Source organism: Dermacentor variabilis, chromosome 3 (genome assembly GCF_050947875.1).
Source record: "Dermacentor variabilis isolate Ectoservices chromosome 3, ASM5094787v1, whole genome shotgun sequence".
NCBI classification, from domain to species: Eukaryota; Metazoa; Arthropoda; class Arachnida; order Ixodida; family Ixodidae; genus Dermacentor; species Dermacentor variabilis.
The window spans coordinates 42,213,426-42,357,604 of record NC_134570.1 but is presented as its reverse complement, the minus strand read 5'-3'; positions in this window follow the sequence as shown (position 1 = coordinate 42,357,604).

Genomic DNA, 144,179 nt, shown 5'->3' with positions numbered 1-144,179 from the left:
AGCGGAGAGCTTACCGCTTTCTTTTTTCCCCTTTTTGTCGGTTCACGATTGTCTTGCGTCGGGGACTGTGAAATAGCCAGAAATCCAGTGCACATCTTCGTCAGGTTCACTAAAGAAGGAGAGCTTCTCGCCCTAGGCCAGTCGCCAAGGGTCAGATGTGTTGAAGCATGGACAGCACGCGGATTGGTCACGACCTTGAAATTTGGCGATTTTCGTCCCGGAACTCAGTGAAACGCAAACGCATAGAATGTCACATAACCTTCTTTGAACAACATATATTTGTGCTAATTTTCAATGGTATGATATGGTATGGTAAAACTTTAATGAAGTCCTGCAGATCGTGAGTCTTCACGAAGCGGGCCGCTCCCACGTGGGAACCGGAAGGCCGAGCCACTCGGCCGCATCGTGGGCCTGCTGGACAGCCCAGAGTTGGTCAGCCAGAAGAGGGCTGCGGAGAACCGCCTCCCATCTGGCCGAGCTGTTAGCGATGATAGAGCGTGACCGGGCACACCACTGGAGCATGTGGTCTAACGTGGCTATTTCTCCACATCTGTGGCAGGTGGCATTGGTGTAATTATCCGGATAGATTTTATGTAAGAGCGACAGATTGGAATATGTATTCGTGTGTAGTAGACGGAGCGTTAATGCTTGAGCTCTATTGAGGCGCGGATGAGGAACAATGTATTTTCTACGGTTGAGATAGTAGTGTTTAGTAATCTCGTTGTACGTGGAGGGTGTGTCCCTGTTCTCTGGGGAGTCGGCTTCCGATTGGTCGAGGGTGGCGCGGAGGGCAAGTTCACGCGCAGCCTATGAGCCAACTCGATGTGGTTGGGAGGAGCACCCTTTATCTGACCCTGCAATCTCTTCAAGAGTGTTATGAATGCCAAGCTGCATTAAGCGCTCTGTACAAGTGTATACGGGTAACCCGAGAACCCACTTAGTAATCTTCCTAAGCTGTGCATTCAATTTATCCCGCTCTGCCCGTTTCCATTGATGCATCGCTGCCTCGTATGTAAAGTGGCACAGAACGAAGACATGCATTAGTCGAATGAGATTATCCTCCTTGAGTCCATGATGCCGATTTGAAACCCTCCGAACTAAACGAATGAGCGTCCTTTATTTGCCAAACAGAAAACAACCCGAAAACGAGACAATGAGTACGGACATTGCTGGGGAAGTGTTTGCTGTATAGACCGTAAATAGGCGCTCGAAAGTATCATGAACATACGGGTAGCGAATAGAAACGGGGAAATGGTTCATGCTGTCGCAGAAGCTCTTGAAGGCGCGTCCGTGTAGGGCCATGATGTAGTATTACAGTGAGCGCCCTGCCAAGTCTGATTACATGGTGTTACGTCTCAACACGGCCAGAGGCGTTAATTTGACGTTTTCCTCGAGGTTACCCCCATCCATCCATCAGCGCTAACCAAGAAGCCAACGCAGCGCTGACACCGACGGCTGACGGGTCCACGAAAGGCACCCAGCCCCGGCACTACCTGAACTAGTGATGAAAAAATGGGGGGGGGGGGGGGGGGCACGTCGAATGCTACCGAAGCCCGGCGGCGGCCGTGGATTCAGAGGTTGCTATCCTGTCACGTGTTCCATAACAGCGGGCTTCGGAGGCGGGGTTACCGCGGCGCGTTGCCAAAGCATGGGCGTGCTATCGCAGCTGATTCGGCGATTGTTTACAGCGTAGCAATAACGCAGCACTGACAAAAGTAAGCGCGGCTTGAACTAGCACACTTTACTTTATAATAATCGGTGGCTTCGTCCATACTATAGAACACTATGTTTCACTGTCATGGCACGCTTGTCACCCACTCTTCAAGCGTGAGGTTACAACTCAAAGTAATTTCAACTTTTAACTCAACTTACAACTCAACTCATTTTTGCGATACCGATAAGCCACTAAGAAAGCTTAGTTGTCAAGCTTTAGAGCTGGATGCCAAGAAATGTCGCTACCCTGTTGATAATACTTTGTCTGCAGGCCAGGAATAAAGCTCGATTCGTTCATTCGTGATGCATAAGCCACGTACGACTATTTGGTATAGCAGTTGCTCGCAATGTCTGTAAAACACAACAAAAAACGAAAGGGTGTCGTGAAAATAAACACAGAATACATAATTGGATTCCTTGCTTCACACGATGCTCTAAATATGTCTCCTCCAAAAACAATCGAAGAAAAAAATCATTAATAATGTAGGTGAATAACTGATCCAAACCAAATAAGAGTTTAACGAGGTTATAAAGAAATTACGTGAGTGATAACGTGGCTGCGAAAAGTGGCGCGTCGGTGCTCTCTCTGTTGGTTCCACTGCTTTTTATTTATTTTTTTCAAGAAACTGGACAACGTTAGCCATATGACAGCGAGCGGGCTGGCCCATTCCTACTTATTAACATTCAATCGCTTCCCGGCCTTGAACAGGGCAACGAGCTTTCAGAGTCCATCTGTCTCTCTAAGTTTTGTTTTCAGAGTTTTGTATTGAGCAGATATATAGTGCCCCCATACTTTCCTTCTAAAGAGTTGTTATTGCGCCATTAACGTGATCTGACTACAACGGCGTTTTGCATCCTTCCTCAATCGAAACGAGGCAGTCGCGATCCCTAATCAAACATGCGATGTCGCGTGCTGTACATAGAGATACCGGTCCTTCTAAGCCCTCCATACAAGTTTCGCACGAAAATTTTCGCCGTCGCTGCTCCACGCCACACTCTAGTCATAAGCGTGCAGAACACCCAATAAATATCTTTTCTTTTTAATTTCAACTTGGGGTGAAACTGAGTGTGACACAAAAGCACTAATTATTCCCCGACTGATTATGCAAGCTTCCAACAAACTTTCTCCACGCTCGTTTAACGGTCACCACTTTCGTTGATGCGGCGTGCAAACCACTTCACTCTTGAACCATCCCAGGAGAGTAACGACGAGTGGGCAACAACGCCATAATCTAAACAACTGGAACGAGGCGGGAGAAGGTGGGAAAAGGTACACGCGAAGCGCGTGTACTGTTGCGTACTCCAGGGTAGCGTACCGTACTGCTGCCGAGAAGTAGCGACGCCTGCCTATCGAAGCTCGACCGACATTACTTATTGGGTAGCGTGGCGTTGTCGGCGGGCTGCAGGCATCCGGTAGATCATGGCGACCCAGCAGGGGCGACACGATTTGCTAGTGCGAAACGTGCACTGTTTATTCAAAGGTAGTTGAAAGAAAATAAGAAAAGCATGAAGTATCAAGTATCAAGTAAGAAGTCTCTCAAAGTACATTTCGGAGCCCCTTAAATAGGCTCTCTACAAGTGTGGGCGGGATCTTGCTTCCGTCGAATGACACGTGACAGGCACGGAGAGAGGGCCCTTCCTCCAGCAATACCGAGCACAGGAAGGAGAAGTCGATCCTTTTTTCGACAAATCCGGGGAGAAAGTCGGGTGAATGACCTCTCCGGCACCGTGGGGTCCGGCCAAGAGAAGGTGAAGGGGATGAGGTAAGCACACACGATGCCACGACCATGAGAGGAGGGGAAGGGGATGAGGTCGCCCGTGGGCTCCGGCTCAGGGGGTAGCGTGAATGACCTGTCGCCACGTGGTGTCAGACGCCAACCCTAACAGCACCCATTAATTAATTATGCAGCTCGTTATCCGTCTCGCTACGAGCGAGCAAGCTGCGGCTGTCCACAGGGTATTCGAAACAGGAGCGTCCCGAACCACGGCGTTTATACCTACACAACACTGCGTCCACACGTAGCTTAGCAGGAACAAGCCGTCAAAATACCGCCGTACTTTGTCATTCCCGGCAAGCCCGGTAGAACTAGGTGTCTTTTCCTTTTCCTTTGTTTTTATCTGTTTCCCCGAGTTTCTAGCGGAATTTTGCGGCGCACGCGTGAACGGTCGTTCGTTCCGAGAAAATACGTGAACGAAGCTTTTCAGGCGACATTGCTGGCTCGCGCAGCATCATGCGTGCACGTCCTGAACTCATCGCGCTTTTATACGTTTTATCCCACGTGCGTTTCACTCTCTATGCAAAACAAACTGGCGCGAACGCCCGCTCCTGCACGTGCTGGCCGCACCTAGTTCTGCACACGGTGCCGTAATTTCCCTCACATTTTCATGGCTACAAGTGCCTTACTACGTTGTTTTATGACGTTGCGTGATGATAACATTTCATTCTCTATGCAAAACAAGAACGTGTTGGATGGGCGGCTATGGCGCGTAAAGGGGGACCTCGTCGCATTAATTTCGCTCAGGTTTTCATCACAGCAACAACCGCTGTAGCACGTTGTTACCTGACGCTACCTAATTAGGAATCACAAAAGCGTCCTATGTCCCAGGCAGAGAAAAGAAAAAATATTGTGCAGCTCGTGTGTGACGATGAGAAAGCTATGCGTATGTGCACATTCCTTGGTAATTAGTGTTCACAGTGTCCGTCGCTTATTCCAGTGCCGATGAGTGAAGCCGGCACTGTTCTATTGGCAGCTGCCATAGTGTAATTCCTTGAAGCTCGAGAACTGATGTCAGTTCTTGCAAGGTATTGCGGACACCTTAGCTGTGAGAACAAGCAAGGTAAATAACCATGTAAACATAAATGGGCCGCCAACTCTTAATCGGAAGGTAGAGCAATCATGCATCATATAAGTGATTTGAACACACGCTGGAGAGTCAGAAGGTAAATAGTGCGTGTATACTTGAACATCCAATGGTGCCTCTGAAATATTTAACGCATAAGAGAGGAAGCTACCAGTCGGTGCATGAGTCGGCAGCCTTTGTGAACGCACAGACTTACTTGCGCTGCTTCACGTGTTCATACTTCTAAGCGAATCTAGAAACTTCTCGCTTTTTTTTTCACTTCTGGTATATCCAGTATTTCACTCCAACGCGCAGTTTTCATTTTCTTTTGGACATCTCATCACACGATTCATCCACTTCAAGTGGCGCGCCCAAGTGCTTGGACAACCACCTTCAGTGCCTCCTTCTTCTTCCGAACCGCCACAAACTGGAACGGCTTCCCCCCTTCTTCAACATTCCTACTACCACTTGTCCATCTTCGATTACAGAACTTGTAACCAACCATTTCATTAAATGATTATTTCTCACAATGTTGTTGCTATGTTATAAAAACCCAATCCTTATGTAATCTCCCTCCGGGGGACTTTTAAGATAATAAACTTTACTGAACTCAACTGAACTGAGTCTGCCGTGATGCCAGAAGTTATCGATAATGTTCAGCAACACACCGAGTTCCCTAACGAAGACCTAGCTAATAGAAAAAAAAGGGGAAAAGTGTCTCAATTAATTCGGGAGATGGCTCCAAGAGTTCAGAGAGACATACAGAGAAGTACATAAGGAGCCTGTATGGGAGAGTGAAAAAAAAGACAGCGATTCTTAAACCAAAACAGGGGACCACAGTAGCTACGGTCAGTCAGTGTCATATATAGAAGCAGTGAAAGTACTGACACATAGGTTTGCAAGTACACATCATTGAAAAGGTGACGCTTGACGTCAGCCCTGACGCATTACTGTCAGGATTGAGAGGAAAGGCTAACAGACGACATTCGTGGTCTCTAAAAAGACAAAGCAGAACAGAAACATAGCGCCTTAGGGTTGAGAAAAAGAAAGCATGCGTGCATAAAGACTCGGGGCAGCACACGTCGTGTTGTTGTTCTCGCCTTCGACATAAGGCGGCACCGCTCGTGGGTACGTGCCATATGTTGAAGGCGACAACAACAAACACGACACCAACAACAAGTGGCAAAAAGGCAGACTAGCTTTGGAACGCAAGAACATCGGACGTGTCAGAGCTGCGTCCCGGCAACATCGACAAGGCCGTAGCGTGCCGTTCCGGGTCAAGCTCCAGCACCTGGCGTCACCCAAGTCATCCCGCCCGAAGTCGTGGCTCGACGAAGCGCCGCCGACGAAAATCAGGACCAGCGCGCAGCTTAATTCCCGCCTTATCCCCAGCGGTCAAAATCAATCCGCAGTGCCCCACTACGGCGTGCCTCATAATCAAATCGTGTTTTTCGCAAGTAAAAACCCAGAATTCAATTCGATTGCGCTTCTGGAACATCGAGAAAGGTTCAGTCGGGCATCGCACGGAGACTCTGCGTAAGCCAATACAGAAAAGCGCGAAAAAAAAACGCAACGTTAAAAATTTAATTATGAGGTTTTACGTGCCAAAAAAAAAAAAAAGACTTTCTGATTACGATGCACGCTGTAGTGAAGGACTTCGGAAATTTCCACCACCTAGGGTTCTTTACCGTGAAGCTAAACGTGAGTACACAGGTGTTTTTCGCCCCAATCGAAATGCGGCCGCCGTGGCAGGGATTCGATCCCGCGACCTCGTGCTCAGCAGCCTAACACCATAGCCACTGAGCAACCACGGCGGGTGCGCAAGAAGGTTGGTGACGCCACTTTGGCACTCCTGTTCTAGCTTATGGTGATGTCATGTCTCTTGACATGGTCATGTTCAAGACGAGTTAATAGTTTGTCGTCGAACAGAGAGCACTTTCTATTCCAAAGGAATTAATGGCCAAACCCAGCGAATTTTCAGCGTTTTTTTCTGCGCAGACACGACCTAATCCCGGGAAAAAATACTTTAAACCCACGACGTCGCACTGACGTACGGCCGCTACGGCTCAACGGAGAAATGAGCTATTGGATAATCTTGCCCACATTTTCTCCTCTAATATAAAGAACCTTTTCCCGCAAAAAAGAGAACCATATATAGACATTTCATTTTTCAGTAAAATACGGTAATAATAAATACGTGCACAGCGCGTTTCGCCTAGTTCGAAAGATGGGTTATATAACCGCAGGCATAGAACACCGAACGCACAAGCGTGAAAAAGCAGATTTACGTGAACGACGCCAGAGCATGCTGGACTGCCGACCTTCTTCGAATGAAATCTTTTATGTCTTTGTGCGCGCGTTGCGGCCCAGTAATGTGCAAGAATATTGAAGCTATAGTAAGCAGCAGGGTTTAACAACTCGACACGTTTACGCTGCTACATGCAGCAGCAGCAGCAAATGGAAAGCATTGCGGCGCCCAGCCAAGGGGGCCATCCTGCAACGCCACTGTTAAAGGTACTGAGAGCTCAGCAAATTTGTTTGCATTGCGTATGCTCCTTGAGCTGCAATATATAATTTCGCAATTTGTTTATTTCCACTGTACGCAACGAAATTCGTTCGTCTTCTCACAGACTCCGGCCGGTATCTCCTCCTCGAGCTGCGTTCGAATATTTGATAAGTTGTTTTCGTCAACAGAAAACACAAAATTTTCTTATCTGCTTTCAGCCTCAGCCATCCTCGCAGCGAAATAAATGAACAACAAACAGGGAAGCAAACAAACAAACAAATAGACAACACTGAGTTTTATGAGGGAAGAGGGGGTGCTTTTTCTTCCCCGCTCAACAGCAAGCTACATCAGGCACAATCTCCGGAGAGATGTCGTCTCCATCGAAAAGGGGAAATCAGAGAAGCGTGACGAGAAATGCAGGAAAAACTATTTCTCTAGTGTACACAAGAGGCTGGAGAGGTAACGAAAAAAACCATCGGGAACAGTAAAGGCGTTCTAGCGCGCAGAAGGATCAGACTAGGCGACAAAACAGTACACTATCTAAAAGAGACGTATAGTAGAGGAGGGACAGCACTAAAAATGGAATAGAAACATCTGATCAAGATCAGGACCTAAAGATAACAGATGAAAATGATCAACGACGAAGAAGAGATTCAGCGTCTACCGCTACGGAGAAACAAAGTGGGAGCAAACATCGCTCTTAAAGCTGACTACGAATGCACTGGAAGAGAAACAGTAAATTTCAGAGTGCGAGATAGTAAATTGAATGCTGTTTATCGTTGAAGCATTTGCGAGCTAGACTGAAAGCAACAACGTAGATGTTTATTATGGGAGCCAGTGCAGTCTGTATACTGGTGCGTAGAAGAAAGAAGAAAAAAATGAGTCGGCAGATGCTACGCATACACAACATTTCGTAAGAATCGAAACTTCAATTGCCTCTCGTGCAAATGTCAAATAAAATGTTACGGAAACGTAACGCTAATAAATCAAATGCAATACAGTTTTACGGAAATGAAACGCTAATGATAGAAATGCCGTGCAATGTTGATGCATGAGCGAAACAAAGACGCAAGCGGTGTCGGTGTGTAACGGAGGTGTCCGCACACATGAGTGACACGGACGCACATTTAGATCACAAGTTGGGACACATGGGTCTGTTATTTTCCAGTGTACGCGTGCACTTCCACGAAACATAAGAAACTATTTATTGGCTGGACGAGTATAGCGTGTAATGGTCAGTACCTGCGTTCAGATGAGCGCGACAGTGCAGGGTATCGCGTTTTCTAGTGCATGACGGCGATGCTGTGCGACAGCGTTTGCATGTAACACATGGCCCTCTGTTCGAGACAAGCCGCAACATGATTCGGGCGAGTGAGTTTCCCCAGTGAAGGAAGGAGAGTACACGTCTGCAGCAGCCTCACCTTTTCTCTCTCACGCCCGATGCGGTATACGGCGGCGCTTATAGATGCACCGCGTGAGTCGACTTGGCCGTCTCGATACACCCTCTCCTGGCTCATTATTGCGATTCGCCTTCCTAGCTCATTTCCACCGTATACATAGATGCGATGCCCTAGAAATGCGGGGCGACGTGCCCTTTGTCGCATTCATGTCGAGGCGGCCATATGCCCTTATTAGGCTATGCGACTTTAGCTATAGCGCCATTTCAGTGCTTTAATGCTCGTGTTCAGCGATGCTTGCCTCTTCGGGCACATACTCAGTGGCACAATTAACTAATTTATTCGGACACCATGCTTATTAACAGTCACATAGTGTTGTACAATGGGTAAGCAGCCCCTACCCACAAAGTTTTGGAGGGAAGGCACCGAAAAAAGCTTTGCCTTTAAGGAGGAGGAATAAACTTTATTAGTTGAAATGAGCCGACGGTAAAATCGTCCGAGGTGGGCGGCGTCCCTAGTCCAGGATGCCGTGGGCTTGAGCTGATAAAAAAAAGAAAAAAAAGCAGCAGTTCCGCCCGAAAGGCGAGGCATTCATTGCGATAGCAAATTAGGACGGAGCTATACGAAGTAAGGATAGTCGTTGTATCGGCCGTATAAGCTTGGAAGCATTCGCTTACTAACTGAATTAACAAGCGTGGTGTCAGCGCGCACAAGCAACCATGATGCACATCACACTCGATGAGCGCGGACACTCGCTGCAACACGCTGTACTCTTGTGTGAGCAAGCGCGGCAGCAGCAGCGAGCGAAGTGACCTTCGTGCTGTCTTTCGCTTTAGCGCAAAAGCAGCGAGAACTTCAGCGCACAGAGGCATAATCTGTGTGCAGACCTCTTTCAAGATACGGCGCGCGCAACCGCGCGCGGCCATGCAGAGTACACACTTGTCGGCGGAGTCGAACCCCCTCCCCCCTCCCAACCTCCCCCCACATCCCTCCCGCGCTGTCTCCCGCGTTGCACTATATATGGCGCGCGAAATTGGGCCGCGTGCGTCAGTTCCCCTTGCGCCCGGTCGCGAAAGGTGCATTTGCTGCCGGAGCACAACTTTGCCCGCCCTCCCTCCCACCTTCACATCTTCCCCACGGCCTTTCGCGCGACGGAAGACGGCGCGTTGCGTTTGCATTCCGCTTTCTCTTTCGCGCACCAGATGGAGCCGCGATCTCCGGTTTCACTGGCTTGCTTTCACTCGCGCGTACAGCACATGACGCGCGGCTGTGACGTTATCGCACTTGAACTTTATATGGAACATCACGACGACGGCGAAAAATACGCCTGGAGTGTCAATATAATTGGTAAAAAATACGTGTATGCAAATGTCTTACTTTTGGTACATTTTTTTTATTTCGAAGGAAGTCGAAAACGGGGGGCACTAAGTACACAAAACTGCTCCTCATTCTTGGAAACAATAACGCGAAGCAACTTCTACACGTAAATGCACGCATCAGCATTTTCTTTTCGGAAGCATGTGACTAGCTCCACATTAAGAAAATTTTCCAAACAAATGCATCAGGAGCTTTCCACGAGCAGCCCCTTGGATTCATTTTGCTCGCGCTGAGGCGAGATGGCCCGGAAGCACGCTTTCGAGTGAGGCCAAATCGAAGCGCTTGCTCTCGAAGCATGCACTCAAATGCAGCTTCGTTCGCACCGACTGTGCTCAAATGCGATGCGGAACTTTTACGTGAGCTCGCAAACGTGCGTACCCACAAACACTCTTAGGGCACCGATGGCCAAATTGCGCCGCAATCCCTTGCCACGCATTTCTCCAAGCGGGGAACCAGGACGAACATTTCTTTCCCATTTTTAAAAATATTTCTTTGTTTTTTGTGGCGACATGACGACGGAATTTTATGTATAGCTGCACTATTGTCGCATACTGAGAAGGCGCCTTTATTCGGTTGAGAGGACGGCCTCTTTCGATCAGGCCAAGTAAGACAAATTGTCAGATCAATTTGTTACGAGCTTGGTCTTCGACACATCCCGCATCGTAAAAGAACCCGATAATTATAGTTGCAAAGCTTCTGCAGGCATCTCAATGAAAGAATTTGAGTATCTTTGTAAAGAGGATGAGTGGAAAGCATGCGCGATAATAATGATATTTGTTACGGCTCTTACCTATAGCGTAGCATCGTATTAGTTAAATTTCACATTTAATCCAGCGTATTGTTGTGTCTGTGAACCTTGTTTGGTGCCTTTAAAGCTTGCGCTGATAACGTGAATCAAGAATTCGGCAACCGACTAACTCGTCTAAAAGCATTACTCAATCCCGCAAGTTCTCTATCGTGTTTATTTCAGTCCGCACATGCTCCCTGAGAATAAACACGAACAGAGCGAATTAGGAAGATAAGCACCACAATGGTTTTCGTGCGGAATCCACGGTGTTTTCCACTATCCCAGATCATAAAAAAAAAACAAGCGACATATAAAAAAATCAAAACAAATACATCGTAACTCTGGCGTACAGACCGAAAGAGACAGGCGTAAAGGAACGGACTCTTAAAAGGATCTCTATAAAAAGCCGGCTAGGCAAGCAAGCAGCGGGAAGTCAGGAGACCCATTTGCCAGTGGAGTGACCGCAATAATCCCCACGAGAGGATGGCTGAATTCAAAGCTGTACTATTTACGTCGCGAGGGGGAAGGGTTGGTTTGGCGTTCCATGGCTGCTCACCTCACCGACTCCTCGTACAGAGCATAGCATAGCGTAGCCGTGCTCACACACCCTCTCCCAAAAGCTTTCCATTGCCCCCAACCTGTTTTTACAAGCTGTCTGTAGGCCTCAGCTTGAACGCGGTTCGGACAGGTGGATTCGGACGTTGCAGTGCGGTCACAAAAAGCAGCGTCATAAAAACAAAAAATAAAGTAAAATAAAAAGGCAAGAAGATAGTGCGTGCGCGCACGCGTATCGAAGAGGATTAGGTCACTGACCGCAGAAACATGTCAGTCGAAACAAGTAGTCGTTCAATGAAACAGCTCCCTCGGCGTTCTCCTAACCTCGAATGCCTTCTCAAATCTGCTAGCCCCCTCTCCTATATTTTCAATCTACCTCTGACTCTTCGAAGGAATTCGCGTGCACTCTTATAGAATTCAGTGAATATATGCAATCTTAACATAATGGAACAACACAATCTCAATGGCGATGGTTCAACTGCGTCTCTTTGTTGCTTTCTCTTTCCCTCTCTCTTTCTCTTTGGTTTGTGCTGTGTAGGAACGAACAAGTCGCATTTCAATGGCAGCATGAATGGCGAGCAGTACACTGCGCTTTCGATTTGAAGTTGCAGAGATGACTCGGGCCGCTTGTCGTTAGAAAGGTTCAACGTATTCTCTAGGAATAACCATTATAATCACGATTGTGCTTTGCTTCTTTTAAAGTTAACCTGTTATTACTTTCTTTTATTTATACAGTACTGTTAGCCTCAAGATGATGCGATAAGCAGCAGTGGGTGTTAGCCTCCAGTTGGCCAGGATTTTTCGTGACCTGCTCACCCAAATACAAACGGCAGCTAGAAGGCTGTCGGTTCGAGTTTCCGCGTAACAGAATTGTGTTTTCTCATACATTTGAATTACAGTCCGACGTTATCACGTCTGCAGGGTGTGCGTAAGTCGTACTTTAATCATTTTCTGACCAATTTCACTTCGAGAAATTCAAGTAGTTCAATAATTTTTGCACACGTGCGTGTGCGCGTGGCGTACGTCGCTCGTGGCGGAGGTGCTTGGTACTGTGAAGATGTTATCGTCCTGGTGGAATTGTCCCGTCTTTGCGACTTAATGTTCTTATCGTCTTTTGCGGAAATAAACTTTTTCTAAATACAGGTGCTTGCCTAACGCCGACAACAGCTTCGCTGTACAGAGCGGTCCACTGTTAAAGGGAACACCGGAGCGCGTGACCTCCGCTCGGCGCCACCGCCGGCCGGCGGCTGCAATGAGTGTCGCGCAGGCGCAGTAAGTGCTGTGGGCGGAGCTCCTTGGTCGTCGGCTATCATCTGTAGCCGCTTCGGATCGCCACGAAGCAAGCAGCTCGCGCAGTTCGTCTTTGAAAGCAGCCACTTTCCTTCCAGCTGGAAGAAAAGTGGCTGGATTGTTTCATGATCCGATAAATGACCTAAACGCAGCAGCATGTGCCACTGCCTTCTTTTGTTCGCCCTCTCATTTCATAAAGACTTGCCCGCTTCAAAAACTGTTTACTGCGCACGTCGATTGCCATGATTCGCCTATATCTTGAGTGACAGATCTTTATAAATTAATGTGCTCTTAAGGCGCTTGTGGATTCTTCGTGTCTACGCACTGAAGCGACTCGAATACGCAATAGTACAAATGAGATGGGCACTATACAGGGTGAAGTATTCTCTAATATAACTTTGCCACAAAGAGCCGTCCGCAGAAGAGTTATTATGTTTGTCTTGTAAGTTGAAACGCCAAAATAAATTGAGTGAATATTTTGCCTAGTCTAATTTTCTTTCAGTTTCACAGCGGCTGGCTGTGAGACTGTGATTATCGAGTCAACGGCAACGATAAAAAGGCATGATCGGCTTGCTTCTCTAATGTCCAATGCGCGGAAGCAGGCGATAGCAGACGACGAAATAGCACTGCCCACAGCACTTACTGCGCCTGCGCCAAACCTGCTGCGACTGCGCGAAACTCCTTGCAGCCGCGGGTCAGCAGTGGCGCCAAGCAGACGCCACGCGCTGTGATATCACCTTTGACAGTGGCCCCCTCTGTACGTCCACTTTCACAAAGGAAAATGGAGGCAGATTTCTTTTATTGCGATAGCCTTTATATGTACAGTCCAGGCAGCTTTCTGCCGTCGGTGTCGCTGTCGCTGTCGCTGTTACGTTCCGTTTAGAGTGAAAGCGCGACAAGATTGTCGCCGCGCGCCGTATGCTGTGCGTGCGATCGAAATCGTGCGAGGGTGAACCGTCAGCGATCACGGCTCAATCTCGCGCACGCAACGGCGGAAAGCGGGGAGGAAGCGCGCCGCTTTCCATCGCGCGCAAGGCTTCGAGGGGAGGGGTGGGGGGGGGGGGCGTACTACTCCGGGGGGCCGGCTGGGCCGATGGATATTGAAAAGTCCGCGGTGCGCCATCTTTTCGCAGCTCTTAAGCGTCGGTGACGGAACGGGTGCCTAGAGCTGTGCTCCGAGAATCATTTGAGCTAAGGAACTAAAACGTTTTTCGCATTCCCATATACATTTGTAAGCAGTCTTCAACGTCTGTACGGAAGTTTCGTACACAGAACTGCAGTATGAAAGATATCGTTTTCTAAGGACGACTGTGCATTGCCACTGCTCATGGACCCACAGCTTATGGCAGGGCCACGAGATGCTATGTTGTATAACCTGCATAGTTTCTCGAGGTACGTACGCCAATTATATTACAATATTTCTTAAATCCTAAAATCTAGGACAAAAATATTATTTGGCCAGTTAAATTGTGCAGCTAGCATAAACCTTTTATCTAATTTATGCTTGAACGATCATGTACCACCTATCGTTAACACAAAATAAAATAAGATAAAGGCCAGCCAGCTGCGTAGGCAGAGCAGTGAAAAACAGCTTCTCGAAGAGCAAGTTGTCACGATAGAAAAATGCAAGAAACTGGCACGCGACGCACACTCCATACTTTTCAACGCGTGACTTTGGCACGAGGGAAGCATGCCTTCGATGTGGCGCGAATGGTCAGAGCATTTGGCTGCTCTGCTGGAAGGGACAGGTTCGATTTCGCCATCGGTCATGCTTTATACTTATAGCATCGGTCATACTTTATAGCAATATACCCAGACTTCACCGACCTTGGATATATCCAACCCGAAGTGTGTTGAGCGGATGCGAGCGTTCCACAGCGTGCGCGAAATCGAAATTTGGCTAAAGGTATGAGGTGCAGACAGTGGCGTAGCTAGGTCGTCTGGCACCCGGGGCCCATAGGTCTTCTGTCACCCCCCTCCCCGGGTGTAGCCGGTGGAAAGAGGGGTGTCTTCAGACGTATATGACACCTCCCCCCCCTCACTGGCCCCTTGCACCCGGGGCCCACGGCCCCCCGGCCCCCCCTGTTGCTACGCCACTGGGTGCAGAAACCTATCATAAGAAGCTATGGCTAATCATATTAATCACACTCATCACATTGAATGTATGCGGTCGCATACATTTAGAAAACTAGAGATGCTAAGCTGGGGAGCACATTTCAGAGATCTATTTTTCTGTCGTTTAATTTCTTGCTTTATTGTTTTCTCAATTTATTTTATTTGTCAAACAAAACATCGTGCTTCACCAGCCATAGAAAGGTGGAAGTTGGTGTAACTATACTCCGCAAGATTGTTTTTGAGGCAATTGCGCAAACCTATAGTGACAGCTCAGCAGTGTAGCCGCCATATCGTCGACTTTTTTGAAACTCGGCTAAGAAAACAAAGCTACACGGTCAGGATCTCGAGAGATCTGCAGGTATGTAAACTTGTTTCCTTCATATACAAGGCGGCGAGTTATACGAGGTGGTCAGGTGGCAAGTTATACTGCGGTGTATATTGGTAATTATGAGCATGTATATTACAGAAGTCGCAGTTAAACGAGTAGCGAAGTATGTTTCCGCTACATTTGTTCTGCGCTTGGCGCACACGCAGAGCCATCTTGCGGCAAACACAGAAGACCCCCTTCTCGCAATGTACGGCGCTGCCCCGACTGGTGGCGCGCCACTCACCCGCTTCTCCCCTTCGTCTCGTTTGAGCGCATTGGGGCCGTGCGGGGACCGGTGCGAGGATGCCAAATACCCTTGCGTTTAATAAGTTTTCTCGCTCTCTCCCCTTCCAACTTCCAGCGTGCGTCACTCGAACCCTCGTGCTTAGGCGACGCGGCTCCTCTTTCCACTCACAACGCGGCTCTTAGGTGCAGCGTCCGATGCGCGACGCCTCTGACGTGATCGCTGCGCCGTAGCGCGTCTGGTGAGAAAGCGTCCCCTGCGATGTGTGCTGTGCTGCTAGCGAGGAGTCATGCGTCTGCGTGATGCTCCTGGAACAAATAATTAGAAAAAAGCTGCGCTGTGGACTTAGAAGTGTTGTATATGAAAGCTATGTCTTTGTGCGACTCAAGAGCATGCCGAGCGAATGAGTGGGCGGTGCGAACGGGGTGCGATAACGCTATCGCGTTCCACTCTTGTAGGCGAAGCCTAAGCGTCCTCCAACTTCTTTTTGCGGCAGAACATTTGTGAGATTGCCTACTTTCACCTCATAAACCTTTCTCCACTTCAATAAAAAGTGCTTCAGGGTCAATTAATTAATCAGCGTAGGCTCGCTGATAATCAAGCATTCGTGCGTTCTCGGTTCAACGCCTCCCACTCCGTTTGGAGCGTGGTGCTTGAAGCGCGAACAATGCAATAAATGGTAACGGGTGCGCGTCAGCGTTGATGTATCTGGCCGTCGGAAAGAATTCTAAGCCGCTCGGTTTCCTTTTGGAGTGGCCGTCAGCGGTAGTTGGCGCACATTTTGATCAATCGCTTCCCTGATCGCTTGAACGGGGGCACTTTCGTAGCCACTGACTTGCAAGCTGCATACGTCAGCGGCGCTCCATTCTCTGACAATTTGTTGAGTCATCGGTCGCATCTGAATTCGAACGCATCAAATGTTTTCCTGCAACCGGAAATTCGGTTTGATGACTGCGAGAACAAAATTGCTAACTCGTCACGCACTGTGAAAGCAAAGGGAGGGATGAGTCCACCTCATCCCGGAGAAACTGTCCGTACCATGTACCTGTTCATGTTTTCTTTATTTGAAAAAAAAATTGCGACAGGTAACGTCGTTCTGCCTTTCCAGCTGGATTTCTGGAATAGACGTACAGAAGTTACCTGTTAGAGATATGGTATTATACAGGCAGCTAAGTAAGTTGATTGACTAAATTCTTCGTCCTTATTCCCTTTAGGGCACATCTTGTAATTGCGAAATATAAGCCGAGTAACAGTAAAGTCATGTGTACTTAGCCTAAGTTCCAAGAGAAGCTGTGCTCTTCTTAACATCCGTCATGAAGCTGTGCAGAGCGATATACTGTCTTTTCCAGGAAACTTGCGCCTCTCTCAGAAAGCCGCCTGGAAATTCGGAACATGTCCTGCGTTTCAAGTTGAATTTCTTTTTATGAATTACCTGCGTCAGATAGCGCTGCAGTGTTATCTGTCGCAGGTAATTTATAAAAAAGATATCCTTTCGGAAAACGAAAGCGCAGTGTGGTTAGTGGAACTTTGCATTTGAGCGTTTCACGGTTCCCGTTGACGTTTCGTTCTCTCCGGCTTGCACCCCGTGGCGTCACGTGATCCCTCGCGGCACCATTCACAAAGTCTCGCCTACTTTTCCAGTTAACAACGCCCGCGTTCACCAAAAGACTGCGCTTTATGTTTCGTCAAGCACTCGTTCGCGCTTGGTCGTCAGCGACAGGTGCGCAGTCGACACACGTTTCCTGCCCTCGTGACAACCAGCCAGTTTCGCACGCCTCATTTCAAACGCCTCCACGTTGCGCTGAGTTAAGGCACGCACCATACAGGACCGTGTATCCAGCACGTATAACAATCGCACGCTGTTCACACGTGACGCTTACAGAGTCCAGCCGCCAGGCAAGTTTTTTTCGAGCTGCGTGTCCTAATGGATGAAACGTGCGCGTCTCACTTACCGTGTCCATTTGGATTCCCTGCTACACCTGCCTGGCGCTCGCCAGTTCTGACAATACCGCGCCGCAGCGCGAAGCCGCGCGGCCGTGTGACTTTCTGGAGCGTGGCAGTGGATTGCGACGTGCGAAAAGCGTTAATTAGGGTTCTGACATGCACGCCCGCGTCTCGTCTGTCACTTGGCTGTATGTATGCTCCACGCACAGATACTGCGCGGTTGCGTTGCTGCGACATCGTAACACACGGGGCTCCTCCCTGACTTCCGCTTCGTCGTTCGCATTTTAGCCGCACTTGTTACGGAGATTTTGGTTGATTGCTTTGAAACGTGCCACCAGTGGTTCGCGCCAGTAGTGGGGGAAAAAAGCGAGCTCGCACTAACGTAAATGTCAAATCTTTCAGGGGTGCAGTCTCGCGAAGTGGAAACAGGGAGCTACATGCACTTTAACATTGTAGTTCTGACAGCTGCAGCCATAATATTCTTCTCGATGCGGTTGAGCGGCAACTCATATTTGCGCACTCGAGCGAAGGCACGACGTTGTTACTCAACCGTTTAAAACCATAGCTCGGACGCACATTCATTAATCGGGCAAAACGTAGCACGCAAATAACAATAGCACTTTTTTTTTTGGCTACGACGGAAAGGTGATTTGAACCTTTTATGTAGACATACGTAAACGGAGATTTGTATATTTCCGTTCGAAAGAAGGTAGGAATTGCAATTAAAGTATTAAACTCGACAGTACACATTTTTAAATGCCTTCTTGTATGACCCTTGTAGCATCTCAATATTTTTGTATCGTTATATTGCGCTGCATGTGCATGTGAATTTAACCTACGCGTCGGAGATATAAAGGAGAAACATTATATTTTTAAAAAAGTGTATATGTTCTTAACTTCGGTGTATTTTTACATTACATTGTTGTGGTCTCATTTACATTGTACTGTTCATTATTTCTCGCAAATTGAGTAACCGTTACTTGTCTTCTAAATACTCTCATTGTACATTTTGCGTCTCTTCTTCTTGTAGTACCTTTTTCCGCTTCAGCTCTGCTCTATTCTGCAGGGTTAACAAATCTTCTGTAACATCGGTAATACCGCCTTTCATTCCTTTTACTTTACTTCTTGGCGTGTTTGCTTCATTTCACCTCTATTATTTCGCTTTATTTTTCCTCTTACTCTTCCCCCAGTGTAGGGTAGCAAATCAGAAGCTTTCCTTTCCAGTTCATCTCATTGCTCTCACTCTATTGCCTGTGGCATGCGTCTTGTTGATGTAGAAATCTTCGCAAAACCACAAGAACCGAATAAAAATTATGCAATGGAAAAGCAGTTAAAGCAACTCTTGCTTGCTGAGTGACCGTATAATAGAAGGGGGAATGGAGGCGAATTCCGACGCCATTAGGGTCTGTTTTTCATCTGTTGAAGTGCCGTATATAGACTGTTTGGCTAGGCGTGTTTGTGGGAAGAAAATCTAAGTGCATTGGCCGCAGTAGCGACTAAAACTGTTGAACACCGCTTCAGCAGCGGGCACTTGAAACGCGTGATAGAATAGGAAGTATCCACGTGGCGTCACGCACGCCATATTGTTGTCCAGTTCGCAGCTTCCACGGCGACGATGACGATAAGCCGAGCAAGTTAGCGCGCAACTTTCACCGTGCTGGCTGTGCCACAATGTGACGACCTCGATGACGTCATTGCAACCCCCCGCCCCTGTGTATTCTCTGAGGTACCTCTGTGTCACATCCACTTCCAGGCCAACCCGCCGTAGCGGCGATGGTGTTGCGCTGCTAAGCACGAGGTCGCGGGATCGAATTCCGGCCGCGGCGGCCGCATTTCGATGGGGGCGAAACGCAAAAACTCCCGTGCCCTGTGTAGAAGTATACGATTCTTCTAGGTCACTATAATGTGTAAGGCTTGTTTGTGCTGGATACCTTTTCTGTCTTTTTAGCCATCGCTCAGAATCGGCCAATCCTGTTGATAAGGCCGGTGAAGTACAGGCTCGGATCCATGACGAAGCACGAATAGCTGAAAGTACTTTGTAGTTAAATAATTGCGTGCAGGCTTATTTCGCAAGAATATGCATGAGAGTACCGGCACCTATGTTCACTTTCTGTAGTGTGCCCTTTGTCATACTTGGGACGCCAGAACGCGAGAGAGCAGATTCTCTAAATGGATATTTTTAGGGGTGGGCTTATATCCGAAGTTTCGAATGCGAATAGAATATTGCCCCCTAAATATTCGAGGTCGTATTAAAAAAAAGGACTATTCGGTATTTTCCGATATTAAAATTAACCAAATGTGAAAATTCTGTTACTGTTCTACATTTGCTAAAGAAAGCATTTCAAATTATCAGTATAGTGAAACAACAATAAATGTTTTTAATGAATGTAGAAACAAAATAGATAACGCGAATTTTGTTTTCAGTTATGCGGCGGGAGCCTACGTGCATACCTGTGATTTTTGCTTGTAGTCTGTCATTTAGAGTGTTTGGCCGTCTAGTCACGTACATTTTTTATCTTTCAGGCTACTACCACTGATGTACCTCATGCAACAAACTCTTTTACAAACTTTTATGGTACGAACTCCTCGAGAAGCTTTTTTTCTTTATTTTATCACAACTTGTGATTGGTTATCTTTCAGCAACCATTGGCTTAGAGTTCTTGTAAAGTTCCGTTCCATAAAACAGTCAATAATTATCGGACAACGTGTGTGTACCGAGGGTCTGAAGATTTTGAGAGTTTATTTTTGCAGCTTTAACGACAATTCATGAGGTTTAGTATAAAACTTGTATTCTTTTTTTACCCGACAGGCCGTGAAAGATGTGAAAGCCGTCAAAGACATATTTTTTGGATCGGCAGTACAAGCGTGGGGCCTAACATTACAGAACTAAAGGTCCCTACTCGAAAGGCAGATATGCGCCTGTATTTTGCAATTTGATATTCGATTCGATATTCGATACTCACTACTCGTATGCGAAAAAATTTGTATTCACCTACCTTTAATATTTTCGTAACGAAAAAAACGAATATGAAGATCCAAAGAACACGTTGGAATACACAGCTGACGCGAAGCTTTAGTGAAGCGGTTAATTAAACGCTTTACAACTAATGATGACGCATGCAATTGTGTTTACTTTCAGTCTATGCAATGTGCGATCTCATGCGAGGTTTACGTTTATCCGCCACAAAAGTCCCAACTTCCAGCTCCCGCAATTTTCATGTTCATACGCTACACCGCTCCTCAGCTATGCCGAAATGCGAGCACCATATCAGGCGAATGCGAGGTGCCAGGAACGTCCCGAGGACGAAGGTTATTTATCCTAATTTTCGTTGGGGATGAGGAGTGCGATACATGTCTAGCTACACTTAAGGATACAAAACGGAACAAGGCGCAGAAAAGACATCCTATTTCCAAAAATGGCGCGCACTGTATTTTCTGGCAGGAATTGGTGACTGACCTTTAGTCGAAGTAGTTTGTGCACGAGAGTTCCACCCTACAAGTTTGTCAAATTGTTGACGCGGTAGCAGTTAAAGCCCTAGACAAAAGGCTTGAACGAGCTACGAATCTTAAGGCTGAGGAGGATTCCACGCTACGGTTCATTCCATTCGTTGTAACCAAACGGAGCTGATCCTTATGAGCGGAGAGTTATCTTGCAGACTCCTTGCGAGACAGTTCCTTTTTGAGAAACGGTTTTCAGTAGCTGAAAATTCACTATAAGTTGAATAGTGATACGTGGCCACGACTTACAAGTACATGCTAGAAATTTGAATACAACGACTGCGTGCCCAGGATGCGGAGACGTACGGCTTTTCAGCAGGTCCCGACTGTATATGTATATGGTCCCGACTGTATATGACACCGACCGTATATGTAGTATTCTTCCACGTGAGATATTGGGCGCGCGTGTATGAAGACACCACACGAAAATGAAACTCGAAAGAGAACAACCAAACAAAAAGTACAAAAGAAGAACAGGCAAACATAAATAATTTAGAATTGCGTGTGTATCTCTCATTTAGAAGGCGCAATCCATTCATTTTTCACACTAACGTATGGCACACCGCGCGTCGACTTTCCACTCAAGCAAGCGAATATAGTACCGTGCCTACACAGCAATATACTTCTCGATTCTGCTATGTTGATTTACATTTTCGCGTTGTGATTTCCTAGGCACACGATAGCACAGCGCCTTCCGCACTTAACATCACATTTAATAAGTATTAAGGTTAATGCAATCCACACACTCAACGGTGCTTGATTCGAAAAAAAAATTATTAGATATCGTGCATTGGAGTGACTCCTAATAATTCGGTGCCAATTCTTTAAGCCTTGGCTCCTAAATAGAGCTGCAGTAAGAGCCACTGAAGATTAAAGGCTAGGTACCGTAATAACCGGAAGCAACGATAACATTGTGGTACATGAACCAAGACGAGCAATGCTCCAGGCATGGCTGGGACCTGCCAGCGCTGGCTGCAGGACCAAGACTTTTGACACAGCGGTCGCAAGGTGTCCGCGCATCCTTTTGTTGCGCGCAACGACTGCGCAATGCCCGCAGCGCCGCTGTGTTTTGTGTCGTTATAGATGCAAGGGCGCCCCAAGATAACAGCCTTGAGCCACTTCAAAAGCGTGTTCGCGTAGCAGCCTGAAATGAGAAGGCTGACACCGAGTGACATGCTCCACTCTAAAAGTACACAAGAAATTTGTTCTGCCATTCTGCTCCGCACTCGGGGTTTTGCACGCAAGCGAAGCAGCGCGGCTCAGTGGAGCCCTGGACTAGGGGTCCAACCCTGCTAAGAAGGTCAAGCGTCTGCAGCGATGAAGACGAAGACCGAACGCTAAACCCTTAATGGACCAAACAGTTTTCTCTCTCTCTCTCTCTATCTGCCATTCTGTACGCTATACTCCGAGGGAGGTCTGTTCAGTACGCAATGCTGCGACTAAATCAAAGGGAAAAAAAAGGTGAAGTTGAAGTACGGTTCAGATGATTTTGCAAAAGTTTTATCTACTGAAGCGGGATGAAATACCATCGCAGTTATACGGTTTCATCCCTGTATATTGTTTGTGTTTTATACTTCAACGCTAAAGCTCAAATTACCTGTCCACTCTTTACACAGCATGCCAAGCAGCGAAGCTCTATCCGACAGGCTGTTTCATCATTTCTCCATTTGTTCTACCACTGCGACAGGGCACTGGGAATAGTAAGACGGACTTTCTTAGGAAGCGTTGCGAGATGAACAGCCACCTTCTGCCTCTAATTAAAATCGTCTCCGCTTTAACCCGCACAACTATGAAGATAATTCCGCGCATCAGTAGAGCAGGGCCGCGGAGCACGCCGGACAGTACATCCCGGCGATTAACCCGCTCTCGAATTCGGAGCGGAGAAACTCATTAACTCATCCGCGTTTTTGGACAGGCCACCACGGGACTGGGCTTGTACTAGTTGTCCTCCCTCTCCCCCATTTCATTAGAAGCGCGTATCCGCACTACACGCATATGGGAGATGCGAGAGGAGGGTGAACGCGAAGACGCGCGTAAACGCGGTCTCCCCATCGGGACAAAAGGGCGCTCGCATTAATGAGAACTCGGAAGGAAGGAGTTCTAATCAGACCCAGCTAAGTGAATGGGGTCGGCCGTCCCCATCGCTTAAACTCGGCCTGCGTGAGCACAGCGGTTGAGTGACTTGGTTAACCGGTGCGACGTCGCGGCGGTCGTTGCCGAGTTTCCCGCGAAGCGGTAGCCGCCGATGAGGTGGAAAGGAATGAGGGAGGGGAAGGGGCGCATAGGGCTTCTGCGATGAGCCTAGGAAGGAGAAGTGCGGCTCGTTTCGAGGATCGCTGGAGAAAGGTGGGAGCTCGATACCATCGCTCGCAGTCCTATACGCGGTCCAAGGTCCTGTCCGAAGAAACAAGGCGGGCGCCTACGACAGCTCGAATAATGGAGTTCCAAAAGTTAGCGACCAGGACAATCGCTGATTGCTGTATGTACAAAGCCGCACATTGAGTGTACAGTGTAAACCCTCGTAAAATAAACCTATAGAATTAATAAATTGTCCACAGTAATATTGCGAAATGCTTTTCCTCTTTAGGGACAGATAAAATGCTATATTTAAATGACGGCTCGAGGCTTCTTTGGGGAAGTGGGCTAAGGAAAGGAAAATTGAACTATGTGTGACTCGCTGCGGAAGTCTGCGGTATGACGCATCGTAATGAGTTGTTGACTCTTCAACGTTAAATGTAGTTCATGGTTGTGTTCTCCTGGCCTGGTGGTCTTCGCAGTTGGAGACTGCTGCCCGCAGTAAAATCTTTCTTGATGCGAACATATTCTTGCAGGCGTCTCTCAGGCGAGTAGTTTAGGACATATGCTACTTCATTTCTATGCTAACGACTTCATTATCATTAGCATGCTACCTCACTGTGTATTATACCCGTATGCTGATGACATCACACTTCTCTTCAGCGGGGCAAATGACCAATCGCTTGCAGTGCATATGGATAAGTATCTGCATTAACTAAATAACCCGCGTATATTAAATTCCTTAGAAATTAATGCAAAAAACAAAAGAGCTAAAGGGGCATTGTTTTCTCCAAGGCAGACAAGCACAATGCTAGCTGACAGTCTTGTTTTTGGCAGTCCCGCAGCATAAGCTGTTGATGAAATTAAAACCGTCGGCGTGTACTTCAATAATAAATTCTAATGGGACACGCAAGTGCATAAATTCTGTGATTTCTAGAGTATCTCAAGGCCTTGATATTCCCAGAAAAACTTACATGTTTTTTTACTTCCAGCCAGTGTGGACCTGCAAATACATAACCTGTTATTCATCTCCCATTTAAATTACTTCTTTCTGGCCTGAGGTAACACCATACAAACTCGCTTAAATCACTTACACGTTCTTCAAAAGAAAGCTGTCCCACATTGTGAGTATGCGTTTGAAGCATTAGGAGCCGAAAATCGTGCTTTGTGACGAGTTACGGCTATCTCTGTCATTCAAGCCATTATAACTTTTGAATGCAGGCCCTTTGGCAAGCGTCTTACCCTCCATATTGTGGCGCTCCACACGGTTACCTCCCGTTTGATGAATATGCACGGCTGCACAAGCTCATAGCGCAAAGCTATCACTAACGCACCAGTAAAAAAAAAAATTCCTTTACTGCCAAACATAGGAAAATAGGGAAACTGTGTGACATGATATAACACAGATTCAACGAGGAAGGGGCGACAAAATATGCAGATATAGAGGACCTAAAGTTTGCGTAGTCATTTTCATAGCAGCAGCTTTCCACGAACAGACAGGTCAATCATCGCCTTCGCAACAGCGTCGCTTATTGTATTGCTTCCGAATCGATGCGTCAACATATTTCTCGACAGAGAAAGCGCTCGACAGGTTTCCTCGGAAGCGCGACACGCCACGGCCATTTCGGTAAATCAATGTTTGGGCGTTTGACGCTGTGCACGATGACGGGATTTTTTTATCATGTGAGGATTTGTTTTCCTTTGCATGGCGCGGACGGGGCGCTGTATATTTACCAAGTGTCGGCCCGTGTGTTAGGCCTGTCATAGAATCGTTATAAATGCAGCACGACACGGTGTACTGGATGTACTATACGGCGCCGTAGCCCTGCGGGCGGACGCTTTTTCGGAGAACGGTTGTCGATGCACTCGTTTCCGCCTGCGTCCCATTCAGCGTTCCGCCAGAAACTGTCGCCCAGAGATGACGTCAGTTCGAGGCCGCTCGCCTCCGCCAACTTGCACCAACGCTTGTTCGCGTACAGCGTGGTGTCGTACATGAAGGCTAGCACTTAGGGCGAATGTTTTTTTTTTTTTGGATGTCTAGCGTTTGCTTTTATGGAGCCAAAGCGTTTCTTTCCGGAACCTCACCCATTATAATGAGTGTGGGTTCCTAACATATATGTAACGCTATAGGGCCAAGTAGATAGCTCCCGTATGCTGTCTGATAAATGTATCTAAAGTGGTCTAAAGGACTGACTGAATAAATGAGCGACCTTTTTTTCTTATTATTTTTTGGAAGGCTGGGGCTTTGGCCCACGCTGTTGTTTGGAGGAATGGAGACTGTTATGGAAACTCAGTATCCGCATGGATCTTCTTGGATGCCCTATAAAATTTACCTCGAGTGTATGTATTTACGCGAACTACGGAATAGTGGGTTCGCTGCATAAATATTTTCTCACCTTGCTGGCCAACACGCACACATTTCATTGCCACCTTGCTTGGTTTTCGACTTCAGCTGCGTGTACTTTATCTGTTTGATTTTATTCAACACGTGCTATGGTGTTGAGCTGCTGAGCACGAGGTCGCGGGATCGAATCCCGGCCACGGCGGCCACATTTCGATGGGGGCGAAATGCGAAAGCACTCGTGTACTTAGATTTAGGTGCACGTTAAAGAATCCCAGGTGGTCAAAATTTCCAGAGTCCTCCACTGCGGCGTGCCTCATAATCAGAAAGTGGTTTTAGCACGTAAAACCCCATAATTATATATATATATATATATATATATATATATATATATATATATATATATATATATATATATATATATATATATATATATATATATATATATATTCAACACGTGAGCAATGTTTTTCTTCCGCTAAATAGCGTGCAGATTTTATTCGCAAAGCTAGCGTCCCTACAAGAGAAGGATGACATGATTCGTTTACTGACCGCAACTCGCTTAGGCCCGTTGTTCCAGCGCTGTATACGCAATCTGGTCAACCTTGATAAGGCAATAGCTAGCAGAAGGTTGCGCAGCTCATGATGGATAAGTGCGAGGCCATCGTGCGTACTTCTCTGGTCCTTGAATCAGAACTACGGTGGGTTATAAAGATCCTGTCGTTTAACGCCGAACAACCACAGCGTTCACCTTCCCTTTCATCTTAGTCTCAGATTTTTTTTTATGGCTGTATCGCCTGGAAAGGCTGAAGGATGAATGGCTTCAATGACCAGGCTGGCTCCTAACTTCATCCTTAACAACTGCTCGCTCATGGGCCAGATTGATCAGGATGTTGTTTTTCGTTCTCTTATGAACCATTTTCACCGATTCCCAGTGTGCAACGTCACAAAAAAAAAAAAAAAGCCGTACTGCGTCTTCGTTAACTTCTGTGCCTTTTCCATTTCTCCCTCTCTCACTCCTTCGTCACTGTCAGCACTGCAGAAAGCTGCACCTTTTCGCATGGTTGCGTATTTTATACGTAGGTAAAACGTAGGTTAAAAAGAACGTAGGTTAGAAGAAAATAGAATGTGCAGAAGGCGGTTCACAAGCGACTCGAAGCAGAACGCTAAAGAGGGAGAAGATAACTGAAGCAGCACTGCGAAGGAGAGCTCACAAGAGAACCGGAACCAATCAACGCCAGTTCGCGCACGCAAATTCGGAAGAGAAAAGGCAATGCAACTCAGACAAGAGAAGATGAGCAAGAACTTCAAATAGAAGCAAACATGGCGTACGTGTCCCTAATACTGCAGGGAGCACGATATGGCTCTATAAAAGCACAGGGCACGACGCAGACGACTCTCAAGAGGCAACGACAATAGCATACGTAAGTACATTTTATAGCGCTCTTGAAGGCTTCCTAAGCAGACGAGAAACGCAAGGATCTCCGACGGTAGGAAACGTGCGGCTCTCCTAAGGCAGGGCCCCGTCCTGGCATTCCTTCTCTTCGATGCTTGTACAGCTACAGCCGTGCCAACTAATGCATGGCACACCGTTCCCACGAAGAAAATGCGAGATCTGAACAGCCCCTCGGGGACAACTTGGCCAGAGCGGTTGGTGGAGAATGAGGCGTCTGTTGCGAATACTTGATGGGGCTGTCATTTCGCCGAGTACCCAGAACATTCGAATTCCCCGAAGCAGTTATTCAGACGAGTCTAGACGGCGCCACGTCAATTACCAATGCATTGTTTAGTAGAGTAGTTTGCTGGGCCAGTTGGTGCATGGTGAACGTATAATGGTTTCCAGCAGGTACGCACGCGAGCGCAAGTAAGTAGAAACGGACAGGACAACGCTGGACTTACAATTGAAGTTTATTGTGAAAACATTCCACAAGTCTCCGCCACGCATGCGTATACACCCAAGAACAATAACAAGTTTCGTAGTCAATTATCAACGAAAGTTATACACGTACACAAAAGCGAAATCACACCCCTTCCCGACAAAGGCTACAACACGTTGATTAACATGACAAATTTAGAAATTAAAGTTCTTCATCATTGATGTGAACCGATGGTTCACTCACACATGTATGCGCGCCCCACTTTTTCATGTCATGTCATTCATGTCATTTCATTCATGTCAACTTTCATGTCAGACAGGTTGTTGCATTAACGACCGCATGCGTGAGCATCGCTATTTGCTACTTAGAGGTACAGGATCGAACTTGCCATTACATTGCAAAAAGCACGATTGCCGACCAGCTTTTGATAGTGTATCGATAGTGGGGAGAGAGCGTAGTAAACTGGAAAGAGAAATAAGCGAAGCGTTTCACATGAAAAAGTTGGGCGCGCATACATGTGTGTTCACATCAATGATAAAGAACTTCAATTTCTGAATTTGTCATGTTAATCGACGCGTTGTTGCGTTTGTTAGGAACGGGTGTGACTTCGCTTTTGTGTACGTGTATAAGTTTTGTTGATAATTGACTACGAACCTTGTTATTGTTCTTGGGTGTATACGAATGCGTGGCGGAGACTTGTGGAATGTTTTCACAATAAACTTCAGTTGTAAGTCCAGCGTTGTCCTGTCCGTATCTACTTGTGCTCGCGTCCGTACCTGCTGGAAACCATTATACGTTCACCAATGCATTGGCCGTAAGAGCACCATGCCGCCATGCGACTTCGTGGTCGAATTCTCCGCTAAACTGAAATATATGTTTTACGACAAGACGACGATGCTAGAGAAAGCAACACTGAAAATCCCGCAGAAAGGTAGGGGCTTTGCTTCCTTGAAAACGTTCCCTGGTTTTAGCCGAATCGCACCTTTCATTCAAGCAACCATAAAATGTTTTTAGGTGTGTGTCAAAGGAAAAGTGTTTCAAAGCTTGTGTCAAAGGAAAAGCAAATAGGCTAACAAAAAAAATGTAGCTGCAATGATCGTCACTATCAAATAAGATACAGCTTCAAATACCGTAACATCAAGTTTCCGCAAGCTTCGCTTCCTGCGTCGCATCAAATGAAATAAATGCATCGATATTACTAAGTGAGCACTGATTGATTAAAAAGAAAACTACTCGAAGCTGTATGTCCTTAAAACAAGATCTATTTTCTTTTTGGTCAACAACACCTATTGGTTTTCTCACTGTTTTATATTTACAAAAGGTTTTCTTTATTTACATGTAGAAGCAAGAAATTGCTACGTCAGAGCCAGCTATACCAAAATGCCAAATTTGTCACGCAACAAAGAAAGAGAGAGAAAGAAAAGAAAAACCGTTCGAATAAGGCCGCGAAATAGAGGTTGTGTTGATTTCTCTTTCGTACCCTCCCACGTTTTGGTGATCGTGGGCAGAGTGGTACATCACTCGAGTTCGCCTATTTTCACGCGTGTTCGCAATAACTAACAGTCATGCAACATTCCGACCTTATAGTCGGTGTATTAAATGCGATGCATTTTTGTATTTTTGCCTAGATTGAGTCAACGTCAGAGTAAGGTCACGCTCAAGGAAGCGACGACCATTTGATGACTACTTCTGTCCGGAAAAGTTGGGCCGACCCCGAAGATAGTGCAGTCTAAAATGCAGATAAGTCCAAAGCGTCTACAACGAATGCCTTCACAGAGAAATGACCTGTATAACGAAGGATTGATTAAGTGCTGGCCAAACTCCTACTGTGCATGCGTATTGTGAACGCCTTCACAACGAAGAACACTACTGCAAATTTGCTGTACAACTAAGAAATTAATGCGTCCCCGACGACTGATTTGTTGCTTTACAACAGACGCCACCTAGTGGTGCTACCACTGCCGTTCGAAGGCGTAAGCAAGGTGCTCTCTCCCTTAGCGCTAACGTCTCCGCTAGCGACGCAATTTAAGAGCCTGCGAATGTCAGAAGTAGTCCTGCTGCACTGCTCCACGAATGGCTGAACTCGTAAGCAGCCTGTTTCAGCGCGTAAGCGGGTACGACGGCCGACGAATACGTCGCAGTTCATGACGGCCTGTTGATTTATTCGAAACTAACGACTGACGACGTTTTCCAGGCCAGCTTGTGCGGAAAGGACGCGAATGCGAACGTAGGCGACAGCGATGTAGATCCTGTAAACGAACCAATGATTTCGGCGGCAAGCCATAACGGTATAGCCCCTACGTTTCCCCGCAGACCATGGTCCGAACCTCTGTGCAGTAAGGTTTGCTGCAGTCACACATTCCGTCAGACAAAGTTCGCGCACAAAAAAAAAGTTTGCGGCTTATTTCACTAAGTAATTTTTGAATGCATGCTAAATGAGGGGTTTCTTTGGTAGAATGTCCTTAGCTTGCTTTAGTGGGAGTGGCACGGTGCAAGACCATTGCACCGAGTTGACCCCTATGACGAAAAATTGCGGGGTCCCCAAGCACATTTTTATCAAAGCGTTTGACTGTGTAGTGCGAATTAAGGAGGCCAAGTTTGTCACAACCGGAAATCCCGACCATGGCGGCAGCATTTCGATGTGGGCGAAATGCGAAAACACCACGTGCACTTAGATATAGGTGCCCATTAAAGAACTCCAGGTGGTCTAAATTGCTCCGTAGTCCCCACTAAGGCGTGCCTCATAATCAGATTGGGGCTCTGGCACGTAAAACCCTATAATTTAATTTTTTGCCGCAACCGGCTCAACAACACGCATCCTGCTGCTGTTTATATTTTATCTCTTATGCATTGTGAAACAGGAGCCCTACAGGACAGTTCTTCTTTGGGACCTCCTAATATATTGCTGAGAATGTAGGCTGAAAGACAGTTTTTACTTTTGCCCTACAAATAAACTTCAACTTCAAAACATAGTACAAATAAAGGTGGCCCGACTGCACAAGACCGCACATAGCACAGACATGCACCGGATGTATTGCGAATGAAGTCGGCCCGCGACGGCAGGCGATGCACGTGAGCGCACACGTGAGGTCCAAAAGCAACATGCCTTCGTTGTTATGTTGCCGTCGCCATTCCGTCATCGTCATTTCATTGCCTTCTTGACATTGTGATCATGATTTCGCTGTTACGTGATCGTCATCTTCCCGGCGCTATTACTCTGCGGCTGTCACTGCGTTGTCAGTCGCCGTCATCGCGCAGCCTTTGAGACGTCGTCGGCACACCGTCGCCATTGCTCCATCGTTGTCGTGCCATAGCCAACATCGTGTCGCCTTCACAAAGTCACCGTGAAGTCGTCGTGGTCGTTTGACAGCCGTCATTTTGCCATAGCGATTGCACTGTCGTCAACCCATTGTCGCCATACCTTTGTTGCTATGCCATCGTCGACAAGCCCTTGTCGTCACACAGTGGCGGTCATACAAATGTGACCATGCCTTCGTCGTCGTACCTCTGTAATAACTTTACTACATCGTCGTCTCACTGTTGCCATTATGTCGCCGCCACACCATCGAAATCGCGTTTTTGTCACGTCATCGTCGTCACACCATCGTCATCACGCCATGGTCTTCAAGTCACTATCGTCACACCATCGTCATCCCTCCTCTGCTATCTATAATGACCACCATGCATGCGGTTGAAGAAACATCAAAGAAAGCACTTAAGAATGGCACTTAAGAAATAATACGTTCCAGAAATCTCTCGTATGAGATAAATAATCATCAGTGATGGTTGCTGCATTAAATTCTTTTTCTTTTTGTTCTCGATGTAAGCAATTCTACTCTGGCAGTTCTTGAGAAGAGCGTGGTATTTATATAGGAATGATTCGAGAAAAAATTGCCGGATCAAGCAAGATGATTATGAAAAAGTTTTGGTCACTGTCTAAGTTAAGGTGAAAGACATTGTGATGTTTCAGAGCCTGTACGGGCTCCAAACGTCTCTGGCTTTTTCAACCTTGACTTGATAATTGGCCGGAACGTATTCTTCATGCGCTGTCTGCTTCCAAATGCTGCCGTTGCCGCCGCAAATAAGTTCACAGCAGGAGGAATGATTTGTCTTGTGGCTTTCCTTTTTTTTTCTTTCTAAAGCGCAAGCAATACAACGAAGTGAAACATTGTCTTTCAGTGACAGAATAGAATGTTCCGGATACCAAACTGTACCTAAGTTCCAGTAAAACCTTTCTTTAAAAATGACAGCCGTCTCGGAGCAGCTGCTTTCACTACTTTTAGGTGAAAAGGTGATTCGGTTTTGTTACTGTTCTTTCTTGCTGACGCGCGTTTGAACTTGCTTGTGCGCATGTGCTCTTGTCAGGTCAATTCCACAGCCTAAAAGTAAAAGTAACGTAAGTAAAGTAAAAGAGTCAAGTGGATAAAGAACCAGAGCAGAAAGGATGTAATCTGCACAGATGGCCGGGACATAGCCATGCACGTTCGACAGAGCCTACATAACACGAGTATATAAGAAAGAAAATCTGTCAAGCGAGAGCGCTTGAACACGACTAGGGCGTACGCGGAAAAAAAAGTTTCTTCTTGGCGTTGAAAGCTTCGTGCAAACGGAAGCACATCGATGCATCCGAAGTAAGGCCAACTTTTCGCATTGCCCAGAAAGAAGCCGAGAGGCGTGGGCCGTTACCTCGGAAGTTTGAAGATCTTTTGCCGTGTTAGCCGCGATGACATGTCATCAGTGTGAGCGGCTTGCTTATATAAAGGTCGGCAAGTAGCGACGCTGTGGCTGCGTTGGATAAATCTGCACACATAATGGAGGATTTTGGAGGCTTATTTAAATGCAGTGGAGCTCGCAGGGTCGTGTTAGAGGCGTAGACAAAACTGCAGGTGAATCATCAACAACAATAACTACAACAGCAGCAATCTTCCAGTGTTGATGCCCGTGATGACGCTACTTTTGAGACTGTTATGGTGCCTATGGTGTTTGTTGTTATTTTCACCTTGTTTTCTCTTCTTTCTTTACTCATTAGTGTTTGCGACTTAAGAATAACAGGCCATAAAGAGGGCTAAATTTCCGGAGTTATATTCCTAATAATGAAAATAACAACGAGAACAAAGAACCGCAGCAACACGAGCTAAAGACAAGACACGGACATCGCATAGCGCAACGTGTGTCGGCTCTGCCTGTAGTGTTCGTGTGTCCCTCCCTTTATTTTCGACGTTGCCAGGGGTTGGTGTGCGCAAGGACATCTTGGAAAAACATTTTTGGGGCAGGTAAAATTGGGTTTCGGAACAGTTTGGAGCAGGCTAAATTGCATTTTAGAGCAGCTTGGATCAGACAAAATATCATTTTCAAGCAGTTTGGAACAGGCAATTCCGAATTTTGGTGAAATAATAGAATATGGAATATTCTTAGAAACTTACAAACTATGATGAAACAGAGAATAATCAAACACAAACCGCATAGTAGAGGCGCGCTTTGTAGCTATAGCGTACTTGAAGGTCGACCACTGACAAAGCGCATGTTTTCCTGTAAAACCAAAAGCATCGGTGGCACTGCGATCAAACTATATATTCCCCCGCCGACGCACGTAATGACCACGGAAAATGTTCTCAAATTGCGCAGTCCAATCGACGCGGTAACATAATTTCTGGGTCACTACATTTCACAGCAGACCCACAGAGCCGCGATAAACTCTGGGCTGGTATAACGTAAACTATTCTAATCTGTTTTTATTGCGGTAGCAATTATATGAACACTCCAGGCACATTTTTGTCGTTGGCGTCGTCGTGATGTCCTGTATAAAGTCCAAGGTCGATAGCATCGTCGCAGCGCGCCGTACGCTGTATGTGTGAGTGAAAGCGTGCCAGGTTGAGCCGACGATGGCGGCTCAATCTAGCGCGCGCAAGGAAGGAAAGCGGGGAGGAAGCGCGCCGTCTTTCGTCGCGCGCAAGGCACCAGAGGGGGGTGGGGAGGCGGCGTAATACACCAGCGACTGTTATCTTGAAAGAGATCTGCGATGGGGGGAAAGTGCGAGTGCTGATAGCTTTGCGTGCGCTTTGTTTTGGTGGCTTAGTTCGCGTTGAAGCGAGAGGAAGCGCAAAGGTTAATTCGCTCGCTGCTGCTGCCGCGCTTCCTCACTCCAGCGTTTTTACAGAGACTTTCCGCGGCCATCGAGTGAGATGTGTTCATGGTGCGCGTGTGACGTCATGCTTGTTAATTTAGTTAGCGAATGCTTACATGTTCATACGGCCGATAAATCTGCTATTCTTACTTCGTATAGCTGTCTACAAATTTGCTATAGCAATCGATCCTTCGCCTTTCGGGCAAAACTGCGACTTTTTATTTCAAATCCGCAGTTAGGTCAAAATGGCTCAGGCCTCTCCCATATGGGCATAAAAACAGATCGGAATAGTTTTGCGGCATACCGGCCCCGAAGACAGACACGCCCTCAGCCGACTTTTTGTTGTTCTGCGCATCATCTATAGGGAGCGCCGCACCTTTCGGCCCACTCAACCGTATTCTGGTAGACTCTAAATAGCCACCCTGGCCGTTCCGCTTGTGGCGACGACAGCTGGGAGTGCATGGTCACGCGCGAGCCTGCGCCACTTGCCGGAAGCGCCCTAAGTCTAGTGTTATAAGCGCGAACATTGCGAGAAACTGCGCGGGAAGTGCCATAGCGTGGTGTGCGGCGTGTGAACGGCTGCACTCTTTTTCGAAGAACGAATCCGCTCGCCGTTCGGGGCCACTGCGGCAGCACACATTCCCAATCCGTTCTGGCGCAGCGTGGCGCAATTTCCGTCATTTGTTTTAGCTTGACGCAGTTTGGCGCTGGAATTTGCGTTTGTATCAAAATGGCGCTGTTGGCGCAGGAGTCCCAACCTTCCTTTACCTCACGTTGGATCAATCAAAATCGGTCGGAATAGCTGCACGGTATGAACAACAACAGCCGCACGACTCCGCAATCGACACTAGGGAGTTCTAGGCATGCCACATTAGAATACAGGATAATATTAGGTGACCTGTCTTACAATTATGATGATGATTTCTATTGGCATGCCCTTCGAAACGGAGCGGCGATAAATATTCGACTAACCTGCTTATCTATTCAGGTACTACATACATTTTTTGCAGTCTAGCATTTTGCCTCTCTCCGTCTCAATCTTGTCTTCCTTCAATAAAATGTGCCCTATGTATAATGTCCAGTTATATATGTCTGTAACAATTCAAGTTTTATCATTCACTTCCCTACATTTTCTTCCACCAATATTTTTAACGTCTCTTGCTTATCTCGACTGCTGACCGCTTAATGGTTCCATCCGCTCTGAACCCCAGCGCTTCCGGAAGGAGGATGTTCCCTGCGGGTCTCGCCTGGTGAATATCTTGACATCCCAGCACGATGTGCTGAGTTATCTACAGACGCATGACATCCCTCATTCTGTTGCGAATATTTGACCCAGTGTGCGTTTGCCCTCAGGCAGCCAGCTCGAGCATCGAATAGCAAGTTACTGCCCCGTGTGTTATCGAACCGGTTTTCCCTCCTAATTTGTTCTTGCCGCATTTCTAAATAAATCTCCACGGTCGTTTTATTGACGTCCTTTGCAGCCAGTGCGCCGTCTCTTTTTATCTCTATTTCTCTCACGCTGTGGGTGACATCTTGCGCCGCTTTAATTGATCGTACTCGCTGGAAACGTTCTTGTATTGCACGGTTCTTCTATCATAGATGGAGAAAATGCACGCCCAACGCGTTCCTGACAATTATGACCCTGCCTTACGCAGGCGGACAATTGAACTAAATTCTCGATTATCGTGGCATAAGCGTGTCGGCCGAGATATAATCGACTGGAAGGCATTCCATTCGTACCTATTGGGAGGTAGCGGGAAATGTTCGGAACTATCTCGCCGTCCGGATTCCTCCCCGCAATATATAACCTCCTGACTGATTAAAAGGTGCGGGGAAATGAGCTCATTCCGGCAACAATTCACTTTTCGCGTAGTTGTTTGTACACTAAGTTGAATACAAATGAATAAGACAGCGGACTTCAGCGATTGTTTCGGCTCTGAACTAAATTACAGCAACAGCAGCGTTCTCCTACAGTGAAGATCTCCATCTTACTTGTTTGTTTGTTTCCCTCTGTCCCTGGCTGTCAAACCTAATTTGCGGGATTGGCCAAAATGCGGATGCAATCAGAAGGCGACTTTCCGTTGTCTGCTTCTTCCTCAAATATTTGGGTTCCCCCGCTACGGGGAAGTGGACAGGTACACATTCGGTCATATAGCGCTTTCTAGAGGGGACGAGTGCGGTGGTATAGAAGCGTAATAAATTAAGGCAAGGATTTGAACAAAGAAATATCGATTATAGTACTTAAAATACTAATGCAATTCTGACATAGTACACAGAAATAATAGTGTGGACCAGATAAACAAGTTGAGACGTCTGTTTCGTGTTGTACGCAACTTCCTTCTCTTATGGCATAGCAATGCACATTGTTTGATAATAATTACACAGATGAATGGACCTCACGGACTCCTTCTTTTTTGCAGCTGTTTGGCAAATAGCTTATGCTATCTTCCTGTGCTGATGTTGTCGTTGTCGTTATTTCTTGAAGCGACTCTGCAATTCACTCTTTAAATATATTTGATTCAGATACACTTGGTACGCTGGGATTAGGTTCATTTGTATTGTATAAAACAGACACATTTCTTTGTTTCGATTGTTCAGTAGGACAACTTCCAAGCACCTCCCTGCTCGACGTCACTGCGGCAAGTCATTCGACATGATCCTCAAACTTGGTCTCCTAACAAGATCTTTATATTCAGTTGCTTTGTGAATCAATATTTAGGCCATAGGTGAAGAGACAGCTTAAATGCTGCACGATTTTGGAGTCATTGAATCGTTTCAAAGCTTCTGCCTGGGAATTAATCAGCTTTGAGGCCAAAAGTTCTACTGCAACTGACGTCACGAGCGAAATGACGCAGTACCATTTACAAGATTTGAGCAATGTCATTTTTTCTCTATATTTGCAGTGTTGCTATGTAGGGCACTTGGTGGCTGTGACTATCGTAAATAGCTGCGTAAACAACGATGTGGTGTTGTCGCTACGTCGTCGCTGCTGGTGTTAACGTTGTGGATGCTTTCGACATTGTTTTTCGTCAACCACTTCATTCTCGCCGCATTTTCTGTTGTCGGTGCGTGACATGTTTGAGAGTTATCAGCATCATCATTGTCATGCATGCCTCCTTTGTGCCGCCGACGCTGTTTTTCGAGAGAATGATAAGGGAAAATTGCAAGAAAACACACCGCCGTCATGTCAAGAACAATCCCCATGCGATGCACGTAATGTATTCCTCGTCTACTACAGTACTGCTCGCTGTGGCCTCCGAAATGCATCCACCGTCTGTGCGAAGCGTATAATTGGACTGCGTAGCATGCGTGCGTTTTTGCATGGCACTACTTATAAATTATATGCTGCACAGAACAAAAGAAAATTTGTGGTAGTTCAGTGGTTAATGCCCGCAACTAAGCATTCGCACGTTGCCTCTCTGGCATCTTAGTGGAGGTGACTGCGGAGAACTTTTCTTTCTTCTTCACGCTTGGGCAACGTCGATGCTCCGGATGACGAGGTCGCATGGCGACGTCAAAATTCATCATTGTGAGTCATCTATGACGACAAAGGTCGTCGTCAGCGTAACAGCCTAGACGGACGGGATGGACGTAGAAGGCAAACCCCAATTTCGATAGCCTAACTGCTATTGAAGTAAAATCGCCGCAAGAACAATCGTGACAAGAAATAACTGCGTGATGAGCAGTTTCTGCGATTGGAAGCAAGTCACTGCGAGGAGCATCCATACAAGTGCTAAAGAGGATCCGGCGGATTTTGTTAAACGCAGAGGATCAGAAGATCCCGCCATCACCTCTCTTCTTCGTCTATACGACTTCTTGTATACCTGTATACGTGTATACTAGTAGGTAGTTACAGGCTAGGTTCACTGGGGCTCAACTGAAGACGTTGGAAGCAGCGTGCTTCCAGTTGCTTCCTCTCCCTTAGGCGTAAAAAAGGAATGTGCTTTGAAAATATCGATAAGTAGTAGTTACATGTTATAAACAGGACACTTTAGCATGCGCAAATACTAACACATACTTCACGAACAACAACCACGACTAACGCGAGGTGCTGAGCTGAAATCGATACGGCATACTTTAAACTCATTCCACTACTAATAAAGAAGTCTTTTATTGCAGTAAAATATGTTTTTTTTTTCATGCCGTGGTAATTGTTCTGTGTTGACATTGTTGCCCTGAGTGACAATGGATGCCTACCCAGCGACCTACGTTTGTAATGCAGCTGCCAGCTCTGCTGGGCCGACATACAGTAGTCGCAGCCACGCGGAAACTACTGTATGTTCTTGTCTGCGCAAGTACAGCTTTTCAATGGATGTGAACAACAAAGCGTACAAGACAGCGTATATCTACTGCCTGGTTGGTGTAAATGCATTCCCGCCACAGAATAGGCACGAAAAAAAAGATATTGCGAGAGACTCAGCACTTTTGGCTTGCCGAAGTTCTGAAGCGCCTGACAGGACACGGGGAGGAAAGGAGGAAAGGGAATCAGGGAAGGGTAAAACGGCTTTTATAAGCAAACAATGTCTTCTCAGATAAACGCGTTTGATTCGGATCGGCGATTGGGAGTCGTTGCCGCGAGGTGTTCGAGAACCGTCTCTGTATAATCGGGGCCAACGTCGTTATTTGCACAAGAAGCCGCTTTATTCAACATGGTGCCCCTGGGACATGTCTGTCTAACCGGAAAGAATGACGGAACTCAATTTCAAACGGCGTACACCGAGCGCTGCTTCCCTCGCGGTCTGTGTAGATTTAAGCACCAGTATAGCTCAGGCGAAATTGGCTGTGCTGGAACAAGGTAATGAACGACGAAAAAGAAACGTTCGTCGGGGGAATTACTAGCTGTCATACGCATAATCGCTCATGGCAGACGTATATTTCAAAGGAGCGAGTCGTATTTTACGCAGACCGACACTCGAAACACTCGCTTTGGTTATATTTAAGTAGTTTCTGGTCTTCGAGGATGCGGAGCAGTGTCGTCAGTGTTTATTTTTTGCTCTTTCTTCGACAATTCTGTTGCTATGGTGTTGGGCTGCTAAGCACGAGGTCACGTGATCGAATCCCGGCCACGACAGCCGCATTTCGATGGGGGCGAAATGCGAAAACACCCGTGTACTTTGATTCAGGCACACGTTGATGAGCACAAGGTGGTCTAAATTTCCGGAGTCTCCCACTACGGCGTGCCTCACGATAAGAAAGTGGTTTTGCCAGTTAAAACCCCATAATTTAATTTTTTTTTCAAGACAATTATAGATTCGAAGTTACCGATTATTAGGTTTATACAGCGAAGCTGTGTATGCCTAGCCGTTTCGTCCGTCCGTACCCTGTACGCCGAAAAATCCTCCGGCGCAAGCCCATGATGCACATGAGCAAAAGAAAGAACAGGAAGAGAGGTTCGCTAGTGGTAGCGCCAGTAGTGACGTGGTTGCTCTCTGTCACAGCCGAGCGCACGCGCATAAGTTTCTGACCGGCTTTGAAATGGGAAGGCCACGCGTGACACGTACTCCTGAGGAGCAGGCAGCTTTCGATCAGCAACGCCGCGAGCATGACCGGGAACCAACTCCTCTACGCCATCCCTATGCTGCAGCACGGGCCCAAGAACAGGCTCGTACAGCCGAGCGCGAGCAGCAACTGCGTACCGAGAATCCAGCAGCCTACCAAGCCGTCGTATAATGAAGCGTCAATATTAACCCAATGAAAACCGACGCCGCACGTTTCAGCTTCGCTGGTTAACAATCCGTACGGAGTGCATGGGTGGCGACTTTTTTCTTTATTTTTTTTCATGTGAGATAGTGTATTAATTTTCTTGTCTTTATTCCGTTGAAGTTGTAGCTCTTCGCCTGTTGTTAACTGCTATCTTCTTTTCTAATTTACGCGTTAAGATAACCTTGTGTCTTTTGTTCTTTTCGTACCGCGTCAAGGAATTTTTTTTATTTTGCAACAATAGCATCGCCTTAGAGCAAATTTGAACAGGGATGAAACAGTTCAGGAAATTCCATCTGGACGTCCTTTCATACATAAACATGCTCGAAGGAAGAAGAGACCAAAATCAAACCTACCAACCACACAATAAACACGCAACAGTCCCTATCAGATGTATGCAAAGATTTGGTTGTCATAAATTAAAAAAAAGCGTCAAGTGTCAATATTAAATCTTTAGAGCCTTGCAGAGGCTTCAACTTGCAATTATTAGCTAATGACGTCATCTTCACAGAGATCACTCAAGTTTTCATAGATTTAATGCAGAGTATTGAAACATTGAGAAAGTAATTCTCTTGCTGCATGTAATTCTGCTGCACACTTGACGGAGGTTCGTTGTAACTTTAGTCATTGGTGATGTGCGCACGTCGTGCACATTACACACACATGGCGCTGAGTCCAGCTGTCTGCATTCCTTAACGCAGGCGAACATTACTGAACATAGTATCGGGTGCGGATCTTGCAGTTGAACATTCGAGCTGTGAGGCTGTAAAGTCTATGGTGTAGGGCAGGGAGGTTAGGGCTGCTGGAGCAATTTGACTGACTGACTGACTGACTGACTGACTGACTGACTGACTGACTGACTGACTGACTGACTGACTGACTGACTGACTGACTGACTGATTTATTGATTGATTGATTGATTGTATTTAATGTGCCAAAGTAACGGTGGGGCTATGAGACACGTTATAGTGGAATGCTTCGGATTAACATTGGCCACCTGAGATTTATTTAACGTATGCATGAAGCTAAGGAGACGTGTGCTTGCATTTCGCCCCTATAGCAATGGGGCCACCTGGGTTGGGAATTGAACCCGAAACCTTGTGCTCAGCAGCAGGTCGACACAGCCGCTAAACTACTGTTGGGGGTGTTGGAGCACTTCAGATTCTGATCAGAAGGGAAATGACCTAACAGGTTGACGCTGAAAGTGCTTTTTAAAAGCTGGCAACGTGAAAAGAGAAATAACTTGGTCAGCATAAGTATAGTCACAAATATTCATCACAAGCAGTGAATGAGAAGTGTGAATGCTTCAAAGTGCCAATCGCGGATGTTAATTATTTTTCATTTAAATAAACATAAGTAGAGGATTTGATGCCGTTCTCTGGAAACGGCTACTTCTTTTCTCTTGAGTGTTAAGTAAAAGAAACATTTTACAAATATCATTTTTTGATTGGCAACATCTAAATAAAACAAAAATATGCAACAACATTAAGGGTGAAAGACCCTCCGTAAAATTTCAAGTCTTCGTATGTCTGAGGTGCACGAGTTTGTCTAAGACAAACGGACACGGAATTACAGACGCAAGAATGAGATACTCACATATACATATGCGGGGTAAATATTCCTCACATATTTGGGCATCTTCAAACACGCGTTGAAGCCCTTTCATCGCTTTATGATGCGCTATATATACTTTTGGCGGCCATGGGACTGAGACCTTGGCAAGTGAAAAAAGCATATGCCAGTCAAATAGACAAACTTATTGTTGACTATGCTGTCTACATATATATGATTAGTGTGCTTAGCAGATTCAAAGGGGGGATTGACTGGCCTAAGTCCTCGTCGTCGTGGCCGCAGAGCCTTTTATTCCTCTCTCTTCTTACCATTCGCTTACATGTGCGGATGTTTCACAGATCAAGAACGGGTGAGTCTTCCAATATACGAGTGTCGAAGAGTACGTATTCCTGCGGTGATTGATCAGCATTTCGTGAATTTACGCTCGTGTCAGCAGAGAACAATGATCGATGGTCGACGGACCAGTGCGAGCGGCTTGCTTCTCGGTAATCTCCCCGATTCTGTTCTTCTCTCCTTCCACTGTCGGTCGCCGTCTAGGTGCATGAAGAAGGGAACGACATTCGAGCCGCTTGCTTTGATGCACCGCTCGTCTGTCGCTTGCTTTATCCACACGTCCCGGTCTATATTGGGTGATTCGAGCAAATGACGGATGAGAGGACATGCCCTTCCGGCAGTAAAAAAAAGAGAGAGAGAGAGAGGAGAGCTTTCTTTGCTTTTGCTGAATGTTCCAACGAGCCACGAAGAAAAAATATACTTTTGCCTGCCGCAGCGGTTCTGTTATTTGGAGATTTATATTTACCCCGCTATCGGTAGTTGTTCAACAGGATCCCTTTAAGTGCTTAAAACAAGACGTGGTTATCGCCTTATCGCGTACTAGGGATAAATTAGATTTCCTTAGAAAATCTTAGACAGAGCGGGAATCCGCATGCTCACTAGGAATAGTCATCGCTCATTGACGGGACTCCAGGGCTGTGTTTGGTTCTGAGAGTTAATGATGGTGACGGTGGAATTCGTCTCCTTCCAAATGGACACGCTCTGACCGATAACTGTTGTAGCGGCCCTCTCTAAATAAGTTGGGGTCGCCTTATGAGAATGTCTTCCCCGAGTTTTCTATTCCGTTTTCTTGTCTATATATAATCGCGACAAGCGGCGTACTTCAAAAGACGCCGTTACCGAAACGAGGAAAAGCGGAAACACAGTGGTCCTGTCTCACATTGCTTCATCTCTTTCCGCGGCCAGCCTTTTGCATTTATCTCGCCGTCTTTTTCTTTCGCGCTTCACTTTCTACGCTCTTTCATGGCCAGAAATGAACAGGAAAAGAATGTCCGAGTCAGGTGGACTGGTGCGCATTTACGGTGATAAAAGATTAGTCTCAATGTTGTTTTTTCCTTGAGTGGGCATCATTCCCGATTGCTCATCTTTATTTGGGAGAGAACGGACTGGAAAACTACTTGACTCGAACTGCGCGAAAACACATCGACCTACATGGATAGTTGAGTTGTGGCGGTTAGCAAACTTTCCACACGCGTTAAGGTTATCGTCTCTCACTGATGATCGTATCGCGTGCATTCATTAGTAATAAGCCCACGTGTTGTCTGTAGAAGCGCCCGCGGTGTTCCAAGAGCATAGTATGAAGAATGCTACTTTGTGGTCCGATATTAAAGTCGAGGTGTACGAACCACCTCGATGCGCCTGCAGTTGACAGTGTGTCTATAGTGCCCGCTTGATGCTGAGGCTGGATGGACCACAAGCGTAACAAAGAGTGCGTGCTCTGCAAAGAAAGTGGGATCCTTTCTTGTTAAGCTGTGATGTCGGGGTAGCAGAAGACTATTTCTCAATGAAAATGCTATGCAAAACAGGGTAGCGACATGATCAGGCCTTGTTCCTCCTCTTGTCTGTATACAGTGTACGTAATGCTGACAAATAAAAAAAAATGAAATTTCAGTTGTGAAATTCAGGAGTCATACTTACCCCTCGGTCGCACTTAAGAGACAAGAGCGAGACGACTGCTATAAAAGTGAGAAGAGAGAGAAACAGACATTTGTCGCGAATGGTAGACGAACCAGCAATCCCCTCATTACGCGTACGGTGTTTTACCAATTAATCTACGGCAACGGCTTTCCTTCCACTTTTATTTCACTTTTCCTTTATTAAGGATATGAAGTTGATAGCGAACTTTCCCTCGTATTTCAGTACAGGGCTGGAGCAAACAAAAAGAAAGAAAGATTTTTGGGGATGATTTCGCTGACCTCATCCTCTTTTCGCTTATCATGCATACACGTATGCTAGTTATTTATAAAAAGGGCAGGAACCACTTGCATGGGACAAGGGAGGGGTGACACGGGTTGATAATGAAGGGGACATTAAACGAAAAGTCATAAGCGCGGGTTTTGGAATGTGAGTATAGCCCATGTATATGAAGCCACCTAATGTTACAACGCAGTAGTGCAGGCGCCCCAACTGATGCTAGCCAAGCTGTTAAAAACCTCAAACACGGTGCAAGGTTGAAGCCAGACGGTTGAAGCCGACCTGCGGTTTTCGGTCATCAGAAGTGTTACGAATGAACACTGTGGGCTTCGTATTGTATCATGAACCGTGTTTATTACATCTTCTTTTTTTCTTCACGCAGCCTGAATAACGTTAGCTGGGCGCACTATATGTCGATAGGCTAGCCTATCTTTCTGCAAAGCAACGCCAATCGATACACTCTATTACTTTCCACGAAAGCACTTTAAATGTTTTATGCTGACAACCTTTTAATACCAGCTTCCTAAACCTTTCCCAGGAAAGCCCCGCACACGATGCGTAGGTGCACGTTCCATTAGATGTCGTGTATGCAAACAAATACCTCTTTATTTTTTTTGTCGTCCTGAGCGAATAGCAATGTGTGTAGAATGTTACTCGCGTCCAACGTTGCGCCAGCGTAACGAATGTACAGACAGTTAAGAAGAGAGCGCGCATAGAGCGCTCATCTCTTCAAAAGCTTCAGGCACAAGAACGGTGTGAGCGAAGCGATGCAAGCCCGTTAGTATGTGCAAAGCTCTGCCCCTTTATCTTTTAGTTTCGCACACCGCTGGAGTGCGAAAGACTACCGGCGCGCGCTGTAGAGAAACCACTCTCAGGAAAGCGAGGCGCGTTCATCTTCGCAATGCGCACACCTCGACTTCACCGAGAAGTTCTCCCAGTGCTTCGACTCCGAAGAAACACTCTTGCGACACGCTGAGTTGGCGGTGCTTGATGCCGAGTATAAAGTAGAGCACTTTCACGGTTCCCCTGGCAGGTCATAAAGCACGCTTGAAAGGCTTCTCGCCAAAGTAACGCGCAAGCCGTACACCTTGGTCGCTGACGCTTGAGTTAGAGCAAGCTTTTCCCACTTTGTGAGCGTTTAAACCAGCCACCTACATATCTCTTCCGCGGGAGATGCACCCATTAACGGCGTTACCTGTTTCACTCCGTCTTCCCTCTGTGAACGCATGGGACGAAGCCTCGTGGAGAAGCAGAAGGCGCGTTTTGCTTTGAAGCAGACCGCTCTTCACCAAGTAGACCTACCATACGTTCGCAGGTCATCACAATCATCATCATTATCGTCGTCGGTATCATCGCCGTGTTCTTCAACGACAACAGCGACAACGACAAACATATGGGACCTCGAGTATTTTAAATGTTAGGCGCCCGCAGATGCAGGCAGGCTATTGTCGCAGCGGATCGATCCAGCGTGTATTTCCCCGGAGATTGTTGCGTACCTACGTCATTATCGAGCGTTGCACTAAAGAAACGACGCAGTGTTTCTTGCTAGGCGAACTAGTACATACTTGTGAACAATAAACAGTGCGGTTGCACTCCAACGTAAGTGGTATTACCGTTATTAGGTAATACAACACGAAGCGGGAGCGTCAGTTTGTAGAATATTGCACGTAAGAAAGTTGGGCCGCAAAAGATGTGCGAACGGCGGCCACCGATGTTTTCCAGAGAAAGAAAAATGAGTGTAATTTAACGGGTCGGTCTAATACTATTTCTGTTTTCTTCTGTCCTAAACAGTGTTGCGCAGGCGCTGCCTTCTCTGTGGACGATTCGTTAAGAATGAAGTTAGCTGTGAGTCTATAGCACTCGTCTTATGCACTCATTCCTTCCTTGTGAATCTGTTCGCTGGTTTTGCCTTCCTAGAAAAGAAACCTCAGAAAACACGACAGACGCAAAGGTATCGACGAGCTTGGGAGAAAACGATGTGCGGCGATGGTGGCTTAACTCTCGTCGGGCTTTGATTAATGGAGGCGTCCGAGCTCTTCGGGAGCGCTGGATCGGGCGCCTCGTGGCTGATTATGTGCCGCTTCACATCCCAAGGGTTCAGTGCGAAGCACTCAGCCTTTCATTTATTAGGTAACGCGCATATAGCTCTTCGCGTGCACATAGTGAGCTCATCAATAGTCTTTGCTTCTCGCTTTACTTCTTTGCTCAGACAACGTGATGACCATAACACGACCGTGCTTCAGCGAGATGCATTAGGCCTCGTGAAAAAAAAAAAAAACATTTTCCCTGATGATGTGTCAAAGTACATGACTGCGTGACAAGGATGTCCATTTATCAGCAAAGTCAATATATGATTCTTTGTTCGAGGCCCATGGGCTCGTACTTCCGAATGCTGTGCGTCTGACTTGGTCGTTCGTGGCACGACCATATCTGCAGGCCGTGAATGCACGGACTGCTAAAAATAAACAAAGGACGCAGCGGTGTTTTGCGCGTGTTTCTTCTTGCATACTTTTCAATGCAGAATACTTAGTGTCGTGGTAATTATCTATAAGCGTAACTTGTGCACGCTCTTCAATAATTTCTGGAGGAAATCATGTCTGAAATGTCTCAATATGGCGATTCTTTTTGTTAGTGCGCAGGATTTAGGTCTCAAAGGGAAGCCACTTTGGGATTTTTACTTCGTTTTACATTGCAAAAGATGTAGTAGCAGGGGCTCATGCTACCGATGCGTATCTGTAATGTGACGGGAGAAGCCGTGCAGGCTATGGAAGGTGTAACTAGGCGCTACTGCAATGATAGATGCGCCTGCTTTAATCGTAGTCTCCTATAGTTTAATAATCTCGCAGTTTCAAAATGGCTATGTTTTCCTACAAGCACACAACAGCTCCGCCCCTTACTCAAAGCCACTCCCCCACCCTCACCCCCTCGCTCCCCGAGAGCAGATTAACATGGTTGGAGTCAGTGAAGGTTCACGAAATTTGCCACCGCGATATTTTGACCTCAACAATGACTGAGAATGTGGCGGCAGCTCTGACTGTACTTCGAAGATCACAATAGGCACTGCGGTAACGAACGAGGGCGACCTTTTGTGCACTGTAATGTTTCTCACGAGGTGATGGCAGTGTCCGCCAGCAGGAATTTTCGCTTGCTTTTAATTCCTTAGCACAGGCAGGAGCTGGCTTTGCTTTCTGTGTGTGCTAAGGAATTCAGAACAAGCAAAAATTCCCGCTGTAGCTTAACTTTTATTCCACCCCAACCAGAATCATTGCTATAGCTATAAGCAACAGAACACTGCTGGAGCGCCGTAAGAATGTTTATGAAGTAACTCATTATTAGCAATTACCAGATTTTTATACAAATTCGTTCGAACGTTAGGGAAGATGAGGTAACAAAATCAGTTCCTCTGGATCGGTTTTACGACAGACTCAAGTATTTTCGAATGATTCCATGTAGTAACTAGGCAAATAATTAGGAAATTTAGATTAAGTCTCTTTGCAAACAAAGAGCCATGCGGTTGGTCCCAATCGAAGACTTGAAGCGCACCATCCGAGGACATACTTGCCCCTCGCCGTCGGGCAGGTGCAGCTTGGTAGGATGTTCCCTCGACGCTTGCCGGCGGGGAGGCGCAAGCAGTACGTCCTTCCACTCATGGACGCGCGTCCACTATTGGCCGGACAGTAGCGCTCTTCGGCTTTTCGGTTTCACTCGTCTGGGTGAAAGTAGCAGGAATTAATTACGCTGTAAAAATTAGAAGCGTCAACATTCTTTTTTTTTCATTTCTGGCGCGCTATAACGTAAAACTATACCAAACTATTCTATTGGAATTCTGCAATCAGCCCTCCGCGATTGGTGAAAAATATTTTCGGACCGCCCCCACTTCACCTGTCTGTCACGCGACGTCGCAAAAACCGCGATAGCTCCCCATTTGATATGACGTGTACACACTGAGTATGCATGATTTCACCGAACGAAAGAAATATTGTTATTTCTGATTCAACGCCTTTTCGCCATTAACCTTCGGTTATTGGTCAAAAGTTTTCGGCCTGCATCCATTTCACCTGCCTGTCGCGCGACGTCAAAAAACCGCAAAAACTCACCGCGTGCAAGTGACGGTTGCGCGTTAAAGATGCATTAATATGCCGAAGAAAACTGAATTTTCTTCTGAATAGCCACAGGCTGCCCCGTTCCGAAAGGAATAAAAGATGGCTGCCGCCTATCGCTCAGGCACTGGCTACTCGCACCTGCCGGAGAGCATGAGTCTATTTGCGTGTAATAAAATTTTTGCGTGGCCGTGTAACGTTTTCGAGCACTTTCTGCACGTTTACGACCTCGTTCTGACAACTCTTCTTTTCTGAGGATCCGTTTTAGCGTCATTCTTAAGCTTCCGTTGCATGCCGCCGTGATTGTCGACGAGCCACCGCAAGCTAAGTAAGGGAAAGCGGACCAATCACAGGCGCCGGCACCACCCTCTTCATCCAGTTATCGACTTTCAGTGCAGTGTCTCGGCTCCATCGAATCCCTCTCCACATGAGCGTGCTCCTCGCTTCGTGTGAGCCAATTAGATAAGACAAGCCGCTCAGTGCAGGCAATGTTATTCGTTCTTCAAGATAACAAAAGTGACCTCCTATGAACGAGAAGAGCGTTTGATTGGTCTGTTGAGACAACCCTGCGGATGACCGCCCGATACTAGCGTCGGCGGTTACGCAAATTTGACCTCGGGAGATTAAAATAAAAGCATATTGGAATAGTTTTACGTCATAGGGCCCCTGGGAACGGATATGAGCTCCTCCGATAGCGCGCTTCAACACTTTCATTCATACCGATCGCATGGCTCTTTTCTTTATAGAGTTTAATATTCTAGTTTGCATGACTACTTTCTAGTTACTATATCGAATCATGTTCTATGTGCGCCGGTCTAATAAAAGTAATCTAGAAAAAAACCGCTTAATTATCTTAGCTTGCCTAATCTTAAAGAAAGTCTAACGCATTTCCTGAAAAAGATCTGGTACATTGTGAAAACAAGAAACGTGGAGATGAATATAATATTAACAGCTGTTTCGATCACGCAACGCTATAAATTCACTCAGGTCAAATTTAACTACTTCGAAAATTTACCAGGCGTTTTTATTTCGACGCTTGACCCTTTAACATCACTAGATGGAAGGTTCTTGGAAAGTCGCTGCGCCAATTTGCTAAACGCATGAAGACATAAAGCTTTTAAACGGCATCACGTAGGGCATTTCATTCTATCTGCCTATTTTGACCTCGCTGCTAGTTTTCCGATAGCCACCATATGGAGTAATTTATCTTCGTCCACCAGACCAAAACGACAGCTGAGGAGTTACACAAAGTTTCACTTCGAAGAAGCAACGAATACTTTTTTCATGCTTCAAACCACGGGTTTCTTGGTTCTTCTCCGTGTTTTGTTACACCACTTGAAAAAAAGTTTCAGAGGGGTACCGGATATACAAGTTTCATTATCGTAAGAATACGTCGTCGAGTCCGCGAATTGCAGATGACTTCCTGATTTTTTTTTCTGTTTGAGCTTTCAATGCAATTTTTTTTTATTTTCAATATATCAATAAAACAAAAACGTTTATTATTTACAAAAATGGGTACATATCGGAGTGAATATACAGAAGGAGGCCCCATAGCTCAAGGCAGCAAGGCTGCCATTTTGCGCAACCTCGCAAGGTGCCCCGGAAAGGCGGTGGTCCCGGGTTCGAGTCCCGGACCAGGACGAATTTTTCTTCAACTCTGAGGCTTTTCTTTCGAGGAACCCGTATGGTTTTCCTTTGTAGCAATTGCTACGAACGGGTGGATGTCTGATTTTCCCTTTAGTAATTAACTAGACTTCATAGTAACCTTTAGTGTCCCTTTAACACACTTATACTGCCCCGTTACTAAGTTAGGTGGGTAATAAATTTCATACTTAAATTAAAGAATAAGGTAATAAATTTCCACTAATACCAACTCTACACTCCATCTCACAAGTAGATTACAGCACGGCCGAAGGTACAAGGCGCACACAGGTAATATCCTTGCGCAGCAGAATATAGTTCCGGGCGTAACTGTTTGTTTATTGGCGAGATTAAAGAGTATTATTTTTGCTTTGTACGGGATACGCTACAGTGATGCGCGACGTGTCAGGACAGCATCCTATGCCGCGAATTGCTGTGGCTGCAAGCAGACTAATCTGTGCCGATGAACACATCTCACGCATCTCACTGTACATTCGGCATTCCCATTGGCTAAGGTGTGCTGTAGCTTCAACAGTGCTGCAAACGACTTGTAAGACGGAGTATAGAGATTACACATCAGATTACAATTTTGGTACCAACTTAGAGATTTGATGTCTTTCTGGCTATATGCAGCGATATTTAAAACATGCCAAGAGCTATTTCCAGCACTGGATCCAGGATAGGATAGGATAGGAATAACTTTAATAAAGTGCCGGCAAACGACGATTTAACGAGTCGTGACGCTGTCCAAGCGTCGACCCGGGGTTATACCCGGGTCGACGCTTAATAAGAGGTACAAAATGAAGATTGTACAGGTCTACGCCCCTACATCCAGTCATGATGACCAGGAAGTCGAAAGCTTCTATGAAGACGTGGAATCGGCGATGGGCAGAGTGAAAACTAAATACACTATACTAATGGGCGACTTTAATGCCAAGGTAGGCAAGAAGCAGGCTGGAGACAAGGCAGTGGGTGAATATGGCATAGGCACTAGGAATAGCAGGGGAGAGTTATTAGTAGAGTTTGCGGAACAGAATAATATGAGGATAATGAATACCTTCTTCCGCAAGCGGGATAGCCGAAAGTGGACGTGGAGGAGCCCGAACGGCGAGACTAGAAATGAAATAGACTTCATACTCTGCGCTAACCCTGGCATCATACAAGATGTGGACGTGCTCGGCAAGGTGCGCTGCAGTGACCACAGGATGGTAAGAACTCGAATTAGCATAGACCTGAGGAGGGAACGGAAGAAACTGGTACATAAGAAGCCGATCAATGAGTTAGCGGTAAGAGGGAAAATAGAGGAATTCCAGATCAAGCTACAGAACAGGTATTCAGCTTTCATTCAGGAAGAGTACCTTAGTGTTGAAGCAATAAACGACAATCTTGTGGGCATCATTAAGGATACCCTACTGTGCACTAGCCCAGTTGGGCCCGTTTGTAGTGGGTCATGAGGCTTGTGCTTTTCGCGCGCACCCCGGGCCTGCTGGACGGCCCATAGTTGTGAGTCCTTGTCTGCAGACTGCAGTGCACTTTGAAGTTCTGGTACCGTATCTTGTATAGTCATTTATTGCACATCTCCCTATTTTGCCCTACTTCAATGCTCTGGGACACCGCACCGATCACCGGGATCATCCACTTGGTGGCGATGGATATGATTAGAGGCCAAGAGTGGATCTTTGCAAAATGCGGTCTCTGTATTTGGGCAGGTGCAAATACCAGCTTACATGAGGAAGTAGAAATGAAAATGATGCCCCTTACTGTACTGAAGAAAACCTAATATTTTTCGACATGGCCGGAGATCGCCCCGCATTGAAATGAGTAAAAGGTGGCTGCCCGCTGATTTTTCTGGAACTCGCTACCTGTAATTGCCGGGAAGAAAAGATTTTTCTGCGGATAATAAAAAAAAATTACGTGACAGAATGATGTTTTCAAGTCCTTTCGGCGTGTGTGTCACATCGCTCTGCTAACTCTCTTTCACTGATGATCAATTTTAGGGACATTTTTAGCCTTCTGTTGGACGCTGCAGCGATTTTATACCAGCCACCGGAAGCTTAGAAGGGGAAAACAGGCCACTCGCAGACGCCGGTACCACGCTCCTCATCTGGTTATCGAATTTCCCTGCGCTAGCTCGGATCCATCAAAGCGCTCTCCACTTTGCAAACGCCTCGACTCTCGTCATCAAATCAGATAAGAAAAAAACTATCAAGGCAAGCAATGTCATCTGCTTTCAGAGTAAACAAAGGTGACCTTTTACGAAAGAGGAGAGCGCTTGATTTAGCTGTTCAAAGAAGGCTGCTGATCACCGCTCGAAGCTTGCGTCAGTGATTACGTGAATTAGATGTCAGGAGATTGTAATAAAGTCGCAACAGAATAGTAAGTCTTACGTTTTGGGGCTTCAGAAAATGACTTTCTCTAGTGTCCTACGACGCACAATCACCGCAGGCATATTGCAAAATTTAGGCGCAGCGTCTATTGCCAAATACGATAGGACCACAACCGCGGTACGTCAAGCTCATCGACACACTTTCATTCGCGGTATTTCGTAATGCGTCATCAAAAATTATGTGGGATATCGTAATCCATAATTAGTAATCCGCATTTCACAATATAGAGCCTCGCTGGTCTTGCGTACCCAAAGAACGAAGCCTCACACCCCGGCTTTTTGTGACGTGAAATGCGATTCATAAAATAGATCTATAGGTCGATTGGTCAATAACGAAGCTTAATTCCAAGGAATTCAAAGACTTCGTTCGAAATGAAGTGCTACACTTAGCATCTGTGATCATACAAACATGGACTGAAAAACAAAAAAGTGCTCCTTAACCAAACTTTCAGAGGAGTTGCAGGATTGTAGTATCAGAAATTGTAGATCACAGACACAGAAATGAACTAATAGACGTGGACGGAGCTGCACGGGAGCCCACGAATTCGAACGAACTTCGCGCACCGTCTGCCCCTATTGAATGAAGCAGCTATAATCCTTACCCAACCTACACCAAGGCGGGCTGATTCTGAATTTGCCCATGCCCTCAGAGTAGTTCTTAAATATATCAAGCCCCCTCCTACCATTCCTATAGCTTACTATTTACACACCCCATTCAGCCACCGCAAAATCGCAAATAATAGACAATCGGCCATTCCACCTTTTCACGCCTTGAAAGCGCAATATACGTTGTGTATCTTTGCTCTCTTGAGGCCGACTGAGTTGTTTGAAGGAAGGAATGGATTAGGGTGTTGAAAGAAAGTAAATAGCGGCTTTGAGGACGAGTTTCAAACTAGGCATTGAACGACAGTTGAAGTTTGAACGTGAAGAAAAAGACACGTAGATATAGGCAACCGGGTGAAAGAATTGCTATCAACCGAACCTGGTTAAAAACCACGAAATAAAAAAGGACTTTTGCAGCCGAGGCTGGTATTCCGCAACGGAAATGGCCGTGCCATCCATGGTCACCGCGCGCGGCCACTGGGGCACACAATTAAATTTCAGGCTGGGTCGCTTATACGCGAGTAAAGCATTACATCTTCCACTACATTCGTACCGTTTCTTCCAGAACATTCGTCATCGAATGTGCGCAGTGGGTTGTCAACCGTCTATCTATTCGAATTACGCGCAGTATGTCTTTTGTTTGAATGTCTGCGATAGAATACTTAATGGTGCCTCGTTCGTATTCGACGTAGAAAGAACGCCAAGCCTTTCTGCTGACTTCGCACAGAGCCTGAAGTCGACGCGTACATCTTGCTCATCATTGTACGATAAGCACGACGTGACTTTACGTGTCAGCTATGATTCGTTGGTATTTTGACAGGACGGTTTTATATGCAATACCACCTAATGCTTGAATGTGATTTGCGGGCACGGCCTTGTGCGGTCACCCGCCGCGGTGGCTTAGCTGCTATGGTACTTAATTGCTAACCACGAGGTCGCGGAATCAAATCCCGGCCGCGGCGGCCGCATTTCGATGGGAGCAAGCTACAGAAACACCCGTGTCAAGTGTATTGGGGACGCGTTAAAGATCCCCTGGTGTTCAAAATTAAATCCGGAGTCCTCCGCTATGGCGTACCTCGTAATCAAATCTTGGTTTTGCCGCGAAAACCCCCAGAACTCATTCGTTCATGTGCAGTAGAAAATTGCGGGCGCAGAAGATGTGCTTTCTTCCAACAATGCAAATTACAAAAGTGAAAATCAACTGTTAGGCAGAAGACACAGCGTTATACCTAGCGTTTTTGCATAATGCCATTACGCCTTACTGACGAGGAAGAATCCAACTTCGCCGAAAGTGTGAATTGGAAATCTAATTCTTTATTGCGACTATGGCAAACACAAACATTCCCCAGTCTGGTGCGAATGCAGCACATTTTCCCCGGGCAATACCCGACTGCTCTTTGCAAATTATGTCAACAAACTAGAGCGACGCTGTCACACATGTTGTGGGAGTGTCGGGTTACATCAGCTACAATGGCAGTAGCTCCGGAGGCTCTTGCGTCGAAGTGGGCCGCCGCTCTGCGCAGCTCCAACCTCAAGACACAAGAGTGGGCTGTCCAGCAAGCCCGAGAGGCGGCGACGAGGCAAGGCCTCGAAGTCCCCTCATGGGAGATCTGAGCCCGGGTCGTCAAATTTGCCGGATTCAAAATAAAGTTGCTTCCATCCATATTGGAGCCGTACTTCTTGACAGATACACCATCCACAATCAAATCGCATGAGTAGCGCAGAGCAAAATCATGCAGGTTATCGAATCTAAAACTCCGTGGTCAAGCGTGTCCGCTATTTATGCGTACTTCATTATACATTCTAGGGTAACGTGCGGAACTCCTGCACACTCGAGAGCGTATAACACTGTTCCCGTCGCATGGGTAGCCTGATTACACAAGTCTATTTTGCATTAGAAGTACCGATAACACTTTTAAAAGATGTGTAGTTCTGCACAAAGGGCGTAGCATTGACAGCGATGGCCCAAGGTTTGGCTTTTCCCTTCAACTCCACGAACGTTGTCCTAACTATACGCGGGTGAGCTAGAATGTCTGGCATCCTTAAATTCTTTAGCACTCCATGATGAATTGAACGCAGCCATGGTGGCACGTAAACAGTTGGGAAACACAGCTAACGCGAGGCAATGTGGCGGGATTCCTGCCGGATCAATCGACGCGGGAACCTCTCAGTCAACTCTCGCACAGATTTATGTAATGAGCTCAATGATGGTTATTGCCCTCGACACGACACCTCAGTACGAAACAGGCCGGAAAACATTTTGTCTGACGCGTATTCAGCGTGCCTCAGCTTCTTAAGCCTTTTGCTACGTGGTTCGCCTCTCTTTTTCTTGCAGTCCACACCTTTCCTCCCAAATAAGGCAAAGTGGCCGGGCAGCACGCGACGTTATCGACCGAGCAGCTGATGAAGGACATTCCGCGACTCACTTGCGTGCCTCTCGCAGACGAAAAAGAAGCGGAGGAACTCTGGAAAACTCGCGCAACCGCAATCAAGCCACGGCTAGTGGCGTACTCTGGGAGATATATATCGATGTCAACGAGCCCAATAGCGTCGTTAACTGTGCAGGAGGTTCGTTAAGACTCGCTGCGCCACCACCTTTAACGATCAATGTCGGTGGGCAGGGAGGTCCTCCTAATCCGCGGTATCTACACTCGATCGGTTGGAGGCAAGCCGTGCTTATATAGCTCTTTTCCGTTGCTTGATTCTTATAGCTCTTCTTTTCTGGTGGATGACACGTTGATAATATTAGTGTGGTGGCACGTACACGGACGCCTATAGAGACGCCTTCGCAGCATCACCGTTGGCGCCACCGTCCTCACGCTGTCCCGCTATCGACTGTGCACGAGTCGCCAACGGGCGGGGGAGCAGACGGTCTCCAGAGAGACGTGCACCGCTGTGTTTGGCTGCGAAAACGACGAATCGAAGTGGACGCACACCATCAGCGCTCTGCTCAACCGGCTACGCGGCGGAGAGCTCGGCCCGTGTTCTGCCTTCCGCCGCTCGCGTGAGGGTTATGCGCGCACTGACGCTGTAAGCGCGCTGGCGTTTGCGTTCGACTTCTGCGTGCACGTCCGGGTCTGATGGTGGAACGGACAGTAAACTGTAAGCCGACGTCATCCAATAGTTCACTCGGCGCTGACTAACGGCGACTGGCTTTTCATGGCTTCCAGCTCGTGCTCCTACCTACCCCCCCCCCCCCCCCCCCCCCCCCGTCGACGTGCGACTGCTCCAACGACACTGGCGGCGCAACTCACCACGCCGGCGTTGTTGAGACGCCTGGCAGACAGCTGCCGGAGCGCAGTTCTTTCTGCCCAGGAGCTGCAGCCTTGCGTGCGACGTCGCCCAAGAATGTCACCATCACGCATAGTTAGAACACCGTCCGGCTAGTTCTAGCTTAACGCGAAGATTTGCTATTGCTGTCAATGCTTCGTCATTCGGGCGAAAGTGCAGAATTATTGTCATGTTTGCGGACATGCCACAAACACAGACAGAAGAGAGGAAAGATCTTGCTGGCGACTGGCCAACTGCCACTCACTCAACTCCACTGACTGACTGATTGACTGACTGACTGATTGACTGACTGACTGACTGACTGACTGACTGACTGACTGACTGACTGACTCACTCACTCACTCACTCACTCACTCACTCACTCACTCACTCACTCACTCACTCACTCACTCACTCACTCACTCACTCACTCACTCACTCACTCACTCACTCACGCAGTCACGCACGCACACTCTCTCGCACTCAAGGCCCCTTAACACCGCTTTTTTTTACCCTTAAAAGACCACTTTGCCTTATGAACCCTGAATGTGCAAAAAAGCCCGCTTTCGTGGGTTTCTTATGACGGAAAAAAATTAATTTAGTATATATCAAGGGTCTGAAAAGGGGACAACTGTTTACACAGGAGCAGCTGGAAATGTGATCAGCATTTATTGTTCTCTTATAGTTTACCTCAAGAAAACTGGCCAATCCCATTTCTGCTTAGCTTCGGTTATGAAGCGTTGTATTCATGCATAACGCGGTTTATGGTCATAAAGACGTCACTTCGCGCTTTCTGGGTAATTAGATGCGAAACCATTGCAGGCGTATGCAGGCAAATCATCCGATACAACGTCACAGAATGGTCTTCGGATAAAGCATTTTGTTTCGTCGCTGGATGCCTGCCTCTCGGGGCGCGGTCTGTAATTCATACATTTCGAATCTGTCTCCGACACGTTCTTCATGCTAAGGTCCACGTTTTTAAAGCATATTTCAAGAACCGGCGCTGGGTCTAGTATTCTGGAAGCTATTGCAAGCATCTCTACTTCAATTTTTGCACAGGTAACGCAGATAACCACGAAACACTTCACCCCGGACACTGTCGCCCTCGAAATGGTGCTATATACCTTTGGTGTCACAGCAGCGACTAATTTCTTCAAGCCGTGACCCATCAAATCCCTCTATAATATTTTCACAAAGAGTCATGACCCACATTTTAACGCATGACTATACATGTCATCTAGGCTTTTTTGCCCTGCATTTTATATTATTTTTAGAGGGCGATTCTGGTTCCGCCTAGAGAGAGTGACTTAATCGACGTCAGGGGTGTTCCAAAGCGTTAAAAAGGCATTTATGTATGTGCTCACATGGCATATAAGAATTTGGGACATATTCAAGTACTCCATAGCAGCCCACGAAATATACGGAGTATATACAGGTGCAGTAACAGCCAACATGCGATCTGGGACATTGCATGTCTTCACCACAAAGCCAACATTGCATGGGTATTGCAGCACTTTTCGATGGATACATTGATGGCCACTCGCGAATTTAAACTGTAGTAAGTTAGTAATCTTATTTTTATTTTTTTGCAAATCCCGACGCCTCAAACGTGGCAAAAAAAGTTAAAGGACGATTGAACGTCTAGTGGAAGTCGATGAAAGTCAATGTCTTCCTACAGCAAATCCCGTACGTATTGCGGAGGAAGTGTAATTAAAAGAAAAATTGTCATGCACCCTGCCCCATAAAGCTTCGCATCCCAGACCAGGACCAGTTTTCCCTCAACATCGAAGCTTGCTACCTGAGAAACCCACAGGGATTTGCGTTGCATCTTTGTGCTACATTCGGGTGGACGATAATTGTTACTTTCATGACAATGCCTACCTGGGCCGAATGACGGCGCGAATTGGGTGTATGAACCGTAGGATTTATTCTGAGAGCGACCCTGGAGTGACAACGAGAGGCAGGCAGGCAGGCAGGCAGGCAGGCAGGCAGGCAGGCAGGCAGGCAGGCAGGCAGGCAGGCAGGCAGGCAGGCAGGCAGGCAGGCAGGCAGGCAGGCAGGCAGGCAGGCAGGCAGGCAGGCAGGCAGGCAGGCAGGCAGGCAGGCAGGCAGGCAGGCAGGCAGGCAGGCAGGCAGGCAGGCAGGCAGGCAGGCAGGCAGGCAGGCAGGCAGGCAGGCAGGCAGGCAGGCAGGCAGGCAGGCAGGCAGGCAGGCAGGCAGGCAGGCAGGCAGGCAGGCAGGCAGGCAGGCAGGCAGGCAGGCAGGCAGGCAGGCAGGCAGGCAGGCAGGCAGGCAGGCAGGCAGGCAGGCAGGCAGGCAGGCAGGCAGGCAGGCAGGCAGGCAGGCAGGCAGGCAGGCAGGCAGGCAGGCAGGCAGGCAGGCAGGCAGGCAGGCAGGCAGGCAGGCAGGCAGGCAGGCAGGCAGGCAGGCAGGCAGGCAGGCAGGCAGGCAGGCAGGCAGGCAGGCAGGCAGGCAGGCAGGCAGGCAGGCAGGCAGGCAGGCAGGCAGGCAGGCAGGCAGGCAGGCAGGCAGGCAGGCAGGCAGGCAGGCAGGCAGGCAGGCAGGCAGGCAGGCAGGCAGGCAGGCAGGCAGGCAGGCAGGCAGGCAGGCAGGCAGGCAGGCAGGCAGGCAGGCAGGCAGGCAGGCAGGCAGGCAGGCAGGCAGGCAGGCAGGCAGGCAGGCAGGCAGGCAGGCAGGCAGGCAGGCAGGCAGGCAGGCAGGCAGGCAGGCAGGCAGGCAGGCAGGCAGGCAGGCAGGCAGGCAGGCAGGCAGGCAGGCAGGCAGGCAGGCAGGCAGGCAGGCAGGCAGGCAGGCAGGCAGGCAGGCAGGCAGGCAGGCAGGCAGGCAGGCAGGCAGGCAGGCAGGCAGGCAGGCAGGCAGGCAGGCAGGCAGGCAGGCAGGCAGGCAGGCAGGCAGGCAGGCAGGCAGGCAGGCAGGCAGGCAGGCAGGCAGGCAGGCAGGCAGGCAGGCAGGCAGGCAGGCAGGCAGGCAGGCAGGCAGGCAGGCAGGCAGGCAGGCAGGCAGGCAGGCAGGCAGGCAGGCAGGCAGGCAGGCAGGCAGGCAGGCAGGCAGGCAGGCAGGCAGGCAGGCAGGCAGGCAGGCAGGCAGGCAGGCAGGCAGGCAGGCAGGCAGGCAGGCAGGCAGGCAGGCAGGCAGGCAGGCAGGCAGGCAGGCAGGCAGGCAGGCAGGCAGGCAGGCAGGCAGGCAGGCAGGCAGGCAGGCAGGCAGGCAGGCAGGCAGGCAGGCAGGCAGGCAGGCAGGCAGGCAGGCAGGCAGGCAGGCAGGCAGGCAGGCAGGCAGGCAGGCAGGCAGGCAGGCAGGCAGGCAGGCAGGCAGGCAGGCAGGCAGGCAGGCAGGCAGGCAGGCAGGCAGGCAGGCAGGCAGGCAGGCAGGCAGGCAGGCAGGCAGGCAGGCAGGCAGGCAGGCAGGCAGGCAGGCAGGCAGGCAGGCAGGCAGGCAGGCAGGCAGGCAGGCAGGCAGGCAGGCAGGCAGGCAGGCAGGCAGGCAGGCAGGCAGGCAGGCAGGCAGGCAGGCAGGCAGGCAGGCAGGCAGGCAGGCAGGCAGGCAGGCAGGCAGGCAGGCAGGCAGGCAGGCAGGCAGGCAGGCAGGCAGGCAGGCAGGCAGGCAGGCAGGCAGGCAGGCAGGCAGGCAGGCAGGCAGGCAGGCAGGCAGGCAGGCAGGCAGGCAGGCAGGCAGGCAGGCAGGCAGGCAGGCAGGCAGGCAGGCAGGCAGGCAGGCAGGCAGGCAGGCAGGCAGGCAGGCAGGCAGGCAGGCAGGCAGGCAGGCAGGCAGGCAGGCAGGCAGGCAGGCAGGCAGGCAGGCAGGCAGGCAGGCAGGCAGGCAGGCAGGCAGGCAGGCAGGCAGGCAGGCAGGCAGGCAGGCAGGCAGGCAGGCAGGCAGGCAGGCAGGCAGGCAGGCAGGCAGGCAGGCAGGCAGGCAGGCAGGCAGGCAGGCAGGCAGGCAGGCAGGCAGGCAGGCAGGCAGGCAGGCAGGCAGGCAGGCAGGCAGGCAGGCAGGCAGGCAGGCAGGCAGGCAGGCAGGCAGGCAGGCAGGCAGGCAGGCAGGCAGGCAGGCAGGCAGGCAGGCAGGCAGGCAGGCAGGCAGGCAGGCAGGCAGGCAGGCAGGCAGGCAGGCAGGCAGGCAGGCAGGCAGGCAGGCAGGCAGGCAGGCAGGCAGGCAGGCAGGCAGGCAGGCAGGCAGGCAGGCAGGCAGGCAGGCAGGCAGGCAGGCAGGCAGGCAGGCAGGCAGGCAGGCAGGCAGGCAGGCAGGCAGGCAGGCAGGCAGGCAGGCAGGCAGGCAGGCAGGCAGGCAGGCAGGCAGGCAGGCAGGCAGGCAGGCAGGCAGGCAGGCAGGCAGGCAGGCAGGCAGGCAGGCAGGCAGGCAGGCAGGCAGGCAGGCAGGCAGGCAGGCAGGCAGGCAGGCAGGCAGGCAGGCAGGCAGGCAGGCAGGCAGGCAGGCAGGCAGGCAGGCAGGCAGGCAGGCAGGCAGGCAGGCAGGCAGGCAGGCAGGCAGGCAGGCAGGCAGGCAGGCAGGCAGGCAGGCAGGCAGGCAGGCAGGCAGGCAGGCAGGCAGGCAGGCAGGCAGGCAGGCAGGCAGGCAGGCAGGCAGGCAGGCAGGCAGGCAGGCAGGCAGGCAGGCAGGCAGGCAGGCAGGCAGGCAGGCAGGCAGGCAGGCAGGCAGGCAGGCAGGCAGGCAGGCAGGCAGGCAGGCAGGCAGGCAGGCAGGCAGGCAGGCAGGCAGGCAGGCAGGCAGGCAGGCAGGCAGGCAGGCAGGCAGGCAGGCAGGCAGGCAGGCAGGCAGGCAGGCAGGCAGGCAGGCAGGCAGGCAGGCAGGCAGGCAGGCAGGCAGGCAGGCAGGCAGGCAGGCAGGCAGGCAGGCAGGCAGGCAGGCAGGCAGGCAGGCAGGCAGGCAGGCAGGCAGGCAGGCAGGCAGGCAGGCAGGCAGGCAGGCAGGCAGGCAGGCAGGCAGGCAGGCAGGCAGGCAGGCAGGCAGGCAGGCAGGCAGGCAGGCAGGCAGGCAGGCAGGCAGGCAGGCAGGCAGGCAGGCAGGCAGGCAGGCAGGCAGGCAGGCAGGCAGGCAGGCAGGCAGGCAGGCAGGCAGGCAGGCAGGCAGGCAGGCAGGCAGGCAGGCAGGCAGGCAGGCAGGCAGGCAGGCAGGCAGGCAGGCAGGCAGGCAGGCAGGCAGGCAGGCAGGCAGGCAGGCAGGCAGGCAGGCAGGCAGGCAGGCAGGCAGGCAGGCAGGCAGGCAGGCAGGCAGGCAGGCAGGCAGGCAGGCAGGCAGGCAGGCAGGCAGGCAGGCAGGCAGGCAGGCAGGCAGGCAGGCAGGCAGGCAGGCAGGCAGGCAGGCAGGCAGGCAGGCAGGCAGGCAGGCAGGCAGGCAGGCAGGCAGGCAGGCAGGCAGGCAGGCAGGCAGGCAGGCAGGCAGGCAGGCAGGCAGGCAGGCAGGCAGGCAGGCAGGCAGGCAGGCAGGCAGGCAGGCAGGCAGGCAGGCAGGCAGGCAGGCAGGCAGGCAGGCAGGCAGGCAGGCAGGCAGGCAGGCAGGCAGGCAGGCAGGCAGGCAGGCAGGCAGGCAGGCAGGCAGGCAGGCAGGCAGGCAGGCAGGCAGGCAGGCAGGCAGGCAGGCAGGCAGGCAGGCAGGCAGGCAGGCAGGCAGGCAGGCAGGCAGGCAGGCAGGCAGGCAGGCAGGCAGGCAGGCAGGCAGGCAGGCAGGCAGGCAGGCAGGCAGGCAGGCAGGCAGGCAGGCAGGCAGGCAGGCAGGCAGGCAGGCAGGCAGGCAGGCAGGCAGGCAGGCAGGCAGGCAGGCAGGCAGGCAGGCAGGCAGGCAGGCAGGCAGGCAGGCAGGCAGGCAGGCAGGCAGGCAGGCAGGCAGGCAGGCAGGCAGGCAGGCAGGCAGGCAGGCAGGCAGGCAGGCAGGCAGGCAGGCAGGCAGGCAGGCAGGCAGGCAGGCAGGCAGGCAGGCAGGCAGGCAGGCAGGCAGGCAGGCAGGCAGGCAGGCAGGCAGGCAGGCAGGCAGGCAGGCAGGCAGGCAGGCAGGCAGGCAGGCAGGCAGGCAGGCAGGCAGGCAGGCAGGCAGGCAGGCAGGCAGGCAGGCAGGCAGGCAGGCAGGCAGGCAGGCAGGCAGGCAGGCAGGCAGGCAGGCAGGCAGGCAGGCAGGCAGGCAGGCAGGCAGGCAGGCAGGCAGGCAGGCAGGCAGGCAGGCAGGCAGGCAGGCAGGCAGGCAGGCAGGCAGGCAGGCAGGCAGGCAGGCAGGCAGGCAGGCAGGCAGGCAGGCAGGCAGGCAGGCAGGCAGGCAGGCAGGCAGGCAGGCAGGCAGGCAGGCAGGCAGGCAGGCAGGCAGGCAGGCAGGCAGGCAGGCAGGCAGGCAGGCAGGCAGGCAGGCAGGCAGGCAGGCAGGCAGGCAGGCAGGCAGGCAGGCAGGCAGGCAGGCAGGCAGGCAGGCAGGCAGGCAGGCAGGCAGGCAGGCAGGCAGGCAGGCAGGCAGGCAGGCAGGCAGGCAGGCAGGCAGGCAGGCAGGCAGGCAGGCAGGCAGGCAGGCAGGCAGGCAGGCAGGCAGGCAGGCAGGCAGGCAGGCAGGCAGGCAGGCAGGCAGGCAGGCAGGCAGGCAGGCAGGCAGGCAGGCAGGCAGGCAGGCAGGCAGGCAGGCAGGCAGGCAGGCAGGCAGGCAGGCAGGCAGGCAGGCAGGCAGGCAGGCAGGCAGGCAGGCAGGCAGGCAGGCAGGCAGGCAGGCAGGCAGGCAGGCAGGCAGGCAGGCAGGCAGGCAGGCAGGCAGGCAGGCAGGCAGGCAGGCAGGCAGGCAGGCAGGCAGGCAGGCAGGCAGGCAGGCAGGCAGGCAGGCAGGCAGGCAGGCAGGCAGGCAGGCAGGCAGGCAGGCAGGCAGGCAGGCAGGCAGGCAGGCAGGCAGGCAGGCAGGCAGGCAGGCAGGCAGGCAGGCAGGCAGGCAGGCAGGCAGGCAGGCAGGCAGGCAGGCAGGCAGGCAGGCAGGCAGGCAGGCAGGCAGGCAGGCAGGCAGGCAGGCAGGCAGGCAGGCAGGCAGGCAGGCAGGCAGGCAGGCAGGCAGGCAGGCAGGCAGGCAGGCAGGCAGGCAGGCAGGCAGGCAGGCAGGCAGGCAGGCAGGCAGGCAGGCAGGCAGGCAGGCAGGCAGGCAGGCAGGCAGGCAGGCAGGCAGGCAGGCAGGCAGGCAGGCAGGCAGGCAGGCAGGCAGGCAGGCAGGCAGGCAGGCAGGCAGGCAGGCAGGCAGGCAGGCAGGCAGGCAGGCAGGCAGGCAGGCAGGCAGGCAGGCAGGCAGGCAGGCAGGCAGGCAGGCAGGCAGGCAGGCAGGCAGGCAGGCAGGCAGGCAGGCAGGCAGGCAGGCAGGCAGGCAGGCAGGCAGGCAGGCAGGCAGGCAGGCAGGCAGGCAGGCAGGCAGGCAGGCAGGCAGGCAGGCAGGCAGGCAGGCAGGCAGGCAGGCAGGCAGGCAGGCAGGCAGGCAGGCAGGCAGGCAGGCAGGCAGGCAGGCAGGCAGGCAGGCAGGCAGGCAGGCAGGCAGGCAGGCAGGCAGGCAGGCAGGCAGGCAGGCAGGCAGGCAGGCAGGCAGGCAGGCAGGCAGGCAGGCAGGCAGGCAGGCAGGCAGGCAGGCAGGCAGGCAGGCAGGCAGGCAGGCAGGCAGGCAGGCAGGCAGGCAGGCAGGCAGGCAGGCAGGCAGGCAGGCAGGCAGGCAGGCAGGCAGGCAGGCAGGCAGGCAGGCAGGCAGGCAGGCAGGCAGGCAGGCAGGCAGGCAGGCAGGCAGGCAGGCAGGCAGGCAGGCAGGCAGGCAGGCAGGCAGGCAGGCAGGCAGGCAGGCAGGCAGGCAGGCAGGCAGGCAGGCAGGCAGGCAGGCAGGCAGGCAGGCAGGCAGGCAGGCAGGCAGGCAGGCAGGCAGGCAGGCAGGCAGGCAGGCAGGCAGGCAGGCAGGCAGGCAGGCAGGCAGGCAGGCAGGCAGGCAGGCAGGCAGGCAGGCAGGCAGGCAGGCAGGCAGGCAGGCAGGCAGGCAGGCAGGCAGGCAGGCAGGCAGGCAGGCAGGCAGGCAGGCAGGCAGGCAGGCAGGCAGGCAGGCAGGCAGGCAGGCAGGCAGGCAGGCAGGCAGGCAGGCAGGCAGGCAGGCAGGCAGGCAGGCAGGCAGGCAGGCAGGCAGGCAGGCAGGCAGGCAGGCAGGCAGGCAGGCAGGCAGGCAGGCAGGCAGGCAGGCAGGCAGGCAGGCAGGCAGGCAGGCAGGCAGGCAGGCAGGCAGGCAGGCAGGCAGGCAGGCAGGCAGGCAGGCAGGCAGGCAGGCAGGCAGGCAGGCAGGCAGGCAGGCAGGCAGGCAGGCAGGCAGGCAGGCAGGCAGGCAGGCAGGCAGGCAGGCAGGCAGGCAGGCAGGCAGGCAGGCAGGCAGGCAGGCAGGCAGGCAGGCAGGCAGGCAGGCAGGCAGGCAGGCAGGCAGGCAGGCAGGCAGGCAGGCAGGCAGGCAGGCAGGCAGGCAGGCAGGCAGGCAGGCAGGCAGGCAGGCAGGCAGGCAGGCAGGCAGGCAGGCAGGCAGGCAGGCAGGCAGGCAGGCAGGCAGGCAGGCAGGCAGGCAGGCAGGCAGGCAGGCAGGCAGGCAGGCAGGCAGGCAGGCAGGCAGGCAGGCAGGCAGGCAGGCAGGCAGGCAGGCAGGCAGGCAGGCAGGCAGGCAGGCAGGCAGGCAGGCAGGCAGGCAGGCAGGCAGGCAGGCAGGCAGGCAGGCAGGCAGGCAGGCAGGCAGGCAGGCAGGCAGGCAGGCAGGCAGGCAGGCAGGCAGGCAGGCAGGCAGGCAGGCAGGCAGGCAGGCAGGCAGGCAGGCAGGCAGGCAGGCAGGCAGGCAGGCAGGCAGGCAGGCAGGCAGGCAGGCAGGCAGGCAGGCAGGCAGGCAGGCAGGCAGGCAGGCAGGCAGGCAGGCAGGCAGGCAGGCAGGCAGGCAGGCAGGCAGGCAGGCAGGCAGGCAGGCAGGCAGGCAGGCAGGCAGGCAGGCAGGCAGGCAGGCAGGCAGGCAGGCAGGCAGGCAGGCAGGCAGGCAGGCAGGCAGGCAGGCAGGCAGGCAGGCAGGCAGGCAGGCAGGCAGGCAGGCAGGCAGGCAGGCAGGCAGGCAGGCAGGCAGGCAGGCAGGCAGGCAGGCAGGCAGGCAGGCAGGCAGGCAGGCAGGCAGGCAGGCAGGCAGGCAGGCAGGCAGGCAGGCAGGCAGGCAGGCAGGCAGGCAGGCAGGCAGGCAGGCAGGCAGGCAGGCAGGCAGGCAGGCAGGCAGGCAGGCAGGCAGGCAGGCAGGCAGGCAGGCAGGCAGGCAGGCAGGCAGGCAGGCAGGCAGGCAGGCAGGCAGGCAGGCAGGCAGGCAGGCAGGCAGGCAGGCAGGCAGGCAGGCAGGCAGGCAGGCAGGCAGGCAGGCAGGCAGGCAGGCAGGCAGGCAGGCAGGCAGGCAGGCAGGCAGGCAGGCAGGCAGGCAGGCAGGCAGGCAGGCAGGCAGGCAGGCAGGCAGGCAGGCAGGCAGGCAGGCAGGCAGGCAGGCAGGCAGGCAGGCAGGCAGGCAGGCAGGCAGGCAGGCAGGCAGGCAGGCAGGCAGGCAGGCAGGCAGGCAGGCAGGCAGGCAGGCAGGCAGGCAGGCAGGCAGGCAGGCAGGCAGGCAGGCAGGCAGGCAGGCAGGCAGGCAGGCAGGCAGGCAGGCAGGCAGGCAGGCAGGCAGGCAGGCAGGCAGGCAGGCAGGCAGGCAGGCAGGCAGGCAGGCAGGCAGGCAGGCAGGCAGGCAGGCAGGCAGGCAGGCAGGCAGGCAGGCAGGCAGGCAGGCAGGCAGGCAGGCAGGCAGGCAGGCAGGCAGGCAGGCAGGCAGGCAGGCAGGCAGGCAGGCAGGCAGGCAGGCAGGCAGGCAGGCAGGCAGGCAGGCAGGCAGGCAGGCAGGCAGGCAGGCAGGCAGGCAGGCAGGCAGGCAGGCAGGCAGGCAGGCAGGCAGGCAGGCAGGCAGGCAGGCAGGCAGGCAGGCAGGCAGGCAGGCAGGCAGGCAGGCAGGCAGGCAGGCAGGCAGGCAGGCAGGCAGGCAGGCAGGCAGGCAGGCAGGCAGGCAGGCAGGCAGGCAGGCAGGCAGGCAGGCAGGCAGGCAGGCAGGCAGGCAGGCAGGCAGGCAGGCAGGCAGGCAGGCAGGCAGGCAGGCAGGCAGGCAGGCAGGCAGGCAGGCAGGCAGGCAGGCAGGCAGGCAGGCAGGCAGGCAGGCAGGCAGGCAGGCAGGCAGGCAGGCAGGCAGGCAGGCAGGCAGGCAGGCAGGCAGGCAGGCAGGCAGGCAGGCAGGCAGGCAGGCAGGCAGGCAGGCAGGCAGGCAGGCAGGCAGGCAGGCAGGCAGGCAGGCAGGCAGGCAGGCAGGCAGGCAGGCAGGCAGGCAGGCAGGCAGGCAGGCAGGCAGGCAGGCAGGCAGGCAGGCAGGCAGGCAGGCAGGCAGGCAGGCAGGCAGGCAGGCAGGCAGGCAGGCAGGCAGGCAGGCAGGCAGGCAGGCAGGCAGGCAGGCAGGCAGGCAGGCAGGCAGGCAGGCAGGCAGGCAGGCAGGCAGGCAGGCAGGCAGGCAGGCAGGCAGGCAGGCAGGCAGGCAGGCAGGCAGGCAGGCAGGCAGGCAGGCAGGCAGGCAGGCAGGCAGGCAGGCAGGCAGGCAGGCAGGCAGGCAGGCAGGCAGGCAGGCAGGCAGGCAGGCAGGCAGGCAGGCAGGCAGGCAGGCAGGCAGGCAGGCAGGCAGGCAGGCAGGCAGGCAGGCAGGCAGGCAGGCAGGCAGGCAGGCAGGCAGGCAGGCAGGCAGGCAGGCAGGCAGGCAGGCAGGCAGGCAGGCAGGCAGGCAGGCAGGCAGGCAGGCAGGCAGGCAGGCAGGCAGGCAGGCAGGCAGGCAGGCAGGCAGGCAGGCAGGCAGGCAGGCAGGCAGGCAGGCAGGCAGGCAGGCAGGCAGGCAGGCAGGCAGGCAGGCAGGCAGGCAGGCAGGCAGGCAGGCAGGCAGGCAGGCAGGCAGGCAGGCAGGCAGGCAGGCAGGCAGGCAGGCAGGCAGGCAGGCAGGCAGGCAGGCAGGCAGGCAGGCAGGCAGGCAGGCAGGCAGGCAGGCAGGCAGGCAGGCAGGCAGGCAGGCAGGCAGGCAGGCAGGCAGGCAGGCAGGCAGGCAGGCAGGCAGGCAGGCAGGCAGGCAGGCAGGCAGGCAGGCAGGCAGGCAGGCAGGCAGGCAGGCAGGCAGGCAGGCAGGCAGGCAGGCAGGCAGGCAGGCAGGCAGGCAGGCAGGCAGGCAGGCAGGCAGGCAGGCAGGCAGGCAGGCAGGCAGGCAGGCAGGCAGGCAGGCAGGCAGGCAGGCAGGCAGGCAGGCAGGCAGGCGAAATGACTATGAAATGCTAGCCGACGTAGCAAATTTGAAACTTGTGAAGCAAGCCGTCCATAAGCTTTTAAACCGTCCACAGATTTCATGGCAGGAACGACTGTGCACTGACCACAAGAACATTCATATAGGCTCGTGGTTATTGCCGCTTCTGCGATGGCTGTCGTCCACGGATTCGCCATCCATTTCCACTAGCCGAAATGAAGACGGTGTCAAATGTACAAATGTTTGTGACAGCTAGTGCTAAGTTTCCACATCGCTTTCTGACTAACACCTTCGTGCACATACGGCGTGCGCGACATCTCATCCGCGTTGCATCGTTGCCAAATACTTGTCATCAGAAACTTGCGAAATACCTATCAGACGTTACCGTCACGGTGTCAATGAACTTGGCCGAACGTCGCTCTTCCTTGGGTCTTTTCTCAAGGCATCAAAACTCTCAGTAAGAACCGCGCAATTCCAGTGTTCGTTCCAATGCGCAGCTAAGCGTGCAATGGGGCGTGGACTTGCCACCACTAAGTCCACATTTCAAAGGAGACAAAGTTTCTTAGTACATACCACTGCTTGCGCTGGGTTAAGATAGTGACGACCAACAAAAACAGGAGCAACGCAAATGACCGGCTCGTTTTATCGTTTCGACTTACAACCAGATAGCCATCAGTTTAGCAAGCGCCCTCGAACGAGTATAATGCGCAACAAATGGTTGCGAGGTACAAGTGTTGCATTGCGACATGCTGGGGGACAGGGATGTCGGCAGTAAATTCCACGTGTACTTTGCGCAACCGCTTACAAAGCCTCATTGAAAGCTTTCGCTGCGCCAGACGACACGGTCATTACGAAAACAGCCATCTCTAGTTTAACGATGCCGTGTGAACCTGGATGGGAACAGCGTCGGGAACGATAGTTTTATTCCGAGGTTTTAAGTCATTCGTTCTTGCTTTCTTTTTTCTTTTTCCGGGCGCTTTTGCGACATTCGGTGGCCTGGTCAGCATTATTGAGCTCCCTGTGGTGCCGTGTTTGTTTATTTTGTAAATCTTTACTAGTTTTTCTTTGTAGCTGTCCGCTCATAACCAACCGATAATCTATAGAGAACGTAATCTACTTTCTTTTAGTTAATTAAGCGTACAGTCGTGCCGTCTCTGTTGAATGAATGCATTCTACCAGTAGTACTAACACAGGCTGCTTGAAGTTGGGGGATGAGAAAGAAGACGGAGACATAGCTAAGGATTGCACAATAAACGATAAAACGAAAAATTATACACCTAACGAGAAAGATACTCTAAATCGAAAGAGATTTGAGTGCTGGTAGTGGATTGCCCTCCCTCAACACTAGAAATAGCCTCTCTTACCGCGAGAAGACGCTTGGTGAGCCAGAAAAGATGAAAGAACGATATGCGGATTCTCGTACAAGCACACCGTGACGTCATGGACATACTAATGCGTGCAGGGTCATGCAACACTGCCCAAGCGCCGAACCCTTACTCGACGGGTATTCTGTATGCAAAGCACATCGCCACAAAACTCACACGAGACAGTATTATTGTTGTATGTCTAGAAACACCTGGAGTATTAGCAATACGGCTTTATTGGAGACATTTGGAGCAGGAAAATACTAGCAGTATAGCCTAGTGACTTGCTCACAAGCTTTGTACAGCTGCTGGAGTGCTCTGAAAAGGTAAGCAGAACAGGACGTAAACTTTGTAACCGTTGCTCTTAAAATCATCTAACAATGAATAGAAGATGATAGTGGGACCAAAGGAACATTGCCAGCAAAGCTCAGGCTTAACTTCGTTAGGAATGTGCAAAGGGAGAAAGACACATTAGGCTATGAATAAGGTTACAATGGCCATATGTGGCAGCTTTAAATACAAAAATATTGTTGCGATACAACAGACATATATGAGACCTGGCACCAGGGATGACGAAGACGGGCATCTGGGTTTGGAACCAGCTGGTCTCTATCTTGGTCTCTCGTTACTGCTCTCGTAAATATATCGTAATCAGTTCCTTTGTCGGTGCCTCTCCACACATAACATCCAGCACCTCCGCCAAAATGTTAGAGCGGCTGTTTCGGCATAGCGAGTCACGTGATCGACAGCGACGATAACCCGGTGGTCACCACGTGTAGTGGAGGGAAGCGGCACGTTTATGTCGATTCGAACACGATAGAAAGATCGACTAAGGCAAGGAAGGGTCTGTGACCTGCAAACTTGTCCAGGAGGTGATTTCCGGCACTGGCGAGCATTCTCCGACAACACGAGCAAATGAACTTTCGCACGTGGTTTTATACACACCACGCCAATAAAATCGCAGGCGCCGTCGAGTGTAGATCTTCAAGAGGCCAAATGTGCGCACTGCGGGTCGGCGTGAAAGGCGGCGCATATTTTGACAGGAAGGTGGTGGGGTGCGACAAGAAGCCACTCCCTATCATCGGAGCTGTAGTTCCGACGGTAATGAAGGCCATCACAAGTGGCAAAGCGGGTGGTCTGGTGGCGGATAGCGTGGGATGGTGAAGCGGTGCAGGGGAAAGCTGTAATATTGATAAGAACGCTAAGCCAAGGATCTTTGCGCTGCTTCGAAGAGTTGTCGAGCAGCGCAGATGAGGCAAGTGTGCGCTCAATGACGAAGAGCAAGCCACTTTCGGCTGATGCCTGTGAGCGTTAAAGGGCGTCGGCGTATGTGTGTTCTAGGCCCGACCGGTAGAAAACGCGGATGTTGTACTCTTGTAGCTTCAGAGACCAGTGGTCCAGGCGGCCGGATGGATCTTTGAGGGTGGACAGCCAGCAAAAAGCGTAATGGTCAGTGACGTCGAAAGAATTGCCATACAAATAAAGGCAACGTATTTCAGGAGTCCAGATGATGACAAAACACTCTTTCTGTGTAACGGAGTAATTATACTTGGCTTTTGTGAGATTGCGGCTCGCGTACGCGACAATATGTTCATCAAATCCCGATTTCAGTTGCGCGAGCACAGAGCTGGTTCCGACGCCGCTTCCAGTGGTGCGGACCTTGGTGGGGGCTGCGGGATCGAAGTGGTGGAGAATGGGTAGTGAAGTTGTGGGCGTAATGTCGTGGACACCCCGCCGTAGTCTCGTGACCAAGCGGGAGGATCTGGGTCACGCCGCGAAGATCTGTCAGTGGTGCAAAATGGAAGCAAAAGTTTGAATGAAACAGTCTAAATATGAGAACAAACCAACGAATACTCGAAGTTCTTTTAAGTTCTTTGGTGTTGTAGAGTGGGCGACTTGGCTACATCAGCTTGGCTGCATCAAGAAGAATGCCGTCTTGTGACACAAAATGGGCAATCAAAACGACATTTCTTTAGGTTGAATTGTAGTCCTGCATCACTGAGGCATCGCAGAACTTGCTCTGGACGGCTGAGATGCGTGTGAAAATCAGCGGGAAACACAGCTACGTCATCGAAGTAGCAGAAGCATGTGTTCCATTTGAGGCGCCATAAAATCAATCTGTCATGATCTTGTCAAAAATGGCTGGCGCATTGCATATACCGAAAGGCATCACCATAAATTCGCATAATCCGTCGGAAAAGACAAACGCTGTTTTCAGTCGATTAAATGGTGCCGTAGGGCCTTCCCAGTACTCGGAGCTTAAGTCTAATGAAGAAAACACCTCCACTCCCTACTAACAGCCGAGGGCGTCATTGATGCGCAAGAATGGGGAAGCGTCCTTGCGCGTGACATTGTCCAGACGTCTGTAGCCGACGCAGAAGTGAGTAGAGCTATCTTTTTTTCGCAACCACAATGACCGGTGTCTCCCAGGTACTGTTTTAATGCTGTACAACACCGCGCTTGAGCATCTCAGCGAACTGGCCATCAATAACATGGCGGTCTAATGCAAATAAATGATAAGGGAGTTGCCGTAGAGGCGCATGACATCCCATGTCTATCCGGTCAGAAACAGTTGACCTGCGACCCAGAGGAGAAGCATGGCTGTCAAAAGACGCGCGCAACTTTTGAAAGAGAGCTTCTGAGGAAGGTTGGTGGTCCATAGCTGGATGAAAAGCGTGGAGGAGCGACTGTTCAACCAAGGCATTACAAATAAGTACGCCAAGGTCTGCAGAAGCTGAAGTGACAGGAGCGTCAAAGAGGCGAGTCCATTCGACGGGATGAACGCGTTTCAGGCATTCACCATGAAACAATATTGGAGGTCACGCAAATGTGTCGCTGACGGACATCGTCGTTACACCACCGCGAAGAGGGAGGAGAGCAAAGGGCAGTAGAGAGCATTTTTGGCGAACAATTATGTCAAAGGGCGCAAATAGGACAGTAGCATCCGAAATAGCGGCGCATGACACAGGCACAAAAGCATGCTACGTGGCTAGTACATATCGCATGATCATCCAAGGTGCGCCACTGCTAAGCGTACGCTCCAAGTCATGGCTGGAAGGACGGAAAATGCAGCCGTTCTGGTGGCGGTGTAGGTGGCGGCCAGATAGTCTGACATCAAGGTCAGGCAACTGTTTCTCCGTACGTGAAAGGTGCAGTGACTGGCGGCATATTACGGGCTTTAGGAGGGTGACGACTCCGGGAAACAAGGCACAATGGGCAGCTGGCGAGCGACCTTCGCGCGAACGAATTCTTGAATTGTCGCAAACAGAGAGAGCGCGGTCGTCTACTATAGCGGGGCTTGCTAGAGAACCGCCAGGCGCAGGAGGACCTCTGGTCTGAAGACGCTGCCAGTGCAGCTCGTTGTAGTTCTGACAGAGTTCGATGACATCGACGACGGTGCGAGAGCTCTTTGGTAACAACATTTTGGAAGGCGTCGTCTTCAATACCGTTCATGATGCGCTTGATCTTCTCTTCGTAGGGCATCGACGCGTTTGCGCGGCTACAAACGTCGACGATGGCGGTAATATAGTTAGTGAAATCCTCGCGGTCCTGCTGGGATGAAGCATGCAGGCGTTGCTCGGCGCTAAACTTTCGTACAGCTGGAAGCCGGGAAACTTGAAGGAAGCTGGTCCTAAAGACGGGCCATGTAGGAAGGTGCGCTTCATGTTTAAGCAAACATACCTTGGTAAACGTATAATGGTTTCCAGCAAGTACGGACGCGAGCACAAGAAGTAGAAACGTAGGACAACGCTGGAAACCATTATACGTTCACCATGCACTAACTGGCCCAGCACACTACTCTACTAAAATACCTTGGTAACGTCCGGGAGATAGAAAAGTGCGTTCCTCAACTTGGCATCATTGTCCCATTTGTCATACGCACTCATTCCTTCGTATGAGGAGTTCCAATCGCCAACGTCTTTGTCATCGGTGGCAGTGTAGATGTGGAGGTATCTCTGAAGCAAGGCCCCAGTACATACAAGGGTCAGCGATGCCGTCGGGAGGAATGCTACTTGCGTCGTTGCCCATGGTGGTGTTTGCGTGCGAATGCGACGATCCAAGGTGGAAGAGGACCGGTACTTGCAACACTTGAAATTAGGTTTATATATATATATATATATATATATATATATATATATATATATATATATATATATATATATATATATATATATATATATATATATATATATATATATATATAATGCCGCGTGGCTTGTCGCTCGAGGCACTTTGCGTATATTTGAATGCTTTCTTCACGCTCGGAAATACACTTTTATTAGCCCGTATTTAGCAACAGAAAGCTGTATCTGGAGTTTCTCATGTTGCTCTACAATTTTATCATTGACAATTTTTATCTAATCATAATATTTGAGAAGCTCAATAATTTATTAAGACTAAGTACGCAATTAGGTGGAATGCAAAAGAATAATCTGTGCATCGCCAAGCGACTGCAAACAACATTACCTTGGTTCGGTCCAGCTACGTAGGATTTGCATATTTTTAAACCTTGGTGCATGATAGTTGGAATAGCCTGTATATATATATATATATATATATATACATATATATATATATATATATATATATATATATATATATATATATATATATATATATATATATATACGGGTATATGTGTGACAGATGCCAAACGAAATGGAAGAACGGGAGAAAGTGAACACAATAAAACGCAGGCCGATGCCAAACAAGGGGCGACTGGCGCATCGCAATTTAGACTGAAGTACGTAAGCAGCAATTAGGCAGCTTTAGAATAGCATTTGCAACCAAACGCAAACCCATTTCGCACATAAAGAATTCGCTTTTTTCTTCATTGCACATGGCCCCGACATTACTGGATTTCTGTGGTTTACGTGCGCTATAATAACGTACGTTATTTGGCGAGTTCAACGTTCTTAATGCGTACGGGCGCTAAATAGCTTTATGAACATGGCGTCACCCATGGCTCGCACTTCAGCGTGAATTCTCGTGATGGTTACGCTCCCCGTCTCCTTGATCACCAGGAACTATTGAAACGAGCTTTCGCTTCCTCTAAACTCACCTGAAACTTTAGTTACGGGGGCTTAGCGCGTTCGATTTCTGACGTCGTTCGGGTTTTCCAGCGCTCGTAGGCCTAACGAGACCTGTCCTCATAGCAACAACACGACAGTTGCTTATGCATTGTCATGGCTTGGATACGGTTGGCACGAGGCACCAGACGGCGTCCTCTCTTTTAACGTCTTCTTTGCGTTTCGCGCGTTAAAGTAATCGTCTTGATGGGACACGCACCGTAACGGCCTCTGAAGGTGCTTGCGTTTCAAGTACGTAAGGCGACAGACGCTATTCTAAAACTTTCTGTTGACATTAACGACAGCAAAAACGTGCTCATAGAGGCGGACGGTCAACACTGGTCGAGCCGGCGGCGCTATGCGGACGGCGCCGAGGCAAAGACAATATTATTTCAACGCTAACGGTAAAGAGACAGATACGCTCATGGTCTCTAGAGATAGCTTTGGAGTTCTTCGCCGCATTTTTGGTTTGTTTCTTTCACCGGCGAGAGAGAATGTGCACGGTCTCGAAATTTTGTGCGGGATGTTTCCGTTCGGCACAATGAATTGTAAATCAACTTGCTAGCTGCAGAAATTCAAGCGTCAGAAAGTGCGCGACGCCGTATGAACTCAGCCGGAATAGAATAAATCCCGTTGTTTGCCTTCGTTCGCAGGAAATGCAATAGTCACGCTCTCGTTACTGCATGCGCACGGAAACAGCAGTGAAACTGCTAACAGAGAGAAATAAAGAATAATGAAATAAAATTGTCTTCAAAAGCCAACATATGGTCTTACCTTAAGTGTTCTTATCTTAGGCATTCGCAGTAGCTTAGATGGTCTCTCTCCAACGTCTTTATGATATAAATTGGCAGTAGTTATTATGATATTGTTCGCTTGCTTGCAGTGTGTGCTTTTTATGCTATTATTTTGGAGTGACAACCATATGAAACCAACAGGCAACAAAACGATGAAATGAGTAAGGGACGTTAGTTGCAATAAAATGGTGATAAGCTGCAGACTGTCTGCATGTTCAACAGTATTTGTTCGGTGTTTTCGTATTATTATTTATAAGCCTCACATATATCTTTTTCGACTTCACATGGCCTTTATTAAACACTGAGCCTCTCAGTTTGCTGTTTTCTTTTTCACTTTTCTTGCTCGGCACACACACACACACACACACACACACACACACACACACACACACACACACACACACACACACACACACACACACACACACACACACACACACACACACACACACACACACACACACACACACACACACACGCGCGCGCACGCGCACGCACGCACGCACGCACGCACGCACGCACGCACGCACGCACACGCACGCACACGCACACACACACGCACGCACGCACGCACACGCACACACACACGCACGCACGCACGAACACACACACACGCACGCACGCACGAACACACACACACGCACGCGCGCACGAACACACACACACGCACGCACGCACGAACACACACACACGCACGCACGCACGAACACATTCATTAATGTACATAGTCGCCATCTATGGTGGCATGGACTACTATTTGTCGCATGGCAAACAAAATGAGACCATGAAATGTGGCGATAAACTGTGCAAATTCAGACAACATGAACACAAATTTCTGAACATAAGTCCAAGAAGGAAAAGAAAATAAACATGCTCCCCCAACGCCCCTTGTCCTCCCAACTGCATAAAAACATTCTTGTTGTCCCAGAGCACATATATAAGATAATTCATCTGCGAGCATATATTTAGCAGATGAATGAACGATGGGCAAGTACAAACGCATAACAAACGACATCATTACTTTAAAAAATAAGAGGCTTACACTTGCAGCAAACGTAGGTATTTTACAGGACTCTAAAATTAAGTGAACCTAAGGTATTTGTATCTCCTAAGAAAGTTTATAAAGCGGCAAGCGCCTTTCTCTCAAGCCTCGCTGTTGGCCATGGGCCAAGTACTTTCTTTTTCTTTAGGGTGAATGGTAATAGATTTATGAGCATTAAATGCGCTCTCAATATTCGCCTTGCAGTTTCGTGTATTGGGAACTAGAAAAGGAGGTGGCTTATATAAAAAAATTCTAGGCCGTAAATCAAAATTCTGCTTCCCAGAAATAACTATAATGTAGCTTTCTACCTGAAATGCAACACGTTTTATTCAATCATTTCCATTCAGTGGTTCTCTCATAAAGGAATTCCTGCGTTTACATGCATTGGAATGTGGAAGTTAGAGCTCGCCCCAAGCTAAAGCTTCCTATTAAATAAAATGGTTTTCTGGCTATGCTGAGAGTAACGACGGGCTATAATGGTTTCTAGTAGCATAATATGTTCAAATTTGCACATAATTAGATTGATGATTTAGAGCTAACATCTATACAGCTGGTTTGGCAACATCTGCATCGGGCCAACATTCAAACGGCTGTCGCGAGAACAAGAACACTTTTGCACGAGTGATTCGTGATTATGGTAATTATGGCCGGCGACGCGGGCGATGGTGATTGTGGTGATTATGATAGCGGTAATGCCCGACGACGACAACAGCGATCGTAATGATGGTGGCGGTAGTGGTGATGACGGCGGTGGTGCGAAGGGCGTCATTAATTTTCAAACAGCCAGAATCGCATGCTGCATTGCCAAAAGTTGTTACATCTATTGTCTCTTTCTTCTTCCGCCAAATAAAACAACTGAAATGGTTGCAATACAAGGAAATACAGAAATGAAAAAAAAGAGGCGCACACTTTGAAATGCATTAGGATAGTATCTGCTCCGCGCAAAGCGAACAGTTCGAGCTGTAGGCAGCAATCCCGCCTCGGCAAAGATCGATTCCTCCGGAATAGGACACCAGCGGCAAGCGAAGCCGGTTACCACCTTAGGCTTATTTTCTCGCACGTTTTCTTCTTCTTCCGCAATTTTATTGTTCGAGACGTTCCATACATTCTGAACTCTCGGCGAAGTTAAGTGCCGTGTCAAGTGTGTTGCCTGATGGGATTGCAGAGTCGGCGAACGGCTTTTCGATTACGAGAGGACGCTTGCACCGAGGACGCTTTTCGCGTATTTTTTTTCCCCTTTGCCCCACGTCGAGCTAGTTAGAGGAATATATAAAGTTATCTCGAATGCGGCACTAAATTTCTAGCTATCTTCGTGCACAGATAATGAGTTGTGACGCCCCTCAGAAAATATAAGAAAAATAATCGATAGCAACACCGCATTGGAGAAAATGAAGAAATGATGCGCAATGCAGCCATGATAACGTATACGTCGTTCTTGAGGAGCAGCATTCAAGTGTCCAACATCTTCTATGTGAACATCTTGGTTCTGTGAACATTTTTGCTGCGTTAACTCATGTCTTGCGTGTGAACACTTCGGCTTTGTGAGTGTTTATGCCATGTGAACTCTTCTGTTGCGCGAACATTTATTTATATTGCAGTAGTGAGGCTAAGTACGTGAATGTTCGTTCATGTGTTTGTTTGTCCAGTTGTGTGATTGTTGACAACTTGCCGACGGTAACTATCACGTTAAGAGAAGAGGAGTAGCCAACGCCACACATGGGCACCAACGTATCCTTAAATACATCTAATAAAAGAAAACAGGCGTCGTGAACATTGATGTCGATTGTTATATAATATTTGTGGGGCTAACAATACACTGACATCACGACCTTATTTTCAATTTTACGGCATTTTAAAGCAATTTGACAGTAAACTGATGGAACCGGTGCCAAGAAGCATAGTCTAAAAGCGTCGCTCTAGAAAAACAGAGACAACACCTCATTGCAAGAACTTGTTTTTCTTTATAACAGTGCGTCCAGTGATACTAAAGTATCCTGAGTTAACTGATCCGAATACATATGGCATGTACAACACTTGTGGCTGCGTTTCCATGCATGGGTGCGCAAACTTTACCAGAAAGCACGCGCCCGTAAAAGAGCTTGTGATCAAAAAAGAGCAATAAACTACATCACGCTAACAACGAAAATCGATGTTTTCTATGTTGAAACCTTCTCCGACAAGTAAAGAAGACAGAAATTAGCTTATACAACGAAATACTCACTACAACAATCGACGAAAACACAGCAGACACCCAGAGCGCACCTTCTTTAGACATACCTATTGTCGAAACTGAAACACAGATACGTCGGCAAGGCCTATGTAGAAGTTCGTTAGCTGTTTTTCCTGATACCCGCAAACCACGTCTCCAGAACAAGCGATTCATGTTACCTGCAAGTGAGCTTTCGGGAAAATAGACGTGACAAGCTGTCATTTGTCATAACAACTCCCCTAATTTGACTGCGTATGGAAGTGCACAGGGATGAGCGAAAGTTTTGCTGACTAAGCACCTGCAGTGTTTCTACAGACTGCCAATACTAATCGTTAGGGCGCGTATTGGCCTAATAAACAGAGGCACACCTCCTCCACCTCGGTTTAGGCAGTGTTGCACGAGGCATTCATGATATGATGCACCCTAAAGGTGAACACATGGACGCCGACTAATAAAGCAAGTCTACCTTAAGAAATCTCCGCTGTAGTTTCTTTTTAATTACTAATAACCATGACCTAAAAGACAATAGAAGATGCATATACTTGAGGACCGATATGCCCAACTTAACCTGCGCACTTTAGCCTCTCCATCAAGGCAACTCGTCCCAGTCGACAGCAAGTAAGAGGAAATATTCATAGCACAAACTGACCGGGGGTACCTGTACTACAAGCTGCGATAAATAAACCTTCTTCTGACGGTTCATGCAGCACTTTATGATGTTCATTTATTTTTCACTTTAACCTACTTCCTTATTTCTCGTTGTATCGCTTCCTAAATAGAGTGTCACTGTCAAGGGCAATCAACAGGGGCAAATTTTTTTTACCTTAGCTTGGTAATTAGTAATAAATTACGGTGTTTGACATCTCAAATTAACTCGCAGTTGAGCGGGCATTGGAATATTTTTTTACCTGTTACGGTTACTTACCATGCACGTACATCACGAGTTCACTAGTGGTTTTTGCATTCCGTCTTCACAGAAATATGTCTACCACAGCAAAACGTCTAATCGGCGACGCTGTGCTCAGCAGCAGACCAACACGGTCAGTGAACCACCACGTCGGGTAGTCAAACACGATGCGGAAGTGACTTTGGCAAGAGTTTGGGAATTACTGATACAAGTTTGTACAGTACAATAATTGGGACGTTCTCGGTTCAAATCAGGAAGCGCCTCAGGACGTACGCTCACTGAAGGTGAAGCCTTCACGAAGGATACGAATACGATTGTCCAAACCTTCCGAGCTTCGTTAATGAATTATCGTACGTTCCGAACTCAATTAAAGCCGTTGCTTTAGAAATTATGCACCATAAGCCCGAAAAACCAAGTGGTCCGTCCATCCTGAGAATCGTTTTGCCAGCCAGCTAAGGTAAATATTCTTCCGCCTCCTGAGAGACGCACTTCTCGTATACGTACCTTGTCGAGCAATATTAAAGGCAACAAAGCCATTGCATTCGAAACGTTCCTATGGCTAAGCACCCATACCGAATAGAAAGGTGCTCTATGCTCCTAAATTTCAGAGAGAGCTAACGGCAGCATGTTAAAATATTCCATTCGAACTCGCACATCCCTAGTACAATTGCTTCCTGAAAACGAATTAGATGTTCCAGCTTTTGGCTTCTTGCCTGTGCTCGTGACATAATGTAACGTTGGATGAATTTTAATATCGCTCAAGGCCCTTGTCTAATAAATACAGATTACTTCTAAGCGTGAAGAAACGCCAATGATAAGCAAAAATAGCCGTCACACATGTGCACGGGTCAATGCATACAAAGCACCGTACCATGGGCATCTAGACGAACACACGGACCAACGCAATTGTTTACTGTAACAACGAAACAGTTAAACACTCAAAACTTAAGCATGTCATTTCTCCTAACTTGAAAGAGTTTAACGTCACCTGCGTCACAGAAAGTAGAACTTCCTTCAATTTCTTAATTTATTTACTATATCAAATCCTCATATTCGAAAAAAAAACTACGCCTTCATTCTCTGACATGCCTAAGAGCGTGAAATTAGTGTATAATAAGGCTGCCACAACACGGCAGTTTGCAGTTTGCGTACTTAAACACATAGGAACAAAATAAAATTCGCAGGTAGTTGCGTGTATGAGAAGCAACAACCAGCGTTTATGAAAAATTAAAAGGACAAAATTCAAACACAAACGCTCACAGCAATGCATATTAAGTGTGAACCACCAACGTGGCTCTGTCTGTGGCGTTGTGCTGCTGCGAACGAGGTTCCAGGCGCGATACCGTGCCGCAGCAGTGGCATTCCGACGGTGACTAAATGCAAAGGGAACGCTCATGTGCGTGATTTATAAATGCCTTAAAGCGACCTATAGGTTGGCCAGTCTAATCAGGAACCTCCCACCACGTGAAGTCTCAATGTCCGCGTCTTGCTTCGGAAAGTTAGAACCTGTAGTTCGAATTGACGTGAAATGTTGACGAATACCGACGAATACCGCGAATAAGCCTGGTGTTATTCATATAACCATAGAAGTAGACAATATTTTGCGTTGTCGTGTTAAGGACAGCTGCAATCAAGAAGAGAAGTGGAATTTTTTTTCTTCCTTTTTGTACATCTATGGATTCGGAGGTGTGGCTAGCTCAAGAAGAGAGACAACAATGTCAAAATCCTTGGATAATAAAGTGTTTTGCATGATTTAAGATGGGGTGGAAGATAAGCATCTGGCAACTGTAACGCGCTTTATTATTTAAACTATTATCATGCCCGGCACGCACTGCCGAACGTCTTTTGATTGACGGTCATCAACCGAACTGAAATCGCGCGCCTCAAGACGGGAACAAAGGTTGCAAGGCAGTTGTTTTGCAACTTTTATTCCCGTCTGTGAGATGCAAGAACTGTTAGCTCAAGGATGTTTGGAATTTGCGCTCGCAGCACTTAAGGTATCGCGCGGTGGAAACAGCATGAAGCGGAGCGGGCGACGGCTGCATCGAAGGAGGCCTTCGTAAAATATGCGCTTAATAAAGGTTCTTATTGCCTCCCGAAATTACAAACTTCTCGTTCGCCACCGAGTTGATGGAGGGTACCTGTTCCTAAAATTAATATATATAGAAAACTGTCAGAGGACATAACACGAACACTCATTCAGTATTCGGTAATTTCAGGAATGGTTTCCACGAAAACAGTTTTCCTTTTTTTCTATTCTTTGTTTTTATTTGCTCAAAAACAAATAACCCCACGCAAACTCGCAACGCGTGGTCGCACGCGCATTCACATTATAGCAGCGTGGCATTCCTGCTTCTTTCGTTGCTCGGCTTTTTACGGACTTTCATTCAGGCGCTGTATTTCTCATCTGGGAATAATTTTCTGTCACGTCGAGCAAAAGCAGAAAAGAAAGCTTAAATGACCATGCGAGAGCTGTCCGTATAGCAGAAGAAACGCGTGAAAGATAATAAAATGATGCACTTGCGTATAGAGCACAAAAAGTGGTGCTACGGGGATGTACGAAGGTAACACGAAAGATGCGCGCTCGAGCAATTCCAAACGAACGAGCGGAATTCCCATTTAATGAGAGCGGCCGCCTCGTAGTCTGCCAGAGCATGCACCGTATCGTGAGAGAGAGAGAGAGAGAGAGAGAGAGAGAGAGAGAGAGAGAGAGAGAGAGAGAGAGAGAGAGAGAGAGAGAGCGTTTCTGGCCGTATGCACACGTCAGGGCCGGAGGCACGCCGCAGACCTTCGTAATAGGGCCAGAGTGCAGGCATATAAAAACGTTACGTGTGCCCACAGCGTTACACGCGTCAGTCATTCAGACCACCTCTCACGGCTACGCGGCGATTCTCACCCACCGACTCTGGCACGCGAACGCGCTTTGCTGTAATATGTATATGTATTTGTGCATTCTCAACGACCGGGCGCTGTCGACCGTGCAGCTGTCTACTACTAAAATCAATCGCCTACCTGCTCTTGGCTTTTTATTGCTAGGGGTAAACACCCATCACCTCTGGGCTCCTTATTTTTTAAAGATAAAGTCGTTTTAAAGATAAAGTCGCAGTGCGTCAGGATGGTGTTCCAGGTGTCTGCGACCACGACGGCGCGAGTTTCTGTGCCTGTTGGCAATGCTGCTTGGCCTTTCGCACCGTTGCCGCTGACGGCCCAAGGCTACCCTAGGTATTTGAAACGTTTGATATCTCTTGCATGTAGGGCGCCCCTCGCGCTTCTTGCGGTATTTTGTGGTCTCCTGCGATGATCTCTTGCACGTATTGCACGTCGATGGTCTCTTGGGCGTCTTGCAGTGTCTTGCACGTATTTCACGTCTGGGCTGCTCTTCTGATGAAGCGGTGAGTTCAGCCGTGCTGGTCGCCTTAGCTTGTTACAGCGGCCCTCATTCAGCGTCGGGACAACTTCTCCGCATTCGCCCAATGACTGCGCGGAAATCCGACGACGTGGCTCCAACGGGTCGGGAAGAATGTCGTTGCTGGGATGCGCGCACATGCCGGGCACTTGAAGTGTTAGCGCGCCAGGTGCGAGAGAAGCTGGAGCCTCGATTTTCTCAAGCAACGGGGAGCTTGTGGGCTGCATCAGTGACTGCTGTGGCTGGAAAATGTCCTCGGTCTCTGACAATATGCGTGCGTACATATATTTAAAGTGTCCGAAGAAATCGCGTCGTTCGCGGTGAATCTGCCCCATTATCAAGCCTAACTCGCTCAGAAAGTATGTCTTTCATCGACTTCAAGTGGATGTTGGATGGCCTCTTTCATATATTTTTTTTCTTTGCAGGGATGGAAGCGACCAAGGAAGCTTTGGAGCAGTTCTGGGAGTAGTAAATTTAGCACTTAGGAGCACGTTTGGAGCATGAATTGTCCGTTTTGGTGCAGTGCAGCTGCTTGGTGAAGGAGAACATGAATGAAATATAGGCGTACGAAGAAACGGTCTACCTTATTTGACTTTGCAGAACACCACTTCACTGCGGCAGGTAAGTTCTGCGGAAATCTGCAAGGCGAGCGACATTCATAACAGGGACAAATTGTCACCCACTTGACTACAGCATGAAACAACCAGGAAACTCATAGAAATTTCTCAGAAACCACCATAAAATTGCATACCGGTTGTGCCAACTAAATTTGGCCTAGAAAGAATAACGGACGCGACTTGCGCAGATCGAATCCAACAATTTTAATAAAACATTTATTTTTGCCACAAAATCTTGGTTGCCGTTTCCCAATGGCTTTATGACGCGTGTGGTGGAACCGCGAATAAGTCCGACTATTCGAGTTTATTCAAAATATTGGTCCACGACGCAGACCGGAAAGCCAGTGAACATTTTTCATCACTTTGTTGTTGAAAAAAATACCTTGGAGCTTTTTCTCGGCAAGCCAGGTGAAACAGTGGCAAGCGTGCAATGATGCAGGACGTCACTTTACATTTATTCTGCGATATTCTGCTATCATAGCTCAATGTCGCCGAGAATTAAAACTACTAGAGGGCACTACGCGAACGGCGTTCACTGTACCTTGACGGGTGTTGTTCATGGTGGCCTTTGTGGATATTTATCGTTGATTGTGCACGAATACGTTTTATTAGCTGAATTTATAAGTATAAACCTAATCGATTTGATGTCAATGAAAAAAGTTGGGGATGACATTGACAAATTACTGCTAATAGCATTCAAAGCAACCTGGGATTCGCGAAGACTTTCTTCAACGAGAAAGAAAGCCCACGAAATAAACAAAAAGACGTGAACATCGTTGTAGGGAGCATAATTTCGGAGGAATTCGGTTTCGTTAAACATTTAATTACGACTACAATCCGGCCGCTAAATAAGCGAAAAATTTGAATGCTTCTCAGGCGTGTCCGCGATGACTGAAGTTCGAGCGGGCACTCCATGACTGCGCTGTGGCGTTCGCCGTCCGTCGTCTTTATTGCGCTGCTTCTAGCGTTCCAAAAATGTACCCGCTCGTCCATCTCTCGATTCTTTTGCAGGCACTCAATTGCTTGAAATCGGATACGTAAATTGCGCCTATCGTTTTCAGGCTGCGTGCGTTGACCGCAAAAAAATAAGTGAGGCTTGGATCGTCTTCACATTTTGAATCGTGATTGTTCCACCCACGCAAACGTCTGTAACGGACTAACCATGCTGGCATATGCTAATGAATAAACTTACCATATCTACACTGCCCTATGACGCAGGCTTACGGCCCAGTCGTAAGGAATGAAGAGAATATCCGCACGTCAACACAACTGCTACCTCATGCGCGTTAACCGGGTGCCAATTCCTCAATTATATTTTTCGTTGGTGCCTTTCTTGTTGCATTTCTTTCGGATCATTTGACGAGATAGTAAGCGCACACTCCACAAGAATACAGCGCTCGTCCTGCTTATTCATGCAGTAAACGCGTCAAGGCAACCAACGCCAGAAGATTGAGACCAAACAGAACAAAACTAAAGTATCAATAATGTGCAGAGATCGTCAGGCAACAACGCATACTTATAGCGAAACTCTATGGAATTCTCTTTCACATCCAAACCACGGAAATCGTACAGGCACCCTGCTCTGTCCCCGCAATCGACAAGCGAATTCGCAGACGTCGCTGGCGCCATCGATCGTCGATGACATCTAAGAACCTAAACATTGCGACCGCGTGTGTGTGGCCCAGCAGTTCCTCGTGTTTCCTTCCTTTTCTTAACTTTTTCAAGAACACGTGCGTCTCTGTTTCCAGTCGTAATGTTCCCCCTATGGAAATAATGCTTTGGTCTTAGTTTCTTTTATTCCTTGCACAGAATAAAATATGTCGCGGTGTCCTTTTCGTATGCCAGCTCGGCGAACATCAAAGTCTTCTTTCCTTCCTTTCCTTCTTTCTTTCTTTCTTTCTTTCTTTCTTTCTTTCTTTCTTTCTTTCTTTCTTTCTTTCTTTCTTCCTTCCTTCCTTCCTTCCTTCCTTCCTTTCTTTCTTTCGTTCCTTCTCTCTTTCTCCCGTTCTTACTTTTTTCCATTTCTTGTCGACGCTATAAGCTCTGGAAATTGGCGCATCTGTCTTGGTTGATATTATAGAACCTGTTTAGAAGAAAACTATTTCGGGCGATTTCTTGTAGTCGTAAAACGTAAGACGCTTCTCACTTTCTGCCGGAACGATGTGAGGTGTACGTGTATCCGTGAAATGAACATACACTGCGTGTACAAAAATACACTCGAAGAAGAATAAACAGAAATAGATTATTATTATTATTATTATTATTATTATTATTATTATTATTATTATTATTATTATTATTATTATTATTATTATTATTATTATTGGCTGTCATTTACAGCAGCTGCTCCGCGTCGTTTTCCAGGGCACGTTAAATAATTGATTGATTAATTGAGTGATTGATTGAATGATTGACTGACTGACTGACCGACCAACCGACCGACTGACCGGCCAACTGACCGACTGACCGACTGACCGACCGACCTACTGACTGACTGACTGACTGAATGGCTGGATAAGGGAACTCATCTTGACGTTCGGGCTCCATGGAGCACGTAAATGTGTACAAGCGTACGGGGAAAAGAAAAGAGAAAGCGAGAAGATAGTTACAAACTTGGAGCATGACTTCATGTCTGCATCAACCACAGTTCCATCCTCTTGATAGGGAGGAAGCAACAGACGTGAGAAAAATGCACACGAACAAGTGTCCGCGTTTAATAAAATAATAATAAAATTTAAACACTTCTTTCACCCGACCCAGTTTCAATCTAGGTGCCCGTGACTGTGGAGCAAGGCCCATGCTCTACCACATTTCGTGGGTGCAAATCTGAATACCAATTTAAGCACTCGTCGCAGCTCTGATATGGAGCAGTGGGTGCACAGCTGGCCAGCATGGATACGGTGGGCAGCCGAGGCCAGTAGATCCCCGTACGGAGGGCCACACCCCAAATCTCCAAGATCTAATCACCCCTTTAGAGAGACCCTTCATATATATATATATATATGAACGAGGCGAAAGGACACCGAGGGCTCGATTTAAGAAGCCAACAAACAAGGAAACCAAGGACGGCGTAGGGGAAGGTACGTGTACGTATTAGTTGAATGAAGCAAATGATAAATTTATGAACATGACAGTGGATAAAAAAAAAACTGGCCCTAGATGGGACACGAACCAATGTCTTCGCTAAGCACGAAGTCGTGGGATCGAACCCCAGTGAAGGTGGCTGAATTTCTATAGGGGCGAAATGCGAAAACATCAGTGTACTTAGTTTAGGTGTACGTTAGAAAACTCCAGGTGGTCCAAATTTTCGAAGTTCCTCACTGCGGCGTGCTTTGTAATCACATTTTTGTTTTGGCACGTAAAACCTCATAGTTTAGCCAATGTCCTCGCATTACGCGTCGAAGCTGCGTTGTAGCGTTTGTGCTGGAAAGAGGAATGGGGACGCCACGTTCTTCTTTATGTGACTCTCGGGCAGCTTTGTTTGCATGATGATTGCCCCTGATTCCGCAACAGCAAGGTAGCCACCTGAAAATAATTTCGTGTCTTTTTAGTTTGATGTCGAGGTGAATTTTGAAAATTTCGTGCGTTAGCTGTTCGTGAGCCCCGCCTCGGAGACCTGACTGCATAAAGCGTAAAGCCGGTCCAGAGTCGGAAAACACGGCCCATGTAACAGGACTCTCTTTGTCCATAAACTCAAGTGACCTCCGCAGAGCTGTGAGTTGTGCAGCCGCAGATGTCATGACATGTGACGTCCTGAATCGCACTGTTATTCCTCTTGTCGGCGTAAACATAGCACCACCAGAACTGGTCGATGAAGTCCAGTCGCCAGTACACAAGTAAAAAGGTAAACCTTGAAACGCTACGCCGAGAGAAGGGTGTTGGGGAGAAAAATAAAAAAAGAAAGAAAAGATAATAAAGTACACGTGGTGCATAGACGTGGTCCCGCAATATCACGCTTGCAATCACCCACTGCGGCCAGCCGATTGCAGAAGTTGCAGGAATGCCCGTGCACGCAGTGCACCCATCTTCCAAGGAGCACGGGGGACGCGCGATGTGTCCCGATCTTCGCTGCGGATGCCAACACGGCAGCTTCTCGGCAATTAGGCACTCGACTCGCGTGGGCAGCCGACAGGCCGCAAGTATGCACGCGACGCGAAACTTGTGCGAAGGCACGCCGTTTCTTAATGAGCCTAATGGCCAAGACGCGCTGTGATGGACCTCTGTGCACGGCGCCCGTTGCTGGAGCCTAGCTCCAATCTACGGCGAGACGGTGCGCGTAATGGCGTCGCTGTGGTAATATATATATATATATATATATATATATAGAAGCGATGGAGTTTAACTTACCCAAGGAACTTCCTTGCGTTGAGCGACGGTAGTCAGTTCGGCTCACGCTTCCTGTCGGCAACCTTAGAATTCTTGACGTGCAATCAAAGCGCAGTACACGAGTGTACACACAGCCCGCTTGCGGTGGAACACAGCTGTCGTGGCCGGCATTCGAACACGTTACCTCGTGCTTGGCAGCAGGACGCCGTAGCCGCAGAGTCCCGGCGGTGTTGGAGACGCGGCTTCGTGGCGGTGGCACAGCGGAACCCGGGGTTGACTTTATCTCCCGCCAGCTTTAGGCGCCTAACAAACGAAAACGGGGCTCCCTGTGATTTTTTTTTATTCTACAGCGACATAGCTAGAGCGGGATTTTGTCTGCGCGAATGGCCAACAGCGGAAGCCGTCTTCACCATAGTATATTTTGATTGCAGGCCTTCAAGGCTTTTCACTGCCATTCGGTTTGTAACACGTTTCGCTCAGTGAAAGTGCATTTTAGATTTACTGCAGATTCTGCGGTGTCCGTTACATCCGTCAAAGTAGACTTGTTCTCTCAATTTTTCTTTTTCTTTTTCCTTCCTTTTTTTCTTCTTGTTTTGTTTTTCTTTTAAAGCCTTTTTCCGCAATTCCCACACCTTACTTCCACATGTGTTGCAAACACAAGGGCTTTTATAGGCACAATAACGGTGCTTCCGACATCGAAAACGCACGTTTATTGGCTCCGTTTCCAACGAGACACTCCAGAATATGTAAACATTCGTAGTTGTGTACGGTGTGCTGTCCCGCGTCAGGAAACCTGATACAGAGCGCCGGGAAGGCCCATCGTTTCCATTTCGCGGTCTTACAGGGAATGTATTCGGGCGGCTGGCTTCACATCGAATACGACGCGGCGAAAACGCGGCTTTAGATGCGTCTCACGTATCATGGTGAAAACGCGAATGATATCTCGCGGGCATCACCGATAGTGCCATACAACACACCCCTCCCCCCCCCCCCCCCCGTCCAAGCAAACACACTTACGGACAGAAGCTCGAACAATTTTGTTCACAAATCAGCGACGTCAATTTCTAAGGCGTTCGAGTAAATAATGATGAAGGTACAGTATTTGTTTTCATTTGTTTTCGGTTCTTTGCTGTTTGTTTGTTTGTTTGTTTGTTTGTTTGCAAACATTCGAAAGTGTACGGCTGCTTGCACGGAAAGTGCTAGAAGTCGCTCTCAAAACGAGGACTTGATAGGTCTGTACTGAAGATGGCAACCAGTCATAGCTATGAATTTCTAGGATACATCAGAGTTAGGTTAGATTACGTTAGGTTAGGAAAGTGATGAAGAACAAAAAGGAAAAAAAGGAAAAGAGTTTTGTGAAGGCGGGAGCTTCTGGGGCTGATTCCTGCAAGCCTTGCGTGTAATGAAACGTGTAAGAACTATAATATGTATTTCATGTTAAGCAAAAATAAACAGCTACAAATAAGGCTGGCTTATAAGAAGGGTCAGAAAGGGACTAAGTTTTGAATGTCCTCAGCAAAGCAGTAGGGCTTTCACGGCTCTTGTTCTGCCAGCATTTTACCAAGCTTCCGGGTAGAACTGGCTAAAACCTGAAAAAGGCTGATAAATTAACGAAAAGAAACCTGGAAAACAAGAAAGAAAGGTGTCGCGTATTGCTAAGTCACTGTCATGATGCTTATTTTTTCCGGTCACGTAACCGACGAGGTACGAAGAGCCTCGTTTGATCCCTTAAAGACGGCACATACAAGTACGTCCAAGAAATGTTCATTTTCTATCTCCGAGTAAATGCGCAAAGCAAATCGAAAATAAGCGTTATCAAATAAGTTCTTTTCAGCAACAGGGCGGAAACACCAGGAAGAAAACTAGAACTCGTCTTCACCTCGAGGCACCTATGTCTAGACAGCTCTCGTCATGTGTAAACCATATGTGTACATTCAAATTTATTACATCAAGTGTGTGACACCATTATAGTTGAATATCTCACATCGGTTTGTCTGATCTGACCGTGTTTTCATAAGAAAGCGAGTCGCCTGCCATACTGCTTCTCCCACGTCCTGCGTTCCTACTCTAAAACAACTAATCACGCTAGCTGCCTGCCGTTCAGTGTTAGCCGAAAACAGTTGGTACGAAACTTCGCACTCAACACCGAAAGTCAGCAAGAAATAAATTTCTTCGTGTACGTTGCCTGTATGCAACATCCGTGAGCTTAAAGTGGCCTGGACGTAGCAGGGGCTCTCAATTTCTCGCGAAGCACTCTTTAATTTAAAAGCTTTTGTCTAATCGACAGAAAGAAAAACGAATATAGAAAAAAGACTGAACTCTAGTGCTATGCTACTTCTCAAAAGCTAACACATGTCGCGGATGTGCTGATGTTTCGCAAAAGCAAGCAAGCGCTGGTAGACAAAAACAAATTAAGCAAAAAGAAATACATCAAGCTCAAATAATACAAAGAATGCTTCGCTCCTCCCGTAACGAGATTTTATTAGCCTGTTCTGTTCGTACTTACGGACTCTAATTACCGCGAGGTACCTGCCCGCTTGTCTACTTAACGCCGTTCCGGGGAACAAAAGTTGAACCTCGCGATAACTGGACACAGGGGCCAGATAAACGGAGCCATTTGTGTATGTAAACATTGTGTTCGTGTTTGGTTAGTATCCAGCCGTCATAGCTGCCCAATCGCGACAGCTGACTATATAGCACAACTAAGAAGCCGGTTAATCATTACCCATTGTTAATCCCACACTCTTCTTCTTAAGTCGACGGAATACGGGCTGCTTGACACGAACTTGCACTTCCGCAAATAATGCGCCGCTTTAGCGTGGCCAGTGTGCTCTTAAGCACGGTCACAGGCCGCCGGAAGAAACGGAGGAAAGAGTGCTACACGACCCCGCTTGCCCTGCCTCCCCCTCCCCTTCCCCCCTCTCTTTTCCCATTCTTTCGCCTACCAGCGTTTCCTGACTCCCTGTTTAAGTCAAGCTTCCTCATCTTCTATATTCTTGAACTCATCTTTACCTTCGAAAGACTTTGAACATGACCTTTGCTTAATTAAAGGAGTCAACCTAAATCTACGAAGACGCGAGTGACGTTAAAATGAGCCAAGAAAAAGAAAGACAGAAGCTAGAAGCCTTAAATTCAGCTCGAAAGAAATATTTAAAAAGTTCGCCGACAAATACGATACTCCCTAGTGCGAATTCTGAGCGCAGCTGTTTATATGTTTTGAATTCGCGATATATTGTGGCTAAGAATTCGGCTCTGAACGACAGGATGATCTCGGCGGTGGTACTGGGCCTCTGCTCGGGCAGCTCGTTTAGCAGCAGCGGCAGGCGAGGCATTTCCACCGGCTGCGTCGCCCATCGCCGAGAAAGAAAACGTGAACACGGGAACGCGCCCGCTCCTTTTTGGACTTTATGCAAGATACAGAGCTTCACAGTTATGTGTAAGACTTGCTTTTGATGCCATAAGGCAAACTAACGCAATAATAAAAAAAAACACGGTAGCGGGCGGCGTGCGTGGAGGGCCTTCTTAGCGGCGGCGGCGCAATGGGTGCGAAGCCCATGCCAGAGCTTCGTTTCCATAGCGCTCGCCGCATGCCTGTTCGCCGCCGTCGAGCGTGTCTCGTGCGTCATACCGCTTTCCTCAACTCTTTCGCCGTACTCTCTCTGCCCTGCGTTCCTCCTCGTGTTTCCGCGTGGTCCTCCTCCTCCTCCGCTTTCGTCCTCGCGCTCTCCTCGCTCTCGCTTTCTTCCATCTCCCGCCGCGGACGCTCACTCGCTTACGATGAATGTCGAGGCAGGCCGAGGGACGCCGACGCTGAACGCAGGAACTGTGGCCTAAGAGTTCCGCTCTGAAACCGCCCGCAGCAATAAAAACGACTTCTTCTTATTCAAATGAAAATAAAAGGAAGACATGCAGTCACACTATGATGGTGACGGCTACTACTTTTCGCATAACGGAAACAACAATGTAAAGATATATCCAGTAAGAAACCGATAGGTCGTGTATGCATCGGCCGCTACTAGCACAAACGCATAGGCACATGTACGAACTGAAAATAGCAAGAAAGAAAGAAAGAGAGAAGAAAGAAGAAAAAGGAGAAAGGAATGAAAGAAGGAAAGGAACAAAAAAAGAAGGTATCGGAGTTTTTCTGACGACGAGGATTTGTTCGGTATGCTTTAGGCTCTCTTCTGTCCTACTTTTTTTCCCCCACTTAGTCCAAACCACGAAGGCTCTTTTTTTTTTCTTGTGTGCCTTTCTACCCTTTCTCGCCTTAAGGGAGAGGCTTAATTAGGTTCCATATGGCCACGCGCACTCTCGTGTGTCTGCTGTTTTTACAACCTTATAATGAAAAATTGACGCGTTACAAAAAGTTTTAAAAGTCTCCAACCTAAATTGTTTTCTCTGCTATAACCCCCTTTATCCTACCGGTGCAGGCACGATTAACAGAAAACTAGGTTTTTTTTTAATGCCCGGGAGCCAATTCTGGGGCCCTTTCACATTCAGGTTTTGCTAAATGAAGCGGAGGCTAAAGTTCGCATTATATAGAGCCATCGCGAGGGAAACGAGGAAAGAAATTTAGTTCCCGTTCTAAGCCTGTTAATTCTGACTGAACATCTGTGTTTTAGTGCACGTCGTAGGAGATTTGAGTCGGCTAACTTGCGATTTCGTTGTTTCGCTTCTTTATCGTTGTTGCCATGGGGCAGACCCATAAAGCGCTGGTAATTTCGTGCAACTATTTTTACACAGGCAAAGTCGGAACAACTGCAAGGAAAAAAGGAAGAAGTAACACGACACTCATGGTTATTTTGCGCTCTGGAGGACAGCGGTGGCACATGGAGTTAGTAGAAAATGTGGAACACGCGACAAAATGCCATAGAACAATGAAGCTACACCAACAAGCTCCTTTTCAAGCTCTGCTTACTTTCATAACTTTCAAACCACAGCATTGATTGATTGATTGATTGATATTAACATTACAAAGTAACACTGGCGTTATAGAACATGCTGCAATGAGATTATTTAATATTAAAGATTATATCTTAGGATTACTTTTATAACCTAGTTTGACGTCGTCCTAGTCATCATCATCATCAACAACAACAACAACCTATTTATGTCTACTGCAGGACGACGGTGATCCCAGTGATCTCCCATTACCCGCCTTGCGCCAGTTCACCCCATCTTTTTACTGCAAACATCCTAATTTCCTCCCACCACGTAACTCGGTCAACTCCGACTGCGTTTCCGTTCTTTTGGCACCCTTGTATAAATCTAGTAGACTACCACTCATCCTCGGCATGCGCCCAAATTAAGCGCACGATGGGTCTTAATTAAGTACGTCAAAATAAGGCCGCCATCATGACGTTATACTTGGAGTTTAGTTGCATTTTCTTTCTTCGTCCATAAGATGAAGAAGAAAGTCGGAACCAGGGAAGCACTATATTACAGCGGTCTTGGTGGTCGCAAAGTGGGAATGAATTCTTGATCAGCGTATTTTAGTGATATCACAATCAGTGCGTGTTTATTGGCCTAACAGATAGCGGCACAGGATTAAATAAAAATCTTGACGAACATACTGTCCGCTTTACTTTGAAGTCACACCGTTCTCAAGCGCGTCGAAGTGTGGTGGCCGCTGCTCCAGGTACCGAATGGTCGTAACCGACATTACGTCATGCAGAAGTGCAAAATGAAGGATTGATCACGTGATCGAGGAGTATCTCCGCCCCACCGGGCTTCGATGCTCCCCCGCCAAGTCGGAACTTCTGCTTTACTGAACAGAGAAGGGAGGCTGACCCAAAGATTGGAAGCCAGTCTCCGAAAGCAGCATCAGTCTTCGAACCTGTGACCGGGGGTGGGGAGGGGGGGGGGAGGTGATAGCCAGGGTCGACGTTATTCGCGTTCTGGGCATGTTTGTCGAACTCAACGGCGGGAACGCAATGGCTCTCCGCAAGATCATGGCATGCAAAGACGGACAACGCTTGCAAACCGGCACCGAGGAGTAAAGGAAAACAATCTCCTCAAGCAAATACTGGCTGTGTGGCGTGCCCGAGACAGGGCTGGTGGGCTAGACCTGCCGGTCCCGACGTGGGACTAGCCGTGTGCGCGACGAGTTCGCGTCCTCGCCGGACCTGCAATAACGTTTCTTCACTCACTCACTGCAGGCATAAATAAAGTTTTCTCCAATCCAATCCAATCCTCACGCTGATCAATGCCTTCGTACTATGCCACTTCACATACACGGTTTCTATGCACAACTGGCTCAGAGCAGAGCGAGACAAGCTTAACGCTCTAATCCGCAAAGTAGTCAAGAGGGCTTTCGGGCTACCCATCAGGACCCATACCGAGGATCTCCTCAAGCTGGGGGTGCATAACACGGTCGAGGAGATTGCCGAATCCCAAGAACGCGCGCTACTCACTCGCCTGAGCACCACAGCGGCAGGTAAACGCATCCTCGAAGAGCTGGGTTACCATCCTGCGGTATTCCCGATGGCCAGTACCCCGATCCCTAGGTGCATTCGAGACAAGTTTGAAGTGGCCCCTGTGCTCCGAAATCTCCATTCCGTCCACAACGAAGGCAGACGCAAGACCAGAGCAGCAGCCATCCCAAAACGAATCAAGCAACGAGACATTAGGGCAAACTTCGTCGACGCCGCGGAGTACAGCGATGGGAAGACCTTTGCCGTCGTTATGGTCGACTCCAGCGGCAAGATTTCCAATAGCGCCTCCATTGGCACTTCAGACCTTGAAGTCGCCGAGCAAGCCGCAATCGCCCTCGCCCTGCTAGACGGTCGTGAGTCCGACATATATAGCGATTCGAAACCGGCAGTTAGGGCTTTTCAAGAGGGTTGCGTCGCCAAGCAAGCTGCTCGTCGTCTTAGCACCTCGAGTCCATATGCTCTCACGCATCATTCCATCCACTGGTTTCCCGCTCACGTATAGGTCGGTCGAGGGTGCTCCCCCGAACCTCAATGAGTCTGCTCACGAGGCTGCGCGTGACTTCACCGACCGCGCTTCCTCTGCAAGCAGCGCCGACTCCCCTCCTTCCTATGGCCACAGGGACGCTCCCGCTACTCACAACGAGGTTATCAAATTCTTCTACATGTTTAGAAGGGTCTTTCCACCCCCTCACCCCAAGTTGAATAGGGCGCAAGCCGTTTCGCTTAGACTTCTACAGACCAGCACATATCAGTGTCTGTCCGTTCTCCACGAGGCTTACCCCGACGTGTATCGCGACGACGCCTGCCCGTCCTGCATGCAGACCTCCACTATAGCGCACATGCTCTGGGAGTGCGGGTCGACATACCCCAAGTTCACCAAGGAGGAGTGGGAGTCGCTTCTGCGTAGCCCCGCTCTAGAAAAGCAAATCCTGGCTGTGTGGCGTGCCCGAGACCGGGCCCGTGGGCTAGACCTGCCGGTCCCGACGTGGGACTAGCCGGGTGCGCAACGAGTTCGCGTCCTCGCCGGACCTGCAATAATGTTTCTTCACTCACTCACTCATTTATCATGTGACCTTCGTAAGCACTCGGGCACAGGATCAGAACTTAGAGGTATAGCCGAGGAAAAGTGCTATTGTACGTGTTCTTATTCTCAGTTTGAAGGCTCCAAGGGCGTGAAAAAACGGGTTACACGAAGCTTTACGGGAGCAACATTTTGCACAAAGCGCCAGCAATCTCCCGGCGCTCACAAAGGGACAAAGACGCGTGGATTCTTGACAAACTTCAGTCTAAATAAGACCAGTGCGTGCAAGTGCCAATATTATTAGCTTTTAAATTCCAGATAGTTTGAGAACGGCAAGCTTATTTGAATTTTAAACTAGTTGACAACCTAACCCTGCCTGTTTTCTAACAAGAAATATTGATGATGTTTTCTGCGGCCGCATATATATTACCGTATTAACTGCTGGGCTATTCAGATCGAAGACGAATAAATAAATTTAAGCTTACCAATTGAAAGTGAGCTGCATTAAACATAAAATTTGAACTGAAAAGAAAATGGTGTATCATGTTTTTACCATGATTATTGCTATTTTGTTATTTAAGCTTCAGCTTGTGCATTTTCATAAGGGTCCTACGCGCATTTTCGTCTACCGTCACTTCTGGCTGTAATATAATTAATTAATTAATTAATTACTCAAGCGGTCGGGCCAAGCAAGCCGTTGTTGAGCAGCTATTCTTCAGACTATCCTTGCCAATAGTATGCACCTCGGCATACAGAAATGTGGCGAAATAAATGCGCCAAACAAAGTTCAACGCTACGTGGACGCAGCCCACTGCGCTTGTTGGCTTATGTACACCCGTTCTCATTTCTGGCGCCTTCCGGAAAAGAAACTTTATGTAAGCCTCCATGCAAAGTTTGGAGTGGCGGTGTTGTGGTAGAAACATTTTATTCAAGAAGTTAACAAGAGAGCAGCTTGCTGTACGCCTGAGTGGGAGCCCCGAGTCCGGGACGCCATTGCAGATGGCCGTTGCCCAGGCGGCGACTTTACAATTGCTAGTACGTACAGCGGGGCGTGGCGCTTGCGGAGACACTGGACGTTTGCGTGCATGCGCAAGTAAGCATGGTTGCGAGAGAGAAAATATGGGGGCTTTCACTCCTTGAATTTATGACTTTGCCTAGGCACTACAGAGGCGCGTGTTGTAGCGCGTGTTGTAGGCGTTTGTCCCTAGGCATGCCGGCATTGAAAAATGTGCGTCTATGTTTTTTTGCCTGATTATTAAGCACCATTACAAAAACTTTCTGAAGGCGTGCCATATTCAGAAAAGGCCAAAACACGAACGCGATTGTCCGCGATATACATTAGCACAACTTATGAAAAAAGCAACAGGGAGGACGTGGCGAAGACAGATGGCGTAGTTTTCGGCGGCGCGATACAATGTGCACGATGTCAGCCCCATAGGGAATAAACGCGATGAAGCTATCCATGACAAGCAGTCGACGGAAGAAGACAAGTTGCCGCGCATTTTCTGTAAGCGTGGACAGCGTCTCCTGTCGAAAGAGAGTGGTATATTGAGAGGCAAGTAAAATGCAGAGCGGAGTGCCTCTTTCTCCTGACAAGTGCTCATAATTCCTACCTTCTACGTCATTAAATGAGTACAATATATTTTTATCGGGAGAAAACGAAGCGTAGCTTAAGTCAAAGGTGGATGTTGAAGCAACGCAGCCACCTTCTGGCATGACCAGGGCCGCATGGACCTTGCCGAAAGTATTGCGACTCGAGAGCATTGTTAAGCGGCTCGACTTGGCACGTCGACACCGCGAGCACGGTAGCTTAAATGCATAGGTAAACATTCCAAAACTGGTCGTGCGTTACGAAAGGCGCTGTAGAGAGCTCCAGGATAAGTTCGATCGTTCTATCAGTATGTTTAGCCCGTTTTAACGCGAGTCGAAACATATGTCACTCCTTGGAAATCTTTGCATTTCTCCCCAATGGAAATGCATCCGCCAGGGCACGAAAATGAATCTGCGGCCTCATTTCACAAACGTAGAACACCATGGCCACTGGGACGCCGCGACTGATACTGCTGTCTTCAGAGTGCGAGTCGCGTAGCGGTTTTAGAGCGGCAAATATTTTCAGCGATAATTATCAATATAAAGAAAAAAATGAAATAAAAGAGAATACGCATATATATACATAGGGCTTCTTAGAAAATGAATGGGGAAGCATATAGTAGGGTTGGGCCAACTGGTATCTGTAGGTGGACCAACTTGGAATTCGGACATGGCCAAATTAATTTTGAAGGTGGGCCAATATTGAAATTTGCGGATGGGCCAAGCTGAAATCTAGCGGTGGGCCAAATTGAAATTTTGGTGTGCGCCAACTTGAAATTCGGGTGCGGGCCTACTGGAGATTTTAGAGTGGCCCAATGTCCAATGGAACGCTGCTGAGCGTCCTTCGAGTTATGAATACTTCGCGGACAAGCCAGCGCGTTGAGGCGCTTGGCGCGTTTTATATGGGCCTTACCGAGGCGCTGTCAGAACGCAGGCGAGAGCTTATAAGATAGATAGATAGATAGATAGATAGATAGATAGAGAGAGAGAGAGAGTAATTGTGAAGAAGAGACGCTTGTGCGGACAAGGAATGCGCGCATAACAAAGGTTTGCGGGAGCGACAGCGAGGGGGACACGCCATGGCGCCATTGCACTCTTCCCCCACGCAGCGGCTCAGGCGGTACTGCGGCAGCTGGTGTTCCCTTCCGATCGCCCTGCTCCGTTGAGGCGCGTTCATGCCCGGCGTTTCAGCTCAGTTGGTACGGTTGCACTGAAGGAGTGGGATGCCTCGACAAAACTTGACAAGTGCGTACCCAAGCCTAAGCATTCTTTGCCACCGGAAAGGCCATGGATGGACACGCACAAGCTAGGAAACGCAAGCAAGCAAAACCTAAGCGAAAGCGAGCTCACAGCCGAGCCAAGCAATGCTTACGCTTTAGTAGACAATTCTCGGAATTTCTGTAGCTCCTTTCCAAGTCGAAACGAACCGCCTTTCCTTTCGCCCACAATGAAATTTTGGTTATTGGAATATCAAGAGAATCGCATTTCTCGTTTACTTGAATCGCGAAAATCGGGTAATGGACTTTTCCTTTGCCGCCGTCGCGGTCGGGTACGTGTTGTGATCGAGGGCGCGTTAGAATCAAGTAAATGGCGTACTTGCATTCAAACCAGTAACACTGGTTCACATATGGACTAGTGGGGCATGATAATGGTACAGGCTAAACTGACGACAAAAAGAAGGAGATTCGGGGAACTGCGTAATATAAACGAAAAAACGGCTTGCCATGACCAGACGCCGCTAAGCGATATCCCACGGTACAGACGCATAAATGCATCAAATGTAAACGAAGTATAAATAGATAAATATTATCTTTTTTTATCAATAAAGAAGGCAACAAACATCAGGCAGTGCACAGTCGTTACAGTAATGGGCAATCAATAGAGAAAAGGGCCCCAATATTTCCTACTTTTCGTTGCTGCCAGAAGCCTATCCAAACAGAGTGCCAAGTGGCGCGAAAACAAGAGGAACATAAATGGATGCTTCACATCCTTTTCTCATTAGACTTCCCCAGAGAGGCTTATACTATATATTGTCTCCCATACGTCGCGGAAGAGGCGCCACTTCCTGACTCGCACTATATTTGTTGTAGTCGTGCCGAACGGCCTCGGCCATTCCTCGGTATTTCGGTCACATTTAGTTTTTTTTTTTCAGCTTCTGACATTTATTGCCCTTGGAACAAGTTGAGGCCACACACGGCAGTGTCCTTTCAGGCGGATATTCCCAGTTGTACGGAAAAGCAAAGGCTGCGAAACGAGGCCCCTGCCGGAAAAAGACACTGGAACAAGAAAAATAGCTGCGGCATACTCGCGTCTGAACGGTCACTTCACATCAAGAAATAATAATAATAAATAATGAACAGAATAAAAATAAATAAAGATGAAAACAAATAGATGAGAGAAAGGCGGCACTGAAGACAGCAAAGATATCGCTCATCTCTAAACATGCAAAGGCGCGAAGCTCCCCGTGGGCTTAGGTGGCTTATGGACCCTTTTTCCGTTTATGTATACGATCAGCATCTGTACGCAGTAGAACGCTGTTATGAGAGAACGCAACTAATGGCGAATTCGTCAAATCGCACCGGTGCGCACCTGGGGCTCCCCCATGCGACGTTTCATCCAGTGATCGTCGCCCCAGGGCGCCCCCCACCCCCCGCCCCCTTCTGTGCGCTTCGATGCAATTTGCCGGATACTCCCCAAGAGAGCACGCAAGCGCTGAGGTAGACGCTAGTTTAAACCAGCATCATAAAAAAATTATTGTCGTATTGCCGAGCGGCTGTCGAGTAAGTCAAGCGCAGTTGATATCATGATCCTTTGCAGACAATAGGTCAGCTAAGCGACCATTGCAGTTATGTAATGCGTAAGCATTTCTGTGCTTATTTAATGAGAAAACAGTATGTCCGTCTGTCCCGTAAGACGACCGGTTTCAAGATAGTGTCCACTGCAGCGAGCGAATACACCTACGTGCTGCCTCTCGCTTCAACGCCAACGAAGCGGCGAGAACACAGCGTTCACGGAGCTCTCGGCACACGCCGCACTCTGCAACTTTCACAGATCGCTTACAAGATACGGGCTCGCGTGTCGCTCTTCAACGCTAAGTAAGCGGCGAGAACACAGCGTGCGAAGTTACAAGCAGTCAGCACTCTCTATCGACATCGCAGATCGCTTTCAAGACATGGTCCGCCCGGCTATGCCGCCAGCCGAGTACGTTTGGTCACGTATCATAACTGTGCGATGCGGATGAATAAGCTCCTAAAGATCGATAGCGATTATAATGATCGATCTCTTCTCCTTGCGGCGAAGTCCGCACCGGTTCGTGTCGCCGCAGTGATGTCGTTTGTACTCGCTGGATCAAGTTTCATACCATCGATAACGACACCGGCCTTTGCGGAGATGAGGCGGTGGCACAATGATTACGCCTACTTAGACTACTCCCAAAGGAAGTTCTGTGTGACCGTTTTCCCGGCGACGCATTAATTCGCACTGACACTCCTCTCCTCCTAGCCACCGGCACTCACTCACTCACTCACTCACTCACTCACTCACTCACTCACTCACTCACTCACTCACTCACTCACTCACTCACTCACACTCACTCACTCACTCACTCACTCACTCACTCACTCACTCACTCACTCACTCACTCACTCACTCACGCTCACATTCGCCGATCCCACTCAACAGGGCGCACTCACGTAGGCATTCAATCGGCTCATACTCACGTAAACTCACTCGTCCTCACCCTCTCGCTTATTCGCAACTCACAGAAACTCACAGACGTTAAGAGGAAGCTTTAGCTCGAGTGCTCCTATCTAAATACATGTAAAAGGAGAATTCGTTTTTCTCGGCAACCACTGCACCAAATTTGACGAGGTTTGTTGCATTTAAAAGACAAACCTAAAATCTAGTGACTGTTGGTTTCGAATTTTTGAGTTAGGTCGTCAATCTTTTATTCAAAATTGGCGAAAATCAAAAATTTTCAGAAAACGAAACTATCAAGTTTACAACTCTGTAACTCAACCACTAAAGATTATAATACAATTCTGTGAATTGCATCTAAGAGTACATCCATAGCGGACAAAATTGATATGTTACACATGAATATAAAAAAATTTAATCATAGGGAAATACAACTTTTGTAAAACCGTTGTAACCAACGTAACAAATTCATGTAAGATGTAAAATGACATATTGAATTTGTCCGCTTTGAATGACCTAATGGATGCCGTTTACAGAACCGCGATATAGCTTCTTGATGCATAGCTATCAATTTGTAAACTTCGTGCTTCTATTTTTTTCAAACGGTCAAATATTTGAAAATCGTTTTAGGAAAATTCAAGCCCTAAATCGAAATTTCGCTTCCAACAGTCACTAGAATTTAACTTTCTCTTTCAAATGCAACAAATCTCATCAAAATCGGTCCAGGGGTTATCTCACAAAAACGTTTTTGCGTTTTACATGTATTTGAATAGGCCGCGTCGGAGTTCGGCCCGAGCTAAAGCTTCCTCTTAACACTCGGGGCCACTCGCATTCATCGAAGCTCGCTCCCGTTACGCTCCCGTTCTCACTCGCGCCTACTGCAACTCATTATAACCGACACACAGTCAAGGCTCTCCCGCGGGTCCACCCAGCCTCTTCCGGCACTCACTCACCCTTACCCCTCAAAAATGAGCGCAAGTATGAGTGATCGCAATGCATTACATTAAGTAAGTGTGCACCTATGTCGAACGCTAAAGGAATAGCACTCGCAAACAAGGTGCGCGATCACCGCTCTTTGTTTTCCGATGCTTGCCACAACCGCGAAGTCCAAACAGCTACTTTGTGACGGTACACCGAATCTGTGTATACATACTGGTTGATGGATGAGCTTACCATTGTCTCATCAAATGGCAACTAATGGAGCACAGAGAACATGAAAATTCCACACGCAGCGCATCACCTACAAAGCACACGCTACCATTCAGAAAGGATATTTGCAACGTGTAGCCTAAGGACTGGGGCGGAACTCGCGAAACTCCTTTTCCTATAAGGGCGGTTTATCATTGTTCTACCCCAGCACAACAATATTTTGTGTTCATACGTGCATGCGCTCGTGTGTGTTGTTTGTGCGATCGTGCGTGTACGTGCGAATATGGTCATTGTTCAATTAAAATTGTCCTTTTCCACCTAAATGGTGGAGTTGCGGGCAATATATACAAAAGGCAGATTAAATATGTTATCAGCTGATATTTTTTCACTTGCAATAATGCACGTAGAAATAAGGTAGTGTAGTGAACTGATGGACGGGTCATAAATGGTTGCAACGCCCGGTAGCAGCTGCCGCAATTCAGCGGAGCTCCTCTTTGTGAAACTCTTGTCGCGAGCCACGGCATCTTTTAGAGAATCTCGTTTCGCATATATAAGCGAATAAAACGCCTCGCTTTCCTCGCCTAATGCGCCATCGCATAGTGCGAGAACCCAATACACGCAGACGACAGTCGTCTGCATAGAAATACTCAAGCAGAAGAAGTACTGAGGGAAGATGGGAGCTAAGCCTACGATAAAAGCAGCTAAGCCTACCCGGGGCCAAAACATGACGGTTCGCCATCCCTAGGGCCTCGTCTTCCGTAACGACATATTGAAGTGCGTCGGAGGTGTCCCGATAGGGACGATGTGGGACAGCCGGGAATTGGAGCATGGTATAGCGCTGCTGAGAGATAAGAACCCCACAAACAGAAAGGACAGTCTGCGTTAGAGCCAGAAGTTGCTGGCGGGAAGAGACTGGCCATTATCATAACTATTACCATTTTGCTATACCAATCATTGCGAGCGAATAAAAACGCTAAACCCCCTGTGAGTCTAAGCTGAGTGCTTGCAGTTCCCGAAGTGTGGTAAGAGTACTTTGACAGGTCTTATATCGCATGCCGTCACTGCAATGCGTTGTCTGCCTCGCGCTTTACATATGTTTATTTTTTAGGAGATATTGCGCGGGCTTCCAGTAATCTTTGTTATCATCCCAGTAAGGCTCAGGAAAAGCGCTTCCTACGAGGCGTTTTTGGAGCACGGTTCTAATGCGAGTTGCCTTCTTTTATTTTTTCCTTTACCGCCACTTACAGTATTTCTACGTGGTTCGAATGGAAACGTGTATATACACCAGCGAACATCTAAACATATCTTAAAGGAAACTTACTTGAAATTACTTAGTATTATCTTTGATGAAGTGACCCTCGTCACATTGGTAACTTGACAAGAAACAATGCATGTTTTAGGGGGGAAACAATGCCATAAAGTAGAGCACAGATTTTGGTTTCAGAGGCACGCAAAAAAGCACAAAAATACGGAAGGTGGCTATCACTAAAGATATAAACAGATAGTTCATACACATAACTATATGAGCAAGCAGCTGTAATCCAAGGCTTGAACGTTCAGCATTTGAAGATAACGCACTATGCGCAGAGTGAGTGAGTGAGTGAGTGAGTGAGTGAGTGAGTGAGTGAGTGAGTGAGTGAGTGAGTGAGTGAGTGAGTGAGTGAGTGAGTGAGTGAGTGAGTGAGGGAGTGAGTGATCAAAAGACGCAGAAAAGAGGACTTTCAGTGCTTTGAAAAAAAAGCAGGTTAGGGCTATTTGATTTCTCAACCATATTAGGTGACAGCGGAAGCTGTCACCTAATATGGTTATATCACCTTACGGAAGCCAGTAAGAGCAGCGGGAACAGTGTGAATAATAACCAAGAGATGTGAAGCAGCCAGTGGTTAACATTAACGAAAACATCCGTGTACTTAGATTTAGGTGCACGTTAAAGAACCCGAGGTGGTCAAAATTTCCGGAGTCCCCACCAAGCGGTGTGCCTCATAATCAGATAGTGGTTCTGGCACGTAAAACCTGATAATTTAATTTTTGATACGTTCTTTGCGACGTGTACGCAACATACCGTACGTAGTTAGCATGATCAATGTGGTCTTCGTACCTTTATATACCTACGCACTTCGTTTCTATTTTTTTTTACCGTGATGGTATTTCTCGTTTTTCTTGTGTGGCTTCATACATTTGCGTATAGCGGCTACGAGTGCATGGGCAAGACGTCCACTATCTTTGTTTACTTCATTTCAACAATCAAGGGAAAGCGTGGGAGCAGTGGCAAACGAATGGAATGCATGAATGAACGAATAAATTAGTGGGTTTTACTTGCCAAAACCACGATTTGATTATGAGGCACGCCAGCGGCTCTTTAATGTGCCCCCAGTGCACGGGAGACGGGAGCTCTTGCATTTCACCCCTATCGAAATGCGGCTGCCGCGGCCGGGATTTGACCACGCGACCTCGTGCTTAGTAGCGCAACACTAATTGTGGTTCTTGGTAAAGAGCTATTAATTTGTAAACTTCGTGCTTCTATTTTTTTACGAACTTTCGAATTTTTTAAAGTACTTTTAGCAAAATTTAGGCTCTAAATCGAAATTCCACTTCGAAGATTCGCTACAATTTAGGTTTCTCTCTCAAATGCAACAAATTTCATCAAAAGTGGTCCAGTGCTTTTCTCAGAAAAGCTTTTTTTTGTTTTTACATATATTTGAATAGGCCGCGCCGGAGTTGGGCCCGAACTAAAGCTTCATCTTAATGTTGGGCTCAAGTTATGTGGAACATCCTGTATATGCGGCACCCTTATCTGGGAGATCAGAAAAGCATTATAAGACAATATAGAGACACATTGCGTATAAAAAAGGGATACGATAAAAGCAACCATAACACATTTCGTGTCTTTAAGAAGCATTTTTATTTGCGACGTTCTCAGCTGACGCAAATGTTTCGTCCAAATATATTCTTCATCGTCTTTTTCTACGGTGTTTCAGTTCATGTTTTTGTTGCTAATTTCAGCGAAGTGCACCTCCACCTAGCTAAAATTTTTGGTCTCCACCGAAACCTCAGGAAATAACGCAGTATATCCTGTGTATGCGCAATGAATCGGCTTATTACGCAAAAGGTCCTTAGTGCCCAGGCAGTACAGGAATGTGGATACACGGAGAACAACACTCTTTTGTTGTTGCTGTTGTTCAGGAGATTTGGTGAAAGGCATGCGTATAAAAAAATGAGCAAAGGGGTAGGAAATAAACGCCTGAAGTTTATTTGTGTGATCATGTTCAGCAGCAATGTTGTCGCGCCTTCGTTGTAGTTACCAGACTACTGTAGTCCAGACTGCCGTAGACTTTAGTTTCGCCTCTCTCCGCATCTAGTGCTTCTTATCTTGAGTACCATGGTTTCTAGTGGACTACATAGTCGACTACAGTCGACAATATTGCCGCTGCGGCTAGCAGGCATTTACTTCTCCGCACTTTCGGGACATACATAATCTAAGGCGGTTACATGGACACATCTACACCAATGAGCATACTAAAAACACTGATAGGTATTGCAATATAAACCTCAGAGAGCACAAAGCTTACTGCTTTGAAGTCTTACACCAACCGTGGGCTTTTTTTATCTGAGAAAAGGCAACCGGGGCCTCCTGGAGACGCAAGAATGCAAATGGCGATCTTCGTAAACGCATAATAACAAGAGCATGCGTGTAGAGTTGAGCGCAATACTGTGCACATTTTTTGTGAAAAAAAAACATTACGTAATATCAAAAGTCGCCATATTAAACACGTCAGGAAGAGCGCGTGCCACAACACACACACGCACGCACACGCATGGTCGCAAAAGAAGGAAGAGGAATTTGCGACTCTTCGCTTGAGAACTTTCCGCACGTTACGCCAAACATGTTTGCGCAACCGCTTCATCGTCGCAGAATAAACGCAACGCCCGTACGTACAAACTGTTCGGAAGTTTCCGTGCTAAGCGTGCAATTCCTGAACCCGAGAGAGCGAAGACGAAAGACAAGCAGCCTACCCACACTAAAGGTTGGGTCGGCTAAACTGTACGGTTAAGGCAACCCTGATAGACGCCCGATAGATGAAGAGAAAGGAAATGTAAGTGTTCGAAGCGAGTGTCAAGGTGGCTTTAAAAGCACTGATGTTTTTATTTCCTTTTTATCCGCGCTACGCGGCTGTCTGTCAGCGTCGTCATGTGCAGCACATAAGGATCGTACGTTCGACACAAAGCGTGCGCAGGAAACTTAGGCGACTGCGATTCGCGTGTTTATCAGCGGTTGCGAGCTGCGGGAACTATTGAATGGTGTTAACTGTTCACGGTATACTGTTTAAGAACAAGGAGGGTGTTGGTAAGTCCCTTTGCGAGATCAGGTGCTTGTTCCATGTTACGTAAGCTTTACAGCGTTGGCGTACTCATGAATTGAGTCCGTTTCACTCGGACACATGGAGAGTAGACGTACTCTCTCGAAGAAAAGAGGTAATGTAACTGAACAAGTGAAATGTTCATGACTGATTAAATCATTCGATTGATTGCTAACCTATATCAGAAACCTAAAGTAACGTGGGGTTAGTTGAAAGGCAATAGTCGAGGGCTCCAGATAAACCTCGCCACCTCGAGGTCTTCATTGTGCTCCCGAAGCTCGAGCGTTTTCACATACAGACTCCGGCGGTATTAAGCCTAGAATAGAAATATAGGAATGCAGAAAGTAGGGATAAAACCCTGCGAGATTGGGTTCAGCAGGAGGACGCGACGCAGCCATTGCGTCATGGCGCGACACGAAGCTATTTTTTATGCTCAGTGTGTACAGAGCAGGCACACTGGAAGAAGCTGTCCTCTATATACTGCGCCGAGCGCCTGATCAATGGGCGATTTTCACTCACTCTAAAGGAGCACTACAATGATTGTGCAGTCTGTTAAAAAAACAGTCATCAACCTGTATCTTTTGACATTGCGTACTTACACCACATGGCCATTGCGTCAGGCCACTGTATCGCATTTCAGTGGATACCAGCTCATTTTAGTATTCTGGCCAAAGAAAAAGTAGATGAAGCGGCACGGAAAGGTCTTGAACACCAAAACCATAAGCGGATTTATTTCGCTAGATCTGATGCTTCCCAACTAGCTAAAAGATTTGCTTCTGAAGAAAAGGATCGGCTGTGGAGCTTGCCTACTGAACAATAAACCTTCCTTTACTCACTCGGCCCATATCTTAGATCCAGACTCCCGTCGAGCATTCCTCACCATTTGCAAACTGTATATCATCGTCTTCGCCTGAACACCGCCTATGGAAACGGCTAATATATATGGTACCGCTTCGGTCAAGTGACAAGTCCACACTGCAATAACTGTGGCTCAACTGAAACCGTGGAGCATATCCTGCGTGAATGCCGAGCGTATGCAGGTGAGCGTGCGTTCTATGAGCATTGCATGCATCCGCTTACACAGAACTTTGTCATTTGACGGCGTCTTAGGCCCTTTAACCTGCCTCACACAACAGAGGCGTGCGATGAACTTTTTATTCACTTACTTAGAAAACATGGGTCAACTCGACAAATTTTAGTTCTACTCTGTCACCAGGCCTCATGCACTTTAATGCAGCGAATTCTGTCATTTCATTGTAGGACAGTGCATACACCGTAGGACTTTACCATTGCACACCCATCTTCTTTTTATCCAGAGGCCGTGGCACACAATTGCACATGAGTCAGAAAACTCAGTGCCAACTTTATTTTTTTACTTATTCCTTTTTTTGCGCCTCTTTCTTTCTCTCACTAATTCCCTCCCCACACCGAGTAGCATGTCGGTGATGTCTATACGTCGGCTAAAATATCTGCCTTTCATTAAAGGGTTATCTCTCTCTCTCGCTCTCGCGACTGCTTGAACTGATTAGGCGCTTGGCTAATAAGAGAACTTTATACATTGGAACGCGCTGGGGTATCAGAACGCTTCCTGTGAACCACAAGAAAAAAAAAGTGGCGCTGCGGTCAACGAAGCCTCTCGACAACAAAGCCATTCGATTAGTTGTACGACACATTATTGCATATTAAAATACTGCACGATACAATGTGATATGATAAAATGCAGTAAAACGAAACCACTGCATATGTACCACAACAAAACACAGAAAGACGCGAAATTCTCGTTTCCGCTAAGTATAACGATGGAGGTGAAAGCACAATGAAACGCGTGATCTTTCGCAGTTAGTGACTTTCAACGCGAACAAGAACGATAGTACTAACTGTATGATTTCACACGGTGAAACGAAATTACATAAAATGGTCCGATATTTCAGGACTGCACGCGTACGAAGGCAGAAAGCCATAATGTGAGAATGTCGATGTCCCACTAGAAATCAGTTTAATGGGAAATAGATGAAATAAAAGCAAGCGACAAAGATCACTCCGACACACAAGACCCCAAGTCGATTCTTGTGCCACATGAATTCATTACAAACGCACTACGTTCCCTGCACCCGGTGCCCGTATACTATCTTAAGGGAGAAACAAGCCGTGGCTCTTGATGTCCCAAGGAATCAGTTCCGGACTTTAGCAAAGTGACGCCCAACGGTCACCAGTAAGACAAAAATCGACAACGGCTTGGCTTCTTTCCAAATAGCCCTGGCGGGGTGGCTCTGATGGCCTTGCTGGGAACACGACAAACAGCGCACAGTGATTCAGCAACAATAGAAGCACGTGTGTCCCGCGTGCTACTGCGCGACGCTCCCAGGTAGCGCCATCTTGAAGTCATCAGCATGAAAGCGCCATCTGGACGTTAACGAGAGAACGAGCGTTCTCGCACCTGCTCCATCTGCGCTGCGCTATGCCTAGTTGCGGGCAGCACGACGCTCCATGCGGTATATGTGTGTCGATGAACACCCCAGAGCAACAAACTCATTTGTTTGCCTACAAGAACGAAAATTTGGGCGAGTTCGTAAAAATTCATACTTAAAGCCCACTAAACGAGTACATAAGAAGGAATTTGGCCACTGCACCAATGTTTGTACTGATATCGAAAGCAGCAAGCAGAAGAAGCCATCTCAATCGCTAATGGTTAGGTCAGATGCAGCATAGGCACTTCGCAACAGCTCGCATTCTTTGTACATGCACAACGCGCTGCTTTCGTTCCGCTCGATTTGTACACAATGTCATCAGCACAACCACCATGTGGCTGGATCTGTGTAGTCATTTCGATGCCCCATTTTGAGGACGTCATTACGTCATATGGTATAATGCGGTTATATGTGTGCTGCAAGCCTGGTGCAGTATCTGAATCGAAGGCGCGTTTTGGTACTTCTTGTCCTGCAGCTTGCAAACCTAGCAAACAGGTGGTCCTGTAGCGAAATCTGGTCATGCAAAAGACCTTACGATTGAAATGCTGGATAAGTCCATATTAAGTGGCGAGTGCCTGCATCCGTCACTGAAAACTGATAGTACCGATGCGTTGCAACCACTGAAGCGTTCGGCCAAGTACAAGGGAACACCGGTGCAAGGGCCATACCTCCCTGCACTCCACTAAGTTCAGCGTCCTTCGCCGTAGTCAGATAACGGACGCAGGGGGCAGATGCGCAACAGTGACATCCAGTGTCAACCCAGTGCAACAGTGAAAACCCAGTGTTTTGCTGGAGGGAACTTCTTCCGGGTGCGGATTATAGGCTGGCGGAGGGAGACGGAAATAGAAGTTGCCAGCACTTCCGATTCCTTCAGAAAAAATTGCTCACTCACGCTAAACTCTGCAGGTGTTTTGTGCCGTATACTTCATTCTATTCTTCATACCACACTACGCTCTCTATACACCATCTCATGAGTAGTTCACGAAGGCTTGCACTGCATTAATTGTAATTACCAACATTGATGCGTGCGACGCCTGCGGCGCCGTTCTGCCACTGTACACCCTTTCAGTCACAAAGGCATCTCCAATGCACTGCGACCACTGTACCGACGACTGTTGCGATGACTTCCGTGCAGGTTCTACTCGGAAACCGTCCCCATCGCTCGTCGGACGAGGCAGCTAGGGTAACCTTGTGTTTCTTGAGGGCGGCTGGCATGTGTGAACACCTTCGACTCAGTGGCACCCTCTGCGTGCGCGCGCGAGAACTCACTGCGTCTTTCCTCTCTCTCTCTCCTTTCTATTCACCTTCCCCCGTCTGCCACCCAACCAGATCCTCTTCTGGATAACATCTCTGCCTTCTCCCTTTCTTTCCTCCTCCTCACGCGTACTTTCCGCCATATCGTATGTGTTACTCCGCGCTATACAGTACGTGCTCTTATTCGTGTGTACATTCTGCCGCACTTCACGCGGCAATGCGTGCGAGATCTCGTACCGCCATGATTCCGCAACACGGCCCATGACTGCACTGTGTTTTCGTAAATACGCCAAACATAGCAGTCTCTACAGACCTGAATGTGCAAACATACTCCGCGCAACTCCGCGTATGCAGGAATATCCCGATGTTCATCGCTGCTGATTGATTAGAAGCGGCACCCAACTGACGTCTGGTCGCTTGTATGCCCACCAACGTACAAGAAAAAGCAAGGCTAACTTTATATATATATATATATATATATATATATATACATATATATATATATAGCCAGAGAGAGAGAGAGAGAGAGAGAAAGCGCGCACAAAACTCACCAAGTGTACGTGCACCGTTAATCAAGTATACAGGTACGTCGCGCTGGCCGCCCAGCTGAGCACCAGCGAGCCGTACGTGTTGTTTACAGGGCGGCGAACGTTCTAACAGCTAAGCGCCCACAGCGTTCTCATGAATTCCATCGCATGTTTTGCCCAGGCCAGGGGTAGCAGTTCACTGCTTGTCTGCTAAGCAGCACCGGCCAATTGCGGCGGTGCATTTGCATTCATTTTTGTTCACCCTAGTTTTCTGGGATGGTGCTAAACGCACGAAGACTATGTGGTCGTTTAATAATCGGAAGCCATGACGAAGCGGTTAGGCGAGACCTCGAGACACATCATTTTCTCGTCGAAAACCTGTCACGTTTTACTTTTTTCATACTTTCGGACAAGCTTCAGCGTAGCCCTCTCCACCACCCTATTCACTTCAACAAACTTTTGCGAATTCATTTATGTTAACGCAAGATAACGATTACCATAATGTACAAGTAGAAAAGCACCCTGTTTAGTAGTGTGTCACGTTAATCAGGTCGTTTTGTTTGTTGTTCCATATTAGTCGGAAAGCAGGCATCGTTACGTTTTCGTCGATCCTCGATCTAACTGGCATAAGGGGGCGTAGAGCCAGGTGGAGAGACTTATTTTTTTATTGTTAAAAGGAAAATAAATGAAGGACATAGTCACCTTAGAGCTAACAATCTCTTTGAAGCTGTCTACGTGTCACATAAAATGGCGCACCAAAACGCAGTAGCTAATTCGAAGGAATCCTAACAGCCCACAAGAGAGAGAGAGAGAGAGAGAGAGAGCAGACTTGTTCTACCTTACAGACCACAACCCTTTTAATTTCGAGCGAAGCTGTTTGATTTACGCAGTTGTAAGGACTTCAGCGGCGCGTAATTATATCACATATACTTTAAAACGCTCCCGCGTATGGCTCGATCGTTTGAAACGGCGTGCGAAATTTTACGCCACTCGTCAAACTCAATCGTATACGCTTTGCAGCACTTGAACACGTAATTTATTGCACAGGCCGTAATCACCCCAAACACTTTACATTTTTGCCTACGCATAACCATTACCGTTCCCCTCTTTTCGCGGAATATAAACTTTGTGCAAACGTATAGTTTCCTCGGGGACGTCAAGTGACCATGTAAAGCTCTCGAGCACTTGCCAAAGGGAATCGAACAGTGTTTCAAACGAGGCGAATTAATGACGACAGGCATAGGGTTCGTCTTTACTTCGTCGCGTCTAATGTGCTCTTCGATTTCCTGCTAAGAATTCACCAACCGGCCAAGTTTGGCACGCTCGTGTACATGGTAGAGGAATTTCTCTATGTCTCTCCTACTGTCTCGAATGTCTCTCCTACTTTCTCTTCCAGCTTGGCGAAGCTGCTGACATCAAGAGAAACCTAGCGAGGTTCTAACAGCTCCCCTGTAAAAAATTTAACGCGGCCTCGCCATTACAACGACAGAAGGGAAATGAAATTCTACGCTGGAATACTGATCAGGGAAAAGCTCCAGGTGGCTAATCTACCCAAGAACATGAACTCCGGATTCAATAAGGGTCGAAGAGAGAATAAGAGGATCGACGTTCCTTCGCAGGGGGAGTCCTCAATACCGACAAACAATCGGTCAGTTCGTCTAGTATACGCGGCAAAAACCCCGAAATAGTGGAAGAGGTGGCGATAGCCCTAGCCATGGTTAACTCCGGTTGCAGATACGTACTTAGTGACTCGCAGATGGCGGTGAGAAACTATGCACAAGACAGAATTTCGCCGAAGGCTAAGGCTATACTCAAAGCCAACGCGAACTATGTCCCCCACTAGGAGTCTGAGGAACGACACATTATATGGTTCCCGCTCACATCCCTGTACGCGTCATCAACGAGGAGGTCCACCACGTAGCCTGATGTCTCCCATTCCGTACCCGCGTCGAAGGATGCTCTCTGGCGCTTGGAAATCCAACGGAGGCGTGGACAGAGAGGGACATAATGACCCGGTACTGTGACATTACAAAATTTTATCAAAACTCCAGGCGTGTTTATCCACGCCTTAACCCCAAACTCAGTGCATACTTCTTGGTTTATCCAATGTCAAGTTTCCTTCTCACTGATTTCAGGCTGAGTCCACTGTTTTACGCCTTCTTCAGTCTTTCTCACGTTATAATTTCGAATATCACCTATTTTCGCTTTTTTAATCGGTTTTGAGAGTTCCGCGAATTCTATCTTATCTGTTGGGTTGGACACTTTCATTCTTTGTTACTTGGGAGAGTTTGCCTACTGGTTGCCTTGGTACCTTGCCTCCCACTTCAATTGCTGCGTCTGAAGCCAGCCTCGTGTCATTCATTACCTCTATATCATCACCATCATCTCGCTATTCTAAGGCTGCATACTTGTTTGCAAGTACCAGCCTAAATTTGTCTGCTTTTAACCTGATTGCCTCTAAGTTGACGTGTTTTTTCTTGACCAATTTTACTCTTTCTCTGTTCAAATTGAGGTGTATCCTAGCGCTCACTAACCTATGATCACTGCACTTTACCCTACCTATCCCTTCTACATCCTGCACTGCGCTGGGATCAGCAGAAAGTATGAAATCAATGTCATTTCTTGTTTCAGCGTTAGGGCTTTTCCAGGTCCACTTTCTGATGCTACGTTTCCTGAAAAAGGTGTTTATTATTCTCAGCTTATTACTTTCTGCGAATTCTACCAGCATCCCTCCTCTAGCGTTCCTAGAATCGACGCCGTAGTTGCCATTTGCCCGTTCGCCCGCCTGGTTTTTCCCCCACTTTTGCATTGAAGTCACCCGTTACTACTGTGTAGCGAGTTTGCACTGTTCTCATCGCTAATTCATCTTCATAAAACTGATCTACTTTATCATCGTCGTGACTGGATGTTGGAGCGTAGGCTTGTACTACCTTTGTACTACCTCATATTAAGTTTGATTATGACTACTGCTACCCTCTCGTTAAAGCTGTAGAATTCGTCAATGTTGCCCGCTACGTCCTTGTGGATTAGGAATCCTACCCCGTATTGTTTCTTATCAGGGAGACCTCTATAGTAGAGGACATGGCCGTTATTCAAGAATGTGTAAGCCTCAACTGTTCTTCTAGTCTCACTTAGGCACTAGTCTCACTAAGCTAGCCTCATCTGAGAGGGTACGGGTGTTAAACGTTTCAAGTGTCAGTTTCCATTAACGGCCTATCCGGATCCAGAAATTCTTAGCACTGTCTGCTGCCTTACAGGTCTGACCACCACCTTGGTCAGGTGCTCCGAAGCTGCTGGGGACTGAGGGCCATTGGTTAATTGAAGATATCATCAGGGAGGTTGTGGCCGAATACTGCACCAGGGAGGCCAATTTCTGTTCTGGTGAGGGAGTGTCTTTGTTGTCTTTGTTCAACTTAGCGGGCCTTCCTAATTTGGTTGTACCTGGATTAGTATTGCCCCGCTCGCCCTCGGCATCTTTCGCCGGTGTCAGGCGTCACTCCAAGCCTGCAGATGTAGTGCAATGGAGAATGTAAAAAAAAAAACGGGAATAGGGGGATTTGAACTTCCAACTACCGCAACCGAGCATTCGACATAGCTCGGTATGATAATCGTGCAGACGGCTAGGCTACGTTTTCGCCGAAAAATAGAGCACAGAAGGCGCTACATGCCTAAGAGATCCGTTGATTTGCCCACCCTTAGATGATGTTGGCCCTAGCGTCAACATCAGCTCGCGTACTAGGTTCTCTAAATACGTTTGCAAGATCTGTATAAGCTAGCTTCTTGTATTGTGGGCTTATAAAGAAGGAATCGCGGCAGCTGCAGATGTTCGGAATTTGTCTGCGTTATTTTTTTAGTGTTGTCACTACAAAGCAAGGTATGCCGGCAGTCTAGTTGCAAAAGCCTTATCGTAAAGATATCGTGTTGCACTATATACTGTCCATTCTCGGTGGTCCTAAGCTCTTCTTTCACGAATCACACGCATGCACGAGGTCTTGAGAGCGCCTAGGTACACGATATATTTTTTATGAATTTGAACAGCACTTGACACTTGTGTGTAAAAATAAAAAGTGAAAATTTTTCAGCGCTCACCGAGAGGCCCCGAGTGGCGTATCATCCGCTCATCGCATCTGCTTGTTCCTTGGTGTCCGAAAACTAGCGCTCCATTGGGTGCACGTTAAAGAACTAAAGATGGTCGAAATTAAATCGTATATTCGGCCACTGCGGCGTTTCTTATAATAGGCAGGGTATTTCATCAGCAATCTCGAAGGTATAATTATAGCAGTGGAAGAGTTCTATACGGACATGTAGAGTTGCCAGAGGACTTGGGAGCATTCTATTCGAAACAATAATGAACAGTATACAGAAACTCCTCCTACAACTAGAGATGAGGTCAAAAGGGCCTTGCAAGGCATGGAAACGGGAAAAACCGGCAGGAGGGGATGGAATAACAGTCGATTTAATGAAATATGGAGGAGACATAATGGTAGGAAAACTGGCGGCTATCTATACGAAGAGTCAATCGACTGCAAGGGTCCCAGAAAACTGGAAGAATGCAGACATTCTACTAATCCACAAAAAGGGAGACGTTAAAGAACTGAACAATTATAGGCCCATTAGCTTACTCCTAGTATGTCACAGAGTGCATGCCCGCGCCCTTCTCAAGATGGCCGCCATTGCCGCCGCAGCAGCAACGCCGCTTGCATGGCGATGGGGAAGAGAGCTTCCCATTGTCCCTGAGTTCGCTGGACCGGTTGGTGACGTAGGTCGCCTGAGCGCGACGGAGGGACGAGGCGGCTTGGCGACCGGCAGAGCGGCTTGGAAGACGGAGCAGGTTGGTCGGGCACCGGGGGACAGCTGAAGATGTGGTCGGCAGGCTGAGATCTCCAGGCCGAAGTCTTCGCCGGCCGAGCGACAGACGGTGCAAGTCCGTCAGGATCTTCGGCAGCGAGGTTGTAGCAGCCCGACGCTCTTCAGATCGGGACCTCGGCAAGCACGCCCCAGATAAACCTAGTGTTCCAGCCCGCTCTCAGAACTTTCTGCCGGACTCTCTTTTCTAATCGCGTTTAATCTTTCATTTGTTTATCCATCGCGTGTTAATTTTTGTATGTTCTGTTAGTGTAGTGTTCGCCGTATTCATTGTCGCGCATATTTTTCATTTGTGTCGCGGATTTTTTTGTTATTTCGCGAGCGTTAATGGTTCCCACGTGGTGGGCTTAGTGTCGCGCGAGTGGCGTCAGGGCGTGTGTTGTGTGACCCGCACGCCTTCCGCGAGCTAGGACCCACTACTGGAAGTTGTATGTTCTTTTTCTTTCATTATGTCTCGCGCATGATTTTATCTTATTAAATTGAATGTGTGTGTTGTACGTCGCCTCCCATCTCATGCCTCTGGTTCACGGTCGATCAGGCGTGGACCTTATCGCCGGTCAGCAGTCGAACCTTCAATAACGCACGCGGGGTGGGTTTGTTGTCGCCCCAACCCCTCCTGTTCGGAGAGTGCGAATTATCCCACCATCAGATCGTTGACATAGTATTACATAAAATATGTACCAAAATAGTCTCCAATAGAATAAGGGCAACAATACACCTTAGTCAACCAAGGGAACAGCCTGGCTTCAGGAAGGGATACTCTACAATAGATCACATCCACGTCATTAATCAGGTCATCGAGAAATCCGCAGAGTACAATAAGGCTCTCTATATGGCTTACATAGATTACGAAAAAGCATTGAATTCCGTAGAGATACCAGCACTCATAGAGGCATATCGTAATCAAGGAGTACAGACCGCTTACATAAATACCCTGGAAAATGTCTACAGAGATTCCACAGGCACCTTAATTCTACACAAGAAAAGTAGAAAGACACCTATAAAGAAAGGGGTCAGACAAATAGACACAATCTCTCCAATACTATTCACAGCGTGCTTGGAAAAAATATTCAAGCTTTTAAACTGGGAAGGTTTAGGAGTAAGGATCGACTGCCAATACCTCAGCAACCTTCGGTTTGCCGATGACATTGTTCTTTTCAGCAACACTGCGGACGAGTCACAACAAGTGATTGAGGACCTTAACAGGCAGAGTGTAACAGTGGGTTTGAAGATGAATATGGAGTAGACAAAGATAATTATAAATAACCGGGCAAGCGAACAAGAGTTCAAGATCGCAAGTCAGCCTCTAGAGTCTGTAAAGGAGTACCTTTACTTTGGTCAACTAATCACAGGGAGCCCTGACCACGAGAAGGAAATCCAGAGAAGAATAAAAATGGGTTGGATCGCATACGGCAGACATCGTGAGCTCCTGACTGAGAGCTTACGGTTATCATTGAAAAGGGAGGTATACAATCAGTGCATTTTACCTGTGCTGACATAAGGGGCTGACACTTGGAGACTGACAAAGAAGCTCGAGAACAAGTTAAGGATCGCACAAAGAGCGATGGAACGAAGAATGCGAGGCATAACTTTAAGAGACAGAAAGAGAGCGGTTTGGATCAGATCGCAAACGGGTATAGACGATATTCTAATACACATTAGGAGAAAAAAAATGGTGCTGGGTAGGTCATGTAATGCACAGATTAGATAACCGTTGGACCATTAAGGTGACAGAAAAGATACCAAGAAATGGGAAGCGCAGTAGAGGACGGCAGAAGACTAGGTGGTACGACGAAATTAAGAAATTTGAGGGTGCTAGTTGGAATCGGTTGGCACAGGGCAGGGGTAATTAGTGATCGCAGGGAGAGGCCTTCGTCCTGCAGTAGACATAAAATAGGCTGTTGTTGTTGTTGATGATGATGACGATGAAACCCAAACTCGACAGGGCCCAAGCGGTAGACTGGAGGGAGTTACAAACGAAGACCTTCCCCAACCCCGTCCATCTCAGGAGGATATATCTAGACATCTGTTCAGACGATAACTGCAAACTATACGGCAGGGAACATCTCTTAGACACATTCTCTGGGAATGTGAGGTTATATGCAGAGAAAATGCAGTCTCCTCAGATGAAGCTGCGGCGCGGTGGACGGCCGCGCTGCGCTGCTCAAACCTCCAAGCTTCAAACATTCAGCAAGCCCGCGAGACGGCGAGGAGACAGGATCTCCGTACCTACTCGGTGGCGGCCTAGCCCCAAGCCGCGAATTTCCCAGATTTTCAATAAAGTTGTTACCACCACCACCAATATTCGAAGCCGACAACGACGAACGCACGACCATAGGCACGAGCGCATCCGAGTGGTTCCGCCGAGAGGCGCAAACGAGCCTACTGTGGAATAAGACGATTGTGATCAAGTCATTGCTGATGATAATAGTTAATGATGATGATGATGATGATGATGATAGTTTCCACTTGCCAATGAATAGCTCATGCCACCTTAAGCAATGGGTGACAAAGGGATATAATGAGCCAGGGGATGTATTCTGTAAGAGTCCACCTAGTGGACCTGTCCATTTCGTCTGCTGTTGAAGTTCTGATTGGCTAGGCTGTGCTTAGCGTCCGTAGCACCAAGGCGCCACAACCAATCAGCACTTCAGCAGAAGAGGTAATGGTCATGTCCACTAGGTGGCCTCTTGCAGAATAACTCCCCAGCTGGGGAAGGAGATGACGACGACGAATGCGTGAGCAGTGGTACGTGAGCGTTGGCGTTGTCGCGCGAAGGGGCGACAGCGAGTTAGTTCCAGATAAGTAATGTTCTCGCGGTGACTGCCAGTAGCGTCTGGGTGACCCTTATTTACACTAGGTAGTTTTAGTTTCACGTACGTAAAGGATTTGCGTACGTGGAGCACTTACGTGTCAGCAGCGCGCCTGCGCAGAACGCAAAAGGTTTGCGTGAGTCTCACGGACGTACGTGAGACTCGAAAGTTTGGTGCGTTCCTTGCGCACGCAGAGAGCTCCGCTCAGCGGTCGCGTGAGATCTCGAACAAGCGAGAACATCATTGCAAGATGGCAGCTAAACACGCCGACAAGGTAGCTCCGCGCCTTCGTTTTTCTAAAAACGACTTGGATTTCTTGCGAGACGTAAGGAAGCGCAACCCCTTCCGGAACAACATGCAGTATTAGCACGTCTAGGCATTGCAAAGCTCCGATCGGCACAGGAACACACTTTTACGTGTTTTGCGCACCAATCCAACTCGACTGGTTTGGCTTTCATTTGTCATGAATGTCAATGGCTGCAGCACTGTTTATACCTGGCGATAGATGGCGATAGATGGTCGCTTTTAGCGTGCGTAGCGTACGTGTAGCTAAAACCGTTTTAGGTTCAGTGCGCGTATGGTATGTAGAGCTTTCACGTTTGCGTGCGTGAAGTCTCTGCGTACGTGTAGCTAAAACTGTCTATTATTTTCAATTCACGATATGCGATATGGAAATTAGATAGAAGGTTTACGCTAGGTGCACAACTCAATGGCCACATGCGCTTTTCTTCGGAACATAATAAACTTGAAAAAATATTGCAACATAATCTACGTAGATACCTTGTGAAACTGCGAAGGTTATACAAAGAGGTATCTCGTCTCCCTGCTGTAACGATTGGCTCCAAAGAAAGATTGGATGGTGGTTGTCACTACCCCTGTTACTTTTATGCGAAGCATATTACTAGAGCTCAACCCAGCTCCTCAGGCGCGGCGGTGTCGCCTTCAATACCACGTGAGACCGTGACGTCGCGACAGAGGAGAAACGGGGCTCCAACTCGCGCCGTCGCTCGCAGCGTCGCCCCCCGCATCGGACGCGGTGAGCGTCGAGCAACGCACACGTTCAGCGCGACAACGAAATGTGCGCCTGAGCAAGCGCCGCACGCCTGAGCCGACGCCGACGACACCGGCTTTTCTGCGACACGAGCTCCTTAACGCTGTTGCGTTAAAATAAAGGCTAGTATGCTTCGCATCCTGGGCTTAATCTTAGCTAAGCCACAGCCATTTTTAATTAAGCATAGCTGACTCCCTGTACATTATTTCATTAAACGCACGAAGGTCCCAAGTCCTGTAGAACAAGCCGAAATTATCAGGGTGGCCCGCGCAAAATATTGTGACATGCTGTGTTTGCAAGAAACGAACTTTTTCACCATTGGACCATGTTCTTACTTTCAAACGCACTTTACACCTAGACTCTTTTTCTCCTTCGCCACATCACGCTCTAGTGGAGTTGGTATTATTACTTTCAACACAACTCTCTTGCGAGATCATCATGTCTTTTATGATGGGACAGGACGGATATTGGCATTTGATTGTGTACTATATTTATTTAGGTTACTGATTTTGCGCATGTATGGACCCGCGCAGGCAATTAAGTCCAATGATTTTTTTGTGACCTGGACGTGTATTTCCTGGAAGGCCGTCACGCGGTGCTTGTTGGTGATATTAAATGCGTCTTATACACCCGAGCAGGTGTGCAAGGCCCGGGCTGAGGTTGCCCTGATTGGAACGCACGGGAGTTGCGTCGCCTCGTCCAGCACTTTTCGTTGCTGGATACATATCGACTTTTTCATGGTTCCTTATTTGCCTGGACGTGGCGACGCGGCGCGTCGTGAAGCTGGTTAGACCGTGCCTATGTGCCAAGCACATTAGCTCAGTATGTCACCCGATCTAATGTCATAATTTTACCTTCATGCCCTGTTTATATTTCCTATCACAGTCCAGTTATACTTGAAATTCGCTTGCCTGCTTCCTCATCAGTAAAACCTTGGCGTCTAGACATCCACGTTCTACATGACGCGCGCTCGCGCTCTTGTTTGTCAAGAGTCTTGCACGCCTCTGTTCCTAGATCTGACCCAGAGTCATGAGACGCTCTCGAGGTGCAGTGGCGTCTGCACTGTTCAGTTGAAGGACGTGCACTCGGACGACGTATGTCAGAAGAACTAGCGCATACGGCCACGAAGCTTCGTATTGCCCTTGGGGTCAATCAACTGACTCCGTTGATGGTTCATGGCAACGTGAGCTACGGAGGAATTTCCAACGCCTCATCGCATCGTCGTCTTTGTCAGCTGCTGCTTCGCGATGCAGACGCAATCCGTGTGCACCCCCATATGTTCTGCGGTTTGCAAGAAACTCGCTTTTTAGACAGGCCAATTCATTCGGTTCTGCGGCCCCAAGAGCACTTCCTGTTACGTCGCCTCCCACGCGTGATTATTCGCTCTTTGTAACGCATTTTGAAAACACGGCGCGTACGACTATGCAAATATATCCTGGCTGTCGAGGTTCTCGCACAATGGTTTGTGGGCTGCCTCAGGTTCCACCTGATGTACCTGACCGTCTTTGTGCACGACCATCAGCCGAGGAAGTGAAAGCAACATTATCTTCCATGAAGCGTGGCTCGGCACCCGGACCGGGCGGGTTACCCGCAGAATTTTATCTAACGTTCTGGGAAGATATTGGTGCCGCTTTCGTGTCTGTTATCAGCCGCTGCTTTGAGAAGTTTGAATTCCGTCTAGTTTTCGCGAGGGTCGTATTGTGCTGATACCTAAGCACGGTACATCATCAGTTCGTCCAGGGCAATGGATGCCAATCACGCTTCTCAACGTTGACTACAAAACCTTCACAGCTGTTCTCACCCGGCGCTTGAGAAGCCTGATGCCTTCCCTAATAGGACACCATCAGACATGCTCGGTCCCTGGCAGAGAGATACACAGACTTTCGTTCGTTACGCGTGGCCTAATGGCATACACGCTGACCAGATCAGCACGCGGTCTCTTAGTTTCACTAGATCAAGAAAATGCATTCGATCGCCTAGAACATAGCAGCTACATATTTAATGTACAGACTGCGTTCGGCTTTTCGTCGAATTTTGTTGAACTTATTATGAATGCCTATTGAAATATCCGAAGTACATTGTTCCTTGATGGTCGTGAAAGTGCACCATTTCCTGTTACTCGTGTTGTTTGTCAAGGGTGCCCTCTATCCCCAGTACTCTTTGTGCTCAGCCTTGAGCCATTTCTGCTCTCAGTAGTGAGAGACCTGTACGTAGGCGGTCTCCCACTGCCTAGTAGAGGTGTTTTGAAGGTGACAGCCTTCGCCGATGACATCACATTATATCTCGTGAATGAAGATAGCTTAACCCGTAGCTTTGGAATTTTCACTCAGTACGGAAATAGTTCAGGTGCTGCGCTAAAGTTCTCAAAATGTCATTATTTGTTCATTGGTTCACCACAGACACGCCTAAGTCGCCTTTTCCGTCTTCAAAAGAGCAATCCTCTTCGTATTTTATGCCTTGATTGCTCCTATGATGGCATGATGACTGCATGATGACTGCATGACGTGGGAACAAGCAGATGAAACGGAAGTACATTTCTCTTGCCGTGGTGTGAAGTAAAACAAGAACTTGCAGCCATTCGGTTTGTGTTTTATTATTTCTCTGGGCTTTTATTTTTCTATTAAAGCAACAAATTACACAAATAACAGATGTTACCTTTAATAATTCTCGAAGTCACGTGTCACCATGAGTGACGTCACAACGCAAACACGTGTAAGTAGGCGCACTAGCACGTGTACGTCACCCTCCGGCTTGGAGCTCGACGGCCGTTAGGAGAAGGGCAAACGGCGTTAGATTTGAAATTCCAGATCTTTCCGCGGTGCGTAGTGATATAGTACTTTGCAGACACGATCGTTATCGCGTATTGTATTTTCTGCGCTTGTCAGCTCAAAATGGCCAGACTTGGTGAGGGGCCCTTTCAATGCACCTTTTTCAATGAGGGTAAGGGGATGACCTTATAGGAATAAAAAACACCCTTAAAGGAGCTTTTTTTCTTAGTGTGCAGTTTAGAGAGCAGGTCAATTGACTACATACGTATCTGAACACAAAAGGTTTATATGCAGTATCCTCTGTAATTGAGTGAAGGAAATCGGTCACCTAAGCCTGCCAGTTTAATTCATTCCTTTCTTGCATCACCCGCACATCTTGAAAGGCATTTTGTCAGAGCGGATGTAAGCAAGAGCGATGTGTTTTGATACACGACTTCTCACAAAACAACGAACGTTTATGACGAATAAAGGTGAATGATGTCTAGGGCTTTAACAAAAATAAACAGTTAATAAGCGAATACAGACAACAATTCGTGCTTATAAAAGCGCCACGAGTATTTGAAAAAAAAATTATACCGTTAATCGTTGCAGATTGCAGATTAATTACTCTCTATTGGGCTTGGATTACTCTCTCTCTTGGGCTGCAACAACAAACATAGGTGAACAAAACAAGTCACCGTGGAAGCTAAAATTTCGCATGTTAATATCAAAAACAGGTACCTGCAACAAACACCGCATTGCCGCTCTTATGTAGATTGTACGCGTAGGTCGACAGAATGAGCGTATAATCACCGATATTTGCGCAGGCTCTGTGTTCACTCGCTCACGTTCTCAATCACGCCCACTAAAATAAATTCTGGGGTGCTTAAAATGCCAGAACCACTATAACGATTACGAGGCATCCTGCAGTCGGGGGCACTTCGGAATAATTTCCACTCTATGTGTCAGAAAAGAAAAGTTGGGTACGTCCGGAATACTTTTAAACGCAGTGTAGTTTTTAGCCCTACTCCGTACAGTAAAGTCAGATCTGGCCTCGATAAGGCATGTTGCCTATTGCTCTGCCTGAGCACCTCTCACATAACTGTTATATTGTTGAATGCTCCAGCGAGCAACAAAAAAAAAGAACATAAAAGAAGCTACAGCAATCGCTAACAGCCGCGTGCCAGTGGTGATTTGTCTTATCCAGACAAATGCGTCATGCAGGAACTTAGCGCTTTCCAGTCCCACGGGTGACCGGCCACGCATAATGACCCTTCGCAAGCTAGGCCAATATCCATCCCTAACGACGACATTGAGACGGGCTTATTTCTACGCGCCTGTATGCAACAAAAAACAAACCAAAAAACATGTCCGATACGCCCACGCTGTGTGCTTCTCTTTCTCTTACTTCGCGAGCGTTATATCCTTCACGGTAAGTTCGCACGCCTTCTTTGTTATACAGTCCCTATTCGAGCTTTTGAAGAAACCCCTCTATAACGAAAATCCCTCTCTAACGAAGTTAAATAGCCTCCCGATGCCGTATTCTACGTCGGCACCAGGTGTATACGACGTAATTGTGGCATCGCTCGATCCCTACGAAAAAGCATCGGGAGAATCGGTTCCACGCTAAGCGCTTCCTCGCTTCACGCTGCTTGCACAGCAGAGGGGCACGCTTCGCTGAAATAATCCCCGCGGGCTCTGCAGTTTCGCAACCACCGGTGGCTTACCTCCCCTAAAACGACGCTAATTATTATACTTCGATATGTGAGATGCGAACCAGAAAGCGCCGTCGAATTACCTACATCGACGACAGCTTAAAAGACTGCTGGAGACTTACAAACTATATTGCCGAGTTCATTAAACCAGGAGCTCGTGCGGAAAATTACGCGAATAGGCGCCGTAAGCAGCCGCCATTACGTCAAGCGTTTTAAAAACCCAAGTCACTGAAGGCTTTGTTCGGGTATATAGACTTCCTGAGGCGTTGAATGTACAATTGCCTCAAAATAAATATTGGAAGGTCAAAAATGAAAATCAGAAGACGGATTGACGGTTAAGCTTCGACACAAATTATAAAGAAAAAGAAGGGAGGCGGGGGGCGAAGTTTTCTTACCGATCAAACGAATTCTTGTCAAAACACGGTTTTATTAAAATGCTGACCTCAACCTGATTTAGTGTTACGTATTTAGCGTCCATTTAAACACCCCTACGATCAGCGCACTATCGGTTCATCTTGCAATTGTCTGTTGAATTGACCCGCACAAGCGGAGAAAGAACCAAGGGTGAACTTCGCCGTGTCACGAACGAACAGCGGTGCAAGGGCCTTCGTATGTAGACTGCTCAAATTCGATTAACTAATAAGAGTCTGAACGCAGCCTGAGGCTGCCTGTGCCCCTTCTACTTATCACCGAATCCACGCAGTAGAAGGAAGACTAGTTAGTGTTCGTATCAGCCAATCAGTAACGAGAACGGGCTGCGCTTACCACAGCATAGAAGATTGATCACCCACGGTGCACCATAATAAACCTCGATCCCGCGTCCCTTCCATTCAGTCGGCGTCGCGCGGAGTGATATTATACGCAGAGGCCGACAATGGAGGGGCGTTTCTTCTGTCTTCCTTTCTACTGCGCAGAAGCTACGCGTCTAACTTTTGCTGCCCTACAGCGAAGGAGGTGGAGTAAGCGCGCATATTGCTTTCTCATTTGGCCTAAACAGAGAAAGAAATAGGAGCTGACGAAACGCAGGAATGCTAACCAGAAAGAAGTCCCGTTTGCTACCCTGCAGGCATTCGAGCAAAGGGAAAATGCATTCAAAGAAATGCGTAGGGAGAAAGTTGAGTAGCGAAATGAAAATCGGCGCACGACATTCTGAGATCAGACGTACGTCACTCTCACAGCCTATCTCGAAAGACCGTACGTGTAGAACGCGGGATGCGAACTGGCTCTCTGGACTGCTGCGGTCTAAGTTTTATGCTTGCTACACGTGAGGACGGGAGCTTGGTTCGCATTGGAACTGGCGTGGCTTTCTGTAGGGGGACAAATGCGCGTACAGCGTGGGCCACGAAGGAACCTTTGATCAGACCCTGGCATAGAAATGGCGCGCGGTGATCTTCGTCCTGCACTGGACATAAATGATGATGATGATGATGATGATGATGATGGTGGTGGTGAAGAAGAAGAAGAAGAAGAAGAAGTACAAGAAGGAGAAGTGACAACGCAATGCTTGGGTCAGTTGCTTGGCCGACCCGTCGTTAGTGGCATTGGCCGACATTACCGGGAACGCGAATTGCTGCCGCTCAGGTGAAAAGGCTGAAGACCTGTAGAGGCTGGGTTACGGGGGTGGTCAATCACTCCGTGAAAATTCGAATAGGTTTCCTGATGTGTACATGTCTTAGGAATCGGCAACCACGCGCCTCTGGATACTAGATAGAAGAAAGCGTAACATTTTCGGTGTGGAGCGGCATTCACGAAGAACGAATAATGGGGGGCGGCTAGATATAGCGAGCAGTTGATAATCTAACTTGTAGCAGTCGCGGTATTCCGACGGTCAGTGTTAGGTTTTGGGTGCGGTGAAGTACAGTAAAACGCTAAGGGTTAGGGCAGTAATATTGTGTCACTTATTTTTGTTTATTTATCCTGCTGTGTGTTTGTGTGGCACAACTTGTTCTTCCGACCACACAAAGATGATGCGTAACGTCCTGTCTATTCTTTCCGAACTGCCTCTGTGACAGGCTGTATATTCTTTTTCCGGCAGCAAGGAACTAGTCAGGCTGTTAATTCAGTTTTTCTTACACGACCTCCCTTATGCCACTGATGGCAATCAAGGTTGTTATTATTATTATTATTATTATTATTATTATTATTATTATTATTATTATTATTATTATTATTATTATTATTATTATTATTATTATTATTATTATTATTATTATTATTATACGCTGTCATAACTTTGCACATTGTTCACCTGCACTTCTCCTCCTTTTACAGTGAAGCTGTTTATGGCTGGAGCATTTCCGTCGTACGCAAACAGCCCGCGAACTAACTCGCCCCATGGCGCAACCGCGCGAACGCGCTCGTTCCAGTGCTCACGCGTTCGTCGTCGCCGTCTCCTTCCCCAGCTGGTTCCGTTGCGGCTCGTTGCTTAAGGGAGTACGAGCCATTCATTGGCAGGAGGGAACTATCGTAATCATCATGGCCAACAATGACTATCATCATCAGCAATGCTCGAGCAACGCCGTCTTCCCCAGCTGGCTCCGTTGCCACTCATCATTCCAGCGTAGAATTTAATTTCTCTTCTGACGTCGTAATGGGGAGGCCTCCTTAATTGTGTTTTCATTTACGGCGGTATGAACCATTACTTAAGGGAGTATTAGCCATTCATTGTCTTACGTGATAGACGCATTTAATAACAGAGGTGATACAATTAAATTACAGGGTTTTACGTATGATATGATTATGAGGCACGCCGTAGCGTGGGACTCGGGAAATTCGGACCACCTGGGGTTTTTAACGTGCACTTAAATCCAAGCACACGGGTGTTTGCGCGCTTCGCCCCATCGAAATGCGACTGCCATGGCCGGGAGTCGATCCCGTGACCTCGTGCTTAGCAGCCCAACTCCGTAGCCACTAATCAACCACGGCGGGTGAGCAGAGGTGATAGGAGAATGTGTGCGCATACCTATCGTCGCGATGACGACCACCTATCAGAACATTAAATATGTTCGTGCCTTTGTTCAAATTCTGTCATCTCTGTGCCATGTATTAAACAGCTTCGCTGGTCACCCACCTTCACAGAGTGTAATGGCTCATGACTTTTTCTTTTGTAGATACCTTGTGCTTTGGTGTATGTACACTCTTCATGATAGTTATTTTAGTCATAGCGTGTTTTTTACTTATGTTCTCCTTTAGTTTTAGTGTTTGATATATGCGTGCGCCATCACTCAGAACTTACGGGTGTTCCTAGGCACCGTAAATAAATAAATAAATAAATAAATAAATGTTTGATTGCCTGTTAATAAAATAACGCTTAGCTTTAGTTGAGTTGGCCATCGTATACATTGATGAAGTTTGAAACACAAAAGTCACTGTTTGGAAACCTGTTATTTGTGAGCATCCGATACTTTACGACAGCCATCAATCGGAACATTTAAGATAACTGTTGCTGCCTAATTGACTGGCTGACTAATTGGAATCGTATACGTGTTACGATTGCGCTTGGATATTTTGTTGGGCCTGTTCGTGCGTTTCCGATAAGATTAATTCTCGATTAACTGCGCGAAAAATATCACAATTCATGAGACCAAAAATCGCTCCTGCTCTCTATGTTTTATTGTGTGTTTTGTGTTCATTCGCGCAGACGGTTATGATAATGTACCGTGATTATTCCTGTTTACAAACCAATTCAAATTACTGATGGCGTAAACAGTGGATATAACAGGCTAGGCGACCCAACACTTACTGGGCTGGCACCGATTGTCGTTCTTGAGGCGTTCGATGAGCGAATGGGGCAAGAACAACTACGGGAACTGTTGCCGAGTTTCATAGCCTCTCAACTGTGTTCTCTCTTGGGTCGCAACAACAAAAATAGGTGAACAAAACAAGGCATCGTGGAAGCGAAAATTTCGCATGTCAGTATCAAACGCAGATACCTGCAAAACACGGCACTGCCGCTTTCATGCACGTTGTAAGCGTAGGCTGACAGAATGAGCGTACAATCACCGATATTTGCGCAGGCTCCGTTTTCACTAGCTCACGAACTCAATCACGCCCACTAAATTAAATTCAGGAGTTGTTTTTTTCTACGTGCCAGAAGCACTATACGATTACGAGGCACGCCGTAGTCGGGGGACTTCGGAGTAATTTCCACCCCCTGGGGTTTTTAACGCGCACCCATACCACGTTACACACTCGTCCTTGCTTTTCGTCTCCATCGAAATGCGACCGCTGCGAGCGGGATTCAATCCCGCGACCTCGGGTTTAACAGCGCAACGCCATAGCCACTATGCCGCCGCGGCGGATAGTCACGCCCACTCGCACTCACCAACACTCACCCGCGTTCGTAGCCACTTCCGTTCACACTTGCACGGACCCACTCACATTCATATTCGCCGGTCACTCACCGCGGCACTCACTCGCACTCATGCACATGTCCACTCATGCATTTCGTCCCTCACTAGCGTTATATTTAACGTCGATGAAATGAGACAGGAGCGAATGCGAATCAGTGTACTATGAGTCGGCGAGTATGTCGACATGTAGTTGTAGATTTACAAGGCATTGTTAACAGTGACCGAACAAGAGAAGTCTCTGCCTGGGCCCACCGTTTCTATAAGTCGCCATGTCGAAACGTTGGTTTTTGACATTCCAGGATGTACCGTGCATCTTTCGGCGACATTAATTCTTAGGCTCTGTCTTGATTCGTTCACCGAGGATGGCATCCTTATAACGACGACATTTCCTTTGGCGTTCTCTGTCGGTAACTCAGTTGAAATGGGTGACGAGCATTGTGAAAAACATAGCATGCTGTGCACTCAATCTGCACGGTGACCTTAGCAGTAGAATTACTGCAGCTCGCACCGTTATCCAACCATCTGGAGGGTAAGGACGAAAATCGTACTCCCTCTTCAGAACCCTCACGAATCAGATATGCCAAAGAGCCTTCGGAATATCTCTACCTTGCTTTCTCGACAATGAGGAAATTTCTCCCGCTGCCAGTAAGCGTCGGGTTCACGTATGCGCTTGAGTTCACGCTATCTCGGCGATTACTCTTTGATGAACATTGTCGCCGTCGGAAAACACGAGGCGACAATTGTACAATTCAAAAGCGGACTCGTTATTTCGGTAGTGTCAATAAGTTCGTGGTGCATTGGAGGTCGAGTGTCATAGCCTTAGTTCTTTTTTCCCCATAAGATATACATATGAAGACAATTATAATGTTCCCAGGCGAAAGAAACCAGCGCTACATGTTTAATATGCAGCGCGTGTGGCAACAGACTTCTCATAAAAATAATGCGACTAGTCCTTTACCGTTATTACGCTGCACGAAAATTGTGCTTTGACGTATAAGGCTGATCGATCAGACACAGCAGACGCAAAGTCAGTACAGTTGCCCGGTTGGAGTCATTTTCTTGTATCGGCTCTGCAGTCGAAGTCTCCGCAAGGAATGGTGCATCTGACGCGACATTTATTTTTTATTCGCGTCTGCTGTGTTTGATCGATCAGCCTTATATGTGAAGCCGTGCAGCTTGCCCCAAGTCACAATAATCAATGGCGAGCCGGACCGCACATGAGGCCCATTCATTCAGCATCGCGTGTGTGGACGCGTGTTTACGTGCGCTTCTCTGTGTGTCTGCGTCCGCGTGAGGACGGCTCTGTGTGCCGTGGTTGCGTGGCTGCGCATTCACTTGCGCGTGAGTCCGCGATCGTCTCTCTCTCTCCCTATGTGTGCATGTGTGCGTGTGTGTGCGCGCGCGCGCGTGTGTGTGTGTGTGTGTGTGTGTGTGCGCGCATGTGTGCGTGTGTGTGCGTGCGCGCGCGCATGTGTGTGTGCGTGTGTGTGCGTGCGTGCGCGCGCGCGCGCGTGTGTGTGTGTGTGTGTGTGTGTGTGTGTGTGTGTGTGTGTGTGTGTGTGTGTGTGTGTGTGTGTGTGTGTGTGTGTGTGTGTGTGTGTGTGTGTTTGTGCGCGTGCGTGTGTCGGAAGTTCGCGCATGTGTTATTGTAGATGCACGCCTCCATATCCTTTTCAGTGCTCGACATACAATTAATGCTTCGTGCCAATGCAAGGTAGCCACAAATGTCCTTACAGGATGTGCAGCCCATCTTTCGTCGAATTTTCCCAGCTCCGTATATTCGATGTGCAGCCCAATCTGACTCGAACAAAATATCACCATGGTGGCAAATGGGTAAACTCGTTTCACACACACACACACACAAAAAGAAATAAACAACCGGTGACAGGGTCGACACACCGCTGTCATTGCAACAGGGTTTCCGCGCTTTGATGAAGCCGGTGAGACAGGAAAGGATTAGCCACGGACTGAGACAGTTTCGCACTCCGCCATCCGGTCGAATAACGCGCTTTCTCCGCTCTGCAGGCGTGAAAACGGCGCCGGGAATTACTGCAGCAGAAACGACTGCGCGGTCGTCAAGTGGCTCAAGTCATGCGTGAAAGAGGATCGTCGGACACCTTCGGCAGAAAGCATTCTCGCAGCACATTCCGGAATCTCGAATGGCGAGCCTACGGAGGGAAGCTATTTGCCGCCCGTCTGTTTTTGCCTGTCTCCGCGGGGAGGAATTCTCTTCTTGGCAGGTCGTTGCAGCGGCGCCCTTCCTGCTAAAGAAATAGAAATTAGTAACGAACCAACCTTTTTCCAAGAAAAAAAAGAATGCCGTCTCGCGAGTAGTGCAATGTAAGCAGGGTTCTTGCTGTTTTATTCTCTGTTCTTTAATTTTCCTTTCGCTCGTTTTTCATTTGAGGAAGCACGTCTAATATTCGCAACGGATAGACTGCTCATTTCCAAAGCTTTCACAGTGTTTCGCTTATTTTGTCTTGCATTATTTCTTCTAGGGTCCTTCACTTCTCTACGGGCAAGCCCACAGGCCTGACGCCGCGTAGCACTCAATAACCCACTAACTCACTAATTCACTCATTCACTCACATGCAAGCGCACTCACTCGGCCGGTTGGTCTGGTTCAGGAAAGAAGAATGTAAAATAAACGACAGAGATTGTTGTTCGTTGTCCCACTCGCTTTTTTAAATGAACAATCTGAATTTCCGCTCATATCGCAGCACCAAGACATTCTCGATGAGGAATATGCCCTATTTGTAGTTCATCGGTTCCGTACTGTGGTGGCTAACATCATCACGTTGCAAGGCGTGTGACGCGAGGAAGATGGAGGGGAGACGGTGCGTAATTATGAAGCACACTATAATTACATTAGACGGCATGCAGACACGAAAAACATCTTCAACTTGATCCACGCATGCAGGATTGTCGGAAAACGGGAAAAACACTCAGTAATCTCAGGAGGTTGCTGTTGAAGTCCGGAAGGTGGTCAGACTGGTAGAGTCCTTGTGATGGAACGCTCACGGGTGGAATGATGACCGACGTGGCAGAGTAGAAACAGCAGCACAGAGCTGGAGAAAGTGGGTGGCCCACAACTCGGTAGACGGCAGCAGGTCGCACCGAAATCTCGTGCTATAGGCGATGGCCGAAGACGCTCCCCATCTCGATGGCGGGCGTCCTGTCTCCTGAACCTCGCGCGTAGATGCTGGATCCGAGACGGTAGCAGACCACTCCAAGGTCTCGTGCCGTGCGACGACCCGAGGCGTTCCTTGTCCCAAAGACGGAAGTCCGGTCAAGTGAACCTCACGCGTAGATGCAGGTTCCGTAGGCTCTGTTGCCCTTGTCGCGCCGGCGTTTGAACGATCTTGTTCCTCAGTGAAATGGCGCAACACACTCTGAGGGATCGGCCATGAATCAGCCGTCGAAATAACTGCTATTATTAATATCTCAAGAAAAATAAAGTGACATGAAATAAATGTTTTGTGAATATGTATTAAAATGTCCACTGTCTACTGATCAAATATCCAAGTATTAGAGTAAAACGTATGTGATAATATGAAGTAAAGGAACAATATAAGCATGCTTTCTTTTTTCTCGCGAGCACAAAGTTGAAGAGGGCGTTACAAACGTTCCTGTGGCTATAACTCAGTACGGTAGCCCCAAAGGAAAGAATTACCGGAAGAGTCAAAGTCAGGTCAAGGTTTTGGAAGGGATCTTCTAAAAATAATTTCCTTTCAATAATGAACCGACAACAGGTAAAGAAGAAGGGTTGCAGAGATTCATGCTCATTGCATAAAGAACACAAAAGTGATACAGCCAGACAAGACGTCTGGAGGTAAAAGTTGAGTGATGGTACTCGGCACCGTAATCTCGTAATTGTTAATTCGCTTTTTCTAGTGGAACACTATTCTTTGTTCCGAGGGAAATTGAGATGAGGGAAATCAGATGTCGACATCAATGACTTGGCGAGGTTATTTGCAGTAGAACATTTTCTTTTATCGCGCCGCAGCGATGATGGCTGACGTGGGCAAAACGCAGATTACAGGACCAGCGTGAGATGCTGCTGCGAGTGCACCTGCATATTCATTTAAGGCGATACCTTTGCGGCCTGGCGCCCACACTAAACGAAACAGACGCAGCTGTCTTGGGAAGGAAGAATATTCTGTTACTAATGAATCTGACAATTTAGACTTGGTTAGTCAAGAACAGACAGACAATCAGTTAAAATTAGATTGGTAATTTGCGTAAAACTGACACAATTATAGAGAGGGAGAGGGACGTCCCTCTGTATGTATGTGTGATCCCCGTTTGTAACCTTATTACAATTATTATGCACAACTGCCAATAATTCCGCCTGAAAGATAGATGTGAAGTCAGGCAGTCGAATGAAAAAAGACCAATTTAGATATGCGATACAATGCCCACACTGCCTTCTCTTCGCTGACTGAAGCATCAGTCGCTGCAACGGTCTTTGTATTGAGGTGTGTAAGGTGGTCTTCTATTATACCATTCAGATATTGATAAAGCAAATGTTCAGGATTGTCTGAAAAAATATTATCAAATTCTATTTTAGTGTCGGGAACATAGGAACTTAGTAGGAACACATCGCATAGGTGAGCATTTAATGGGTCCAATACTTTCTGTACGACAACAACCTGAGGGCAACGTGAGCGGTACCATTGAGGGTTAAAAAATGAGGTAGATTCAGTAATGAAAACATATTGTTACCTCCTCTGTGCAGATGCATATATCTGCAGGAAAGTTGGTATTGTTATTATACGAAATCGCATGAGAAGGCAGGCATGCTTCTTGATATATCATTCGCCACAAATTTAGGAGGCGCAAGGCACAAGCGTTAGGCATTTCATCCTAATAGAACCAGAGGCCGAAGCTTTTATGCGGGTCCCCCAGAAAACAAAACACAGCCAACTATTATTGGCGAACTAGGCGAACATACATGCAATAGATAATAATGAGGGCACTCCGGCGCAATCCTGATTGATTGCTGCTGAGTCTGCACAGCATTCCCACAGCGCGCGCTCCCTTTGAGGTAATGTGCTCTATATGTGGACTCCTGTTAAGCTTTTCAGTGTATATGACGCCCAAATATTTAAGTGAATTCACCTGCGAGATACTCTCTTCTCGATAAAGAATCTAAATTTGTATAGTACCGCATTGAGGAAAAATTACCATAGCGCTTGTTCTGATATTAGGATGAAAATCATTGTCAGCAAGCCGCCATTCAAGGTTACTCATATAGGACGGTAGCGTTTCCTACAAGGTACGTATATGTATCTACTCGTGCTGCAATAAATCCGATGTCATCGGCGTATACGTGCACCAGCACATACTTTTGCACCTGTAGGGTACCAAACTGGACTCAGTCTGGTTAACCTGCCTGCCTTTCCTTGCTCCCTTCTCTCTCTCTCTCTCTCTCTCTCTAGTGCTCAGATCTCCTCTGCGCGAGCCCCTTCTTATCCGCTGCACGAGCACCGCTTGTTTTGCTTTTCGTCCTCTTCTTGAGGTCCGCCGCACTGTCATCTGCTCTTGCTACTCTCATTTCGCGAGTATTTTTTCACACATGCACTTCAAGTGGCATGAATGCCTGCCAGAGGAAGTCCGCGAAGGTCCCACCTGGAACGCTTTGTACTACTGTTCCTGAGGACCACGGACACGCTTGTCATACCGAGAGCGCTTCGTGGTAGTCTGTCTTGAGGGCGTGTTTTAGGTTAAGTTTTTCCTGATCATCTCTCTCTCTCTCTCTCTACTCCCCTTCCTCCAGGCAACGTAGCCAGCTAGAACAATCGTTGGTGAACGTGCCTCCCTTTCCTACATATCATTATCTCTTTTTCTTCCTGTTCTCTTCAGTAAAGCATTACGACTGAAAACAGAAAACACGTAATAGCTACTACCCGATGCGTCAGTTGGAAGGGAATTTGAATTATATGAGGTGTTACGTGCCAAAACCCCGATCTGATAATGAGGCACGTCGTAGTGGGGGACTCCGGAAATTCGGACCAGGTTCGTTAACGTGCAACTAAATCTAGGTGCACGGGTGTTTTCGCATTTCGCCCCCGTCGAAATGCGGCGGTTTCAAGCGGGAAACCGCAGAAGTGTCTGAGGCAAACACAGCTATTGAAATCATGAGCATCAGCAACGCGCCAACCAAATACATTTATGCCATCGTTTTCCTCTTTCTGCATAAGAAATACGAGGTCCCTTTTGTGAAGGTTTCATCGTGCAAGGAAATGTGTGACTCAGCACAACGACGAATGTGATAATGTATGATGACTAGCGGTGCTGTTTGACTTGGCTTTCCGCTATGGTTAAGCTAGGTCTGACATTCTGAGAGATAAATAGCATGCTGCGAAGGGTTGCTGTCAATAAATTCAGTATGTGCAACTCACAAATTAATAATTTGAGATTCATATGCACGGCGGCTATATACGCAGTCATTAAAGAACGCCGAGCACTCACGGACTTTCATTACTCTGCCCCTCTAACTGCGAAAAAAGCACAAGAATGAAATTAATTCTGTATAATGGCTCAAATCGTTTGGGCATATCAAGGCCGTTTTCATCGAATGAGGAGAAGGATTTGATATAATTGGAACGAAGGAGACAGAAGTGAAACATGGCGTGGCAGGTTCTCTGAGATGGCTGTACAGCGATGACGTTGGTTCAAACGCGCGTAGAAAGCTATCCAGCGTCAATATATTCAAGTTAGCGAAAATTAGGGCATGTCTCGCAGTTTCACACATCGCTTTATATTTTTTACTGTTGCATGACGTTGATAGGAAGGCGCTGTGCTGATGTAGTGTACGCGTTAGACACTCCTGCTCATAAGGTACAACGTGATATACGTTTTATCGTTTCTTGGTGTTTTCCTTGGTAGCGTCGCCGTCGATAGTAATCTGTCTTCGTCTATCCATCCGCGCTGCAGGGCAACTTACTACACTATTAAAAGGCCAGAGGACGAGCTCTAAAAAGTTCCCTTCAACAGAGTGGCTGAACGTTTTTCACGAACGTTTCTTAGTACGCTGCGTTCGTCCCAGCTTACTCGCTGCTTCGTTTTTTCTTTCATTTTTTCTTTTTTTATGTTTTCAGAAAAGCGGTGCGCCCGAAAGTTTCACTCCCTCGAGCCTGCCTGCCTTACAGGGAATTCTTTCAAGTAATCCTATTGCATAAGAACTGACGACCATTTACCGCTGCCACTGACGAGGCATAATACTAACGAGCGTCGCTTAGCGCTCAATGTGGTGTCGGCTCATTCTACAAACTCTTTTCATACGCGAACAACTCGAGCAGTCCTCGAGCTCTCGGCATCTGCGTTAACAGTTGCACGTGTGCGGCATAATTGGGTGGAGAAAGAAAATGAATATTTGGAAATGAAGGAAGGGCAATGCACGTGGCGGTATATTAGCTTGACGCTGGTTACTTGTGCAGAGCGGCAACACATACGCAGGCGAGTCGGCCTCAATAAATTGGTGCAGTGCCATCAAAGCTACAGACGGCGTTTTCCAATCATCAAAATATTCCAGAAAAGTCAGCTGTTGCTTTAAAGCAAAGCTTTCTGTGCGAACCCTCCCTAACTTCGCTGACGGTGGCTGCTGCTCCTGCTGTCTTGCCCAATAAATTGCACACAGGACAACGCTCGTGCAACGAATGAACTCATACGTAGCCCCCATCTGTACTGACGCCTACGCCGATGGCTCTCTCCGTTCTCTACGGAATTAGTGAAACAACCTACCGTACCTAAACGTACTCCCTGCAACAAAGTTACGCCTTCGAGTGCCTAGTTCCATTAATTAAGCCAAGCATTTCATTCCTTCTTTGCTAGCCTTGCGTGTGGTCGGTGGGTTGTTCTCAGGGTAAATCGATCGAGATTTTGGAGATAGTGACGTAGTAAACTAAGCTGACCCCAGATACAACGTAATGCGCGGTCGAGCGGGTGTCACGTTGTTCGGGTCCCTGCATCTCAGTCTTGCTAGCAGGCACGTAATCGCTCTGCTGCAAAATTCGGTGCAGAAGATACGTTGTTAGCATTCAATTAACCACTTCACGAAAGCTTTCCCTTAGACAGATGCCGACATGTGCGTTGGATCTGCATGATGTTTTAGGCGCAAGCATGCATACCTCGTCTGTAAATTGGCGTAATTATGTTTGTCCCCGAGAGGGAAGAGAGCGCCGGATGAGGAAGGCACCTGGAGGGTGAAGAAGAGAATCATGCGCCGGGGTACCAGGCTTCGCACCGCCGCGATCATTGTATGTTAGTGCTTCAACGCCGCCGAGCTCGCTTTCTATGTTCGCGGGGTCTCTTCTTTGCATGTGTAGCAATTTGCCCTCCGCAAAGCAACACCACCTTGGGGAAAGTCTAGGTGGCGTTCAGCGAAGCGGGAAATGAGGAAGGAGGCGCGTCTTTGCGGATGAGGAGGGAACGCGGCGGAGCCCTGGGTTGACCTCCTCCGGCAGTTGCGACGGGTTCTGTGTGCGCTATGGACGTGCCAGGTACATCTCGGGATCGAGAGGTCGAGTGGCAAGGACGGGGCAGTGACGCAAGCGGTGGCAAGCCGAACGCCAGTCAACCGACCCCGCAGTCTTTCGCCAGGCGCTGCACACAAGCTGAACAAGTCGGGCAAAAGGTGCGGACTAGGTGTGCCCAGGAGACTCCAGTGGAACCTGCTAGAGAGCTTGCCACAATACGAACATTTTCAGTGCAATGCGCAAAGACAAAAAAAAAGGTCCCATACGCTCGCGCTTAATACGCATTGACGAAGCGATTCACCGCAGTATTCTTTTTTCAAGCGTTAATCAGATAAAATATTTATGCTTGAGTGTACGACTGCATTGTTCCACATAAGCTTTTCTTGTATTATATTAAGATTTCCCAATTATTGTAAAACAACCGAAGTAGGCAGCCAGAGAAACCATGTAGGTTATACAAAGAGGTAGCTCGTGGGCCTGCCGTAAGGATTGGCCCAAAACACCTCTAATAGGACGTTACCATGCGATTTCACATTGTATAATAATGTCTTTCCACATTACGCAACTGTTATGTGTACAAAACTCGGCAGATACGCTTACGAATGCTTGCGTGCGAGCGAGGAGTTGATAACTCGAAGGAACACTCAGCGGCGTTCAATTGGCCATTAATGCTTTTCACACGCAAGCCTACGTGCTCCGTCTGTGAAATCGACGAGATTATGTGTGTCGTCGCGGGGCAAGCGAGTGCCGGAGGGGGAAGGCCGCTGGCTGCAGAGAACAGAATCACGGAGAAGCGCGCTGAGCCCGCTTTAGAGTGTGCGGCAAAGGAACGCCACCGAAGTCTAGGTGGCGTTGAGTGAAGTGGGGAAAGAGAAAAGGAGGCGAAGCGTAGCGGGGAAGGAGGGCACGCGAAAGCGCGACGGGTTGACCTCCTCTAGTAGTTGCTACGGGTTCTCTGTGCGGTATGCACGTGCGGGGTTCGTCTATTGATATAGATGTCGAGCGAGAAGGTCGGAGCAACGACGCAAACGGCGCAATTCGACCGACCCCGAAGTCGTCTCCAAGCGCTAGGCACGAGCTAAGCAAGTCCGGCAAAAGGCGCGGGCTTGGCGTTCCCAGGAGACTCCAGAGCATGAAGAAGTGGAAAATCAATAGTGTGAGTAGTGCATTACCAAATTGCTTAAACAATAAAGACTGTGTCTTTCCTTGGAGTGCCTAGCTACCTTTCCTGATAGCACTTTACACTTTACAAAAACCCAAATACGGACATAATCATACAGAATAAAAAGCAAGCCTCGAAAGAAATCACCTCATTTACACACAGTCAGATAATTTTAAAGCATTCTACTCGCAATGCACAAAAAGGTGATAACACCCTTACGCTTGCGTGTAAGCGCATTCGCGAAGTAAGCCCCATTATAACTTTTATGCTGTTATTCGTTGAGCTGTTCGCTACTACATATAGGAACGTCAGGAAATTGTAGGTAGTGTTGATTATAATTCCCGGTGACCTACCGATAAGTGGTCCCTAATCGCTCCTTTTAGGCCAGCCCTTCGTCCTCAGCTTTATCGACACCATACGGTGAAGAAAACAAAACGCTGCTCAGCAACCACCCATGGGCGTGGAGCCGACGACCACTTCGGCAACTATCGCGCCACGTTAGCGCTTGCCTATTCGCACGAAGTTCTGTGAGGCTCGCGTACTCCGGAAAGGGTGGCGTCTATTCTTTGAGCGAAGAGAACGGAAGCAAAAAGGCTCCATTTATGCTAGTAACAACCACATGAATCCAGCAGGCAATCCAGCACGCCAAGGAAAGCGAAGGAGAAATTATCAGTCGTTTTCATTGAAACGTCGAAATAATAAGGGAAAGGTAAAATTTAAATTGATGAACAGATGTCACCAGTGCTAGCCAAATCCAGATTTTCCGAATTACGCATGCGATGCTCTACCCATTTAGCTGCGGTGGCTGCTTTTGGCGAGCCGGCATTCTTTGGTATTTGTGTGTGTGAGTGGACCTGAGCACTGGGAGTGTCAGCCAAAATGGCATTCGCTTGACGCGGAAGATGTAAGTTTGGCTTGCGCTGGCGGCAAGCTGTCTATTCACTCATTTTAATTTCACATAATCTAGAGCGCAGCTCTTAGGTGCCACTTCCTGCGTTGAGCATCGGCGTAGCCAAGTGGGTGATTACCGCGAAGGATGAAAGAACGAAAGTGGAGTGCAGCGGCGGATGAAAGATGGCGAAAACTAAGAGAGCGCGAGGAAGAAATCGGAGGAGGAGGGTATGGCCAAACAGTGAGAACGAAAGAGTAGCGCTGCGCAAGACGGGCTCTGCGGTGACGATGGCTACGAGATGGCGCTAGAGTAGGGCGCGTCCTCTGTAGGGAAACAAAGCGTTGCATGAATCGAGGTCTGTTTGCGGCGGCTGCGGTGAATCGCGCCTATGCGTCGCCCACGCGGTGCCTCTTAAGGTCTCCCGATTAGAGAGCTAGTTGCGCCACACTTACCTCTGTTTTCAACGTGCCGCACGGGACAGCTTGTCTGCGCCAGCCAATATATCGCGAAATTAAAACATGTATAGTGCTTCGCTCATATTTCGCATTAGGAAGTATTGTAATCGTCGATGAATGATTTAGTGTGATTTCTGCATTTTGATTAATATGGTGGTTGAATTCTCCCTTACATTCCTTGGCTTAATGATCTGTTGGCATCATGTGGTTGTAGCGTCTAGGCATGTATTTCAGATGCCACAGCTTGAACTACTGTATAGCGCCCGAAGGCTGCGTTGTTCTCATCACAAAATAGTAGTTCTTGAGAAACTGACTGTGTCCGCTGTGAAAGTCTGCTGCTGTTGAATTAAATTATTTCAGAGCAGGAGGTACAGCGAAGCACTTTCTTTCTTTCTTCCCTTTCTTTTTTTTAACGCCACCCTGCATATACACTTTGCAGTATAGCACTTTCAGCACACATTGAATGCTTAAGTCAGTCACAGGTTGTCCGTTTGTCCAGTGAGATATTGCAATGGGCGCTAGGTTGTATAAAAGCATAGAAGGATCCCGATAAATGATAGATGGATTATGCCACCTCAATGCTGTGAATTCGGACACAAATATGAGATGTGCGCTGGCTAGAGCCGCAGCCGTGGTGAATGCTTTTCTTGGGAAGCATCCTAACCCATTTCGTGAAAGTGGGCTAGCAAAGCAAGATGTTCCTGCGTGGGAAAAGGTAGCAACGGGAGGGCAGAGAGTCAAAACCTCATTTCGAAGACAGCAACTTGAATCTGAACTCTAGCTTCCCATACGGTAGTGAGGAACGCTGAGCGCGAGCCGGCGGATTCGATCCTATTGTATAAGATTCGTAGACGACGCGAACAATGGTAAGCGCTTGGTTGGCGGCAATGCTCGACCTCGTTTTCTATCTTCCGCCAGTGTTTAGAAGTCGCGGCAGTGCAGCTTTTGATATTTTCTCCTCATCACTAGTCTCGTTCCATGGGTCTTTGAAATGCTTAGCTTAAATCAGGGCAGCATTCAGTCGCCATATCAGCGATACTCCCACGTGCTTCGTACCGTTGCTTTTGAATCTCCTGTGCTTCATAACGTTGCGGCCAGTATGCTTCGACGTCTGAGGTCAATTTCGTTCACTCTCAAAGAATGGCAGTCACGCAAAGTTTTCACTACGAGTGCAGTGCAGTGTATATATAGTGACAATATTTCTAAAAACTGCCGCAAGTGATCCTGTGCTGTGATAGTCTGCGGCGATTGTGACCTTCTCTGATCATGTGTCCGTGCTTCATTTCTCTCTCTTTTCATCGACTAGTGCTTACAACGACAGGTTATACAATGGCGTCTCGTAACGGCTAGTTCTTTCAACGTCTGCTGCATTTCGTGTGGCGTATGTGGGTCGCTGCGTTTCCTTTTATGCGAATAACATTCTTGGCATACTAAGGGCAGTTTTCTTTCCGGCCATCTAGCTATATGTAGCTATCCTATCAAAAATACATGCTGATAATGGAGATAGCACAGTTGAGAAATGTGTGGGCGATCCCGAAGGTATAGGCAGCTGTAAAAACATGGGCCATTCGCGTGGGTATGCGCCCACGGGTATCTGTCGTTCATTATCAAACCTCGTTGACGCCAACTTGGTTCACTGTGTATGTGCAACTGCGTGTGCACGAACTTCACGGCGGCCACGCCAGAAGGCGCTGTGTGTCCAGTAGGATGCGCGAGAGAGGAGCCCAGCCGCAGTATGGGCCTCGTAGATGCATGACGCGTTTTGGCTATTCGTACAATTGGACAGCCATCGTAGATGAGTTGTGCCCAAAATTTCCTTAGCTGTCTGGCCGCGTTTGCGAAAACTGCTTGATTGCCACAATGTTGTCTCATATTTCCATGTTATCATCCTTTATTTATTCAGCAATTTACTGTTCGTGGAAGCGCTAGCAAAAAAAAAAAGAACAGTCATATACCGAGATCTTACGTGGAGGCCTTCGAATTATTTTTGACCCCCTGGGGTTTTTTAATGTGTATATAAATGTATGTACGCGAGCGTTTATTTCTCTTTTCATTTTTTCCCGTCAAAATACAGCTGCACCAGCGGGTATCAATCCCGCGACCTCGAGCTCAGTAGTGCAACGCCACACCCAAAAACCCGCCATGACAGGTACGACAAAATCATTGCCGCTATATTTGATTCAATCAAAATTAATCAAACTAAAACGTCTAATTCACTCGCGCATAACATGGTGATTAAGTATTTTGATTGCACTGAACTGCGAAGTCTTTCCGCGACAGATTGAGTCGTCTGGATTAACTGGACTCGGCTGTACGTTTAAACCAAATGTATTACCTCCTTATAGACTTACAGAACTATGCGAAATGATTTTTGAGGTAAACAGATGGGTAAGTTAAAGAATCAACAACTTATGCACCAACAACTTCGTAAGCCTTATTTTCCACGGTGTTAGCTTTGCTGACCTTTAGTAAATGAATAAATGGTATCGCGTACCGAGTGCTTAGATAAACAGTCCTAACGATAAAAAAGAAGCATCAGACCAGGAACATTTGACACGTTACCTATCCACACAGCGCTTCCTGTCTGCCTCGTACAACACCCCCCCCCCCCTCTCATTTACAATTAGAGTAAATATACCCCAAAGGGTGTGCTCAGCGGACTCCACAGTGAAGTACAACGTATAGTCACTCAGCGAAAGTTTTACCAGGGTCATTCAAATCGAGAATAATCCAGCACCACCTACGTTTACGGGCGCAACTTCCCAAGCTCAAACAAGCACGAAAAATTGATTCGCTCCAAGAACGAGCTGCATGCATAATGGCTTCAGCGCAGTTGTTGAAGACACTGAGATCCCTGTCGTCTATTTTTCTGTTGATGTCCCCTAGTCGGCCGCTTCTTGCGAGCGAATAACAAGCAGTAATGAAAGGCTCGCAAATTCTTGTGACCACCTGGAAGTGCGATATGTGCCACGTCCACTTGCTATAGCCATTTCAAACAGCTCTCCTGGGGTTGAAGAGACTTCTACGCTGAATGACGGCACAATCTATTGATTAAGTCCTGCTCTGGGACTCATTTACTCTGATGATAGAAACACGCTCCCTCTGATTGTAGGCAATGCCTTTCAAAACATGTTCTGTAGCTTCTAAACAAAAGTTTTGCTTGCCTAACGCCCAACCTTTCGTGGTTTGACACGGCGCTGCGGGGTCCAGTATGTCGCTTTCGTCCTGGAGACAACGCAATGTGGACGTCTCACACAGTGCATTAGCCTGACTTGGTATTTGCAGTTCGGCACAGCATACCTTAGTGGCAGTTCGTTACCAGGCAATAAAGCTGCAACCAGCGCGCTGCATAAGCACGAATATTGCGTCAGGTTACACGTGGCGTAAGATGGAAATGAATACCATTGTACGCATGGCGTTTAGTTCTACAGCATTTCATTAACACCGTTGCTAAAGCTTTGCTTCACGTAGATACCAACATGTGGGTTGGATTTCTATTTAATTTTGATTTTCGTTTGTTACTTTCTTTTGGCAGCTGCGAGCAGCGCCCTGCAAGAAAAATGGTGGTTTGTTGTTCTTAAGAGCGACCGCGGCCAACAGGCGGGAATCGCAACAGTGGCTCACTAGCTATGCCCTTTTACTGCCGAGCAGGGGGGGGGGGGGGGGGGCCGCAGGTAACCCGGCCGCGATGGCAGTATTGGAATGATGGTAGGAAGCATACGCCCTCGTATACCAAGCTTTCGGTCGCGTTAATTACCGAACCATAGGTGGTAACATCTAATCCTGAAGCCCTACCCACTCTGCCGTCCTCCATAAAGAGCTGCGCATTTCAGGGACGCTCACCGGCGGAATCAGATATTTGAAAGCGGCCTTAAAAGAAGCACTGCACTGGGCCTTTATTGAGACGCTGCGCCGGTGGATTGGAATTTTCGAAAATATTATGTAAAGTCTACAGAATGAAGGTATTGAAATTCTAAGAAAATGGGAAAGATTATATCCAATTTTCTTGCAGTATTATAGAACGGATTTTCTCTAAAGCACGTGATAGGTGGGCACTGAAACTCATTGCAATGAGAGACTGTAGAGTTTTAACCCGAGGCCTTTAAGGAGTCCGTGTCGAAGAAAATCCGGCGTCGGCGTGAAGCGTCGCCGTCCGGCGTCGAACGCCGTCACGGCAAAAAAAAAAAAAAAAAAAGTCGAACCACGTATACCCAGGCCTTCCATACGACGCGACAAATTGACTGAACTAATCGAATTTCTCAAGCTAAAATATGTACAAAAATCGTAAACTACGATTGCACACAACCTACAGGCATGATAGCTCAAGGATTGTAATTTGACTACACGAGAAAAACATAATTCTGTCACGCGACAACTCAAAGAAACCCCTTCGTACACGCAAACCGGCAGCGTCGTTCACACACCGGCCACGCCATCCGCCATATTGCTCGCGCCTGTGCGATGGGTGTCTTGGGGCACCACGGAGCGGCGCAGACGCTTCTTTGCCATAACTCCAGCTGGCGCTGGCCTCTGCCGCATCGCGGCCCACGCAAGAGGCCTGGTTCAACCACAAAGCTCGCCATCGTGCGTAGCGTTCGCGCCAAGCGTTTCCAGGTAAACATTACGGTTACATGCGCTCCAGTTCCCGGGAGGCATGAGAAGCTGTCAGGGATGTTTGAGTGCTATCGCGTTCCACTCTTAAAGGCGAAGCTTAAGCGTTCTCCAGATTTTTATTGAAATTGTATATAGGATGTCGCAGCCAAGCTGCTTAAAGAAAAAAAAAAGATTGAAAAAGCTTTGTGCAGCCGACGATTTTAGCGCCTGTGTTGTTCGGTCATCAAAGGCCTCACGACAGAACTCCGTAGGTATTATAACTGTATCCTTTACGCTGTTCTTTTTTATATATTTTAACAGGTTCGTTAAAGTTAGCTCAGACACCCCAAGAACTAGTTCACGAAAGTTAGATAGGACCCAATGATATTTTAGACAGCCCCATTGGTTGCGGCTGTCTCCCTCAACCAATGAGCCCAATCGTTTTCTATAGCGTCCCATTCGGTTTGCAAGGTGCCCGCATAAGGGGAATAAATGCAACATAAAGGGGCTGACCTGGACTGAGGTGCTATACAGACGATAATGGATAACACAATGAGAAATATTATTTTGTTAAACAGTCAGAGCATAGGAAAGTGTCCACAACTAATTGTCCATACATATATATAAGCTTCCTCTTAAGATGCAGTTTTCGCTCGGGCACAACTCCGACGTGGCCTATTCAAATACATGTAAAATGCAGAAGCTTTTTTCTGAGATAACCGCTAGACCGATTTTAATGAAATGTGTTGCATTTCAGAGATACAGTTATATACTAGTGACTATTGGAATCGGAATTTCTATTTAGGGCCTCAATATTGTCAAAAAAGATGTTCAAAAATTCGCAAGTTCAAAAAAAAAAGAAGATGCAAGAAGTTCATAAACTAATAGGTCTGCATGAAGAACAGATATCGCGGCTCTGTAAACGGCATTCATTAGACCATTCAAAGCGCACAAATTCTATATGTCAATTTACACCTTCCGTGAATTTCTGACGTTGCGTACAAGGGTTCTGCAAAAGCTGTATTTCCGTATTACTGAACTTTTTTAGGTTCTTGTTTAACATAACAATTTTGTCCGCTTTAGATGTGCTGTTAGATGCAATTCATATAATTGTGATATATTTTTCCTTGCTGAGTTACAGGGTTGTAAACTTGATAGTTTCGTTTTCTGAAAGCGCTAGATTTTGCTAATCTTTATTAAAATATCGACGATGTGAATCGAAAATTTGAAACCAACTGTCACTAGATTTTAAGTTTGTCGTTTAAATGCAACAAACATCGCCAAATTTGGTGCAGTGGTTGCAGAGAAAAACGAATTCTCCTTTTACATGCATTGAGATAGGAGCACCCGAGCTAAAGCTTCCTCTATATGTCAATTTGAATATCGGCTATCCCCGTTTTCGCTCTAATGAACACCGCTTCCTTCCTGTCCCTTAAAATTAGGCCTAAAATTTCTCGTTGCAGCGCTCTTTGGGCGGCCCTTAACTTGTTCTCGAACTTTGTCAGCCTCCCAATTTTTGCCCCATATGTTGGCACCAGTAGAATGCGGGGATTGTACACCTTTCTTTTCAATGACAGTTGTAAGCTCCCAGCCAGGATCTAGCAATACCGGCCGTATGCACCCCAACCCATTTTTACTTTCCGTAAATTTCCTTCTCATGATCACGGTCCCCTGTGAGTAACTGACCTGGATAAACATACTACTGCACAGACTCTAGAGGCTCAATGACGATCCTGAACTCTTGTTCCCTTGCCAGGCTATTGAACGTTTTTTTTGTGTGTTCTACATATTACTATTTAACCCCACTCTTACGCATTCTCTATTAAGGTCCTCAATGATTTGTTGTAATTCGGGCCCAGTGTTGTTGGCCAGGACAATGACATCTGTAAAATGAAAGGTTGGTGAGATATTCGCCCTTAATCCTACCCAATTTAATAGCTTGAATACTTCTTCCAAGCATGCAGTGAATAGCATTGGAGAGATAGTGTCTTCTTACCTGACCCATTTCTTGATAGGTAGCTTTCTGCTTTTCTTCTGGAGAACAAAAGTAGCTGTGCAATCTTTTCCCCCAGGTATTTCCCAAGATATTCACTTATGCCTCCTGTACTCCTTCATTACCTACTGCCTCTATGACTGCTGGTATCTATACTGAATCAAATACTTTTTCATAATCTATGAAAGCCATGCAGAGAAGTGGATTGTACTCTGTGGATTTCTCGATTACCTCATTGACGACATGGATGTGATCATTTGTAGAATATCCTCTCCTGAAGCCAGCCTTTTCTCCTGGTTGACTGATGTCAAGTGCTATCCTTATTGGAATGTATCTTGGTGAATATTTTATACAATACGTTAAGGAAGGTAATGGTCCTATAACTTTTCAATTCTTTAACTTCTTCTTCTTGTGGATTAATTTTCCTTCTTGTGGATTAGTATAACGTTGGCATTCTTCCAGTTCTCTGGTACACTTGAAGTCGCGAGGCATTGCATATAAAGGGCCGCAAGCTTTTAAAGGATATCTCCTTCATCTTTGATTAAATAAACTGTTATTCCATCTTCTCCTGCAACTTTTCCCCGTGTCATGTCTTGCAAGGCCCTTGTATCTTCAACGCCAGCTATAGAAGGAGCCTCTGTATCGTGTTCCTTACTACTTCGAATGAAGGTAGCTTGGCTGCTCTGGGTACTGTACACGTCAGTATAGAATTGTTCTGCTGCT